Source organism: Rhopalosiphum maidis, chromosome 3, assembly GCF_003676215.2.
Source record: "Rhopalosiphum maidis isolate BTI-1 chromosome 3, ASM367621v3, whole genome shotgun sequence".
Lineage (NCBI taxonomy): Eukaryota > Metazoa > Arthropoda > Insecta > Hemiptera > Aphididae > Rhopalosiphum > Rhopalosiphum maidis.
Genome location: NC_040879.1, coordinates 42,289,967 through 42,434,145, shown reverse-complemented (window position 1 = coordinate 42,434,145; position 144,179 = coordinate 42,289,967). Strand labels below are relative to the sequence as shown.

General features: G+C 27.9%; 6 protein-coding genes, 1 long non-coding RNA gene and 1 pseudogene across 13 annotated transcripts; 5 read left to right on the top strand and 3 right to left on the bottom strand.

The window, feature by feature from the left end:
• Positions 1-22,559: 22,559 nt before the first annotated feature.
• Positions 22,560-33,609, bottom strand: LOC113555751 (EF-hand domain-containing family member C2-like). The gene is made up of 11 exons (XM_026960274.1): positions 33,550-33,609; positions 29,394-29,576; positions 28,423-28,576; positions 27,848-28,077; positions 27,434-27,688; positions 26,907-27,150; positions 26,078-26,344; positions 24,796-24,974; positions 24,319-24,743; positions 23,207-23,309; positions 22,560-22,763 (listed from the first exon to the last, which is right to left on the bottom strand). Exons 1-11 carry the CDS (start codon positions 33,607-33,609, stop codon positions 22,683-22,685), a joined length of 2,181 nt encoding a protein of 726 aa, XP_026816075.1. The 3' UTR covers positions 22,560-22,682.
• A 7,228-nt stretch (positions 33,610-40,837) lies between these two features.
• LOC113559295 (transcriptional regulator ovo) lies at positions 40,838-65,091 on the top strand. 3 transcript variants are annotated; one of them, XM_026964965.1, is made up of 8 exons: positions 40,838-41,738; positions 53,966-55,245; positions 55,388-55,660; positions 55,736-55,990; positions 56,078-56,450; positions 56,874-56,998; positions 57,127-57,285; positions 64,451-65,091. In XM_026964965.1, exons 1-8 carry the CDS (start codon positions 41,393-41,395, stop codon positions 64,451-64,453), a joined length of 2,814 nt encoding a protein of 937 aa, XP_026820766.1. In that variant the 5' UTR covers positions 40,838-41,392; the 3' UTR covers positions 64,454-65,091. The 3 variants fall into 3 exon arrangements, with proteins under 3 accessions (XP_026820766.1, XP_026820767.1, XP_026820765.1); XM_026964966.2 differs by lacking the exon at positions 64,451-65,091 and having other exon boundaries at positions 55,736-55,921; positions 57,127-62,007; XM_026964964.2 differs by lacking the exon at positions 64,451-65,091 and having other exon boundaries at positions 57,127-62,004.
• An 11,895-nt stretch (positions 65,092-76,986) lies between these two features.
• Positions 76,987-77,537, top strand: LOC113559099 (annotated as a pseudogene).
• A 6,627-nt stretch (positions 77,538-84,164) lies between these two features.
• On the bottom strand, positions 84,165-107,052 carry LOC113555670. Its single transcript, XM_026960155.1, has 3 exons — positions 106,394-107,052; positions 88,867-88,936; positions 84,165-86,907 (listed from the first exon to the last, which is right to left on the bottom strand). Exon 3 carries the CDS (start codon positions 86,866-86,868, stop codon positions 84,967-84,969), a length of 1,902 nt encoding a protein of 633 aa, XP_026815956.1. The 5' UTR covers positions 86,869-86,907; positions 88,867-88,936; positions 106,394-107,052; the 3' UTR covers positions 84,165-84,966.
• LOC113555671 lies at positions 91,603-95,725 on the top strand. The gene is made up of 2 exons (XR_003405408.2): positions 91,603-92,130; positions 95,055-95,725. It is a non-coding gene; the product is annotated as an uncharacterized LOC113555671 (long non-coding RNA).
• A 255-nt stretch (positions 107,053-107,307) lies between the features above and the next one.
• Positions 107,308-127,534, top strand: LOC113555669 (serine/threonine-protein kinase SIK3-like). Of its 5 annotated transcripts, none has more exons than XM_026960152.2 (22): positions 107,311-108,529; positions 108,593-108,763; positions 114,466-114,582; positions 117,372-117,435; positions 118,145-118,306; positions 118,399-118,523; positions 118,702-118,825; positions 119,910-120,001; positions 120,070-120,183; positions 121,112-121,229; positions 121,296-121,408; positions 121,494-121,604; positions 122,322-122,487; positions 122,549-122,655; positions 122,851-122,951; positions 123,050-123,186; positions 124,248-124,400; positions 124,527-124,675; positions 124,738-124,870; positions 124,943-125,023; positions 125,898-126,020; positions 126,610-127,190. In XM_026960152.2, exons 2-22 carry the CDS (start codon positions 108,611-108,613, stop codon positions 127,188-127,190), a joined length of 3,024 nt encoding a protein of 1,007 aa, XP_026815953.1. In that variant the 5' UTR covers positions 107,311-108,529; positions 108,593-108,610. The 5 variants fall into 5 exon arrangements, with proteins under 5 accessions (XP_026815955.1, XP_026815953.1, XP_028044407.1 ...); XM_028188606.1 differs by having other exon boundaries at positions 107,311-108,533; XM_026960153.2 differs by having other exon boundaries at positions 107,313-108,763; positions 122,854-122,951; positions 126,610-127,529.
• Positions 127,535-128,812: 1,278 nt separating this feature from the next.
• Positions 128,813-134,484, bottom strand: LOC113555672 (phosphatidylinositol N-acetylglucosaminyltransferase subunit Q). Its single transcript, XM_026960156.1, has 6 exons — positions 133,515-134,484; positions 133,316-133,451; positions 132,441-132,585; positions 129,349-129,535; positions 129,163-129,277; positions 128,813-129,042 (listed from the first exon to the last, which is right to left on the bottom strand). The coding sequence occupies exons 1-6, from the start codon at positions 134,268-134,270 to the stop codon at positions 128,852-128,854; spliced, it is 1,530 nt and encodes a 509-aa protein (XP_026815957.1). The 5' UTR covers positions 134,271-134,484; the 3' UTR covers positions 128,813-128,851.
• Positions 134,485-135,322: 838 nt separating this feature from the next.
• LOC113556281 (protein O-mannosyltransferase 1) lies at positions 135,323-140,401 on the top strand. The gene is made up of 14 exons (XM_026961132.1): positions 135,323-135,618; positions 135,979-136,253; positions 136,334-136,458; positions 136,985-137,161; positions 137,222-137,390; positions 137,459-137,711; positions 137,773-137,955; positions 138,078-138,251; positions 138,469-138,582; positions 138,636-138,789; positions 138,856-139,079; positions 139,160-139,286; positions 139,352-139,526; positions 139,586-140,401. Exons 1-14 carry the CDS (start codon positions 135,529-135,531, stop codon positions 139,761-139,763), a joined length of 2,418 nt encoding a protein of 805 aa, XP_026816933.1. The 5' UTR covers positions 135,323-135,528; the 3' UTR covers positions 139,764-140,401.
• The last annotated feature ends 3,778 nt before the right edge of the window (positions 140,402-144,179 follow it).

Below are 144,179 nucleotides of genomic sequence, written 5' to 3'. Positions count from 1 at the left end.
ACTGGACTCTATCGTATACATAAAGCGCCGGCCTACGCTCAGGCGGCGCGTTGTGTGTAACGCGCGTTATTATAATAACATTATTATTTGTTTATTCGCCAACCCGTCCCGGTGGATATCTGCGGCGCAAGAAAGTCATCGGTGTGCATATTATAAAGCCGACCATTATAGATAAATCCCATTTGACCGACTTCGAGAATCGTGTGAATTCTTGAGGTTGCAGCAGTTTATAGCCGCCATAAACATCGCTGTACAGATAGAGGTGTATATATACATATTATGTATAGATACGCGCACACCGGGCTATATATACACATTACACACACACACACACACACACACACACACACACATACGATGAGAAGGCCGATGCGCAGTACGGGAATATTATAATTCGCGCGCAGGCTCGTATAAATATATTATTGTATTGCGCCTATTATAAAATATGGCAATAGGTTTAATGGCATTAACGGGTATAGGTAAAATAAAAAACTGTGCAGTTGACGACGGATCGAAAGAACACGCGCACATATATAGAGGTACCTCTATGATAGTTTATGATTGAATGTTTCATTGACGGATACCAGCTACACGACTTATATACAGTACCTATACATACGATGTTGAAGTGATAGGAACCTTATTGCAAAATATATAGTACCATTTACCATCAGGCATCGATATAATAATAATAATAATAATAATATGTAAGATTAGATTTTTTTTTTTATTAATCGTGATCAACGTTTTTTTTAAAAAAAAAAATAACATGTGTAGTTAATCTATCATCGCAGTATATGTAACAATATGTGTTATAAAATAATATAACGAGCAATTAATTTTACACGAGAATATATTATTATAATCCAATATTACTACACAAATAATATTATGATAATAACGATAACTCAGAATTTATTTTTAATATTTATCAAATAACATTTTTTTTTACATTCCTATAAGGGCTAAGATGAATGATACATAATATATATGTGTACATAGCTGGATTTGGTTAAATATAATTTTTTTTTAATTATGTGTAGACATGACATTTATCAATTATCACTTTATTAGTTGACCCTGTGTGTTTGGATTCATAAGGGACTTAACTAATTTACAAACCATAATAGATGATTAAAAATATTTTTTTTTTTGATTTCATTGTTGGAATATTTTATATTGGTTTGCAAATCGATAATTTTAATTGAATAATATGTGAGTGAGAATTATTTGCGGCAAATTATGAACCTTACCTAATAATATATAATTATCGCCTATGCACGTGCGTAATGCGTACTTATGTAGTTATCGAGTATTCGAATTATTGTGTGGATAAAATCGGTAGGTAATCAATTTCAATATAAATATATATTAGTTGTCTTACAACGATACTATTATTCGATATATCTATGAATAATGGAAAATGTTTCAACAGTGTTGATTTTATTTGATAAATTATACATGTTACACATTATTATTATTAGTTATTACATTCTATTGGCTGATGAGATGGGAGGAGTGATTGTGAATCGTTGAACTCATCAATCAAAGTGTGTTGATCTTTCGGATCACAAAAGTTACAAATAACACCCACAAATGACTGTCAGATTATATAGACAATCATATGAGGTATAGTACGATGACTGAAATTTTCATTAGCAATTTAATATGGTGTACATATAAATGATACATAATATTTAATTTTAGGCACTCAGCGCATGTTTTCAAACTGAGGTGGGTGATTAAAATAGTGTATAATGTTACATCAATAATATTAATCATTATACAAGTAATATTATAATAATATTTAAAATTTAATTTTTAACATAATTGTTGTTATGCATAGGATACTTTGGCGTATTGTGTTTTACATAAATTCGTAAAAAAAAATATATATTTATATATTACTATAATTGCGTAATGGCTATAATTTAAATAACTTAAATAATATTCATATTAGGATTACCTATATATTGAACATAACAATATTAAAATATCGTATTGTTATTGTATTATATTATTTTATATAAAGTAAATAATAGATAATGCATTCTGTAGTGTTTGGATAATATAGACAATATAACTTTATTATATGCATAGAAAGTTTAAAAATACAATATATTTAGGATTCAACAGTTTAGGTAGTATGGACACTTGTACAAGTTGTACACAATAACATTAACAATACAGCAGAGCGATGATCTACTTAGTACATTCCACCTTTTTTTAACCAAGATTTGAGAATTAGATAAAGTTTTTTATACGTTTCTTACTGAAACCGAATATTCTAAGCAAAGGATCATTATATTTCTGTAGATATATTTGATATTCAGAAATCAATAGTTATTATTACGGAGTATCAATGAAAAAAATCCCTGAAATTGTCCAATTAGGTAATGGAGAAAAATTTATGAAAACATGAATATACGTAAAAAAAAAAAGTACAAAAATCACAAAAATTTACAAATTATTTTTCCATTATATTGATAAACGTTTTAATTTAAATAACATATTTCTCTACAATGACAGTACCTTTGACCAATCTTTGGCGGTCGTGGGATTCTATCAAGTTTCCTTCGGCTCAGCCAGCGGTTTTTTGCTACGTAATTGGATGGCTGAACGTCAATTTTTTTCTTGCTTATTATTTTTATTTTTTATTTTTTATTATTTGTTTTTGTGATTAAATGATTTTATATACATTTAATACAAAGTTTCTTATTCATTTTTTCATACGTATAATTTTATAAATATTATTCGTAGGGAAGTTTAAACTTTGAAGTAAGGCAATATTAAAATTCAAACTTGTAAAAATCTTGTCAAAATCATTAATATTTTTAAATTATTTTTTCGTTCTAAATTTTATGAAAGTATAGATAGTTAAAAACATGATTGTATGACCCACTCAGCGCCTTATATACAGCAGAGAGGTACTCACTTACCCATGCCCCGTATCTTTTTAATAATACCTACCATACATTACAGAAAAAAAAAATTTCAATAGATTTTCTCAATTTTTATTTTAGTTCTAAAATTATTTTCTATAGTCATTTATAACAAATAAATATAAGTATTGAACTTGTTTTTGCCGCCGTGTTTCACATTGCCGTGTAACGCGTGATAAACAGATTTAACAAACCTTTTTGCAGTGGAGTACCTACCTACCGTCTAGTCTATAATGTAAGTGTATTATACTGAAATACATAATATATATACATGTATTATAAAATAATATGAAAATAACTATTAATAATTGTACGAACGCATTTATATGTGAACATCCGGATAGGAATTTCTGTGGTTGTATAAAAGAGCTATCCCTAATATTAGGTATTTAGGTATAGTATCTTTATTTCATTAAAAAATACATGTAAGCAGTATGCTAAGGATGTTTATTTTAAAAATCACTTACGAATTTACTTGACACTTACGTGCCTACTTATAATCCTGCTTACACGTGTTCGGACTACACTTATAGATTATACATACATAATTATGTTGCAGCAGCAGGCAGTGCGTTTATAGGTATGTTTATATACACTGGCGGCGGTCTGCTGTGATAGCCGTATAGCTGCAATTGTAATTATTATTTCAAAAACTTTGTAGGGTTAGTTGAACGATCAACTTCAATTTATATACGCCCAATAAACTTGATAGCTATACTTATTAGTTATTACAGTGATTTCTGAAACCGGTTTAGAACGAATAAAAAATCGAAACCACGGATTGCTCGATATCAACCCCTATTCAAATTAATCATTTAAGTTTACACGTGATATTAAATAAAATATTTTAATTATGTATTATAACTCCTACTTATATATAATAAAAATATTTATTTATGTATAACTGTACGCGTGCATTCGAAAACTGTCCTGAATATTTTATATTATGTTTCCCATACAAACTTATAACGTTTTCCAGTCACGAGTTTAACACACACGAATACATCAAAATTATAATACGTATAGAGGATGACTCGACTACCGTGAATTCTAATGTATTTATAAAATATAAAAGATTCGCAATGTTTTTGTTTATGTCTTATGATGCGTGTATCACATTGATTGCGCGTGTTTGTATTTGAACGGATTTGGTGAATATAAACTATATATTGTCATGTATAATATGTGTAACGTTTAAATTGAATATGTTAAGTCGCTTATGGAAATTATCCGGAAATTTACATGTCACATCCGCTAACACGTTTTATCATTTTACTCGCACTTTTATTTAAGATTTCTCACAGTTACCCACTGAACGAATAAAATATAATATCGAATTATCGTATACAAAAAAAAAAAATGCTATATAAGCTATCATATAGGTAATATATAGTAAAAATATTATTTTTATATTGTTTTATAATTTATTGGCCAATATTTACATTCATAAAAGTAATATAATATTGTAAATCTAGTTGTGAGAACACATCGTGCTAAATTATATACCTTTAAATAATTATAATATATGATGTACATTTCATTATTATTAAGTACCTTCTGCGATATTATGCCAACATGTTTGTTAATGTCAGGAATAATTAACGGAACCATGCTATCAACACCACTATAATAAGTACCTATAATGTTTAAACGTCAACACATTTAACAAAATGCAGTTGTCCATTATTGTCTGACGCGTGGTGAGTATAATATTATTTACAAATTACGTAGTAGTTTGATTTAATCGACCATATTAACTCGATTGATTATTAATAATTGCTATATAGGTACCAATTTCCAATAATATAACATAGATATTAAGTATTAATTCTATAAGGATTTCTGCACATCATTTTGCACACTGATCATATTTTGTTTTTCCAAATTTTTGATTTTCAATGACGCACTAAGAAATAAATGTGCCCTATTAGTTATTCTTGTTATTAGTTATTAGACACTGGCTTACTATTACGAATATAACGAATAGATTTGTGTTTACGAAATTACATTTTATTATTAATTTTTTATAACATCGACATGTTTGGCTGTATTATATTAAAAATCTTATTTACACCGTTGTTTTCTATATTATTTTCTATTATACTAAATACTAATATGCTCGGCTTAAATTAAATTGGATAACCTTGTTTCTTCTAAGAAGTTGATAATATTTATGTTAGACAGTATATATGTCTGGTTATAGTTCCTATCTGTTGTGGTATGTAATGTTTTATTTTACTTTTTTACTCAACGAAGACATTGAATGTAATATAGTATATAGATAATATTATATACTTAGCAGTTAACACTGTATTACGTAACCTATTAGGCTATTAAATTATATTTATTTTTTTTTTTTAAATATAGGAATTTTATAAACATATTATATTATACCATCACAGGGATTTGACCTCCAGAAGTCAACTATAATACCTACTTAATATACATGATAGCATTATGGTATTCGACAAAATTTATTGTAAACACGAGTAGGTATCTTGGACGCATTATGCAAATTAGTACGCCTATTAGACGCGTTTTATAGGTAGAGTAGGTTATACTATTCTATTCCGTAAAAACAAAACACTATATAATACTGTGCAATCGGGATTTACTCTAATGGACATCATAACTGATTTTATATCTATATTCAGCTTACATATGATATATATTATTATATAATATAGGTAAGTGTGTTTATACATAGCCTCGACTCTTTTTACGCGTCTTATCCTTGCGTGGTAGCACCTACTATAGATATATCTCATATCCGTGTGTATGTTGATGTCGCAAATTAAACAGAGGTCTTCAATTTATATATATATATATAACTTCAGAAATATGCGGTTTTTTGGAATTCATAATCAAATTTTAGGTAATAAAATGCCCCATAGCTTGTAAAATGCTCTGTATGCATACATAGGTACACCTATACCTATATAAATATATACTTTATTAAGTCGTGAACTAATAATTATGTGATAAACTGCAATATTAACTGAATCAATTATGATGCAGTTATATAACAGGCTATTACGATTTGTATTTATTTATTTTATAGAAAAATCTCGTACATCGAATTCACCGCTAAATCGTGAATATTTGCGTATAACATGTCTCGCGATACAATGATTCTCAGTATTGAGTCCAAGTAATGGCATTTGCCTATTAATCGTGTCATGATGCAGACGTGAAGTTGAACAATATTGCTTAAATGCCTATAATACGTCACAATATTGCTTAAATGCCTATAATACGTAACAATATTGCAGGATAAGAGAAATTATTTTTTACATGATATCCCGACTCAAAGTATATCACATACAACATTTGCGGTAAATTACGTCAACACGTATACTGTACCTATTGTTATTTTTTTTTAAAAAAAAGTTAAACTTAAACGGTATTAAAGATATAAGAGTTGTTGTATATTGATAAGCGAAACAATTTATAGAGGTCTTGTATATCGGAGGTGCTACTGAGGGTCGCCTCCTCTCTCGTTCTCATGCCTTCGTATTTATTTATATTTTACTTTTATTCGTATTTATTTAATTTACCGATTTCGCTACTATTAGTATAGAATCTATACTAAAGATTGTAAAATATTCTTTTAAATAAAATAAAAATGTATTTTATGAAATGAAAAATGTAGATAACTAAATAAAATACAGGGCTTGTATTTGAAAAAATATTTCGTTTACATTCCTAAGAATTAAAACGTTGCATACAGTTTGCATTTTTTATCGTTATTTCAAATTAAAACATATAAGTTTTGGCTTTTTTGTATAATTTAACGGATGTGACGTTATACCCCACATGGCTGTCACTATATATAACTATATAGCAAAAATTCGATTTACGCTGTTATTTTTTATATTTTATTAAATTTACCTATAGTCAAATTTATAGGTAAGAAAATATTATGTAGGGCAGTTAGTAAGGTTTTATTTAGTTTTTAATTTTGAACTGAGTTATGTGTGTTTTAAATTAAAAATTTTTTTTTGATCGTGTACAGTTGTATATTATGTTCATAACTTGTTTCAGAATTAAAATATTAAAAAAATACCTACTTATCGAGGTACCTTAAGTAATATTTTTGCATTTAATAGCAAGCCAACTCATCCTAATATTTAATAAATCAGAGTAAAACGGATTCTTCTTTTTTCCTTTACCTATCGTTTTCCGTTTTATTACGTTTAAAAATTGCAATCGTATTTTTTTATTTATAAATAATTTTATCTGCACGTATAACGCATATTATTATAACGTTTGCAGGCCCTGCTATTATAGTATAAAAACATTTTAGTACAATACGTGCATTGTGGCTAATGAATTATGTGCCAATGGGCTTTTGTTTTATTTTCGAAACGAGAATGAAAATCTTTATCGTCCTTTCAAGTACCAACCCACATATAGGTACGTATAGGACGTAAGTATGCGTACCACGTGTGGTCCACAACAGCGACAACTATACACATAGCCAGCGCTCCGGGCTCGATACACAACGACCGAGCAGGGCGCACTATAAGACGTATATTATGCATCACGCACGATAATAGTGTATCGAATAATATTAAATTAACAGCGAAAGCCAAAACGGACATTATTATAATATTAGCGTCTCGGAAAACCCGAAAATCCGGGCCCCGGCGGCAACCGATCGCAACCGGTTCCGCCGAAGGTTAGACATTGTAATCTTCATGCTATATATGTATATTATTATAACATGAGGTGATTTCTTTGGGCAGCTATGTATGAATAAGTTCTACCGAACCAATTTGCGTCATTTTTGTTTTAAACGCAATTGTTTGGCGTGTGGATGAACCATTTAAAGAGAAAAGTTCAAAACATGTATTTGCTACAACAAGAGTTATTAGAAATAATTAGTTTTTCGTGTCTATACCATGTGCAGTGTACACTGTGCACGCACGCGTACCTATTCACTACCTAACGTAGATGAGGTACTATGCCTACTGCTGTGCCGTTGTCGTTGTCGTGAGCATGAGTTTTCTATAATTACTGTTATTACCAAATTTGTTTGTTAAAATTTTTAGTGAAATATTTTAGGTATAAGCTCGATATGTGTACCTAGCTATGTATGATTAATGATTATTATTAAAAAGAAGTCAATTATTAGTTAATATTTTATGCTATCTATAAATATTAAATATATAATATAAAATGCATTATACTAAGTTTGTTATAATTGTTAATTTTTATACTTATTTGTATATTATCTATTTTTTTCATAATTTTTCAACTATTTTTTTTATTATTTTTATAACACGACAGCGACGGGTGATTCGGGTAGAATGTATTAGATTCTCATACTATGTGTTAGTCGGTGTGTAGGTACCTACTTATAAAATGCTTACTTATAACACGTGAGGAGACTGAGCTGAGACGACTTTAACTCGCATTTATCATAATGATATACGCACATTATATATGTTAATTATTGGTAATTGGTATACATAAATGTTAATAATTAAAAATCAAATTAACAAAATATATATAATATTATATTATAGTTATTTTCTCAACTTACCATACCCTCAATATTGCCTATAGGCTATAAGCAATAATATGGTAATATTTAAAAATGTCCTCATTGAGAATAGCCACGGACTAAATATGCAAGAATTACCGAATAAATGACCATGTACCAAAATGGCCTAGAAAAAAAATAGTAAAATACCTAGTTTTTAAGTATTGTAGCATTCACTAAAATTAATAACTCAGTCATTAAGTTAGTAATATTATTTTACGTTATACATCATAAATTCATCACATAATAATTCGTATCTACGGCGTATACGAATTTCAGTATTTATTGTATATCATCAACTTTAACATATTATTATTATAACACTATTATATAGATGCAATATTTTCATTTTTGTAAACGAGATTATTTTACCAAGTTAATAATAAGATGCTTAGATCCTATATAGTATATACTAAGATACAACTCTTTTGATAGAACGAGCGAAATATGACCTGGAAAACCAGCGCATTAGGAAACGCTTATCGTCGTGCTTTATTACTCCTCCGTATAAAGTCAGATTACACATTTGCTGTCGTATTTTTCTGCAAGTCCTATTTTAGAATCTAAATTAAGTAATATGGCTGATAATATTATTCAATAAATATAAAAATAAATGATGTCTTGACGGTAAAACATATTATACAATTCAATACAACTTAAAATTTTGAATTCGTTGGTGTTATACAAAACGACCAAAAACTTGTTTTATTTAACTGTGAAAAGGTTTTTAAAACTATATAATGTGAACTATTAAAATAGTTTTGTTTTATAATATTATTGATAAACATTTGGTCTGAGCTTATTTTATATTACTTGGGTGCTCATATAATATAGATTTGTACATACTCAACGGTAAACAGTATGTCTTAGAATGTGGGGTAAAAGTTGCATACAGTTTGCAAATAAATAAATATTAGATGCTAACTGCTACAGTTACAAAATACTTAGGATGAATCGCAAGTCTCATATATTATTCATTATTAATTATTGACTCATGTTTCAAGTCACTGAGAATTACTTTTTTTCGAATTACAATAAAATAAATAAAATTATTTATAACAGATGGTAAACGTATTATCTAATTTAATACAAATTTTAACTGAAATGTCGATACAAAAAAATTGAATGGATGTATTTTTATTATTTTTAGAATATAAAAAAAATTTATAATTGAAACCAACGTATTAAGAACCCCAAATTTAATTCTTAAGCCTTAGCTTAAATAACTGAAAATCAAATGAATTTTTAACTATAAAAAAAATTGTAAATTTTCATAATTTTGTGGAATTTTATCAAAATTTGAACTTTCAAACGCTTATACAAAAATTGGCTGTACGTTATTTTAATATTTTAAATTGCTATCAATACTACTTATGAGGAAATGAGTACCTATATTAAATGATAGTTTAATCTTTTTGTTAAATATTTCAAGTTCCTACAGCTAATATATATTTCTTTGAATATCTAACAATATGATACATAAATATATATTTTAAAAAATTATTTAACTTATAGAAAAATATATGAGGCATTCTGTATTACATGTTAGACCTTTTTTAATCATAAACACAGACTATAAAATAAAAAATAAAAATAATAAGCAAAAAATATTGACGTTCACCCATCAATTACGTAGAAAAAAACCGCTGATTGAGCCAAAGGAAACTTGATAGAATTTCATGACCGCCAGTGGTTGGTCAAAGATACTGTACTACTGTCGTACAGAAATATGTTATTTAAATTAAGCCATTTATCATTTGAAAACAGAAAATGTACAGTAATAATTAATAATTTTGAGAAAATTAACAAAAGCAGTGGACAGCTGAAATATTTACACAAATAAGAATTTTGTGAAAAATAATTATGGTTTTTTTTTTTACATTAAATAATAAAATTGTTAATTCTACGCTGAATTTAAAACATTCATTAAATAGGTACATATATTAGAACTTTTTATGATTACATAATATAATTTTCAAAAATACTTAAGCTGTTTTTAAGTTAATATTTTTAGTTCTTTTTTAATTTATGTTGAAAATAATTTTCTCGGGAAAGTCTGAAACTTTAACTATAAGTTTCTTAACTATAGATAAATACGTATATTGTTTCTACAGAAATGTAAAAATATCGTAAATACATTGTCAAAAATAAGTTCAACCTACCGGACTGAGAAATTATGCTAATAATAATATTATATAAACTATCCTGAAGTCTGACTACCTATACAGAGGTCAATCGCTCTTAAGAATCGTTTTTCAATGATTTATCATTGAATACAAATTTAACACAATATATAATTGTTAGTCGTTACCGTGACCTACTCTATGACGACAAAGGTAGGTACACGTGAAACCTTAATCTATGCAGCAGAAGCGAGTTCTCCGTTTTTGTTTTTATCGAGGCGTCAATATTTATATGGGTGCACTAAGGGTCGTCGATATTTTCCCCCTGTTTTTGTTTTGTAAATCCCAGAAAAACACTCCAAACTAATATAAATCGAATCGAACATAATACGTTGTCCATCATACAGTAGTGGATTTGAAATTATTGTTAACCTTACACAGAAAAACTCGTATTAAACGCGTACAAAACAAATGGCTAAATGCATATGTTTAGATATACTCCATACGCTACACCATGCTTAGTCGTTTGTATAGAAATACGTTTTTGAAAAATCTCTGCACGGATCCCAAAAGAAATTAAACGTGTTTTTTTCTATTATTATGTTGTATAGTAGTGTTCTCGTGTTACTGAAAGACATCTTCGGAGAATGTGGGCCACGTGATTCGGTTCGGATCGATCGGTCGACGGGTCGATTTTTACATTATATTTTGATTCGATTTGGTTACTACCTTTTAATATTTATATTCTTATAAGCAAACCAAAAAGATCGTAAACGGCCCAAAATGATAATATTGTATGCATATAGTATTATCGAATATTACGAACGTCGAAACAATTTAACAGTTCGAAAAGCCGATTGGTTGGTAATTTATTAAATACCACGCAAGTGACGAGTCACAACACTGTAATCACATAATATGACGTTATCTTCAGTTCTTAAACCAAACAATACAATGTCTCAAACGACTAAAACGCAGTTAACGTATAATATCGTTACAGATCGTCTATTTAATAATATGACATTCCGACAATACAATTAAACCGAAACTTAATAAGCCATTATTTTAACATTCCGCGTGAAGTGGCGTGCAGTGAGCACCAATTCAGTCTTACTCGACAGCTGAATATTGTTAAATTTTTTTTTTTAAATAAAGTCCAAAATTTTTAAATCATAATCATTCACGTCTTACTTTTTATATAAAATAATAGATCAATTTTCGTTGATATCGTTTCCGTTCTGACGAATCTATCGGCGGTCGCGTATATGTTTATATTATAATAATAATATCATGCCTAACCTCTTAAACGTAAAATAAACAAAACGGTTAGGTATACGTCGAACGACTTATGTAATATGTATAATATGTATATTGTATGTTGTTAAATTATACGTTGGGATATTGACTTTTACTCTTGCATGGGTAGGTATCTACCGTATTTTAGTGGTCCTCCAACAGACGCTATTCGCCGTTAAATTTTAGTGACGAGAACAATACGATGACATGTACAATACGTATACTGCAGTCTGCAGGTACCACCGCGTTTTCTATACGAGCGGCTTTTTTTTTGTGATTTCCCAAAGAACTCTTTATTCCGCACAGATTTGTTTATCGAACGAACCCGTGTGAGAAAAAAAAAGAAGACCTGTGTAATTTTACCGAGTAGCCTGTAATCTCTCGTCGCCGCGGTTATATTGAATTCGACGCGTTTTATACTTGTGACTACTGTACACAATAATAATATATTATAATACAATATGTACAGGTACGCACCGCCCAGCCCCAAAAATATTACAAAACGAACGGGGCACGACAATAGCAACTGTACAACAATTGTGTTGGACCGCGCGGTAGGCTATTATAATAATATGAACGTATATAAAATACCGACGATACGCACAGGTACCGAAGCATCGTTCGGTATTCATTTAATAAAATATTATTATTATCATCATAACATTATATTATTATACATTCGTATTGTGCGCGAAGCCGAATTTCCTATGCCTCTGAGGCTGGTTTTCGGCGTGTCGAGACAACAACACATGACGTGTGCACTGCTGTTGTGGGTATATTTGGGTCACATGATATAATATGCATTACTATAATTATTACTAGATATATACGACCTACGCTAAATATTATGCCAGCTATGACGTAGCGTAGTACCTATACTACAATAATACACGAGTCGCGAGTGTTACAATTGTATAATTTATTTATTATTTACACAGTGGAGGATCGTAAAAAAAAAATCGGCCCGATGAAATAGTTTTATCGGCCATCAAATTTGTTTCGTTCTGAATTTGTTTAGTGATTTTTTTTTTTATGAAGTCTTTTAGAATATGTTCTATAATCAATAATTAAACTAAAGAAAATAGTTATTTGCATATTTTCTCTACAGCCATAAGCAATATACATCTGATTATTATTTGTATGAACAACCTATCGAAAAAAGTACCGATATGATATTCCGCCGGCATAATCCACCGATGCATATGTATTGTTATATTAAGCGTATACACATTAATTACGACATCGATGGGAGTAGGAACACTATTGTCGTGTCCTTGAAAATAAAAACTAAAATCGTCGAAACAATGATCCGTTCGATTTACGGTCTTAAATCACTAGACGTTTTCTTTACCGTCTTACCAATAAGTATAATATATTTTAGCAACACGATGCGATTAAATTAAAATCAATATACTTGCTACATAATAACTGCGACCGTTTAAAAACGTCTGCTGCTCTGCTGTGTAAACTGTAAATAATGTACATATAATTATACTGGATGTTATACATAGATGTAATTTTTTTTATATACAAATTTAGGCATTATGCGAAAAGTCACATGATTATACTATTGAGAAAATACATAATTATACCGATATTATCGCTTTGTCTACTCACTCGATAGGATACACCCTAATTATTCAGTTACATTGTTAGCAAGGTATGAATATTATCTAATGATAGAGACAAATCGCTATAGCTTGGTAATAAATTGTTCAAATGATTTTTTTTACAATTATTAGAATAAAACATTATTTGAATAATCTTCAAATGGATTAATGCTCTACTCTGACAAATTATAGTACGAGTATGATTACGAGATTAAAATCTAAATTACGGTCTTATCAATACAGTCGCTATAATATAAATAAAAATATACATATATATATATATATATATATATATAATATGATTGTCGCGTTATTGCATAGTAGCCAGTAGGTATAATAAGCCTGATGCACACTAGTGCAGCATATAAAGCGATTTTGTCTTGCTTCGACATGTTGCTCAAAAGTAAATATAAATTAGGTACTTTGTGTTTCCAAAAGTCGTAAGACACGACAGACCCGTAAAATAATATTTATGTTGCCATCAACCAAAGTTTAAAATGTTTTTGTGTTTCGGTAAAAAGCAAAACATGTTTCGAATTGAACTATAATGTAAGATTCCTAAAAAATAACGACTGGCATGTGTTCAGGCATTCGTTTTAAATTAAATTTGTTGGTATATGACGTGGACACTATGTTTATAAATTATAAATGTTGCAGTTTATTTCAAGGAAACAAAAACAACCGGCAATACCTGTCAACATTTGAGTAACTCATCGTTACCAAGGAGACTGGCGCAACGTCCACTCTTCACCGGTCACTACCGGTCGACTTGATCCCTATGGCGAAGTTATGCTTATGTTAACGAGGTCTCGAGTACTCGACCTCGGCACGTAATATTAACGCTAAAGATCAGGGTTATCTTATTCAAGTAAAGTACTCGATTTTTGGTATAAATAAATATATCGACATATCGTAAATTGATAAAATACAACACAGATAATGTATTAATGATGTATAATCTAATGTAAAAAGAATATGCCGATCTGGATATGGTGTGCCGGCGAACGAACGTGATCGTTCGCTGATGGCCGTGCGATCGTCGCTGTCTGAGTCTTCTCCGCTGTCGTATTTCTCTTCGTGTCACACACTCTTATCAATCGCGCTTATTGGAAAACCTTAAGTCGGCCGACAGTCCCGATCATCATTCGTCACACTTAACATATCAGCAATGCCCTACCTAAGGAGCAATATACGATGTCGAATAGACGGTAATCGTTACACTAGTTTTTAAGTGATTTTATTACTATATTATATAGGTACTGCTTAGTGCTTTTGCGTTACACCTATAACATATTAATACACGTTTTGCAAAACATATATAGTTATAAAATAATAATCAGGGCTTTACATCCGAATTAACCGGAATCCGTAACTAAAAGTCCTTAAAAAATAAAACACCTAAACCCGATTCAACTCGAATGATTTTTACCTTAAACACTCCCGCGACCAACTTTTTATTTTATAATTCAAATAATTTAAAAAAAATAACGATTTTTAAGTGATGGCTTAATTTTATTAAAATAATTATTGATTATTAAACGTAATAATACACTCAATTAATATGCTGAACATTTTTTTAAAGGGGGGGCTAGGTTATTTTTATGATATCCGAAAAACTGATTTTATTTTTTTTCAGTTTTCAACTCAAAACTATATTTAAACACCCGAATAATAACGGCAATTAACACCCAAACGTTTGTTTAGATCTTGTGTTCGGGTGCGTTTGAACCACACCCGAATACATACATACAGCGCCCGAAACCCGAATAAATTCGGATTCCGGGTGCTGAGCCCGAATTTAATAACGAGTTATTATTAATAATAATATACGCTGCCGCAACGTGTACAGTATTTACTTGTTAAACGAATACCGATACCCACGCGTAACGACGTATGGAAGTATTGTACGCTGTAATATTATTATTGTGCGCGTACGGTAATATTGTACGGGCGTTTAGCGGCGTGGGTATATTATAACGTACAATAAGGTACGGCGTATAATACGGTGCTTTTGACAGAAACGTATAATTGCAGCCGCACCGCTTTGGCGACGACCTTGGAAACGCGTACGATTTGCACAAACTCGCATTATAATCGTAATAAGTAATAACGACCTGCAGCAACGTCGGCGGCGGCCGGTATGTACAGAATGCATGAGTATTATAGCAGTAGTACAACAGTGTTGTCGCACAAGTACATGCCTATATATAATAAATAATAATAATATAACGTGTGTTATGTCGTTAGTCGTCCACCGTACGCGATACCTGCGCGTGTTATTCGTGAGTTTATCGTATGGCGAACGAAATTTAATGATTGTGAATTATATTATTATCATTATTATTCCGATCGACGAGTACGCGACGTCAGAAACCCGACAACCGTCGAATATTTCTAGGATATCCGCGGTCTCTCCTTTCCCTCCCCAACCACCCACGACGCCGACACCGATATTATTACGTTATCGAATTGAGAATATTTTTTTCCAGACGACTGTAACATTTATATAGTTATACGTTAGCCGTCCCAAAGTTTTCGGGGGGGGGGGGAGCAGATGAGGCAATGCTGAATCCCCTCGATCATCACAACGCGCGATATATGATTGAAAAAATAAATAAAATATTTATATATATATATATAGTCACTGAGATTCGCGAAATGTTGGTAAATATCAAACCGACCAGCAAGGTCGTTCAATTTCGTGATATCCGTGTCAATGTATGACTTATTTAAGTATTCAATACATAAAATAATATAGCTATCTTCTGTACACCGCGTCAATACTTACAATAACCAATTTTTCCTAAGAGATTTGCGTACATATATATTTGTCATCATACTTCGCACTCTGGCATGGTGACTAATAAAATACGAACGTTATCATCACATATTAATATGTTATCAGTAAACAATCTATTAATCTGTAGTTACAACTAATTATTTTATTGTTCGCTCTATCAGTTATTTACAATGATTTTAAATGCAAACAAACAAATTAATATTCTTTGATTAGACAATTAAATTGTCAAAAACGTGTAATTGCCTACGATACCACGGTTACAACGGACAACTAAAAAAGGGAATGCTATCGTAGTGTGTAAGATGCATTCTTTTTGGCAAAATATTTAGTTATGAATTTCAAAAAATATGGTCTGTTAGTACTATGATATGTGTGTGTATTGCACTGCAGTTATATTAAATGAAATAGTCATATTATATAATATAACGTCTACTAGATTTAATATTAAGTCAAGTTAATTGTTTTCATATAAGCTGTCGCCACTGTAGGATGTCGTCGTCATGCAGTACATGCTTATAGTATTATTATTATTATTTTTTTTTAAATATAAAATCATATTAATAATAATACGATTAACGCGATGACGAAAAATATATATAAATATGATTTTACGATGCGGTGTATAATTTTCTTCGCGGTCGTCTTCGTCATTCGCAATACCGTTCCGGTCGCGCGTATTGTATAACTACACATCATGGCACCTATACCTAATATTGTACAGTTTCTATCCGTTCGATCACACGTATTGGAATGACGTGAGCGTTATTATTACGTATAGGTATGTCGTGTATATGCGCACCGTGCGCTGTACGTGTGTGTTCGTTTATTGTGTTAAATGAACCGAGCGAATCTCGTGTACGGTAGTCGTAGTTGGTATATAAATATATATATAGTGCCTACGCCTACCTTTACTCTTTATATTACATTTATTGTTTGCGGTCCAGCGGGGCATATATATAGCTACTCAACCGATCGCCACACACCGCCGACGACTAGTCCAATGGCGCAGTAAATAACAATAATATAATATTCCTTTTTTCGTCTTCATTTTTGCTCCTCTCCCTCACCGTATATTGCCAATATATTATATAACACGTAATGCTAATAAACGATAAGACGTGTAATACGCCTCTCTCTATATCGTCTTCGGAATTCCATTGGCCACCGCGTCAATATAATAATAATAATAGTATAACGAGATCGATTCGACGCGCACCGCGACGTCCATCGGCTATATACACCTATATGCGCGTATTATTATATTATACAATACAATGAACGGTCCGAGGGGATTCCGTCTTGAGGAGAGCGCACATCGCGTATGGATGGGTACGATATATACCTAACCAATGTATATACACGCGTTATTCAGCAACGGATGGAATCGGTCGGAATTATTACAAGTAATAATAATAATAATAATATATGTTCTGCCGGCGGCCGGCGAGCGAGTGCACACTCCGCCCCTGCGGCGTAATTGCGGGAAACAAACGGCGTCGGCGACGGGCGAAGAGCATAATATTATGTAACCCGTCGCGTTTGGACCACCCCCGAATTAGGTGTATATGTTATTTATTTTGTGTGTTTGTTGGTTTATTTTTTTTTTTAACGCCGCATCGACGATACGTGAGAAAATAGGATATCGCGCGACCATACGCGTTTTGAGTTTCAACCGCGGTACGATCATAAAATAATAATACCACACGATACCTATAATAATGTGGGTGAAAAAAGATGTAAACAAAACATTTAAAACGAAATTCATTTTCACTATGTTGTAGTATACGTACACGCGTGTCTTTATAGTAAAATATATACGATTGAACATTAATACATATTTTTAAGATGTGTAGAAAATAACGTTTTGTCTATAAAACGTTTGTCCACGTATAACTACAGCTACCTACCTATAATTTACGTACCTATAATAGCACAAACATCGTCGGGAATATTCGATATGGCTATAGTAAGAAAACCTGACTTGATCGCGGGGAAGCACGAGGGGAAAACAATCCGACTATAATATAAACTATAGGAATGTACTGTGCGTATACTGTTTCAAGAAACCATATAGGTACATAAACGTTTATAACCAATACATTATAGGTACGTTTTAAGTTTTAACCGTTCCTGACAAAGCGCTTCTGTTCTATCGATATACCACCTATAGGCTAAAGTATACCTCATACCTATCTATTGTGGTTATACATTTTTAAAATGTCAACAAATGTTTACGTCAAATTTCAGTGGGGGGTGAGGCGGGGCATGTGATGTATTTTGCCAGTTATACGCTACTGCTGCGGTAAATTAATATAATCTTGACGTTTATATAGACTCCTCCTTGTAATATTGTATACCTAACTATATTATATTATTATGTATCTACTAACTTCACCTGTATTATGTATTTATATTCTTATACAGTTGATTGATGTGCGGTGTACCTGAAATATACAATATAATACGTACAATAATATTGAATATTCCAGCGGGTGTCGCAAACGTTTCGAAAGAAACGGAATGATAAAACAAAAAAAAAAAAAACGTGCGAATAAACGTGTACACGGGTGCAGTATATATTATATAGTCTGCATTACAGCGTATATAGCCTGTCTGCAACAGTGATGTCTATAATGAAAACAACAAAACTATAGAACCATATGGAAATGTCACGGTATAAGTCTGTAAGTGTGTATATAAGGTATGAATAATGGTATATTATATAGTCGTTGTAATATACTATATACATACAGATATATATTATATATATGTGTGCAAAAACACGTCGGATGTCGATACGTAAATAAATATATATATATATATATATATATATATATAGGTATACAAATTATGAATATTATACGCTTTGTAGATAAATAACGACATTAATACTATAGCGCTGTGTATAGTAAGTACATTATACAGTGTGTTCGTGTGTCATAGTTTACAGGATGGATTCTTTTGATAGCAAACACTTGCCTTATCCTGAATGGAAACAATAATATACATGATGATAGTTTTGGGGAATTATTCTTTTTACCTAATTTGGAATATTTTGTTTGAAAATTCTATTTTTTACTATATTTTTATGAGTCCCGGAATGTGAGACCAATACATTTTGCGGAATACCCTCATGTAAAAATAATATTTTTACAAAAGCTAAAACGTTTTGAGATGAGTCAAAATAATCAACCTGCAGCATCATACATATATTTTTATCCATTAATTCCTGTCTGAATACTAAAGCTTATTGTTATATATATTTTAAACATACTTGATAAAAAATTATTAACAAATCTATAAAAAATATTTACATAAACTTGCAGATACCCAAAAGTAATATAAATTATCTGATAACTATTTGATTCTTTAATAGAATGTAATAAAATAATATTATAGTAATATTATTATGATTTTTTAAAGTCATACTTTAAAAATCTCTGCCATACCTATATTATGTGATTAGAATATTTATTTATTCATACGTTTTACATCCAATTATAATTCGTGCGTGAATCATTAACTAAACGGGTCAGTGTAAAATTAAATGAAAAATTTTATAAACAAGCATAGTTAAACAAGTTCATGTTTTTACCAACTCAAAACTATATGGTGATTATAGGGTATTATTAGTAGTACTACCTAATCTACTAGTACTCCGTAGAAGTTGTTCGTCATTAACAAAAAAACAATTCACACCGAACCAACATACAAAATGTGTTTTGACATGAAAACAAAATCGATTGAAAATTAAACACAAAATAAATGAAAATAAATTTTGTATTCAGTGATTTTACATAAATTAAGTAAGTCGTTAAATTAACAAAATGAATTAGTTGAGTTAAAAATTGAAAATAAAATTAACTCTTTAACTCGTATTAATGTTGATTCTAAAAAATATAATTTACCTATATATATTTATAATGTTCAGCCTTGTTGAAATAAGGTAAGTACTTTATACACACGTACCTATTATAATTTATTGTCGTACGTACGAGCCGTGTTCACCCACATGATAAAATTTAAAAAATCGAATAATACACTAAAATAGATATACTAGGTGTTCAAAACAATGTTCTAGTCATGGTATTATCTCGTACGTGTCTATACATTCTACACACTGCACGGTTTCAACAAATCGATAATTTACAATATGTAACAGTTCGCAGTGCCTACAACAGCATCCGCCGCAGTATACCTATCCGCTGAATTATAAACGGTTCGTAAAACGCGTAATCAATCTATAATAATATATTAATGTACAAATATTTTACCGTATAGGTACACGGGGGCGTGTACGTGTATTCGTAAACGGGTGGAATAAACCTTCGGGATTTACGATACTACCGCTTTGCAATCGTTGCCACTGGCCGTATGACAAAATATTTGGAACGAAGGTTTTCTCACTCCTCGGGCGGCTAACGATATGGCGGTCAACTATATAATATTACAACGAGATTTATATACGTTTCACGGTAGCGCGAAACGGTTTGTGTGTGAAGAGGTCAGTGTTTTAGTGTAATATTGTAAATCGACATTTTATATTATAGAACAATTGTGTTGTATCAGACTCTCACACGCTATACAGTAAAATCACTTTAGATAGATGTTTTAATCGAAAGAAAAAATTGTAAGAACTAGCCCTTAAAGATAAATCGAAGTAGTCACTGTATGTCTTATTAATTATATTTTATAAACTAATTACATATCGATTACTGATATAGTTGTAATATTGTTGTAAATGTATAAAAGTGAAAACCGATATAGCGATGGATAATAGTGTACCTATTTTCATAACAATATGATTACAAGTAACTACAGCAATAGTAAATTAGCTGTAAAAATAAATATTTTAGATACACGACAAAAGAATAAAACAAATCCTATTGGTTAGGTTATTGTAAGGAGATTAAGTAAATCCTGAAAAAAATAAATAAAAAAAATCTGTCCGCAGTTAGGATAATTTCAAAATTAGTCGCGAGAAAATGCATAGATACACTGTTTACCATAACCAACTATAGGGCTATGTGCTTGTTATTTTAAACGTAAACTTGGTAGCCCCTCCTACCCAACGATCAAACTATCACTATAGTGATTTATTTGTGTAAGTAAATGGTAATCATGTATTCTCTTTATTCCCTTATTTTATGTATTTCTCCACTTCGGTAAAATAAAGAAAAATACAAAATAATAAATACTACGTTATTATTAGGTATATTAAAAACACATTTCGGCGCTTTAATTTTATATTTCGACAGGCCAAAGAAGGAGTTTTGCGAAAAATTGGTACCTATCCTGCACCCTGAAAATGAAGCGTTTCCATAACATTATTATCGTGCGAAGCGATTGTTTTGGGGCAAGGTTGTACGATAATATGTATACATTTCTGTTATGATACATATAAGTAGGTATTAATAATTATATTAACGTGGGTTGTGCCCCAATGATGTGCACGTAGAGTTCCGGATTTCCCTTTCGCTTCCGTTTTCCCATGCCCGAGTGTAGTCAGATATCGTATGATGTATATACATTTCATATTATATACATATACACGTACCTAAACAGCTCCAAACGCGCATTGGTATATAATATATAAATATATACATACACGCATAATATGTATGTATTATAATATTATACGTGTGTATTTCAAACCAAAACCAGTTTTACTTATCACACCAGTCTGGTAGTTTGACATGACCTTGCGGGCACCTCTGTGTCGGGAAACTATAAAATAATGCGGTTTGCTCGAAACGGCAGTGGCGACGGCACCGTTCTTCGTTCGTAATATAGGACCCACTCGCTGTGCAGACCGCCGCCAAGGCCGGTCAGACTAGTAAAATGCGTACACCGTACAAGTAAAAAATATATTAAATATAATAATAATATATATATATATATAAATACAACAACGACAACACACGATACGCGTTTGTCCGCTAAAAAACTCGCGCCAGTCGAATTAAAATGTTGGTCATCGCTTCCTGAATGGCTAATGAAGCGCACACGCACGCACGCTAACCACTGGTGTGCGAGCTCACAATAATAATTAATATTAATATTTATTATATATTATATTATCAATATAACGTCAGGCGACGTGTTCCGAATAGTAGTCGTCTTCGTGATGTGTGTCAAATTGGCATTCTTCAATCGTAATAACTACGTCGTACTTGGCCAGACCCGACGATATTGATATTATTTTTATTATTACATTCGATAGTGACTTACTGGTCATGTGATAAAATAATACAGAGCAGAAACAGAGTTTTTTTTCTAAAACACTTAATTTTAATTAAACTTGCGGATTTAAAAATGTGATAGTAGTTTGATTGAGATATCATTTTCCGTCATGCGTACTATTTACTGCGTCTCCGACCGCAGGCCATCTATGAACTCGTTCACTCGAACCAAAACCTTTTTGGGTTTTACGAACAAAAGTTCCTGTAACACATAATCGTCATCACTGATATACGACCGCAAAACCATTCGTGTATTATTGTGACTATGCGGTTTAGTCAGTGGCGGACACAGTCAGGTTATTAATTGCTGGGGTGATAAGTCTGCACAATAATTTATTACTGATGTTGATGTTCTTATAGGATTTATCTGTGAACTTTTATATATGTGTGACTTATGACTTACCCTTTCATTGTCAACTACCTCCGTGTAATTTTTACGTATAATTTTTTACTTGCATATTTAGTCTGATGGGTACTAATTTAACCAAATCGATATAATTAATGTGTTCTATAGACTATTTTAAAAGCTTCAGTGGTTGGTTCGGGGTGGCTACACCCTAAATCTGCTTTAGCAAGGTGTCTCGTACAATCATCATAACCCTCATCACGGGGTCCCGTAATATTTATATATATTCGTGCACTTACCCTGGCTAATCTAGACGGAGGTTCCACCGGATTTTTCACGTAGTCTATGAATTCCACCATGTCTTCAAAGTTTACAATGCAACCGTTTTCGGTATCCGTGAATCTGCAAAAGTATAATATAATATACTTTACGCGCCAAAGTTTATGGACACGAATATAACATAATAATTCTATGCGTATATCGCAAATAGATTTTCTATTGATCAGAATTTGATCTGGTAATGCGTTCCGCATAGGTACCTAACTATGGATTCGATTTCAATTACAAGCAACGAAAACAGAAAAATCTATTACAATGTATTATAATTTATCACCCGAATCATATCGATCTACATTCTACACTATTAGAATAATGATATACAGTAACAGTACGCGTGACGAATTTGAAATATTGATTATTACATTAAACAACAACAAATTAAATATTATAGACATAATACGACTGATTGTGAAACAGCTAAAATATAATTAATTTGTACGATATTAGTTTTATACGCATCGTCAATCATACTTGTAAATAACGTTTTAATTATGGGGAAAAAAATTAGTTTTTATATTTATGAATAAAAATTGAACGCCGTCAACTGTCATTTCACGCATTAATGGAACAATCTGTCGTTCGATAATTTATTCATACATTTTTTTTTTACCAACGAATATGAAAATTACGGCAAAAATGTGGATGCAGCGAAAATTAATTTGAAAAAAATTAACGAAAATAATATATAAATATGGTAATTGTGAATGAGAAAAAAGCTGGAAGCGACTCGATTAAATATATTATGTCATATTGACTATAAATATATTGTTTATATTGTTTATACCCAAAAATGACAATTTAAAATCATTATCAATGAGCTTAAAAATTATTTGATGATAATATTGATGGAGTGTATTGTCAATTTTTAATTTAATAGGTTTGATAACGATTCATATTATACGATTGGAAATAAACAAATTGAATAATATTTTAGCAATCAGTGTTAATTGCTCTTATGACTTTATCACAATATACTTGGACAGACGACAAAATATGAGATTATAGATTTACATTTTTAGATGAAAATGAACGAATTTTTAAGTGCGTACATATTATATACTTCGATGCTTACTTATTAACGAGAATACTAGTTATTTCCTCGGTCAACGGGACTTTATTGCTTTTCATCGCCTTAATTACTTCAGTGCATGCAATGTATCCTACTTTATCGGATCTCGATTTTCTGGATCTGAAATTATTCTTCAAACCGTCAAAGTGTATAAAACCGCCTTTTCTCATTGCGTCTTGCACTGAGCTTCTAAGCACATCTTCAGTAAAAGGTTCATACGGATCTGGTCGTTTATGCTTTAATGCAAGTACTACTGCAATATGAGGATTCAGTTCTCCTTCAAAGGACAATACTTCTCTGAATTCATCTCTGTCCACCAGTTCTCGATCTTGAAAATATTTCGTTCGAAATTCGTCCAAACTCTGGAATCGATTGTTTATCAGTTCACGCGTTTTGCTTCTGGCTATTGCCAAATTACTGTGTGAGAACTGAAAGAATTATTTTTATATTAAAGTTCGCTTGAATTTTTTTCAAAATTACCTCATTTGGATTATCGATCATGAACTGCAATGTCTTATCGTCGATATCTGTAATATTAAACTTGAATTCGTCAATAGAAATGTTAATTCCTACCGCTAACTGATGAAAAATGAATAAATCTGCCTGGTTTTGGTCTTTACTGAACCCACGTTTTGAACGAAACATTCCGCCACGCATTCCTTGGAAAAATCGTATCAGTATAAAATAATAATAGAAAAGAGGGAAGTATAGGTATAGTACAACCGTTCCACGGAAGTCGCTTTAAGTACAGTTTTAATTGTTGCGTGTACTTCTATTATGAGTATATCACTTTAATATATATGTAAGTTATTTGAATCCTATGATTCTCACAATATTGTACAAGAAAAATGACAATTAGCAAAAAAGGTATATACTATAATATATTATTATGTTATTTTATTTTATATTTCTTCATGGTAAATATTTTTGAATTACAATAAAATAACTAAAATGATTGTTCTTTGTTTAAGTATATAATTTGATAATTTGAATACAATTGTATTCAAATTTTAACTTAAAATGTCTATACAAAAACATTGTGTTTATAATTTTTTTTAGGTTTTTTTGTTTCAGTTACAAACAAAAAAAGTAAAAAATATAATTTTAAATAATAATAATAATTTTAATGTTTAAACCGTTTAATGAGGACCATATTGTATGTATTTAATTTTCAAGCTTTATAGCATAACAATATTTTTTATGTGAAAAAAAATTCAATTTTTTAGCATCTATAAATAGCTCAGAGTCAAAATTTCAACTTCAAACGCTTATAAAATATATTTATAGAATTAAAATAATTTTTTTATTTAAATTTTTATTAATACTAAATTGATGAACCTTTTATTGAATTTTAAAATCATATAGATAAAAAAATATTAAATACTGTATACATTTTTAACTATAAAAAAAAAATTAAAAATATGATTTAATAATATTGACAATATTTGCAAAAAATTCTAACTTAATCGGCTTATAAAAAAAATTATTGTATAAGATATTATATCATATTATATATTGTGTATTATATATGATAATTTTTAATTAATAAATGAACAATCTGTGAGGAAAGCTTTTATTTCAACATTTAAGCTTTTGACCAAGCAAAAATATTTAAAAAAAAAACTAAAATCAAATCAAAAAATCGAACTACATTAATTACTCAAAGAGGATCAAATTAAAAATTATTTTGAAAATTATGCAATGTATAGAAAATGTATTGTTTGGGGAACATTTTATAAAATACTTCAAAGCTAAAACTTACCTGAATTTGTTTCTCTATATTCGTATATAGCGAATTCTGTATCATCCAAATAGTACTTCAACATGAAATTTCTTCCTCGATTAATTGGATCATCGGTTATCATTTTAATGAGAAATCCAAATATCATTCCTGTACCTCCATATTTAAGCAAACGCTTTCTTAATACTTCATCATGGTTTTTCAAAATTATTTCTACTCGTTTTTGATTTAACATTTCTTCTTCAATTTCCTTCATTGTTTTAGGAGCTTCTATTGGATTGAAGGTTTCTAAAATGTAATTTATCATAGTTAGGCATAAATGTTAACGTTTATTCTAAATACATACATTAACTATAAGTGGATAAGTATACACAAAAGTAATAAAAATTATATCGTTTTTACTATATTTATTGAAAAAGCGTAAATGTTTTCTCAACATTTTTAAATTATATTTACTTAAATGCGTTTTATACACGCAGTTACGATATTATTGTACCTAATGCAATAATTTAAAAGTCTATTTTAAAGTCAAAATGACTTTTTACAATTCTCTATGTATAATATATATTATAGAAACATCACAATAATGGTAACGAGGATACCTATTAATACGTAGCCATTATATACGTTTCCGTTATCATTAAAATGTTGAAAGTATTGTTTTAAGGGGGAAAGTAGGTAAACGCTGTGTTGTACAGTCGGTGCCAAATGTAAAAATTCAAATAAGAATCCAATACTATTTGTTTTTATAGCGATGCGACGGCGAAAACAAATTATATTAATTTAATCGATAATCGGTAGAATTTTATTGTTATTATTTTCTCGATTGTATTCTGTTAAGTACACTCACCTAAATTGTATACATTTTTATAAAAGTTTTTGGTAAATTGATCACATGAAAACAATACGACAGAGCGACCATACACGTTTAGAACTTTTCCGATGAACAAATCTTCACAATGATAATACGTTATTTTTTGCTCATCTCCAAGCTGAGAGTCCATAGTATAGTAAAACGAATTTTTGTTTATCGACATAACGTTCAGTATGTCTTGTTTGACATTGTGGCCAGGTCGTGGACACCACGGGCCTTCCTGGAAATGAAACAAACACGTCTGAACAATAGTATTTAATACCATATTATTGTGTATCACACGACGATGTGTCTCGAAACACATATGCTAACCGCTATAAAATAATCAAACTATTAAAATTCGATAAAAGTAAAAACTTGTAAAATATTTATCCGTTTTGTCTTTTATGGTTCGGTGGGTTCAGAGCCCGATCGAATCGACTGCTAACATTTTTTATATACCTACCCATATATCTATATAATATATTCATATACAATTATATAATAGAGTTTAATATACTTACTGTAGGTAACCGTTGTCTTCTCACAATCATTTTGTGACGTATTCCTGTTACTTTGGTTTCATCAACGATTTCTTCAACCAACTCCATCGTGTCGTCGATGAGGTAATAGAGCACTTCATAGAAATGCAGTTCGCCTTCCATTTGGTAACGATTGTCCCAATAGCCCCTAAATCGCAAGATCAGACCGTCGTAGCCATTGGGAAGTTGGTTTTGACTAAAATTCGGTTTATTTTTTAACGTTATATCCAGAGCGGTCTGCAAAAAAATCACGTGACATTAGAACGCTATTGACCAATATAGTCGCGGTCTGTATATTATATTATTATCATCATATTATTCGGATCACTGCAATAATCACACATATTATAACAATGTAATATAAAGATCGCATTGCAAAATAATACAGTACTTCACTTTTTTCCTGTACTCAAAATATGGGTCTTCGGGAAACTGTTCGTTGGCCATCGCGGGAACTCCCATCGTGCTCAGGAAGTCTCTAGTAAATGCGTCGACACCTGTGATTTTTAACTCTTTTCCGTAAAATGTGACCGTAGTGCCGACGATTAAATCGGGTAGCCTATAATAGGGTCCAGTTTCTTGATCACAACCAGGTAACGGTATTTTTTGTTTTTTTATGAAACAACCTATGGCCGATTTAATTAATATAATAAACACAAACGTAATTTTCAAATTTAATACATATTTATTTGAAACTTGTTATACGTGTTTTATAATAAGAAAGGTTATTACCCTGCAACATTTCATTTCGATCGCTATGGGTTGTATCATAATTATTCAATGTTTTTAATTATTTAAATGTTCTCTATTTATAGTTGGTGCAATATTAAAATGTTATTCAATGATCAGTGATCACTATTTCCCCTCCCCCTAAGTTAATTGTGTTTGATAAAATTTGAATTATATTTTTATTTAAAATCCGTTATTTATTTTCAACTAAATATAAGTACAATAATTATTTGTATAAGAACCTTGAGGATAGCCGCTGTTCGGTTTCGTTGGTTCGTTTACTTGAATCGTTTCGTCCACTAAAAAATAAATGATTTTCAGCCGTTTTAGTATGTGATCAAAACCTCCGGAGCTTCCACGTCCTGACTTTTTGTAAAATGCGTAATAAGTGAGAACCTATAATATACAACATAATACTGTATATTTGTTCAACCCGTATTATACGTTATTTCGTTTATAAATATAAATTTATTTTCGAATCGTGTAGAATTGATTGTATTGATGTACCTATTCTAGTTCGGTACACAAACCGTATAGTCGTGTCGTTTAAACCGGACCGAAACCAATAAGTAAAACGATACCCAAAATTCCCACATGAACGGACGTTTACTTTGTTTGTAATGAAATCGAATTTCGCATAACAGCAAAAAAAAGAAAAAGAAAACTACTAAAACGAACCGTTCGCACACCGAAGTATTATTGATCGGAGTACATTTCTCGTGCACAGACACTGCCCTCGCTAACCTCGTATACTTATATAGAGCTACCCGCAAAATTTCTGCGAGGCAGCCGATAATAATCGAAATTCGAGAGCATTCAGAAATAATTCCATACACATTTATTTATACACAGTTAAACCTATCTGGTCCATCAATCTTCTGCTGCTCGCGATCGGAATCATTTTGTAACGCGTATAAATAAACCAAATAACAACGAAATATTAAATTACAACGTGATATACTATCTATGTATATAGTTGACAGGTTTGACCTAACTCTTATATTATTCTTCCCTCTCGTGATGCGTACCAATATCGTGTAACGTTACGCTGTTTTTGGCCAGCCAATATATTATTATGATGTTATATAAATACCTATTCTATACACAGCGTGTGTTTGTTCGGTGTTTAACACAATATACTAGCTGTTATTTATTATTTTACATCCATTTGTTAATTGGTTTATACTTATAAAATATACACATTTTTTTTTACCTGTTTATCGTCAAACGCCAACCAATTACGCATTTTGATGACATTGCGGCCTTTGGCCAACATCACCATGGCTACGTCGTCATCACAGAACAGTGGTTCATTCTTTTTTTCTATCGACTTGATGAATCTCACGTTGTCAATGCATTCTAAATCATTACCTATTGGATATTTATCTTTGATTTCCTGTAAAAATTTAAAGGCCGTGTATAACTTTTGTAAATGTGTAAACCGTCAAATACGAAACGAATGTTGTTTGAAACCGTGAGCATTAGTGTTAGTTATAATATTATTAATTTGTTCAACTAGATTTTTTGCTTATCTTATTTTCCTATAAATGAATTTATAGGAAAAATAAAACTAATAAACGGCAACAGTAATTTTATTTTTGCATAGGTATGTACCACGACTCATAAGTCTATAGACTTACGCAATGATTGATTGGAAATATAACAAGTATTTAATTTTAAAATAATCTGTGAGCAATTACCAAATGTACTAAAAAAATTTAACGAATTCGTAAGATTTGTTCCTATCATATTATATTACACATTATATTTTATAACCTATCTAAATAGAAGGTACAATCCGTGTGACAGGAAGGTGAAAACTACTGTAACTTTTTAATGCGATAATAATGTCATGCATATAAATATAAATAACACAGCGCTCTACACCTGAAACTGTAAAAAATCACGATCAATGTATGTAAAATACGAGTAACCACGTTATATATGTATGTAAAAAAAATAGAATCTCTATTCGCGTGTTGGACACGTTTACTCATTTCTGTGCAACGCCATCGAATGCCGTCATAATATTATTGAGCATATAGTTATAAATGTAATATAAACTATACCTAATACGCAATAATAGTGTAGTAATGACATTGGTAAAACTTCGAATGAGAAAAATGCAAATGGAATGTTTTTATTGTCGAAACGTTTAATAATTGTATTATGGACTCAACTTCTGAAATATTCCCCCCCCTTCTTTGAATTTCAATTTAAAATATATAGGTATATTTCAGATACGTTGCACGCGTTTATCCCCCTGTTATAGTGTGTACAAGAACTTATTCGCAAACTGTCCGGAAGAAAATTATTATGGAAATGTCTATAGTTCTGGTTGAAATAGAAATTATAATACTGTCAACACTGAACTATAGATATTAACCAAATCTAACGAATATAAATTATATCATGACTAAATAAAATAAAACTAGAGAAAAAACTGTAGAAACAAAAACGTATCAAAATTTAAATACACAAAATGTTTGTCGCTTTACCAATAATTTAAGAAATTACATTAATTTTTTTATTATATTAAATAATATATTAATACAGTATTTATCAAATTAATAAAATATTTCCATACCTACTTCCTACTTTTGAAATTTTTCATACAAACAGACCTAACTTATAAAATCGAAAAATTGAAAAGGATAATATATATTTCAATTTTGGAGGACTCAATTCGTAATTTATATGCAAATCGTAGGTATATACTATGTACGTATTGTATAGCTAATATTACAAAACTGAACGATGTTTGAACGCACTAATTTCAGAATCTACTTCACCGAATTAAATAAAATTAAATGTATCGATAACTAGACTCCGTGATAATCGAAGCTTTATTTTCAATCCTTTATTTAGGCACTATACATGCCCCTCACTTACAATTTTCGTGTAAGTTCACGAAAATCGAATGCATTTTTGTTTATATAAGGTACATTATATCTACATAGTTTCTAATAGTTACAGAAATAAAATAAAAAATAAAAAAATAGGTATAGATTATAGCCAAATTAGTGTGCATTACTATGGGATTTTTTTTTAAACAAAACAAAAAATAATTTAATTTGCATTATTTGTTATTTAAATGTTCAACAAAATGCATTATCGATATGCTTGTTTGTTTGTATCTTACAGATTCAAAAGCTACTCAACTGACTTTGACAAAAACTTAGATGTATCAGGAAAGTTTGGATAGTAATTTGAACCATATTTTAAAATATACCAAGTGTTATATCCAATCTGTCACGTACGCCAATCTCAATAAAACTAGTTCACAAAGTAAGATACAATATAGGTACACCGATGCCGACTTTCCCATCAATTTGAGTACACCAAAACTGAGATACGCCGATATAATGCCATATGAAATGTATTGATTTTAATAATTATTGTTATACAGTCTTCGGACCGGAAGCGGAAACGCAAAACCGATGACAAAGACTTTGTGCACAGACGAATTCGCGTTTCGTTATAACGCAATAAATATGATATTATATATTTATATTATATTATATATATATATATATATATATACGCGTGTACGTGGCGCATTACACTGTTATGGTCTGTGACCTTCGGTCGTTACTCTTTGCGGCCCGCAGAGTTTTTCGTAGGATATATTATTATTATTATTATATTATATAGCGAACCGAAATAATGACTACAGCAAACAACGGAGCCGTGAAAATTCGCGTTATGTACCGTCGCGCATACTATTGTAGATAGAGTTATACATTATAATATACAGCTGTGGATACGTCTATATTTATACACGACATGGACACACAGTCGGTATATACTCAAATAATATATGCGAGAGAGCGGATCAAACGTATATACATATTATATGCATTTAGGCGCAGGAAAATATTTCGGAGAATATTTTTATTTTCATCATATTTTTTTTTTTTTTAAACAATTTTTTCTCGTGAGTTCGGAAAATTGATTTGTTCGATGTTTAATCTGGTATACGCGTATACCATATATATATACCCGCGTATAATACGATATTGCATACTATTATATACCTATATATTTTGTAAATATACGTGTTGCAGCCGACCAATGATGTATTATATTATAAGTATATTATGTCGGCACGGGATGATGGACGGTTTTCGACGTGGGAAACATATAATAATAATATACTCATCGTGTTTATATATATATATATACATATACAATATACATATACGCGTTGTCTCACTCGATCTGAATGACACAGCCGAGACAATAATGATAGTAATGTGTCAAATCATAATTCGATTGTAAAAAAAGTGTCAAACATTCTTGAAAAAAAATGTGTACGTATATGTATCGTATTTGGACACTGTTAAGAATTGAATAACAAATTCGAAGTCCTTCGGAAAATAAAAAAAAAAAATAAAAACTTTTCACTGTTAGCACTATCTGTATCGTTATCCGGGCAATATCGTGGTAGATATAAGGGTTTTTTAAATTTATTCTCCGCGACTTCATTAAATCACACTATAGCATATAATACATTATATTTGTTTTTATTGTATGAAGATTAATATATTATGAATAACCACGACTACTCGAAGATGTCAATGAAATAATGCGACACCTTTGGTACCTGCTGTACGACGTCGTCCGGGTGAAACATTCATCAGTATTTATTTTCTATACAATTAGAACTGTCAGCGTTTGAAGTCTTTATATCAAACAGATCTTATTTTTTAACGGAGGAAAAATCGTATTTTTTCATTCTAACCCAAAGACAGGTGTCAACATTGTATGGCAGTGGTACCCAGATTTTTTTTTGTTGACACCCAGTGCTTTGTTTGAACTAACGTTTTCCCACGGGGTGCCCTTCCCAAGTCTAAACATGACTAATCATATAAAGGTAGCCGACGTCGCCTTTTGATTTTCCAATTTATTTTAGATCACAATAATATTTATTGGCGTCCCTGTCAAAATCACAGATAATATACAAATTTATAGGCTGAAGAGACAGGCTACTTTTATATTATAGCACACTCACTCTAACAAGGGGTTTTATCTTTAATTATATTTTATAAACAACTGATAATATTAAATTATCAAAACGTTCATTCTAGTGTGATAAATTCTACAGGAGGCCGGTCCATTCTTACAATATCTATGTATTGTAAAATATATACATCGCTATTCTTCTTAGCTCAGACTTTGAGAATCACTGCTGTACGCGGTCGCTAAAAACACTAAAGGAAATCTGTAGTGAGGTATACTGTTTTTTAACACCGTATTATAAATCGCATTTGTATAGATACGATTCGCTAAGGAACTACTTCTGTAGCGTTCTGAGAAAATCCGCGTAGACAATAAAACTTGTATAGATAGCATGAATAAGAACTCACCAAATACGACTGATAGATACCCGGTATTTTTGGCAACAGTGACCTATCGCATTGGTCCATTTTCGCACCGGAACTAAATAACAATAACGATAAATATATTTCCGAGATGACGATAATATGCCGCTGGAATATTGACCGTACGTATCCCGGGAAACAATTTGGTTGTTTCTAATGTCCACCACGCTAGTATAATATTATAATACTATATGTAACTAATTATACCTAAAATAATATTATATATAAGTGCGCGAATGACTGGAATGTTATTTCAATCATTGCTGTTGTGTATATTATCATACTTATCTATGGGCGATGGGCCGTGACTGACGATAGTAGCGAAACAATATCGGTTTTTCATCATAAGTGTACCACACGAAGATAATAATAATTATCTGCGTAACAATAAAACGGCATTATATTGTATTAAAATGTGTGTAGGATGCTATAAAGATTTTAGAATTTAGACCATACTATATATAATATTAAATTATCATGTGAATGTCACAAACGTTATTTTTATTTTTACAACACGTACCTATACATTCAGCAACTAGGTAGGTTCATACCCATTGTAGGTAGATAAATAGATAATATAATGTACATTATGACATCGTACGCATCCAAACTATTTTAAAATTGCTTTTAAATTCTTGAACAATCGGGTCTAAATAAAAAGAAACAAAAATATAATGCTTTAAATAACGAAAAGTTTAAAGTTTATCGAACCGTACACAATTTTACCATTAAAAATGATCTCACAACATATTATATAGACGATGAGCCGCATAAGACTCGTTTGATATCCAAAATAATAATATACCTATGCATGTTATAACAGTAATATAATATATGCATGATAAGTACATAACATGATTACATTTTTATGGTACTTATCTAATCGATAATAATCATTGATCAAGACAATATAAATCAGTATAGTGTCATGTACATAATAATATAATAGGTGCGCGTGCACTGATGAAAATTGTCAAAAATCGTCATCCTATATGGTTAAGTCTTATGTGTATATAATATTTATTTAGTATTTTAATATTTCTATGTATTCGATTAATGATATTTATATTATTTCTTCAGATTTTAATCTGAGTAAAATTACAAATTAATTTTAACGTTATCTGGTTATCTCTGTTAACATCATTGTCGTATCAGTTTCCTCAATACTATTGTTATATGTGGATATATTAGAAGTATCGTTGAAAGTTAATAAAACCGATATCTTTATCGATAAACTGAGACGTTGGCTTAGTGGGAATGTTTTCATAATATTATAAAATTAGTATATTGAACTGTCGGGATATTGGTGATTTGAAATTCGATGAAGTGGATATGGACCATAAGCCATAGATTCCAATGCAGTAGCGTAATAAGGGATTTTCCGGAGGGCAAATTAGGTACATTTTTTTAATAAAAAAAATAAGCTTTTTATCACTGACAACAAAGATATTGCGAGGGTTGTTAATTCTATTGATGAATCACGGTAGAAATAATGTTTCGGATAAGATTATTATTGAAACAAATTATTAGTTATAATTTTCAAAAAGTAAAATCACACCCTAAAATATTTTTTTTGTTTACATTCCTAGCTGCAATATATATATATTATGCTTTGCGTTGTTTTGAATATAAACGTTTTGATGTGACCACACATATTATTATTTTATGTTATATATATATATATATATTATATGCGTGTATATTATGCACTAATTTCGGAAGCACTCGCACAGTATACTTATGGCGGCATTAGATATTATAACGTGTTATAGTGCAAGACCGTGTACACAAAGAATAATGACCTACACGAAATATTTTAATTGTCCACAATTTCGGTGCAAACGCCTATTATACAAACGCTCAGGCGTAACGTACACCGGGATTATTTAAAACATCGAAACGCGCGCAAATCAAAAGCAGCCATCCGCGGTTCAGTTTAATGATCTCCGAAAATAAAACACTGCGGATACCGCCTTACCACGGCCCGTTATAAGACATCAAAATGCGCGAGTAGGTAAAAAATATAATTATTATATCATAGTGCTATATAATAGAGTGATGTAGATCGTCGTATATGATAACAACATATTTTACACATAATATATTGTTATAATACGTACAAACGTGTATAATATATTATAATATTATTAAGATGTACACGTTATACACGTGATGTTACCAAGCTTCTGCGGATAAGCCGGATAGTGAATCTGATTAAAGCGACAGAGTACAATAGTATTATGGTTATATTAAATAATATGCACTATGTAAAATATATATAACTATTATAAAGTATATTATTAAAATTATTAAACACACACACACATTCGCCGACAGGCCACTAAATTTTTTCATTTTTTTTTTTTTTTTTGTAGACATGATAAGTTAAAATCATATTTAAATCAATTAATATTTTTTTATATATGTATTATATATCACGACGAATAAATGATTTTGAACATGTAAAAATCACCAAATAAATATTACTAGTGACCGGCAGATAATAATTTAGTTGACACAACGTACATTTAATTTCCTAAACCACTACAGCTATAGTGTGTATAGTAAGAAAGACGTTTGAGATATGATGTATTTTTGAAAAATATTTAGTTATTTATATGCTATCGTTCAAAAAAATTTTAAGCGATCAGGGTGATTATTTATAAACTAACTTAACTTCATCAAGTTAATATTTTTCTCTATACATTATAAGTATAGTATAATTTTAAATTTATTAAATATATTTTTTGTTAACTATTAACTTATAGCCTAACATTATTAAAGACTAACGTTGACTGACGTTTTAACTAACTCAAGTTGATTGTTTTTATTAACTTTTCCACATCTGTTATGAGATATAATATGTTAAACGCGTCGAGCAATCGAGCTGCTGTAGAGGAAACCGGATAGTATAGATTCGATTAAGGCGACAGAGCACAACAATAATTATTATAATTATATTTAAATAGACACTCTTTAAATTATAAACATACATATTATATTATACAGGTAGTAGGTATACACACAGTCCTGCAGGCCACTAAGTTTTCTCGAGGGGCTTATTTTTTTTATGTAGAACAGGGCTCCAGCTAAACTGCGACAACATCGATGATGGTTTACTCTATGACGTAGAGTCTATGTTAAATACACTGCAGACTACAGCGCGTATAACAATAAATAATTATTGTACCTGACAAGAGAACAACGTTCTAAGAAAAATATTTTTTTTTAATTCACAAATGTTTTAGATGTTTTTTTTTAGTTTTGTAGATTTATTGTCAAAACCTTTGCCTTTTTTCTATTCCATATAGATTCTCGTTAATATATCGTTTTTTGTCTAGATATTTGTGATTGTAAATTGTAATGCATCCACAATATCGATTATTCACACGTGTGGTTTTCTGAGAATTTCGATAAACATAAATACCTATAGCGTATATATTTCGTAGGATATCATCGAATCGTATTAATTTGTATTTTAAATTAGCATTAATAATATTTTTTGAACATTATTTTTTCAAAAATAATATCGTTTTGTTCGATTTCATTAAACAGTATGCATACAAAATTTAAACAATAATTTTTAAAATAAGCTAACTTATAATAATATTATATATTTATGTATATTTAACATTTTTAAATTACATACAATTTATATGAAGCATAAACTAATTTGTAAAAAAATAACTCGTTGCAATCACCTAAACTAAGTTGGATATAATGCTGTAATCTTAAAAAAATATGTTGGTACAATATAACTGTACTCGCGAGAATTGAACACTACAGGTGTTATTTTTCGAATTATCTGGTATATTATTTGATAAAATTGTGATAACTGCGTGAAGAATTAGTATAAGCTATGTTTTAACTCAATTTTGATCATTATTTTTAGATAAATTTAAACACATTGTATCTATGTCCAGTTTTTTTATTGTAAATTTGTAAATCTGCTATAAGTGGCCTATTATCTATTATGCCATTACAGTTATAATACCTCACTTGAGATACAACAAGTATACCGGCATTTTTTCCGACGAGTGTTGAATTTTCTTTTTGCAGAACATATAGTATTATAGAATGTATCCAAAACAACAATCAGTGGCTGCAATACAATACCTTGCTAAAAGTATACACTCGATGTTGCTAGTTAGTATCTATATTTATCACAAGTCAATACATTATGATACCACTTTGACAAATATGCTGAAATATTATTTTACTAAACACAAACTTGGAACATTCCACTAGGTAGTATACGTATTTATATAATCATTTTCCGTATACAATTAAATTTTTAAAGTACCTGTATAGATTAATTTTTAGGTATTTATTAGTATAATTTAATATGTTGACATTTTTTTTCTTTAGGCTGGGGCAAGGGCTAAACATTTTGAAAATATAATGCAAGATTCTATATAATTTGCTTTTATAGCAATTAAAAAATATAAAAACTATAATGATGGGGGCTCTGCTTTGGTTTGTTTCGTTCACCAACCCTTTGTCAATTCATGGGCTTTACTATTTCAACCCAAATAACCCTCCCCCTTTGCATCTCAACATTTAATATCTGTACTTAATTTAAGTAAATATATAATAACAATGATATTTGACATTGTAATTAAAGAAATATCGTTGTGAATATTTTCTATAATATACATTATACATTTTTAAAACTAATTAAATGAATTTTAATCTATAATTTATTTATATCTCGAAAATATTGAAGCCATTTATTCATTTATTTATACAAAAAAAAATTATAACGATTAAGATTTTTTTTTACAAATAATAGTTTAACTTGTACTAACATTTCTAACAGAAAAATAAATTAAATATATTATTTTATAATAATATTATAATATATACATATATAAATAAAATAGTCTACCAGACCACCTCTGCTCAAAATTGTTTATCGTAAATACAACGATATTATATAACATATATCATTGAATTTAAATTTAACGCATCCTTTACACTTTTACATTGAGTATAGTGACCCACTCAATGGTTATTATTACATAATATTTACATACGACAGCAAATAAACAGCAAGACGATAATTCTTAGGTTTTTTTTTTTTTGTCACATTCAATGTATAAAATATTGGTCTTGTTATAAGTATTTATTTTAGTTTTTTTTATTATTTTTATTTTTTATTCATATTAAATAATCAATATAAAGGATAGTAATGGAATTTTATTCAAACATAATTTTTCAGCAGTCTAGAGTCTAGACAATAGTCCATCATTAGATGGCACTTTCCTGACTATATTTCAGCCTATAGACTCATCAGTCCGTCTATAATATCTTAAAGTTTCCTATGATTGCAGTTTTGTTAATAAAATCAATTAACTGAAAATTCTAAACTGTGGTTTCGTTATACCTACCTACCTATAAACTGTTAAACCTACACATTTCATAAGCGATCGCCGATCAGTATTCACCGTGTGTTGTTTACAGATGACGTCGCGTTTATACCGTTTACTGTCGGTTTGATTATTATAACAGTGTGATATAACGTTTTAAATCGGCGCGAAAATAAAAACCTTACAATAAGCGGTGTATTTATGCAGATGATAATAATATAGTATAATAATAATAATTATAATAATAGCAATAATGTGATATGTGTGGGTCGTTCGTAGACTGCAACAGTGAACGTTCGATTTTTACAGTTTAGAATGGTGCACGTCGGCGGTGGACATAATATTATTATACATACTACGTATACTTACATAAAACAACGAATGGCGAAAAGTAAAACTTAGCGTCTGCAGTGTTTTGACATTGACTCTGTGGCGGCGCTCCGGTTTATCCTCGGCGGGAGAGAGATAGTGTGTATGTGTGTGTGTGTGTGTGTGTGTGTGAGAGAGAGAGAGAGAGAGAGAGAGAGAGAGATAGAGAGAGAAGAGAAAGAGAAACAGAAATGGAAAAACTAAAGAACCTACCTAAAACTACAGGCATATGGTATAGTGTACATATATATCGGTACCTATATAATATATATATACGCGGATAAATGAATACAAAACCGGTCGAACTGTTTTAGTCTCCGGAGAGGAGAGTGTATATAATAGTTATAATGATAATATCGTATGTTGTGTGTACACGCTATATATGCACAATATATATAATAGAATATAACATAATAATAAATAAATATATATAACATACAGTGTGGTTCAAGTCTTCATCCAATTTCAAAAATGCATATTTATTGTAAAAATGAAAGTGATGCGGGGCTGGGGTGAGATTAAAAGTATTCTTAAAATAATAAAATCGTAATATATAGATTGTTACAACTTACAATAACTCATAACGTTTACTAGCAGAATCATATGCTATAGTGGCCCCGATTTTTGGCTTTAATCACCTTGAGGCACGGGGGTCTCGGTTATTTCATACATGATTATGTATACATTCAGAGCCGTCCCCTCTGACGAACGAACCTCCAAATTTGTGTATGCGACTTACGGTCGCCGCGAGCCATGTCGAATTCATAATCGGTCTGAGACTCTCGAATCGCCCTGTACGCGGTATATATAAAAGTACAATTTTATTATTATATGTCGGCGAGATGTACTATAGCGGATCGTTGTCGTGGTACACGTCGAATACGGTTGTGTCCGCGGCGGGTGGGTGGGTGAGGGGCCGGTCGTCGACGGAGCGGTCATCGTCGGTGGGCGGGGATAGGCGAACGGGGCGAGGTGGTGGTAAATACGGTCAAAGGGAGGGTATAATATATTATACCTGTTGCTCGCGTGCATGTGCGTGTGCGCGTGTGCGCGTGTGTACGAATATCGTGTTCTGTCGAACGGGTTCACCATCGCGATATCCCGCGCATGCGTGCCACCGGTTACATCAGACTGGTTTCCCCGCCGCGTTATGATGATTATTATTATGGTATTTTTCGTTTTCCTCTCTACCGTATATACAGTACTATTATTATTATTATTATTATTATTCTGTTTCTTCTCTACCACCACCACCACCACCACCATCACCGAACCGCAGAACCATGATCTTGGCAGTGGCCCGGACACGGTCTTCTACGTGCCCGCGATCAGGCGGTGTTCAGTACCGCCACTCCGCCGCCTACCGACACCGTCACAACGGTCACATCTACAGCCAACGCGCCGACAACCCCCCACCCGCGTGTACCGTTGCCACGCCCACACCGGTGCCGTGCGGCTGCCGTCCGGGAGTGAGGGCCCTCCGAGCCGCCGGCAACGTCTCGGTCAACTCGAGCCAGTAGTACGAGTTTCTCTGCCGACGCGTCTGTAGACGACACGTCCGCCCGACCCGACGACCGCCGCTACGATTTCTTCACAGACGTACCGTTTGGTCCGGTACATTATTATTACTATTATTTTTTTTATTATTACAATTTTTTGATTTTGATATTATTTTTTTCGGACAAACATTATTACTGTGTAAATTTTCTCGTTGCGTCCGTCATTTTAATTTAATTTTTTTTAGTGCGTTTTTTTTTATTGTTTTACACTACCGATTTTTCAACACGTCACTCGCACTGCATTTTATCTGTTCGTCAAAAGTGTAATACTAAATATCACACCGTTCGTTAAACGATCTATCATTATGACACTGTTGCAATGGTGGACGAGTCGCCGACCCGCTCTTTACGCACCGTACCGGCGCGGCTGACAGTGATGCGAGCGGATCGTACATTCGCGGACATAACGGTTGATTTTCATTCCTGATATACAATTTTTTTTTCTGTGCGTTTTTTCTCGTCTCCGCCGCGAAAAACTTATTTGTGTCGCCGCCGTGACCCTGTCCGTGACCCAGCAATCATCACGTCGACATGCCGAAGATTTTCCTCATCAAAAACCGGTTGCACCAGCAGCAACAGAAACTGCTGGAAAACCAAAAGGGTAACGCGCATGTATCCTCCGACCCGTTGGTGCAGTCGCTGCAAAACTATCACAGCGACAACCATCACCACGGCAGGTTACCGTCACCTCCGCCGTCGTTCTTAAAGCCCCATTATCAGCACCATCATCAGCCTACGCCGCCGCCGCCGCCGCCCGCGCCCATAAGGCAGCATCTGCAGCCGCCGCCGCCGCCATCGTCACCGACACCGTCGTCACCAAAGCTACAACCGCAGTCCAAAGTCGACCAGGAGACACCGGTGCCAAAAGCGTCGCAAGGTAAGACCCAGTCGTATATTTATACTGTCACCGTTAGGTATAAGACACTTAGGCACAAAGACACGACTACTGTGCTATAGTAGCAATAACAATAATATAATATGATTTATAATATATTAAGCTGCAATTATACGTGCATTGTAATATTAGGTGGTATAACGTGATGTACGCACGAGGCGCGTAACGCCAGAACAGCTATAACCCGCAAACCGATTTTTTTAAATATATTTATATTTTGATAGTTTTAAAATTAATTATTTATAAAAACTAAATATTATGTTGTCCTACGGAATATGTTATTCTTTATAATACACTGTTTCGAGATCTTTTATTGGTTTATAAAACATTAATTGTCTTATGTTTTTTTTTTATATTCGTTTATTTATTAAATGGTTTATTAATGAAACATTATTTTAAGCTGTTCTGGCATTTTACGTGCTTCAAATTATATCCGTATATATAGCGTAATAATTGTGATCAGTGAAATTATTTTTCACCGAACACGCCATTTATTTTTTTAAAATGAGGATTTTTTTATAATGTTCATTTTAACGCTATAATATATAAACCACACGCACATAAGATATTTTTGTCCAAGCTCGCACGCTCTAGGAACCATATAGTAATCGATCAGACTTAGATGCGGCGGTTGCTTGTGGCACCACGTATATTTATATATATTATATTATATTATGTACTTGGAACACGTATAGTTTATACTGTATACCGTGATCATCATATTTAACACATTAATAAATTGACTCACGGTTGGTGTGTACGACCAGTCGTCGCCTGTAGGGAAACTTAAACGCCCGGTATGGGATTTAACATTTTGTAATAAACGTAGGGCGTTCGAACTGTGATAAAATCAAAAGCATGCCGGTAATTGAATAAAATTAAACTATGAATTTTTCAACTTATTCTTTTATAATAACGATTGATATTTTTTTTTATTGTCCAAACGTAAGTAGGTATTTATTAATAATTCCGAATCTTGGGAATTCGTCGAAATTTGTGCGCAATATAGCTAAAATTGTCTTCACAATCATACAATTATTATTGTTTCTTTGAATAGGGTTCGTCATTGTTTTATTATAGTTTGTACTTATTTATTTTTACAAAAATGTTATTGCCTTCGAATGTAATAAAATATCTCCAATTTCATCTAAGCCATTATACAATAATTGACTTACACATACCCCCTGCATTATTTTACTTCATCAGTTATAAATCACGATCTGGTGACGGACACAGTCATCGGTTTGTCTTCAACAGATCATATCACTTGTTATACCTGCATAGGTATTGTATTATTGTTTATTCGGGTTAATTTATTTAAAATGTTAAAATTGGTTGAAGTGTCATTGAGTCATAGTCTCATATAGAGTCGAGCACTGTAGAGTCTTGCAGTCGTATTCGGTAGTCGTCTTGTGATTAATCATTAATTGTGTCTTAAGAGTTACGAGCCTAAAATTAATAAATCTTTGTTTGACCTCAGTTTTGTTCATCGAAAGTAGACGTGCACTTGTTCGAAAGCATTTGTATTAGTGCGTACCTATCTACCTGCCTATCTATTTATCCCCTATGTATAATGTATGAATAATAGTGGCTGATGGTTTTATACACAACCTCCGGTCACCGCGGGCGTTTTAAATAATTCTCAAAGCGTGGACCATTCCCGCGGCGACCGATTACAATGCGAGCTGGTGAAAAAAATTTACAAAAAAAAATATTTGCCAATTCATATAACCCGATTTTGGCCACGCCTTGTGTTTTTAGTTCTTTTGTGTACCTGTATGGTTCCAAAAATATGACAAGGATTTTTTCCCTTCACATTTATGTACACTTTGTAAATATAATGATCACCTAACGCCGTCGCGACTTGACGCGACAGGAGGCCAAAAGTCAAAACGTGAAATATAATAAGTAGTAGGTACATATAACCGTACTTATATAAATTCTTTGCAAATATGAAATAACTAATTAAATTTAGGAAAACAAATAATTAATTGTATTAGATTATTTAACCGATACGGTTTAATACATATGTTTTAAAATGTTTAAGCATGAATATTCATAATAAATTAATAAAGTTTAAATAGTTTTTGGATACATTTAGTTTGAAACATTGTACCGTAAGATTAATTTTACTTTCTTAAAAAATTAAAAAATATCGTAAAAACTATTTCATTCGTTAAATAATTTTTGAATATAATGATGACTTAAAATAACATATTAAATTTAAATTTTAAAGAATTAAAATAATTAAAATAAATATATACTATAATGTCCTCCTTTTTTATTAGCAGTTAATAAAATATATGATTTTAAATATTACTTATAGAAAATTCGCTCCAAGAATCAAATATGTAAATTTAACTCTCAAAAGTGCTTATTAAGTAGTAATAGAATGCATAAAAAAATAATGCCTAAAGCTGTGTGTTTTTTTTAGTTTTGTTAGTATAGGCATATATAAAAAAATATTATTATTATTACCTATATAATAAGCCTGAAAACGTATGTTGCCTAAAAAAATAAAAAATATTTATTTTAATATAAAAAAAATCTGGCAAGTTAAATATTTTTTCCATCGTGTTTCCAGGGGGAAATAATAATCGTCGTTTTCGAAAATCGCTTATTAGTTGTATAGCTAACACTGCAACAACATAATATACAGGTGTATATCATTATTTTCGGAAAGAAGAAAAGAAAGTATATCGCGACATCATATTACAAATCAGTAGGTGCGCATTCGTGTCATAAAATCGCTGCCTATAGCGTTTTGGATGGAACGGGGATTAAAGCAGATGTTGTTAGGCAAATTACTAACAATTTCCTTCTACAGATGCAAACCTGTTGTTCAGTCCCTAGATATAAGTATATAATATTAGCTACAGTTTACCGATATAGATACTTTCTTTGGATATTTCTTTGGGACGATATAGAATTATGTTTGGTACAGTGCGTATACAGAACGTGTAAAAAAATCATCGCATAATAATTAATTCAAACAAACGGGAAAACTTAACAGAAAAAGAAAAACGTATTTCATAAATGTGCATATTACTCACCCTGAATAATATGCTCTACTACACTATATGCAGTTAATAATAATTCACAATTTACATCTCACTTCAGTATAATATTACAAGACAAATGCAAGAACATAAAATATCCGTTTCCGCACTTCAGTTATTGCTATGTATAGTGTATAATATGCAGTAAACCTATATAATTTATCAATGATAAAATATTATACAGTCGCCTCGGGAATAATTATTATCATCAAATCATCGTAATCATTATCATCATCATCATCGTCATTATTCTCGGTTCTGCGATGTGTTCTGTTTCTCGTCAACGGCAAAACCGGTTTTCTCGCATTCCCGTTACCCCGCTGCAGTCGCCATCAATTTAATCGCGGGACAAGATCGCCGCCTCCCCCCGGCACAGCATCTCGCTATTACATGGCATAGATCGTTCTCGCTGACGACGACTTTTCGCGGGGCTTTCGGTTTCCGCGATGGTTCCGGTCCCCGGTCCCTGCGGCGCGACTGGTGACGTGGTGAAACGGTAGAGAAATGAAAATTACAGCTACGGATTCGATGTATAATATATATATTTGTATGTGTATATTTTAGTGCCTAGATGCTATGTTATATACATATTATGTATAGTAAAATATATATATATATATAGCTCCCACCGAGAACGCGCGAATGTACGCGGACGGAAAATAATGAGAATTAAAAAATAATGAAAAAAAACCGAATAAAAAACAAGGTCAATTTCGTTTCGCTTCACGGGTCGTCATTACCGTGCAGGTTCAACGTTCTGGAAGACGCTCGGTTGGTCAGCAAACTGGCACAATGCGTTCCGACAATTTGCCGGAGAGTATATATATATATATACAATAATTACCGACGTCGCGAAGTCGCGGTGGCGTGTCTTTCAGATTTTTTTCCTCTCCGTCTTCTTCGTCTTCTTTCGGTTTTTTCGCTCGTTTTACACGCCTCCGTGATTTTTCCCATCATGGTTTTATATAGGTATATACCTCTCTCTGTCTGCTATAATACACCAGCCGTACGCGCATTCGTCCATTGTTCCGCCGTTTTCTTCAACTGCGGTTTTTCCGTCCCGCGTACATCGTGATGTACATTATTTTATTCGCACGGAAACCGCTGTTCGGAAACCTCAACTCTATATATATATACATTATACATATATACGACAACGACGACGGTACTATTAAAATACATGTTCGTGTGCCCCACGCCTATACTCGAACTCGGTGTTATCGAACTTTGCACCGGGTATGCGGTATACGGACGATTGAGCGCAAAACGTTCTCGAAACCAATCGCCGTCCCATCGGGACTATATGTATAATAATATAATAGTAACATTTTACAACTACTGCAGTATAGAACATTATGACATTGTTTTTATAAATCATTTTGCTGGTTACGCGCAAGGTCGCAAAACCCAACAACGGTGTGTGAGTGTGTGTGTGTACGCGCATACGATTTAGATAACACAAATTGCGTATTGTTTTTTTTTCTCAGCTCTTGCAAGAACGTCAACGTCGACTTAATTATGTACAGACGCCACGGGTCTGAATAGGTTGAATCGAAATTACATTTTACGTAACGGTTTGCCAACCACCTTCACATAACTCGCACCGCGCCGAATACGATATTATAACAGTGTACGTGTGTTAGATTTGGAGGTTTTATCTCGTCGTCGCCGTTTATAATATTATTTCATGGTCGCGTAAGGCCTTGCTGCGGGGGAAACGTATTCGCGCGGTACACTTCCGGAAATGCACGACGTGGTCACTGCATGTTGGCGCAACGGTGTCAGGCCTAAAAATCGCGGGATACACCTGCGCGTTCGTTTATAAACACGGCAATGGCACTGCCATTGATGGTTTATAGTTGTACTTAACACTGTAAAATATTATATAATATTATGTTATTTTCGAACGGTTATAAATAATTTTTTATTGCGACCGTTTACATTATGGCTGTTGAATACGTTTACGTTGAAATTATTTTCCAAAAAAATATCTCATGAATGGCTCTTACAATAAAATGGGAGGAGGCTCTGGACCCTTTTTATTACTGCCGCTCGCGTATACCAAATAAGGGAAAATGAAATATTATACACGTTATAATCATATTGTTCGGAGGGTGCAACGGCATTCTTTATACTCCTCCACTATATATACATGCACTCTTTGCTTCGCGCTCTCTCTTTCTCACTCACTCCCTTTCTCTATATATCATTCCGTCGAAGGGTGACTGCCACGAATTCTTAACAGGTGAACAGTGAACACTAGCCTAAGTTACAGGTGCCCAAAATCAGTGCTTCTATTGTCAGTGGTTCTCATGGTGTTTTCTAAATTTATCAAGGATGAATGGTTACCGCATATTTTAACGACTTCGTATTGTCTCTTTAATAATCTGCTTTTGTATGCGTAGCAGCATAAAAATAAGTTGGGTTTTGTATCTACCTCCTTTGAGGTATGATAAAAGGTCCTGATTATCAATTCATTCACCGTGTTTTTATTTTTTAATTCCATAAGCACAACACCACGAATATATTTAAACATAAATCAAAAATATGTATTGTAACATAGGTTTCGCGGGGAGTTAAGAAAAATGTATTAAGTAAACCAATTAAATTAGTAAACACTTAAGTACAAATAGTTTCAAGTAGGTGCACTTAAATCTGTTAACTTTATACTTATATCAAATAAGACTTTACAATATTGACAATAAATAAAAACAATAGGTAGTTTTATAATGGTGAACAGTGATATTGTACATATTGATTAATATATTATATGTTTAGGTTTAAAATTATTTTTATTTCATTTTTTTAATCAAATTATGATTTTATAAATTTAAACTATTTTGTATTATTTCATAATCAATTACTACTAACTTGAACAAGAAAAAAAATATAATACAAAATCTGATATTGATCTAGCATTGAACTTTATAAAAAAATGTTGAGCCTATAAGTGTGTTGTTTTATGTTTTGAGTCGAAATTTCCCGTAAAAATTGACTGTAATGGAAATTGTAAAAAGTGTTGCTATAATAATTACTGAAAAAAACTAAACACAAGTTTTCGTTTAAGCTATAGTTAATTAATCATTCTTTAACTATTAAACCATTTAATGGTTTATTTATTTTTGCCAAATTATCAAACGTTTCGAAGCGAAAAAAGTTAAAACAGTATGACGAGTACGGCTTTCACGCACAAAAAGTATAGGCATTAATGAAATAATATATTTTAATCTTGAGCTACAAACGCATTTGTATAAATGATTTGTACGTAGATGGTCGGTGTATATTATAAATTATAATACATAATATACAAATACCGAGGTCTTGCACACACCGTTCACCTCGACGAACGGAACTGTATGTCATCACATCAGTCGTTTGGTCGAAAAAACGTAAATTTTATATCTAATAATAATGGGAGTAGCCAATTATGGACATTTTAAGGAATTTTCATGGTGTAAAAAAATGTTTACCGTCGATAAACGTATAAACGTATTTCGTGTACAAAATATAAATCATAGGCCGAGTTTAATTAATAAATAAAAATAAAAATATTCGTACCCATCTAGTCTGTATACACTGTACCATATAATTCATAAGTTAATAGCATATTGTAATATCGTAAGGCATTGATACCAATTATTTATTATACTTATGATGGTATAATTCTATGTTGTAACCTGCATATTATAATAGTATTATCTACAGGTGACAGAAATACTCAAGTGCGCCTAAACCCGCATATTTGCTGGATAAAAAGCTCTAATAAAAGTTGTGTTGCAATATACCACCGTGGTCTATAATAATAATATGGCCCACCGCAGTAATAATAATAGCTGGTAACTTAAAATCGTTGTCCTCGTTGATTCTATAGACAAAATAAGAATAGATAGATAAGATAAATAGAATTTATCACGTGAGAATGAACATTACGATATTTCGAGGTTTCGGGGGTCTTATCAATTATATATTAAATATAATTTTAGATATTTTTGCCCCTTATTACTGGAGTGAGTGCGTTGTATATAGCCGTAGTCTGTCTATCATAGTCTCATCATGAACATTTCGAACCGTGACTTCTGATTTTGATTATAATGCAAACGTGGTCTATCCATTCTTATGTTATCTCTATGTAGGATTAAATTTACATGGCGATTTTGGCAGAAATCGAGTTTAAAACCGTTTAACAATAACGATACGATGTTATATTATTATTATACGCGTCCGACCGTACTTGCGCGCAAATACACGGGAAACGCGCTAGCCCCACTACCGGAACAACTTCTGCCGTGCCGACGATGTGGCAAAAAACGATGGCGGCTTCGGAGGAGCGGCAAACCGTACACAGTCATAGACGCAGCAAACACGACGAATAAAATATACGTTCTGAATATCACTGTTATAGCCGGCGGATTTCTTTTGTTTCCCCGCCCCGCGACCGTACATTATACATTTATTTATCTGTTTTTTATATATATACATATAAAACGCTGTCCATCGATCTCTATATAATGTACATGTGTGTGTGTATATATATATATAATAGATTCTGCGGCCGTTAGCCGACGGTCTACTGTATATAATAATATTATAGTGGCATCGGTTCGTAATGAACCTGAAACGAGTTTTACCTTGAAGTCTATCGAGGTGTGCCGGACAAAAACCTGACTGTACACGACTATTATATACATAGGTATATACATTGAGAAGAAGAGAGAGAGACCGCCGAACCGACCAATGCCACGACGACGACGGCGACGTTAACGTACATATTATTACTATTTATTTTTATTTTTTTATGTGTACCGTCAAGTTCTTTCGACCGGCTCGTCAAACGTGCGTCATAATATAATAATAATATAATATTGGGTCCTAATCGCCGAAATCACAACATTACGTAAGCCGCGATTTAGATCACACACCTGTAGTTGCAGTCATACGCGTCATCGTCGACCGACGGTATTTTGTTGTCGAATTTTTCGCGGGCGTATTCGAAAAGCGGGTTTCACCTGCTCAGCTATGGCAGTAGTTACCTATGCGTGAAAAAAATAAAATATGTAGAAAATAATTAGTGTAACGAAACACCACCGATGCTGCGGCGTGATATCCGCTCGCCATCGGACGCGGGCAAAAACGATCGCTAAACGCGTCTACCGCGATAACTACGATAATAATAATAATGTACGGACTTATAACACGACATCGCGACTGGTACGGCGCGGCGGCGTCTCGAGGACAGGCCAATAGAGCGATTATACTCGTATATATTATTAAATATATATTGTACAGTCGGAGACGCGTTATATCATATGCCTCTCTATACCTATGGACGGTTACGTTTTTTTTCTCGAAAAAAAAAATCATTATAAATAACAGAATCCTTTATCCGGTTATAATATGCGTCCGTTGTTGCGACCGAGGCCGTCGCCGTTCGGTGTCCTTTGGCAGTCCCGCCCACCCTACCTCCCGCCAAACGCCGCTACGGCAGAGGCAACGCTAGCGGTTATATTCGTCTACTATACGTAGGTACCTATACTTATGTTATATATATTATCGTGTGTGTATAATAGTATATGCTACTGTAGACAGGACAATGGCACTGACAATTTACGGCCAAAAACTATCTTTATAATACGAATAATAATTATATGTTATTTATGATGCATTTCGTATTATTATTATTACGAGTTACAAAAAAATGCGGGCAAGTTGTAGAAAAAAAAATACAATTTGTCTATTTCAATGGACGAGTTTTTAATGTTTGTAACATAGCGGTTTCCGCACCGTGCATAGTGTTATGAATTATATTATATCTATTACTCGCCGTGGTGTTCAACGGGCTGCGGCGTCTATATACATCGCATCGTGCAATCGTAGGCTTTTTTTCCTGATTTTCGTACATCTCGACCATCGTACAATGTTTGTCTGACGAGCCCGAGGAGGTGACGCCTCATCGAGTTTCTCGCCCGACGCGTCGCAATATGTATATATTGAACATCTTCTAGGGGACCGAAGATAATAACCAAAGACATCATCATCATTTAAACCGTTCGCGTCCTATCGGAATCGCATCGCTTACATTCCACGAGACAATGACTTTAAGCAGGTACATTACTATATATGCGCCTACTATAATATTATCGTGGTAATGTAATTCGACGCAATAGACAAACAAATATTACACTCCGAAAAACGGCTGTCGATCAACAATACTATTATTTCGTATTCGTTTACCGGTGGCTCGTAAAAAACACACAACTTGTGTATATAGGTACGCGTCGCGCCTACGACATCGTCCTGTTTGTCGTTTTGTCGCCCGGCCATAATATTATATGTACGCATTCACAATATTATATACATTACAATGTGTGTGTGTGCTGAGACGGCGGCGGCAGTACCGTTATAATACGCGCGCGGCGCTCGCTTATGCCCGGCGGAAGAGAAGAAGAGTGTGACGTTCGCCATTATGATTTCGTATAGTACAATAATAATAATAACGTAATGCATAATGTGTGTACAGTTTTTTTTTTTTTTTTTTTTGTTGTTTAAGTTGCCCTCTCTTGGCTAACGCCTGTTCATCCCACGCCAACCGAAAAACAAAAACGTTATATATTTAAAAAAAAAAAATAAATACAATCGCGACGACGACATACCTGTACGATATATAGGCGTACCTACGCGACCATTGCAATAATAATATTAAAATATTTAACATTACGTTATACGGGCGAGAAACACCCACATTCGTTATTATTCCGCATTCGTCGTCGCGTGAAATATACCGTACGGTTGCGGCCAAAATCCGTCCAAGGTCGGTATTTTTTAAAATATTTTTCGGGCTACTCGACAGATAGCGTCGTCGTGGAAGCACCAAGCCATCGCCAACCGACAATAGTGCGTATTTTTTAATACGCGTTGTATAACATGCACACATGTCCCGTAAAACGTATATAATATAACGTATAATAATAGGTATATAGGTACGTGTACCCATACGAAATATTCGCACTCAAGTCACGTAGGTATATATCGTCGATTGTGTCGTCCCGATTGGCGGTGGTGCTGGCGGTTTGATTTCGAATAGCGATAAAATTTAAATTACACGCGTTCACGTTATACACATTTATATATACGTATAAATTATATGTACATAATATATACATATATATATATATATATATATACATATCGGCACCGTCTCTCTGCAGCAGCGCGCACGCCGCCGCCGGAGTATGATATTTTGTCCTTGGGAGATTTTAACGACCGACCATTATGTTGTAGCTGGCGCAGACGTGAACTTTGCCTTGAACTTGGTTAATGATTTGAAATTCAGCAAGTATTTCGCACGGTTATTCCTATATATATATATATATAATAATAGCGTCGTGTATTGTGTACGCGTATATTATTATGATCGTATACACACACACACGCGCACGCACGCTACGCAAACAAACTCGCTCTCCTACACACACACGCGCGCGCGCGCGCATAAAAGTACATGTACACGTTTCGATGGTGTATAAAATGAAAAAATTAAATAAAACAAGTTTTGCCAGTCACGCTCTAAGATTTGTTCACACAAGCCACGCGCATCGTCGGCGGCATTGATTCGGATATTTATACATAGTCGTGAAAAAGCGGTGAACTGCGGCGGGTGTGATGCCTGCCGTACTTACCTGCGATATACATGTATATAGTTTAATATTGTTGTAAACGTAACGAAATTCAATGGCCGCAAAAATCCGATTTAATTGGTTACCGCTGAAAATTGTACGCTTTTTGCTCTTTCGGGTGAGTTGAATTAAAAAAAAAAAAAAAAAAAAAACACGACCGTCACCATTACGGTGAATAATCTCCGAGGTAAATGTTGCGGGTCGGACACAGCTATATTATTAATATATATACATAATATGACTGTTGTATTATAGTGTTTTCTGTGCAGGCGACGGCTGAGTGCAACGACATTGATCGTTACGGTCGGCCGCGGTAGCTGGTTGGATGGTTTTTTTCCGTTTTCCTTCCGTACTCAATACTTTTACACCGGAACGGCATAGAGAATGCGTTTATATACATATATCAATATAATATATACGTACTCGCAGATGACCCAGAATACTTCATTATATATTATAGAGTTTTCACGTGAAACGCGTCTAAGTCGAACGACGCCGATTCGAATCGATGATTATAATATATTATGTTTTCATAGGCATCTGGTGACTGGTATATTGTATTACCAGTACATTTAAGAGTTTCGATATTGAAATACTGCGTCGTGAACGCAGCCTTATTTCTCGACAATCCGGTTAGAACCGTTCGTCCGGTACTCGTGACGCGGCCAAACCAGGTCCCGACTATCATATTATTATTATATTATATACTGTGTGTTTATTTTGTACTCAACGTCCTACTTCCATCGTGGTTCTTCTATGCAGGGGCTACGGTAGAGTATCACGAAAGTTCACAAGACTTTGATGTGTGTAAAAACTTTTGGTCCGATATGGAAACTGCGGCACATTGCATTAAACACAATGATAATATTTATGTGTTACGATGAGGTTTAAGAATACTACAAACATTATGTTCGACAACACGTTTTTTACCCTATTGTCAAACGCAAGGATTGTTATCTGTAACCATTAAATGTAATGAGTCTGGGTGTCGACTGCTGAACAATAATAAAATCCGACCTTGGACGTCGCGTGTTGTTCCTTTTATTTGTCCCGTTTTGTTTGTACTGTCTGACTACACAAAGACTTGGTCAAATACTGTTACAACGGCGATGTGAATTATGGTTTTATTGTAGTCAATAAGGGGTTTGTCGGTAACCCTTTTATGCCTAACACGCGTTGTGGTTGTTGATTTTGGGGTAATCGCGACCTTGTTGCTGTGTTGGTACAGTATAAAACAATTATCCTTGGACTAGAGACAAACAACAGTCTGGCAGTGGGTTAAAGGGTTCGGGGCGTCGCGCGTTACGTATAAGTTTATGATGTTTAAAGAAACCTTGAATATGATACGGTATACAGGTGTTTTTATTAACAAACCCATCACACGAATGACAATCGATTCAAATTTGGTTAGCCAAGTTGTACCTAACAGTGCCGTATTGTACCTACATTTAAACTAATTTATATTTATGTTTTACAGAGAAAAGTGTTCCCAAAAAAGATTCACTGCAGTATGAAGATGAAAAGGTCGACCGAGTTGATAGTTTTGAGCGAGAATCGCGAAATAGAGCTGAATCTCCAAATCACCGAGTTAGTCCGACAGTGCCGATTGAGCCTACTACGCCGATTGTATGTCCACCGTCACCCGATTGGAACCCACCGCCAAAACGGCGATTCATATCCACGTCGGATGGAGATAATATACCATACGGTAGTAAAGATAGTTTGCAGGTAACGCACCGCCAATGCGAACCACCAACTATCAAAGTCGAAGAGGAAGCTGTGACTAGCCCGGAGGCTGAACCGAAATTGCCACCACCACCACCGCCGCCAGCACCAAAATGTCATCAGGTGTCCGTCATACAAAGAACACCGGCAGCCGTAAAATCACCTCCCGTCTGCCCGAAAAGACCGTTAACACAGTCTCAGAGCACTGTTCAAGAACCAGAACAAGATGCACCGATCGATTATCATGTGCCCAAAAAGGAAGCAGACTTGGACTTGGACATTGTTCGAGCCATCAAGAACAAATTCACAATTACATTACGAGGACAGTTAGTTTCGGCACCCAATGGTATCATTACTGCTGCTGCCGGCCGTGGGAGGAGCAGTGGCGGTCAACAAGGGGGTGGCGGCGGGGGAGGTACAAACAGTGGTGGTACCAACGCTGGTTCAAACCGTGGTTCGTCATTGCATTCGTACACACTCGGCGGTGGTGGAGGTGGTGGTCCCACCGGCCTCTTGGGTAGTGGCGGCGGCGGAGGTGGCATGGCCCCAGGTGGTGGTGGCATGAATCCTGGAGGCAACGGCAAACATTTCGGAGGGCCAAACAGTCCTGTGTCGCTGCCGCCCTTCCATGAGAGCCTCATAAAATCTGGTGGTAATTGCTACTCTGCTCAGTACAATAATCAATATCATTTGATGATGACCGAACAATTGTGTTTCAATAACAACGACACGGGTCAAAATCCTGTGGCTGGTGGTGGTGGTCCTTTCTCAATTGGCCTGGAAGGTCCACCGAAACAATATTCTATGTTACAAAATGCCTCATCGCTTGGCATAGATATTAAAGAGGACGATTGCGAAGATCTATCAAGCTACGTAAAAGAAACTAACGGTTTCGACACATTGATGGCTGATTCTGAAAATGGTACATCCAATGATCCTTTGCAATTCACTGCTACTCTTACATTTGCTGGTCCCACCGATCCTGACTTCTTAGATAGCCTTAATGACGCTGCCGAATTGTTCTTCAAAGAGGTAAATATAAAAAAAAATATGGTGTTGATTTTTAAATGAGATACTTGCATCATGTGCAACCTGACTTACATTGTATTATGATTAATAATATTTGATAATGAAATTTTGTACATGACGATCAATATTTTAATTTTTCTTTCAGCCCCAAGAGTGCATTCCTCCTTCACTCGTCGAGCAGCCTCTACATATGTTCAATGAACATAGGAACGGATTTTCTGAATCACAATCGGAGAAACGTAATTACCTACAGCAGGTGAACAATAACAATAATGGGCAGCCAGTACCATGCAGAAATAACTACGGAGGTTATGATATATCAAAGGATAGATTATCACAAAGCAGTTTTGAAGACTCCAACCAACAACTTCAACAGTTACAAATACAAGTGCAATTACAACAACCACAAAACGTGGACGTAAGTCTAACATTATTCAAACTTCTCTGACCACATATAATATAATCAATTCGTTATAACCTTTTACTGTTTTAGGCTTGTGGACAGATGATGTTGTCACCGGGTTTATCGTCACTAGAAATGGACTCAAACACCAGCATGTCGGCTCCGTCACCTGCTAGTGTTAGTATGGATGGTACAATGTCATCACTTACGCCACCGCCTCAAAATGGCAAAGATTCCAGTAACTCCGCTTTGGATGTCAGAGTACTGCAACATAGGGTGAGAAAGACCACCCCACCCGTAGGGAAACCAAAATATACTTCTTTCACCAGTAAATCGATGGCAAAAGTACATATTGTTCTTTGATATATTTCTTTATTCCCCAAAACCACCCAGGACCCATTGTGTGTACTAATCTCTAATTATTATTTACAGCTCGGCCTTCCAAATGACTTGCCATTCGAGTTCGTTAACGGTGGCCATGGCATTAAAAACCCATTAGCTAATCACGACACTCTACCACCGCCGCCACCATCAATGCTAATTAGAACACCAGAGCCAGAGAGGAGCAATACTTCAGTAGCTCCCGCGACTATTGTATCAGTAAATACTACTCCCGAACCAGTCGAAACAACAAAAAACGGTTCAAAGTTCTGTTGTAACCTGTGTTCCAAGACTTTCAACTTGCAACGTTTGTTAAACAGACACATGAAATGTCACAGTGACGTTAAACGATACCTATGTACGTTCTGCGGAAAGGGTTTCAACGACACGTTCGACTTGAAACGACACACTAGAACACATACAGGTATGTACATTGTAATTTTAGAAAATATACAATCAACATTTTAAATTGAAAAAATGTAAAGATAACTCACATAACTATTTAGTTCTATGTTTATTTTTTTTTTCAAATATAAGATAATATTTTTTTAATTTATATGTTATTGTTAATAACAACACATTATTATATTTCAAATATAATTTATGATTGCCAATAATATTATTTGTAATATCAGTTAATAGCCACCTATAGCTTTACAATTATCTTTGACTTTTTTTTTAAATTGACTGGTGTTGGCTGTAGGGCTGGTTGAATATGTAAATTATTTACATAGTAATATAAACAAAATCGATTCAAAACTTAAAAAATCTCTCAAATTTGTTTAGTTTATTTTTGTTTGAAAAGCCAACAGTAACTCCATGATTTATACGTGTTTTCTATCGACAGGTGTCCGGCCTTACAAGTGCAATCTGTGTGAGAAATCGTTTACCCAACGTTGTTCACTCGAATCTCACTGTTTGAAAGTTCACGGAGTACATCATCAGTATGCTTACAAAGAAAGAAGAACAAAGGTACATACATTCTTGGCACAACTGCCATAATAATATTACATTATTATGAATTTATGCCAGTCATATAGTCTCAGTGGAATGATTGTCATAATATTTACGGTATTTAACATATGCGTTTTTCATTACAGATGTACGTTTGCGAAGAATGCGGACACACCACCAACGAACCTGAAGTTCACTACATTCATCTCAAAGAAAAACATCCATACAGCCCGGCGCTGCTCAAGTTCTATGACAAGAGACACTTCAAGTTCACAAACTCAAACTTTGCCAACATGTTGCTTCAAGTACGCACCTAATATTGGGCTGATTGCAATCATATTGCTAGACTGACCAAAATGTTAATCTATTTTAACAAATATTTTTAATTACTTACACTACGTAGAACTTAATTTTTTTAATAACAATTTATGCTGTATCATTGTCATTTGACTTTAAAAAAAAAAAAAATTAAAAAAAAAATAAGAAAATAATTTAAAGTTAGAAAATACGACAAAAGACAAAATATCACCGCTTAAATATCTCTTACCATTTTGTAACGTCGCAAATCATTTTATTTTATAATTTAAAACCCATTTTACCGATCTATTTTTGTTGTATTTTAAGTAACGAAGCAATTCTTTTGATTGGCCGATCAATATGTATGATTTTTAGCTCTGAAATTTTCGAAAATCCGCACTAACTTTATGTTAAGATCTGTACTTTTTCGATTTTTAGCGCTGCTTGATGGATATGGGGTTTTTTTATAAGCCTATAATAATTTATTGCAGGTATTTAATTTTAAATAAAAATTGAATAATAATAACAATACTAGAAGTACTTTTGTACAACTATTCTGTTATTATTAAACAATTTTAAGTATTTTATAAAGATTACAATTCCGTAATAAATTATATTTTTAATGATAAAATTATTATCGTTCAATTAAATTTTTTTAATTACAAAGATAAATGTATAAAAACTCATTTGTGATCTAAAACACCAAATCCATAAGTCTGTTATAATCGACGTAGAGATCAAAGATACTTGTTAGTCCTGATTTTCAGAACACACTATCATAACTTTAATATTTCATATTTTCTGATTTATAAAAATAATATTAGACTTAAGATTAACTAGATAAAAATTGTCGTGTAAATTATATTGATCGGTATAAACGCGATTTTTTTGATTATGTTCGAATAAAAAATTATTTCTGTAGAAAGAAATTGAGCATCCAATACTTAATTTTTCGGTCGTAAACGTTAGAAAATTAAATTGTATTTTAAAATATTTTCTTAATTTTAATCCATAATAATTTACATAAAGAATAAATAAATTACAAAAAATAATTTTAAATTAATTTTAGAGGTTTTTAAGCGAATTCTGTTAATAATTATTATTAATTAATGGTCATTGAAGTCACTTTGCTTTAACAATTGTATGCTTTGCGATATTTTTAAGCAATTTTAAACGTAGATAGTTGTGCAATTCTCGAAAAAATTACTAACCATTTATTCAATATTTCATAAAAATGTATTCTATAAGTGCATGGGTGGATATTTGATTACATCGTGGATGGCTTGAAATTTATAATTAACATGGAACTACGAAGAAGCTTCAATTCTTTGGACTTTTTAAATGGTTTCAATCGATTCTAGGGGGCTTAGACCCACTCCCCAGTTAAGTCCTTCCTAATATCCACCTACATGAGGTGATGGTAATTTAGTGGATTAAAATTATGTACTTAATACTGCAGTCGAAGTATAAGCTTACGAATCCAATTCGTACAATTGTGACCGATTTATTGCTAAGGTTTTATAGATTAAATAGTTTTTTTCATTCAAAATAAGATAAACACGATTTCAGCATTATCAATAAGTATGCTTATCATTCAGTATTGTCCTAAACCATACTGTCTATAATTACGATGCATTTTACACTTTTTCTAAAAAAATATACATTTTTTTACATTTTTAATTTGTGGATTCAAGACGAATTATTTATTATATTCATAATACAATAGTCGCCGCTTATTAGACTCACAGTTAATTGACTCAATTGCCTATTGGACTTTACAGGCTGATCCCGATTTACATGTATACTTAGTCATTAAAAAATATTTTCTAATATTATTACAATAATACAATGGTCAATCATCAACATTCACTACTAAAATGATTATACTATTGAAATTGTTTCCTAAAAATCCTCCAAGCTAACGCTATGTGTTCTGTCGTTGGTTGACAATAATCTGTGGCAGTCGTTGATCATCGGTGTCAATGCTGTCGCCGCCGTGTATACAGAGAATCATAAACCGCATTGGGGGGCCGTTTAGTAGTAGAGATGCGCCGATTTTACGAGTTTTGGTCGGCAGAGTGGTTCAATCTTTAACCAAATAGTTTTTCCTTATGGCCTCATTGAAAATATGAACGTACTTATCTAATTACAAATCACATAATATTCGTATTTTTGCATTTGATAAAGATAATTGTAACTAAACTAATTTTCACTTATTTCCTCTGGCATAATAAAATGTTCTGAAAAGCCCAAAATATTGTTGAAAAATTTAAATCGATTGAAACATTCAATATTTATTAATATAGTGTATTATCAATAATTTAAGTTCTAAATAAATCATTGAGTACAAACAATTACATATTATAGTCTGAATACATTTTACGCGTTCCACTTATAAATTTATTCGTTATCAATATTATATTGTACTTATCTAGCTTGACGGTTTAATCCACGAGACCATGGTTACAACTTATAAGTTTGTGATACTTTGAGATTTCGGGCTTTAAACAAATAAATTAATATTCGTCAATTTTCATAAGAGTGCTTGGAAGAAAAAGTTCACTTTATAAAAAACTTGAAACAATTATATTTATATGATTTTAAAAACTAAATAAATACCTACATAATAGTCGGGACAGTCAGTGAAGCAGTGCATTTTTTAAACTAGTAAATTATAGGCGATAAAAATGTCGTCCATCAGTGAAAATGTTTTGTCACCTAGTTAACTTATTTTTAAAGATTGTGCGATCATTAAATAATTCTAGAACACTATTATTGAATATTTATTTTGATAATTATTATTTATTTTGTCACCCAGTAAAAATTCCTTAATAACGCACTGCGTAGAATTCATATTATTCGGATTAATAGGCTACAGTAGTTATGACATTCGTTTCACTAGTGGTTATTATAACTTAACATTTTATTTGTTCATACAGCATTTCAAAGAGATAGATATAATTATGGATAGAGATATTAGTATCGGCGATATTTTGATTTTAAAAAAACGTGATGGAATTATTAGGCACCACTTACGTCCAGTCCTTTTAAATGTTTATCGGAAGTGTGTTGAAAGTTATTTGAATGAGAGTTTATGTACGTCAGGCTCGAGTGCTCGACACGTCGTTCAGTCGTTGATATTGTTGTTTTCTAATAGAAATGTTGATATTATATTGTATAATATTGTGTTGTTTGGATTTAGTAAATAATCATTACTATAATGTTAATGTAGATTTAATTTTAGATTTAAGTAATATTTATTTGACACACTCACACATGCGCACTCACATATTTATAAATATACATACACGTGTATGTATATTATGCTTAGTTTATAATGTAAATTTTAAGTAATAATTTTTAGGTACAAAGGTGAAACGGATCAATATTGTGATTTGTATTATTATTAATTAACAGTAATTATGATTGTTCATAAAAGGTACCTAGCTGTGCCTACATTTACGTAATTATCATAATTATTTTACTACAACGGGCGATTTAGGCAATTGTTATTTTTTTAAATATTTTTTTTTACATATACTTTTATAATCAACGATAGTTGTCATTCAGTATTAGACCTAACCGAACATCAGTATTTTGAAATTTTCGTTACTTGTAATGATTTTATTTTTAAAAACTTTACCGCAAAGTACCTAGTCGGATATTTCAATGTATCGGAGTATAGACTATACTGTACTTACAATAATACTGTCTATGCTCTGTTCCCGTATTACGGTATTCAGTAATTCGGAAGGTCAACTGTATTACGGTTAATGAACATAGTATAAAATATTTGATTTTTCCACATAAATTTGCTCTAAAACAATTGACGAACAGATTTATACCTGTACATACACCGCGTAACGAGTGCCACCTATCAACATCGTAAATTACTCCTTAAGTATAGGGCACTTGCTGCTAATATGCTGAGTATGAGGAATGGCAATACTCGTTACAATACGTATTTAATGTTTTTATTTTCTGATGGCAGAATTCCTATAGTTGCACAGATTTCATTAAAAACGAAAAGAAACCTGTAAATATATACATAATAAAATTACCTCATGCCAAAACCTTCTAAAATATCGTCTTGGTGGTCTGGTGCGATGCTGAATGGTGACGGTACCAACGGGTCTCGTGAAATCATAGATTATAAATCGGAGAGGACCTCGAAAGGTCCCATCTCAAAGGGTATATAACCAAAAGACCAATAATACATAGATATAAAGGTCTAATGATTAATGGCACTGCTTGTGGTATATGGGCTCTCATTAAAAAATTATATATGTTATGATATAATAATAACAACGTGTAAATAAAATTATATATAGTTGTTTTTAAATTTATTGACGAATAGATTTGTGTGGAGTAATTGTGTAGTATTTAAAAAAAATCACTTTCGGTTCGGGTAGTGATATCCTAAAGTATTTTTTTTTTACCTCAGTGGATGGAAAATAAATTATTTATATTTATTATTATGTTAAATTATATGGTTATTATTTAAGTACGATTATAGTCTATATAGTATTAAACATTTTTTTTTTTTAATTGGGAAAGGAATTCAATATTTTTTTCTATAGTATTAAATACTTAAGTATAATATTATATATTTATATGTAATACTATAAACATAAGCCTGTGATACATTTAAACTTATTCTTATACACATCCTAACTGTATTAATTGTATTATTATTATTTTTTTTATTATTATTATTATTTTATTATTATCATTAAATTATTATTATTGTCTTAACATTAAGTAAACAATATTATTTAGTTTGTAGGTAATTTTTACATTTTTACGTTGTACTTTTTAAGTTATTTTAATAATATACATTTTTATAAAAATATATACATTTATACATTATTAATAATATTATTTTTTCATCGATTATCAAGTGAAGTTGATGTAGAATGTAAATGTCAACGCAGCGTTATTAATCAGCTTATAAATTGTAATTATGGAAAAATTACTACACCAAAAATGTGGAATTATAACCCCATCCCCAATCCTTAGGTTCTTTTTATTAGCTATTACTAGTCAATTTCAAATATTATTTTTCGTTACATTCTTTTTTTATTTGTCACCAACTATAATTTCTTAATATTATGACATCATAATAATAATATGAATTTATTAAGAATAGTGTAATTCAACTTTAGTTGGTAAAATAGACGTTATTTTGTATTCTGTCAAATCAATAATCATAGGACTTGATACGGCTTATTTTTGATTAATTTACAATTTTATTTTTATCTAATTTTCTAATAACTATTGTTCGTAGTATATAATTATATCCTGGGTCGAAAAAGTTAAAAGTTATCGTCAGGTAACAATAAAACAGTAAGGATATACCAATATGATTAACATTTATTTATTTTTAAATTTTAATTACAAACAATGTTCATAAAAAAACACTTTAATAATTGGATTATCAGTTGCTTACATTAAAATATTGTGTTTTTTTATCTCTCGTACACTGTGTCACAATAATTCTTATTCTTAAAAGTAATAATTAGAAATATAGATATACGTTAGGTATAGTAACTATATGTACCTAAATATCATGTATTAAGGATCAACTTATGTTTATATCTAATTTACAAGAATCGGTTACGTTTTAATATTAAATACATTTGAAATATCCATTTACATTGTGAAGTCAAAGGTTCCACACATTTTTATATCTTAAAATAAGTATGTTCCTATTTTACTTTATACTGCCAATGGCTTATTTATATTATACAATATTATAATAGAATATTTCTATAATATTATTAGCATTAATATTTTTTTCTATATATAGGTAATTAAAACATAACATAATAATTTATAAAGGTCGGTGATCATTGTTGTTAGTATTGAATTTTCGTTATTTATTTTCTATTAAACGTATTTTTCCACCCAAAAAAAATGCAGGATAAATACGTATTTACACTAAACACTTGTACTGTTCTATGTAAATTGTAAGTAGAAGACGAATAGACGTGATTAATTTGCATAATGTTTAAAACGTTTTACAATCCCGTTTTAGAGTGAACTGAAAAAACCTGTTCGGTTGTAAGAAAAAAAATGTGGAAACTTTTGTAGTAATTCGTTTGCCATATTGATTATTTCTTTAGAATTTGTTCATATAGATTTACAAAGTTGGATCTTAGTGTTACTTAGTGATAAAATTATTGATTTGAAATGGTCGTGTTTTATGTTTTTTCAAAAAAACATTGTGTGGATAGAACAAACGGTTAGACTATAGGTAGTTACTATCTCAACGGTCCTTTGATTGATATCAAGCACACTTTATTTTGTATAGGAATGATTTTAGTGTTTTTGAGCAATTTGTGTGAAACTGTATGAAAATTAAAAAAAAAAATAAGTATAGGACTGCAATAGTAAAGTATCCGAACTGTTGTTGCGTATTTCGGGCAACGACGAAAAGAAGAAAACATTATACGAAGAATAATATGTATATCGTATGGTATACTGGTAAAACACTTTATATACAAATACCATGCGAGTACGTGACCCCACCCCGGCAATAATTTACCTATACCGTTTAAGTTCGACGAAATAAAACGCAGTAATAAGTATATATATTATAACGACCCAAATACCCTGCAAACCAATAGCCACTGAAAATGGTTGTTTAGAACAGCGGTTCCCAAACTTTTTTTAGTTCACGCCACTCTAAAAATTTAAAAAAAAAAATTGCGCCTCCCATAAAAAATTAAATTACAAATTTATAGTATTTAAATATACACAGTTATCGATAATGCGATAATGGTGTAACGACGTTTACGGAAATCGCCGAATCAAGTATATTATTGTACGAGTACAACGTGACTTTAAGTAATACTAACGTGATAGTGAAATATTTGTTTAGAATTTCAACCAAATTATTGTTGATTTAAAAATATCAATATTTACCACGCGGCTCGCGCCTCCCAAGGGAGGCGCACCTCACAGTTTGGAAACCGCTGCTTTAGAATATTATATCCTTATATTTAGATATAATATATACTAACAACGACAATATTATAACAATATACGATGTGCCTGTATTATATATAATATATGGGCTATAAACCTTAAGCTTGTGCGCTTGATATAATTGAACTCTGTGAAGATAAAATAAAATTAACATTTTGTTTTTTGTTTTTGTTTTCCGTATAGTGATGACTGAATTCTACTATTCCCTTAATATTACTACTGCACAGAACATATTGTGCACACAGAAGAGCCGCATCACGGACATCGCTGCTCGAAGTCGCGCTCGCCCTCGAAACCTTCTATCCTTCCTACCCACCGACCGACCCCTTCGGTCGGGTCATGAAATCGTGTTAATATCGCGATCGGTACATAATATAGTATGAGGTCTAATGTTGGGATCATAATAATATGTCTGTCGTCTGAAGTCATCGGCCGTTCGGACGTCGCGGGTCGCGGGAACCGTGAAAGATCGCGAAAATGATAGGTGTATTGAGTATATAGACAGCAATAGTGAGGTTTACCGTTACCTACATGATACGTCTATATCCACAATGACCACAACGGTAGAGCATAAATTTAAGGTGGCGAAATGCTTGAAGCTGAAAATGGTTTGCTCCGTATACCGCCTTACGCCAAGGCCATGTACGGTGTATTTGTGTGGTTCTCTCGTTCGGGATGAGGACAGTGGACTTTCATAATATCGATGGGTTTAAATCATGTAACAACGAAACAATTTGTTTTTTGTTTTTTTAAGTTGACCACACAAAATTGAAAATGTAATATTATCTGGGTACCTATATAATGTGAAAAATGTGTATATTGTAAATATACTGTATATAATTGAAATTATAAAACTTTGAAAATACAATATGTATATTAACAGGTACCTAAACAATTGTTTTTTTTATTTTGATTTGTTTGGTTATACATTTTATATACATATTACATATAATATGAGTAAATAATATAGTCTATATAAATATTATATTGTCTTATATTTTCATTTTTCATTAGTCCTCATTTCTTATTTCTATAGATTCCTATCATTCAAAAACTATGATTATATTATTATTTTGTATAACAGAGATGGGCAACTGAAAGTTATTAGAAAGCCAATTTTTAGAAAATTAAAATTAAGCGGGCCAGAGTAAAAGAGCAAAAAAAAAGGTCATTCAAAATATGCATTTTAATTTAACATAGACGTAGAATAGAGTATGACTTTGAAATTGTATGATGCGTAGGCCGCCAGTTACCCACCCCTGGTGTATAATATAATATTATAAATGTATCTACAATAGCTTATTAGCCGGGTACTTTTATACAATATTCATTAAATTTAAAAATTATAATATTGTGACTTGTGGCATGTAGACATATTATTACCTTACAGTAATTACCTACAGTAATTAATTGATACATATAAACACACTGGCGTAACCAAGATTTTACATAAGAAGGAGGAGAGAATGCTGATAATAATTAATTATAAACAGGAGGTTTGAGTAAGATCTCTCGTAAGTTTAGTATGCTGCAGGTGCCTTGGTGAGTAAACAACACTCAAGATTTTTTCAGCGACCAAATACATACAAATTACAATGTAATATAATACAGTAAATAGTTAATACGTTAACGTCATGTTTTAGAATTCTGGGAGTCTCGAAGCGTCCTCGGTTAACCCATAGCCTTGCTATTCAATAAACGTAAAATAAATAAAGATACATTAGTCGAAGTCCTATGCCAATTCTGAGTGTTGTGTTGATAAAAAATAAAAATAAAATGGAAATACGTCTTTTTCACGTAGGTTGGTGAAAATAGTAAAAATATTATCACGCAGTAAAAATAAATTTAAGACCTGCGGCTCATAACGTAAATTAAGTAGGTAAAATAGCAGTTTACACATAAAAATGTGTTCTTGTAGAGATGTTCAAAAACAAATCGTGAAAGCCAAATTAAAAACATGAAAATTGTACGTCACACTTATACGCACAATTTTTACAAGGCTAATTATTTGAACTGATGCTAAAATGTACTAATTTTCATGGATTATAATTTCTAAGAATACATCTAAAATGCAAAAATTAATATTTTATTATGGAAGCCCGTGCATGACCTGATTTTTGCTCAAAAACATATCTTATTATTATAGGAAAAACTCACCTCTCGTACAATGAGACGGTTTATTTTAATATATATTTTTATTATTATTATTGAAAGAGAAATACACCTTACAAGGTGCAATGGACTTAAAAATTTTAAAATTATATTTCTAAACCGTATGATAAAATTTTGCATTTCAAAAATTTCAAGGGGCTCATGAATATTTCATAGGCAATTTTTTACACTTGTTGTTACTACCCGGTACCTTTATTTAATGTAAATAATTATTAGTACAAGTGTAAGTAAAATTGCGCAAATCGCTGGAGAATCTACGTACGTGCACGTACACATGTCTACGCGTATCACAAAACAATTAAACAGAAAAATTGCAATCGTAATTTTATATATAAAAATTCAATACGCCTTGTACAAAGCCTTTTTCTTTCAAAACAAAAAAATAAATATCAAAATTTAACCAGAGAGAGTTTTTCCTATAAGAATTATAATTTAATATACAGTATGTCCCAAAAGTCACACCTTACCCTTATAGTATCTCCATGGAAAATAAATATATTTAAATGTGGCTCAAATAGATATTTTATTATTATTGAATAAATGTGAAACAATTAATTTTTTTTTGTACTATTATGATATACGAATTGAAATATTTTAATCTCAACTGAAAGCTTCACTAATAATTAGATATTTACAGATCGTCAAACAAAAATCAGCGTTCTAATCGAAATTGATTAAATCATGCAATTCGTGGTTTCTTAAGCAACATAACTATATTATTCTTAGAAATTCAAAAACATAATTGGCTCTACTTGGTCAATTTTTATTCAATTTTAATATTTTTTTGTTTTTGTTTTTAAACTGCTTTAAAAAATATGATCAACAAAATGACTATCTTAAAAATTTAAAAAGCTTAATTACATAAAAATAATTTTAATTTTAAATGCCATTCAATCAGAATTCTATACTTGTTACTGTAAAAAAAACCATATTTAAATATATTGATTTTTCATGGAGATAGGTACTAAGGGTGATGCAGGACTTTTGGAATATACTGCATGTACTATTCAGATTTCAGAGTAACTTTCTGTAATACGACACTCAAACAATTAAACTGTTGTTGGAGTTATTATCTATCATAACCAAAAGGCTATGGTATATAACTAGTTACAGTTAAGTTAAAAAGATGCTTTTAAAATATTTTATTGCCCGATTCTAATTCACAATAATTTTCTAACTTTATGGTGAGTTGAATTAAATTGTAATAACCTAATCAAACCTGATTTTATAAAATCAAAAAATATATAGTTATTTATGTAATCACTCCAAAATTCATGTATTCCAAACATAAGTAACTACCACCGATTACCGGCTGTACCTATAATGTATATATTTTACATAATTATGTCTTATTAAACATTTTAATAGGAAGTTACGGGTAGTCGTTATACTCATATAATAGTTTGATTGTAGATATCAAGTAGAAATAAACTTTGATTGGCGTTATTCATTATTCATTAATATCATTGCATATAAATACTTAAATACTTTAGACATTGAGACAAATGTGTATTCTATTATGCAATTAGTCAATTAACTTTATTATAGTTGCTTTTCGAATTATTTTAATGGAAAGCTTCACCAAAAATGTTTTATCTTAATGGGGATTTATAGATTTATAGAATTTAACGGTAAGTTAATACTTTTTATGTTAATCTTGTTATTAGTTACCTGTAAATAATAAATAACAATATAGTCGACCTAGTCAGGTCTCGTATATTTAATATGGGTAAAATATATAACTTAATCCATGTTTTCGTTGTATAAAAAACGTTATATACTTTATGTAAGTATTGTAGATGATATGATTATGTTATTATCTTGTTAAGTAGGTATACCATTGATTAATTATTTATAGTATAATTAAAAACATCAATGATATAGTATATTTGTATTTGTTATTAACTTATTACTTATTACTCTATTATTTGTGGTCTAATGTCTAAACTATATCTTAACGGTTAACTTATAGTTTATACTGTAAAATTCAAAAAACTAAAAATCAAATTAAATGTGTTAATAAAAGAAGCCTCGCGACTATTTAATAAGGGGTAACATTTAGGCAATTTGTACACTCATTCCTACTACCTTGTCGAAGACGCTACCCTCACGTCATGTGTTATCGTATTGCATTCGTCTAACTAACATCATTATATCTAACTTGCATCCATTAGAACCAATTGTGTGTAAATTGTTTAAGAAAAATGTGAGTAGGTATACATTGTAAATATTATATTTACAAGTTAAAAATTCACGTTTCTAGCGTAAAAATTAAAATATTGAAAAAAAAGCCAACGGGATAATGTTTTTATTTAATTTTGATAATAGGTCAATTCACTCTGATATTAAAGCTAACAACACACAATTGGTTATACTAAACACAAATTTGCTATGATGTATATTTTTAAGACGAAGACAATATATGTGAGAGTATATTTTAGCGTCCTCTTAAGGGGCCGCTACACCAGCATTTGTTTTCTCTGTCTATCTCCCATATATGAACAAAGATACTCCGTATTTCCACGATTACGACTATCTAGTTTAGTTTTAATATTAAATATCGTTATGATGTTATTCGTAGTTTAAATATGTAATTATATTCAATTTTTAAATCAAAATTTCAATAAAAAAAAAATTATTTTAATAAAATTTTAAGATTTTTTTGATTTTAGTATAACCTACTTATGAAAAAACTTTTTATAAATTGCACGTTTTATCAATTTTCAACCGTACTATAATTTGCAAATGTTCGTGATTTCGACAAATTTTGATAAAAATAAATTGTGATTATGTATTTTAATATATATATTAGAACAACTTATGTGGAATTTTAAAATATTTTCATTTTATCATACAGAGAAAGATAGGTATTAGATAATATATAATATAAAATATTGAAAATTTCAAGTATCTACGGCTTTTTAATAACAAAATATCAACAATTATTTCAGAAAAAATAGTTAGTTTAATGATGAATATGCCATATTAAAAACATTTGAACTTCAACATGAAAAATTAATTTGACTTTCCGATAGATTTTTTTTAATATAGGTTAAAAAAATGTACATAAAGAACCTTGTATGTTTTAAAATCGTATATAAGATACAAATAAAACGGGTAACATAAAACAAATAAAATGAATTAAAAAATGTAGAATTAAAATTACATATTAGTACTTAGTTAATATAATTTTGAAGAGTACTTAAAAATGTAATTTGAAATTTGAAATCTGCAGTTTTCAAGTATTCTAATCTGGAAATTAGATTATAGATATAAGATATCATAACAAGATAAATATTTCAAAAATAAAACTTTTATTTGCATTTATCGATATTTTTCCATTTTTTGACATCTTTGTTTAATTTAATTAATTTTTAGAACATATATATTGAAACATCGTACGAGCTTTTTAAGCTTTTTTAATTATTTACTAAATATTTCTCAAATTTAATCAACAGAAAATATAATTTCGAGTCAAAAATTTTGAATTCAAGTGAGTAGCCTTGTTAAGGAAACACTACTTTAGGAGGTAACACTGGAGATTTAAAATATTAATTGTTATCTTGAACACTATTATGCATTGAATTATTTAATGGTTATTAATTTACTATGACTTATCGTTCGAAATTCTGAATTTTGAGTGCCAGGACCGAAAAATGGCCAATTTCTTCCTTGCAATTATATTTAAAAATGTTCACAAAAAAAACAAGAAATTATTAGTACAAACAAAAAAACCAACTAAAAAACAAATGTCTTTAAATTGTTAAATAAAACCTAAAATATTTTAAAAATTAAATCATTAAAATTTAGTGATAAAATACATAATTTATTGTATATTATTGATCACTATTAACTATTAAGTATTTTGAAGACATCCAAAATAATACGTATGTACACATATTATATAATACAGCGTGTTTCCTTTTAAAGATAACACGAAATATTTCTGTCCAGTCCAGTGACCTCAGATTGATATGGGGTTTTCGGGAAGAGATATGAAATACCTAAATACACATTTTTTGATGATCTGCAAGTGTTTATGTCTTATATAGTGCGCGCATGCGCAATACAAATTACTTTTTTTTTTCAATTAGCAACAGGTGTTTTTAATACCAAATTTGTTTAGACCGAATTTTTTCTAATAATTTAGATATCTTAACCATGGCTCTAAACCTTAAATTAATTGAATGACAACTAGCAAATGTTTTAATTTAATTCGTTAAATTTGTCGACGATTATCCTATAATTTTACAAATTTCCGTGCGATTCCGCGTATTTTTTTTCACTCATAATATGTTTTTAGATATTAAAAATAAATTATTTTTAAGACTTTATTTTTCTGAAGTATATGTTTACTTAAAATTTTGTTTTATGTACAGGGAATAGTGTATCACAAACAATTGAATAACTTGTTATGGATTTTAATAACCACATTAATCAAATGTTATATAGGTAGGTACTTATTATTATTAAATTTTACTGAAATAACTTATTAATGGTGTATATGATGTAATATATAATGATATGGATTATCAGCAAAATTAAAATATTGTTCTTAGCATACCAATACGATAGTTGATAAGTAAAATTTCGTTTATTTAATAAAACTAAAATAAAATAATTTTTAGAGATTACAAGTAATCTAGTTATTATTTATATAATTTATTTTTATTTCGAACGATATTTATTTGATATTATTTACCAAATAATACGATGTTATGTCTAAAGAAAGATTATAATTGAAAAAAATACGCAGAATCGCACAGAAATTTGTAAAATCATAGGATAATCGTCAAAAAATTAACGAATTAAATTAAAACATCGTTGTCATTCAGTCAATTTGAGTTGTAGAGCCATATGGTTAAGAAATCAAAATTACTAAAATTGGTTTATCCGAATTTGGTATGAAAGCACTTGTTGCTATATAAAATACCGTAAGATGTATTAGGTATACGTAATGCACGCATTGAAAATCATCAAAAAATGCGTCCTTCCCTATCAGTTCCCTTTAAAAGGAAACACATTGTATAATAGATTATCTACGCATATTTATATATTTCTTAACCAATCAATAGAACTTAGTTCGGATACATTTTAATTCGTTAATAATAGTGTATAGTACCTAAGTATAATACTATTAATACTATATTATAATCGAACTTTTTTTTATTTAATACTATAGCTGATACTCGCGTCTTCGTTCACGTTGTTTATTATATTATTAATAATATATTTTGTGTACCTATTATACGTAATAGATTAAAACACTGAACAAAATCTTAAATCAGATCGCTTGCGCAAATATGCGCGGCTTGCATTTATTTTGTACGAGTCAGAGGTAGAAAAGATATCCGCTTTCCAGTGGCATGCGCTTTACACCACTTGCATGTCTCACTTCTTCACGACAAGAAAACACACGTCGCTGAACGCATAGATTGCGAAAAACTTAAACTTTAATAAATTCATATTTTATTAAGATATTATGATAATGGTACTCGTGTAGTATGCTACCTACCGTAGTTATTTTTATTTAAATTATCATTTTATTGCGGGAAAATACATTTGAGTCATTAAGTAAATATAATATAACGATGGTACAAAATTACAGATAAATAGCCATTATAATAACTGATAAATATCCACCAAGACCCACGATAACTTACTTTTAGACATATTATTCTAGTCTGTGTTGTGTTCGCGTATGTGTTTTTTCGTTGCGAGTTTTACTTAGAAATTTTTTTTATTAAAATAATATAATGAATAAATCAAAACGCTATTTGTATCGGGCATTTAATATCTGTAATAACTAATGAAAAAACAATCGAAACATATTGTGTTAATTATCTTCAGAAGAGAAACCTGTTGCTAGAACTTGGTATACTTGGTGACTATAGTTTTTTCAAATTAAAAGATGGTGTTATAGATATTGTTTTTTTTTTTTTTGTGGAGGTAAGTTGAAAGAATATCAAAAAAAAAATCATAAAAGGAGCTCGAATGGTGATTTATTAAAAACTACTTGATTAGTTATAACCTTACGATGTCAAAAAAAGGTTGCCAAACTTATCACTCTTTAAGAAAAAAAATTTTTTTTTTTACATTTATTTTTAATAAATGTAAACTTATAAACTTTTACCATTTATTAAAAATGGTAAAAGTAACAAAGGTTTAGCATTAAATTAAATTTTTGAATTAGTCTGGTACTGAGAGTATCAAATACCAGTTTTAATTACCGAAAAATTTACAATAATACTCGTCACACGATTGTAAATTGAAATAATTTCTATAGAGATATAGGCATGTAGCCGATTGAAATCTTTGATTAACATAAAATATGGGTGATCCAGGGGAAAATGCTCAAATCAATGAGTTACTATTTCAAACTAATTTTCATAATTTTAACGAGTTTTGTAAACAATTGAAATCAAATATGTATTTCTAATTATTTTATATAGATATAAGAAAAACCTACAAAGGATCTAGTATTCAATTTTTAAGAGTTTTGACTAATCGAATATTTTTTTATTGACATTTGTAGGTAAAAATAAAACTAAAAATAATCGAAAAATTCAATTGCCTATAAATACCTTAAAAATAAGAGTCAAAATATTTAGAAAATTATCATTTAACCATTTGGTGAAAATTGCAAGTTTCTAGCTACAGTTATTTGTTTTCTAGGGACACTAAAAAACATAATCCATTATCTCGAAAACTAAATTTGCATAAGATTCCCGTTTTTCTTAACTTTTTATTTGGCTTTTATGATTATTTTGAAAAATATTGGTAATTTTTTATTTTGACCTTTCTAATGTCCATACTAGAATATATTATTTTCTATTTAAGACAACTGTCAAAGTTGAAAGTCGAATCATGTTTTGACTATTTATATTGTATACTAATACAAAAAAAAAACACATTATTGTAAATGGAAAATCAATACATTCATCCCTCTATTCAAATACTAAAATTATTGATAAAAGTTGTTATTGCATTATTAAAACGTGTATTAAATATTATTTAATTGAGGAATATATTATTTTATATTATATAGGTATACGATTTATTTCCTATCACTGTATTTCTCCATAATGATTAATTTTGTGGTTGAGGTGTCATTATTATTAAAACGTAATATTATACTTTAAATATTTTTTGGCTAGATGCTTACTCCTTATCCTAGTATTCCCATGGTATGACTTAAATATAAATGTATTAAATTATTACTAATAAAGTGCAAGATTTTATATGAATATAAATTCTAAAATTATGAAACACTTGTAGTTATTAATATTAGGTACTTAGTAATAAAATTACTTTTATTATACCTAATTATGTCATACATGGTTATTGAACAGTTAATTAAAGTATTTCAAATAAGTAAAATGTAAGCATAGGTGTTTCAAGTTCAAAAAAAAAAAATTAAAAATCAAAAAAACCAAGATCAAAAACCTAATTTAAATTTAGGTAGGTAATTAAAAATGATGTAGTTTTAATTTTTAGGAATACGTAGTTGCTTGCATGTTAAAAATATTGAGTAATTATTTTTATTTAATTTACAAAATAATTACCGTGATTTCATCTAAAATAGTTTGGAATGTATTATATGTATTATTTTTGTACTAGATGGTGATAATGATATAAATAAATACATATAAATAATAATGTTGCTTTTTTTGCACTCAACTCATCTGTTGTGTATTTATCAGAACCAAGCTTTCATACAATTGTACTGTATGGACATACATTTTTGTGTCGAAAATTGGTTAGATATCCTCTTTGCCAAAGAGAAATAATAATGATTATTCAAATTTTTAGTTAATATTTTTTATTCAAATAATTTAATATGCTTATACATACTTTACAATATATGTAGGACATAAGTATTTATTATTTTCCTTTTTATTAATTATACAATTAAGTACAATAATAAAAGGATATTACTAAATTTGTCTTATTATTTAATAATTTAGTATACTTAGTTAGAGATTTTAAACAAATAATATTTAAGGTTTTCTATACATTATAAAACTGTATTAGCTATAAGTATAGATAAAAATCTCAATTCAATATATTTTATTATATTAATTTGGTCATATGTAGCTGCATTTTCGTTATAATGTGTAACCTACATAGTTATTACAATTTGATTGTATAGCATACAATATTTAATCTTAAATTGTTTCGATTATAATGTATCATTATACGTTATACTTATCTTATAGCATAAATGCTGGGTATCTCAAATGTTAAAAATATAAATTGCATTGTATTTATAGAAATAGGAATACAATACAAATAAGTAATTGATATTTTATAAAATCAGTTCAGCTGCGTACTGCGTTCGTCGCCTGTCGTTGTGTTTATCTAGATAATATGTTGGAAATTATAAGTTATTAATAATAAAAAACAAATAGCAATACCATCGCAAAATTTTTAAATGATTGTCTTAGAGTATTATGGCCAGAAGAAGGTAACAACGAAAAAATTGTATTAATGTTATCCGATGCATCACCCCCATATATGGTTAAGGTTGCCAACAATTTAAAACCATTTTATTACAATCTTATTCATGTTACTTGGACTGCTCATAGGATTCATCGGATTGCAGAAAAGATAAGCTTTGTTAGAACCAGCAATATTTTATGCAGATAATTCTAATATTTTTAAAATGCTATTCAAAACCTACAAGATGATGTTAAAAGTATTGGAAACTGTAAAAAAAAATTCTAACTAAATTTAATATAATTAACAATTTAACTTATATTAAAACAAATTTTTCGATTATTGTTGAAAGTATTAAAAAGCTTGATTAGCTACTCGAAGATGCTTTAAACATTTTTGAACAAGTAACAAATTATGTTAATAATCTTCCTATAAAAATGAATATAGTATATTAATTAAAATAAAATGTTCTGAAATCATTAATAAAAATAAAGGTTTAATCATTTTAAAAGAAATTTCTAAAATACACCAAGGTTAACCAAGAATGTTGACTTGAAGAGTTCTTCTATCAAACATTTTTCCCCGGAAATGTTGTTGGGGTTTATATATACACCCATAACAACCATTGCATTTTTTAAATTGTATGGTCTTATCTCTTATGCCATCAGATGGTGAGACAATAATTTGTATGAAATGTCAAGGCAAGATCAAAATTTATATTAGAAAAAAAGACTTTATTCTGGTGAAATAACATTGGTGAGGAATACATTTTGAGGGTATCTAACAGGAGCGTCATTCAGGATATACGGTAGCACGCCTTACTTTTAAAATAGTTCCAATTGGCCTGCGACCTGATGAAATAATGCACGATTATTTATATAATCATTGATTATACTTTTCTATAATCAATGATATGATTAAATTTTATTTTAATTTTTATATTGATATTTATCATTATTGGTAAATGCTATAATGGTATGCTGTCAATCATGGTTACAATTTTAAATTACATTGGTTATAAACGGTATACTACCAAAAAGTCCGTAGTTAAAAAGTCCAAGGTATAAAAAGTCCGAAACTTAAAAAGTCCGGTACATATAATTAGGTAAAATAAAAATACGATGTGATACACAATAAACTTCCAATTAGAATTAATATAAATTGTAACTAAATGATTTACTTGACGGAATTAATAAATAATCTTTAGGTAGATACCAATATTGGCAATATAAAATAAATCAAATAGATATATTATGTCTATTGCTTTTATCTTAATTATCTGATGTGTCGAGTGTTACTCATAAGACTATACATCCGATATTGTTAATATAGATAAATATATCTATAGTTGCTGGGTTTATCCATCGTATACATACCGTATGAGTAACCGAACAGTTGTCAATTTTATCAGTTTAGTTCGATATTTTGTTGCGGTTGATTAGTAAGTTGCTCTCGAAAAAAATGTCAAATACCAGCCGAAGCTCTATTGTTCTTACCAAAAGAAAGTGTTGTAAAACGAACAATTATAAATCAAAGAACTAGCAATAAACCTGCATTGAATTGCACAAATTATGTTGTGATAAAAGGTAATTACTATTTATTATTAAACATGGTGGCCAACATTTTTTATTATAGCCTAAAATTATGTTTCAGATGACTGGGCTTTAGTTAATGGACAACGGTTTCTATACGCTGATAATAAATCAACAATTGGCGAAAGAATTATATTGTTTGTAACAGATGACAGCTTAAACATTTTGACAGAGGCCAAGACATGGTATTGCGATGGTAATTTTAACCTTAGCCCTTAATATTTTTTACAATTTTACGTTATAAGAGTTCAAAAAAATGATTCATATATAACTGCAGTATACTGTTTTCTTGAATGTAAGGCAATGTCTATTTATGAAGAAATGATCAAACTTATTTTAACTAAATGTGCAGAGTATGAATTATTTTCAGATCCAACTTACTTAAATGTTGATTTTGAAAAAGCTGTAATTTCTGCCGCTCAAACAATTTTTGGTTAACATTTGACTATTAGAGGTTGTTTTTATCATTTGTGCCAAAGTTCTTATAGAAAAATCCAAGATTTAGGATTAACCAATATGTATAAAAATAGCGACGAATTTAGTCATTTTTGTGGAATGTTGGACGGCCTTGCATTTCTTCCTCTTGAACATGTTTTTGAAGGAATGGCTTACCTTAAAACAATTGCTTTCCCTGAAGGAGAAGATCTTTTAAATTATTTTGATGCAACCTATGTAATGGACCACTTAGAAAAGTAGGGGTTTGTACCAAATTTATGTTTAAAAAAATAAGTCCACTTTTTCCTCCGAATACTTGGAATGTACATAAAACAACAATTAATGGTGAACACCGAACAAATAATATATGTGAATCGTGGAATAATAGATTTACTCATTTAGTTGGCCACAGTCATCCAACTATTTGAACACTCATCCACAAAGTAAGGTTGGAAGTAGCGGCAGATAGGGCGAAATTATCTATCGACAGCATGGGTGATTCGGTAAAAAAAAAACAAAATTTAACATATACCCGACTGGTTAACTTATGCCAAAGAATAGCTAATAATTCAATTACCATAGAAGAATTTTTAGAAAAGGTTGGTCATAATATTAGGACAAGACCAAGATAAAATCTTAATTATTGAATTTTTTCTTTTTTAAATAATATGTTATTTTTAATATTTTTATATACATATATATTATAATATTATAGATACCTACATTATTTTTTTAACTATAGTTAAATACACAATTTTTTTAATTATATTATTTTTTTTTTGACGGATGACGATAGTTGAATAAGTTATTTTTTTTAATATTGTTATATACATATACATTATATTATGGATACCTACAGTAATTTTTTTTTAAATATATTATATTTTTTTATGATAGTTAAATCACCTATTTTTTTTAATATTGTTATATATACATACATATTTAATATATACCGGACTTTTTTACTTTGGACTTTTTAGGTTTAGGACTTTTTTACCGCGATTCGTTATAAACAAATGTCGTGCTATCAATTTTTATTATATTTTAGTTTTTAAATTTTTTTTTACTATTTATGTTGATGCAATGATTCGTTCCATGATCTATGGAAATAATTAAAAACAGAATAAGTACAGTATGTAGATGGATATCTATTTTTAAATGGCATGGTGAAATTTCAAAATAGCCTGTTTGAAACCTCACACATCCGAAAAAAATACCTGAAATGACGCCCCCATCCTAGTCCTAGGTCTAATCTCAATCTATCAAAGAATCAAATAATTTTTTCATTTACACTGATTTAAATAATCAATATAATTTGAATTAAACTTAGAGTCAAATTATTGAAATTGTTTTTTATTGGTATGAAGACTTATGAATAACAACAGTAACTTTATTCATTGGTTGATCGCCTATATAGCACTGTTGCAGACTTGTTTAATCTATAATATAGACATATGCTGCATAATTGTTGATACTCAAACACATATGGGTGGACCCGGTGAGAATGTTTTAATAGATAAAACATTAACTACTTAAAGAAAAACAAAAATATAACAGAAGCTGAATTTTAGTCGGTCATCGACCACTTTATCTGGAGATATTTGAATATGATTTCAGATAAGTAAAATAGGTACACTAACAATTACCTACAAGAAACTATGCCAAACTAATCGAAGGTTCGTGGGTTTTTAATATTAGTTAGGGAAAAAACGATATTCTTGAAAAAAAAAGATTTTTTATTGTTGAACAACGTGATTGTGCTACATTCATACTAATAATTCAAAATGAAGTTTTAAGTGGTTTAACTATAATATCGGATTAGTGTAAATCGTATGCAAATCTTCAATCAGTTCAATCTCCGGGTTATAATTATCAAATTGTAGATCATTCCGAAAATGTTGTTAATCCAATCAACAGGCGCAAATGCATAAAAAATTGAAGAGGTGTTTGGTCAACGTTTGGAACTAAGATGTTACAAAAAATTATTTTGTAATAATTCATAACTAGATATAACTTATTCCTGGTGACTTAAAAACTTTTAGGTACATATTATAGAATGAATTGTTCTATTCACAATTTCATATTCAAAATATGTAGTTTAATTATTACAATATCATTAGATATTTAGATAAAATTATATTTGAATATCTTTTCTACTGTTTTTTGGTACAAATTTCTTTTGAAAAATGTTTCTTCTTATTGCATAAAATTAGATACGTGAAAAAATATAAAAAAATGTATCTTTCATTCTTCATCTTTAAATAGTAGGTACCTACTTGGCTACCTAGTATTTTTTTATACATTAACTTAATATAATATAGAGTATAGAGTAAAATACATTTTTATTACAACAGTATATATTATAATATAATTATTTTAAAGTTTTTTTATGACCAATTGAACCAATTTGGACGTTACCAGCAACATGCTAAATGTTTTCATATTATATATTTATTATGCTTGTAAAATTATAATATGACATATTATATATGTTCACATGTTATAAAAGTACAAATTAAGTGTATTATTAATTTTAAGTTAATATTAATTCTAAATTCATGTTGTTACTGTAGCTGTGCGCGGATTTATGTTTTATGTTAAGTGATTACAACAACCAAACAGATAAAAAAAATAAGACGTTTCTAACTTCAATACAATATCATCAAATTCGCTAAAAAATTGCTTATCATTCGTGATACGAGTTCAATTGATCAACCATCAGTATTTTTAGGGTTATTGCTTTTTAAGTACCTAGTCTAAAAATCATTAAATGTATTACCAAGTTAGTTCTTATAAAATGAAATTAAAAAAAATATTTACAAGAAATCTTTTAAAATTTTTTACAATACCAGATGATGCCAAAACTATTCCAAGAAAGTACTGAATCAAATATTGAAGATAAAGTGTTGATGAATATAATTAAGATCAAGATTGATTTATCAATTTTTAAATATATATAGATCATAATCTATATCTTAACAAATTCTTTTTATTATTATTTTTAACATTTTAGTAATATCCCTTTATTATTAAATAATAAATATTAATGAGGCTAAATGTTTTTTCTTTATGTTATCATGTAGTTTGGTACAATTGATTGTATTTTGTAGAAATACATTAATCAGATTTTAAATAAGTATTAGTAAAAGTAATATCCTAATTGTTAAACTATTTTATTTTTCGCAATAGAAAATTGTGTTTTCTGAACAATATGTAAAGTGGTAATAGTACATTTTTGAATGCCGCCCCTCAAATATATTAACAATAAAGTACTTACATATGTTTTACAACAAACATTTGTAGGTAGGTATTAACATTTTCTTCACTTGAATTATTTTTAAAAATAATTAAATCCTTTTCGAGCTATTTAGTACTTATAATAATAGTTTAAAGTATAAATACTTTTTAGTTTTTCTTACTATATAACATATTGTTATGTATAAATTATCAAAGAATTGTTCTGTCAAAAGCTTTAAAGTGTTATACTAAGTTTCTCGTAATAAGTTATTTTAACAGTAGTTTAAGAATATTTAGAGTACATATTATGTACATTATTATATATTTTATAAAAGCACAATTTTGTCATAGCTATTTCAATTTAAAATGTTGTTTATTGTTTATTTAAATAAAAATAAAAAATTTTCCTTACATAATATGGTTTTTTTAGCATACATTAATGTGCAATATTATATTGTATTATTAGTACATATACTGATATAAATATAAATGTACTATACCTATAAACATAAACTTTTGTTGGAGTAGTTTTTTTTAAATATTTTTGCGTTATATATTATAATATTCTATCTCACTTATTGACTGTATCAGTCTGATTAATCAACTATCCGGTGATTGCCGAGGGCCCTAGGATATTTTTAAATATTAATGGCCTTTAGCCAGATTGGAAAATGCATATTTTAATTACTTATAAGTTATGACAGTTAAGGTTACTTTTAAACATTATCATTAAAAACTCTGCTTTATTTAATAAATTGTGCCTAGTATTTAACTAAATTATTTTAAGTACTTCCAGGCACACAAGTTAATAAGAGTTAAAGGATCCGAATATTGTTCACTTATTGAAAATATAAGTTTGATATTCAAAGTATTAAGTTTTCAAAGTAACAAGTACTTAATAATTTATATTTTTGACAAGCCAATAATATCTGGAACCTTTAACTTGTCTATTTATCAAAAAAGTTATTATTAAATAATACAAATTTATGAAATTATTGATATGCTACTAAAACAATGAATTAAAAAATCTACTACTTTATTAGTAATTTATAATTTATTTAATTATTATTATTCATGTATATTTATTTATGTATTTTTTTTTTACAATAAGGTATATTATTTTCTATTTTTTGAGTACAATTGTAAAAAAAGTATTTAAAGCATTGTTTATTATAATTTTTTTTTAATAAATAGTTTAAGTCTTGAAATTTATAAATAGTAATTTCAAAACACCATACACCAACTATGGTAGAAATAATCCTATTCACCATAATATGATATATATGAGTAATGAGCACCTAAGTTTTTTCTAAATGATTATTATAATATTATAAGTTTTTATTTGTTTTATTACCACCATTTATTGTATTATTGGTTTATATTATTTATTTTCTTTTACTTAATGGTTGTGTTAAATTGTTCAATTAAATATTGTTACCATTAAACTGTATTACACACTTCTATCTGGCACCAAATCTGTTAATATATATAAAAAATAAATAATTAAGAATCGAATAATAATTATTGAGCTGTATTAATTTAGAGATTGGAAACTTGAAAAATAATTTTATAGCCATTTATTAAAAAAATATAGTTAAATTACTTTTAATGTTTGCATACATAGTTTCAGCGTCTTATAGTAAAAATGCCATTGGTGTTTAATAATTAAATATATAAATATTTTATAAAATGTCGAGATTCATTACTGTGATAAGTAGAGACCAGAATTTTATGTATTTGCTTGTTCATACTGAGTGTATTTACTTGCAAGGGTTTGAAATGTAAGCGATCCAGACCCAACTGATTCCATTGACCAAATTTAATTTTGTATATAATGGCATATTTGGAAGGTTAGGACATATTTTTTCATAAAGGCATATAATGTATATATTTTTTACTATGTTAGTAAATAATTAAATAATTTCATGTTTTTATTTTAGAAATTGGAATTTTTAAATACTGCCATATTGGCGGAAAAAAATTATTGTCAATACGGTATAAAATTCTATATTTTCTAGTTTGATACCTTATGATTAAAAAAAAAAAAATTAGTTTATTGGTTACACTACAATTTTAATTTGTTTAAACTGTTTTTAAAACATATAATTTTTTTTTTTTGTATATTTAAATATTTTATTGATTAACTTAGATGTTAAAAGGTCCAACACTCTTAATTTTGTTATATTTTATTTGTTCTATGTTTGTAGTTGTTTAAAGTAATACAAAATTTGTGATGCATATTTTTCAATTATTTGTGCATATTAACGCATATTTTAACTTTTTTGCTTTATATATTTACATTATATTTGTCACATTTTTAGTGCATATAATTCCAGTCTTTAGTAATAAGTAATACTGGCCCAATCATGCGTCAAATAGACTCTTGTCTACTGTATTTATGTACAGAAATAAATTATTTATATTAACTAATCTAAGTATATTATTAAATATTCTTTGAAATATAGGTTGACACCTGAATCAATTTTCACATAAAATATTTATCTTTGAATTGAAATTTTGAACATGACTTACTTAGGTACACAAAACAACAAAGTTTCTTAAAATCAATTTTATAGTGAATCGATAAATTATACATTATACTCAACAGTAAAATTTCCAATAATAATAATTGATAGTTGAAAGATTTAAAATAAACTAATTTTATTTTTAAGCCGTAAATTTAACACTAATATTAGTAAAATGTTTATACATACTAATGCATTTAAGGAAGCACTTTTTGATTACATTTTTTTTAGAATGTCCAACTGTTGACACTATCTATATATCAGTATTAATTGTTTTGGATTTTATAACCAATTTTCTATTTAAATAAAATAAAATAAATAAATATCAATTTGGTTATTATAAATAAACGTTTAGTTTTTTTAGATCTATAAAAGTTAATAAATATAAAATACAAGGAACATTAGTAATAATTGTACAATTAAGTTTTAGTCCTTCACTACTTTAAAAATTGAACTGTGGGCCCATCACTGCCATTCAGATAGAAAAAATATTTTTTCTGTCCATGAAAAATTTTTCATTTTGTAATAAAAATTACCGAATGTAAGACATATAAAAACTACACAAGTGGATATTAAAAACGCTTTGGCCGATAATCTGTTTGGAGGGGCGTTTTATACTATTTATTGTAGGTCAAATCGTCTCTTAATGGGTTATATATTTATTGAAAATAATTTTTATAGTTATTAGTATAATTAAATATTATTTTAGTGTAAATATTGCATAGATGTGAATTATATTTTATCTTGATACTTTGTACATTTGTTATTTACTTATTCAGTGATGATATTTCTAATGGTACCTATAATTTAATATTTAATAAGACTATGTGATAAAAATATTTAATTTATTTGTAAAGGGTGGTTCACAAACTTATAAGATTTTTTATTATGTAAATACAGTAACTGTGAGAATAGAATATTTAATATTACTTATAAACTAGCATTATTATATTATAATAGTATATTATATATCAATATATCGTATGATATATTGGTATCATGAGGATTCCTTTAAAATTAGTTAAATATCCACATATTTTGGTTACTCTTTTAAGAGTGTTTCTTTATTTTTTTTCTGAATTGAAACTACATTTTAGCATTACTATAAATATAACATAAATATTTAAACACATTTTAGTGCAATCAAATTATAATATAAGTACGACACAAGAGGTTATAAACAATTATCTTCTAAAACTTAAATTTTACTTTTAATTACTTACATAATGTTTAAAAAAGAAATAAACCAATTACTATAACATATTATTTTGATTTTTTATACTAACTAAACATAATTTTTTTTTGATTTTTTAATTTTTCTTAATAATAATAATTATATTTATAATTATAAATACAACTGATGAATTAATATAGTAGCTTATAGAAATATAATAAGTAATTAAAACTAATGGATCATACAAGATTAAATAAAAATTGTATAATTACATACATAAATATATATACTAAAAAACTCTTAAACTAAATTTTTTTTTTTGTACTAAAAAATTTCATAAAATATAATAAAATAAATTACATGAGTTATCTAAGATATTCATGAAGTCAGTACAAACAAAAAAAAAAAAATGGTCAACAAATAAGTATGATAAATAAAAAATAAAATTATAATTATGTAGTTAGCAGCATAGAAGACTACTATAAAAAATTTGAGACATTAAAATGGAACAAACTTGTTCATATAATATGCAAAATAACTGTAGTCATACAATACATAACATTAATAATAGACAGATAGTATAAGCTAAATGTTACGGAATGATACAAAATATATTTAACAAAAATGAAAAATAAAACAATTCAATCGATCGATATTAAATATAATCGTTCGACTAGATAATGATGATAAGTGTCTTCAGACTAAAAAGCTCAAGAGGCACTTGCATTAGTGTGTTAAAAATATTATTCAGTCTCAGAATTTATGTCGATGGTTATCTTAAGACTAAGAACTATCAAATTTATATTACAAAAACAAAATGGAACTGGTCATCTTCTACCGACTGTTAAAATTTAAATTTAAATATAGTCAATGTCACAATGTATATATATTATTATATGACAATAAACTATTGGAAGTAAGATTGATATTGGTTGAAAGCTATACGGATATATTTACACAAGTAAAAAAAGACTATTACTCTGACTTGTATTTGTCTTATTGGGTACAATTCAAGTGAACATTATAATTAATATAACACAATATATTACATTTTTATAAACAATACAAACTTAACTTAATTAATTATTATTGTAAGAATTTTGATGAAAATTCTGTAAAAAAGAATTATGGAGTATCCACAGTATCTAGAGAATCCGCAGTATCTAAAGTATCCACAGTATCTGGAGTATCCTTAGTATCTGGAGTATCCGCAGTATCTGAAGTATACACAGTATTTGGAGTATTTACAGTATATAGAGTAACCTTAATATCTGGAGTATCCTCAGTATCTGGAGTACTCACAGTAGGTAACAATACATCATGTATAATCTCATATGTGATTCTGTGTCTCAAGAGTGGAGCATCTTCCTGAGTGTATTTTACTTTTTTTCCTAATACAGCATGTCTGGCATTTGTACATGCAAATACTCCACAATCATAATCATTAGTCTGCGACGGGCAGTCCCCATAGAATAATGACCATGAAACACTTTCTTTATCTCCCGGCTTCTTATGTTTATCGTATGCCTCATTCAAATAAGTAACTAATGAAGTCATTTCATTTTGATAAGTACTTGATTTTATGCTATCGTAATAAGTTATTTTAAGTTTCTTAATTTCCACTAAAGTGAAGGCCCAGTGATTACCCTGCACGTGTGTGGGAATTATAACCTTATCACAATCAAGTACATTTTTTATTGGGCCTTTTATTGAATTGGTAGCTACTTCAAACCCTTTCGCTTTAAAAATAATAATAAATAATGAATCTAAGCTCACTATTAATTCATCTTTACAATTTTTGACCAAAAGTCTAAAATAATGTTCAATTAACATATCATTAATCCATAATTTTGGAAAAAATACATTTATTAAATCTCCCATTGTACAAGAACAACATCGATCAGAATGTAATTTATCAGTTATTGTTTTGTTAGTAATAAAATTGAATAATTCTGTGAAAATCTCTTTACTGTAGCCTGGAAATATTATATCTTGACGATCCGATTCAATATAATGTATTACATTTAAATGATAAGCTTCAAATATTTTACTTTGCTTAGGTTTGTTGATTTCTGCATACTCATCATCATCGTCGTCGTCAACTGAAAATATAGGAAGGTTTTTGTCTATGCCTTTAACATTATTCATAACATTTTTATCTTTTTCATTCATATTTTGACCATCATTTATACAATTATCTATTTCATCTGTATCTTGACTATCATTTATAAAATTATCAACCTGCATTAAAACATGTTTATCATTAGCTGCTCTTTCAGTTTCAGATGTATAATTATAGTCAACAAATCTATCCATATTATATTCTTCTTCGTGATTTAAGACTTCATTTTCAATATTTATGATTGAATAAAGTACATCATCTGTATCAGTTTCATTAAATGATGAAATAGAGTTACTTTCTTCTTCTACTCTATTTAAGTTTCTCTGACGTTTGATGTTTCTTGATGTTTCACCATAAAAACTACTTTCCTCCTCATGAATCCTCTTTGAAAAAATTACCACTGTGTTAGATTCAACTTCTTTATTGGTATCTGATTCATCAACACAACTTATCTCATAAAGTGGCTCATCTTCATGGTATTCAAGGGAAGTAGATTCATCTGCACATGTAGAGGGATTTAATTTATTTTTTAGCAGCATTGTATCAAGGCTATTAAAGTTTTTCATTTTACTATATGATGAAATATTGTTCCTGAGATCAGAAGTTTTTTTTAATATATATTTAAAACCTCCAAGGCTATTTATAAAAAAATCTTCTGGGTTTTTGGCCCTTTGTTTTTTTGTATATTTTCTTAAATTTATTTTTTCAACAATTAATTCGTCGATATACACTTCTTCAACATTTATCTCTTGAATATAGTTTTCAGGGCTGTTATCAACTATTGGCTCATGATCTTCTGTTAAGTCAATTGTCACACATGAGTTTTCTTCACTTAAACTATTAAGATTAATATTTGAATTATTTGATGAGAACTCACCATTCATAATACCTTCTTTTTTATTCATTTCAAATTTATAATTAGAAATGTTTATGGCCAGATAAGTCTAAAACAAAAACAAAAACACAAATAACTAATTTAATATTATAAGACTATAATATGGTAAGTATAATAAATATAAATTTTTAAGGTAGTTATTTTATGATAAGTTATAAAGCTACAACAATCACATAGGTAATATTGAGCAAAAAATTAAGTACCTAAAACGAATAGGTATGTATGAAAATTGAATAGAACTAGAAAAAAAATTTAATTTGAATACTTTTTTTATAAAATCATTATATTATTGTTGAATTTGCATTATTTATTTTGTATACTATTTTTAAAAAAATCAAAATTATTAAATAATACTTAAAAACAAAATTCTTAGGGATTTAATCATATAAAAATTGAAATAAAGTTTTACAATTTATCTATGTATTTTTAGAAAATAAATTTTAAAATGTTATAGCAAATGTATAATATACATACAAATTGTTATGTACAAGGTGTAACAGATAAAACTGACTTTTGGAATAACTTTTGTTCTAATCAATATTTTCAATTTTTTCATATCATTAAAATACCCTGACAGTACATGTATAATTTAATATTTTTTTTTTTGTTTATTTTATAGTACTGAAAATAAAAAATTTAAAATTTGATTAGAATTTTTTCGGATAAATTCAAAATAGTCAATTTGTGAATCTGATTATAAGAACAATTTTGATAATAAAAAAGATTTATTAAGTCCAGTAGTTGATATTTAGAATCTTTTAAAAATATCAATATTTTTTGATTAAATTAATTTGGAATGTATTAACTTTTAAAAAAATATGATTTTTGAGAATTTGCTGACATGAGTATATTTCTTAAATAGTTTTTTTTATTGATAAGTTTATATTTATATTTATATTTAAAATTAGATCAGATTAAAATAAAATAAATTTAAAATAAAGTAAAGAATCTATCTTTTGATTGTACCTATTTATACTTGAGAAACTACTAATTTCATTTTCATATTAGCCTGAAATTAAAATCCATATTCAGTTAATATAATACATACATGATTTTTAGTTATTTAAAATTAAATCAATAATAATGTATTTTATTATAATAACTATAACTTTTGGAACAACTGAAAAGTATGATTTTCGACATATTTTTGAATAACTCCTTTTAACTTTTTCAAAACATTTCTTGTTTCTTTTTAGTGAAATTTTGAAATACCATTAAAACGATAAGAATGTTTTTAAATAATGATTCAATTATCTGGTACTTGGTGATTCTAATAAAAAGTTACTATAACATTAGTAACATAAGATCTGGTTTGGGATTTTCAATTATAATTCCAATAAATGGTTGATTCTATAAACCAGTGATCACATTAGATGGAACTCACTGGATTTTGAATATTATAATACACTAGATAAATGAAAATATTTTTGAAAAAAAAAATGATTTATTATAAAATACTGTAGTATAAATATGTATATAAATATGACATTCAAAATAATGGGTAGATACCTATTTAACATACAAATTAAATATATAAGACTTGATTTTTCAAGGATTGTAAGTTAATAGACAAGGTAAAAAGGAAAATTTAGAAATTATTAAATCATTTTTGTAATTTTTGAATAAGTTAAAATAATTATTGTGTTGTTATTTTTATTTTTATGTATGCCTGAATAACTTGTCACTGATAAATTTGAGAAAAAAATGTAGACTATTACAAAAATGAAAAATAAAAATTGTTTAATCTAGAAAATTAATTACAAGCATATAACAGTCCACTTTTAAGATATTCTGATTAAAGTTAATAATAATTAAATATTCAATTGATAAAAATCAAGGCTACAAATATTTTAGAATATCTATTATTTATAATGTACTTTTACATTGAAATAGTCTAACAACTTAGAAAAATTAAACAAAACAAGCTACTAGTAATTATTTTTACTTAATGTTTTGTTGAGAAACTTAATTATAAATAAATTAAAATATAAATTTGTAAATAACTTACATTTAAATTTTAAGGAATTTATGTTTTAAAGTTAATTGAGACGTTGATCACTTAATCCAGCCTGATATACCTATAAAATAAAAAATTTTTAATTAGTAATTTTAAACAAAAATAAATAAATATACTTATATCATCTATGTTTAATTATTCCTTAAATAAGTTAAATATATACTTGTTAAAAATATTCTTAAATTTCATAGGTATCGACCTTAAAACAGTCAATATAATATAGGTATCTTCTACATTTTACAAAGAATAGAAAAATGTCTAAATAAGAATTTCTCAACGCATCTGATGTTTAAGACGGTTACATTTTATGGTTTATCATTAAGAGCTATAGATAATATAAAATATTGTATAGAAAAACTCAATAGGTACCTAAGAAGAAAAAAACATTATAATATAGGTAGCAATCTATTTATCGATTTAGTAATAGTAATAAAATATACCTAGGTATATATAAAAAAAATACACGTTCTTATATTAAAATTCACGCGTTGTCTCCGTCTTACTAATGCACATTGTACACCATACCAAAATATACGTCCAACATTTTCAATTTTGTGTATTTAGGTTAAGTACGTATTAGAGTAAAATTACCTATCATCAAAGTTTATGGTAAGAATATTATCTGTGTTCTCTCTTCGGTATTTTACAATATTTTAATTTTTAAGCAAGTTACGAGTATGTAAAATATTAATATTTTAAAATGCTTGTTAATCACTCAAAAATTGAAGTATTCTAAAAAATCGATGAGAGAACACAGGCAATGTACTTATCTTTAAATTTGATAATAGGTAATTTCACTCTAATATTTATGCTAAAAACATAAAACTGGAATTACTGAACGTATAATCTGGTATGGTATGTGTTAGTAATATAACGCATGCAGGTACGAGACGTCTTCAAAATAGTACCTATTAAGTGTAGATTTAAATTACTTCAAATTAAATATAAATATATATATATATATATGTTATTAAAATTGTAAAAACGATAATCATCATGGTATGAATCATATTATACACCTCGTGAAAATATAAAATAAGAAATTTTTTATTTTGACAGTTCTTATATGTGTATTTTTCAAAAGGAATTATGATTTTTAAATGGCTAAGTACATTAGGCTTTTGTTACAATCAGTCTTCAAATGACTAACTAATTTGTTATACCAAAAATCAACTAGTCATTAATGAATTATTTATTCAAATTAATATTTAGCATTAATACATTTTATACCAATTTACTATATACCTAAAAATTATTATTAACAATAGTCTATGAAATTAAAAAATTAGATCAGAAGAGAATGCATACTTATTTAAGCTGCATCTAGTAAATAGGTACGCCTAAAAAAAAAAATTAAAAAATTGCAACAAACTTGAAAAATCTAAATTTAAGAGTTTGAAACCCGAAAATATGCCATCAACGATATCGGGAAAATACAATTTGCTCAATTGGTAATAAATGATATTTTTCGATCAATGTCTTATTAGTAGATCAACAGATTTTTGGCATTTTGGGAAAATGTCAATTCAGCTTCTAGTAATTGAAATGAAGTATTTTTCAACGTACACAGTAAAATAACAGTAGGTTATTTATACATGTACCTATTAGTGTACATAGACGGAATTAGACATTTTCATTAGACTGGGCCATTCATGTGAGTCATTTTGCACCTATCGTACCCAAAGGAAAGAGTGAAGGGCGATAGGAAACACCAATGTTTTTTTATTACAATACAAATGTATAACATAAGTAATTATAAGTTTTAAACTTATAAATCTAAAATTGTATCATTTTTACCAATCTTACATGTGAAATACAGATACTAAATATATTTTAAACATTTAAACTATTGTATTTATTATGTACAATTAATTTCTTAATTTTTTTTCGTATTTATACTTAGTTTATTTTATTACATTTAAAATAATATATTCTTAGCAAATGTAAACATTAATACGAGCCAATTAGCCTGGGTCCAGGCCGTAGTTCCACCCATGTTAGTGTACCTATACAGCGTAGGTAATTTAACCATTTTTTTTTTTTTTTTAATTTGAAAGGCCACTGTTTATAAGCATAATATTTAAACAATGTCAGTAAGCTTTTCGGATTGTCACTGTATTTTTTTTAAACTTTTGTCCGTTGAAAAAGAAATATCGATGTCGGTATTTTCAAACTGTAGAAATGCGTAGTCGGCTATCAAGTACTTTTGAAATAAACCAGGGAAAATCTGAAACCGTTAATAAGGGTCAACTTAAGTACTCCTAGACGAGTAGTGGACATGATCGAGGAAATTTACTTTATCGTGTTGCCGGGAATGTAAACGTGGAGGAGAGAGACATACATCGTCGATATGGTATGACATTTTATCGTAATACCGTATACGACGGCAATATAATATTATTTGCCAGCGATACAACAGAACGAACAGAGCCGATGAAAGTGAAGACGGTGAATAATCGTTGAATACGTTATCATCATTAGCTTATCAACATAACATGTTACAAAGATGGAATGCTCAGGAGAGCCAAAGCAACTGAATACATATCATTGAAATCGGTGTATGTACATGTACGTTACAATCAAACTTCGGAATATTTATATGTGTTGGCAACCTTGACTTTGGTTTTTGATAATGTTGAACACACACCGATATTATTTTTCCTCCATGGGGCAAGAATAATTTCTACAATATGGAGGAAAGCATTAACCCAAGTGTGAAGTGACGCGCATCCGACATTAACAACCTCCCCCCCAACCCTCCCGAAAACGAGATGAATGACCCAACGACAAAGGAACACACATTTTAAACGTTTACGTGTTTTTAAAAATCAAATCGTTCAAAGTTAGCCACACGCCCAAAACTATTCAATACAGCCATCAGCCAATTGGTTACGAAAAAAAAAACTAACGACCGACGAGTTTAAAATCATCGACATTACGCAATTAAACAGGTAAGACAACAGAGTACATTTAATCTTTTTTTATTATTTCAGAAAACCACGTTTTATTTGATTCATCTGCTGCAAAGTATGCGTTGGAGTGTGATTTAAATTTATGAACTTTGTCATTTAAACTTAAACTATTATAATGCAAACACGAAAAATGGTTTTTAAAAAAATCGAATTAAATTCACCAATTGTCAAACATACTAGTTCATAACTAGGAAAGGTTAGTTCGATGGAGAAGACATGAAATAATGAATTAAAAAGGATGCATAACACGACATTTCATTTGTGACAAATATTTAAGTAAGAGGTAATCATTATGTCAGTAACCTATATATTTTTATAATAAATAAGTGTAGAAATATTGATGGTTTGGAAATAAAAAATAAAAATAAATGCCCAACATCACACAGATACAATTTAATTAATCTTATAAATATAATAACAGCTATGAAACTTTTAAATTGATTGCATAAAAAAGAATAAGTAAAACATAATATTAATAATAAAAATAAAAATTACATTTTTATGTTTGGTACTTGTCTATTAAAATCCCAAAATAACCTTATAACCAATATAACCATTTCAATTTTTATTGCTAAAATAAAACTATGTAAACATTTAAAATAAACCATATTTAATATTATGTAAGGTAATAAAAACAAATATCATAATTTAGCTCAAGATAGCCTAAATTACTAAATTCAGCCAAATAAGAATCTACTAATTACTTGTCTAGTTGTCTATAATAAAGCCACAAAATACTTAAAAAAAATTCAAAATAATAATATATAATAGCATTGTATTTCAGTAATAATTATCAGTTTTTATAATATTATAATATATAGTGTGAAGTTTTATGCACCAAAAATTATCAAAATGTGTCATACATGTGTGCGATGTGTGCAATGCCACAGGCTGTCGGTTTGAGGGGCCTCATCATTGCTCAACATCCCCCACAAAAAAAAAAAAATTAAATAAATACAGTTATGTACAAAAAAGTAAAAAAAAATACCTATTGGCATTTTTTTAGTTTTGCACACAGGCCCATTTTCGGGATAAATCGCCACTAGCCATATAATATGCAATTACACAAAAAATGTGCAACAACATTTCAATGATTAATATCACAAATTTTAAAATGAATAACTTAACGCATTTCTAATTTATCTTAAATAAAATTGTGACCTTTATTTGTCAATACATTTTTAACATGTTTTCTGCCATGTGGCCGCCGGTGTCCGTAAAATTAGGTTAAATTAGGTATTGATAATTTTTAGACCGCCGGCTGCCGCACTATATCATTAGTAGGAGGTCATACGGCTGCGGACTGCCATAAATTAATTTAGATTTACATTATTAACTTTTCTATGGCACTACAATAATGATCTAGAAAATGTGCTGTGGCGTAGCGGGAATAATTGCAATTTTTTGATGTAATAAACATAATTTTAACATTTTTTTTTTTCAAACTCAATAGTATATAAACGAGTACAAATTTATAATGACACTGAATAATGTCCTTAGCGTACCCATGATAAATATTTATGTGGCCACCGTCGGCCGCATGGCAGTCAACGTGTTAAATACTAAGAACGATTGTTTAACATGGGGCATATTTAAAGCAATTGAGTTATTGTTGGGTCTTGATAAATATCATTAAGGTGGTCTTGAAACAAACTTTAGTTATCACTGATCATATTACAATAAAAATTGTTAGTTAATATTATATAATAGTAATAATGTAATGAATGTATACAACATTTTCTTTATTACATTATATTATAATAACACTTTACATAATATTGTATTTAAATAATTTAAATATATATATATTCAGTAAAAAAAAAAATTAATAAAGGTTATAAATGTTTTGAAAATTTATAATAGGCAAGTCAAGTTCCTTAAATATCGATAGCAATAAACAAATGAGGTTATAACCAAACTTCGTTTCTTTGAGATACTTTTTTGATAATAGATTATCAATTATTCACTGATAAATAAAAATGAATACTAACAAATTTAATATTATTACAATTTATTATAATTTTATAAATAATAATATTATTGATATTAATAGTATATTTATATCTAACATTGCTAACTTTACACATTAACTATATTAACTATTTTTAAGGTCTGGCAATTATAAATAATGGTTACATTAAGGTTACATGAATAAATATGACTTAAAATTATCCATACTATTTGTATGTTTTAATAATAATTATTTTCAATTAAAATAACCGATTGAAAAATAAATTTTTAATACTACATCATATCATCTAAAATAATAACAAAGTTAGTATAAAAATATTTTTATAAATTTTAATTATTGTACTTACAAAAAATGTTATTTAAAGTAAATAAATAAATTTTATATAGATTTAGACACATACATTATAATTAAATGTTCTAAAAAGCATAGTAAATTATATTTATATCTTTATTTTAAGTGTTATATTTATGACAATATCAAAACATTAGTGTGGCAAATCACAAAAGTTAAAAAAATTAATCTATTGTTTTATATTTGTAGAACAAAAAGTTCTCCATGTAATATTATCATTAAATTTATATTATACTTAAAATATAAAATGTAAAAGTAATTTAAAACATTTAAATAAATTTAAAAGTAATTTTATTCCCTACAAATTTACTTTTTTAAGTTAATACATTAATGTAAAATATATTTTAGCCATTTTTCAAATGCATACAATAATAATTTACTTATTTTATATGTTTATTTTGATACAATATCTTTTTTATTTTTTGATTTTTTAATGTATGTAGACTTGAAATCATGAGAAAAATCTATTTCTTAGTTTTCTACATTATTGATGGTTTTTCTTTGAAATTTGTAGCTAAAACATCTTGCATTAAAATCGTAACTTCATTTTTATTTAAAATAATTTATACCCAAGTATTTATGTCATTTTGCGAGGTATAAAAAATCCTTAGTGGCCATCTGTTGATTGAGATTTTCCATTTGGTTTATTTATTTAATAATAATTGATATTCAACAATAAATTCCTTTTTAATTTTACTAAAATAGTGTGATTACTGATTACATTTTAGAATATGAATTCATATAATTTCTAATAATAGTTTTTTCTTCTTTGTCAATTGTTTTTCAATTTGTTTTTGTCATTTGTATTTTTCTGTACTTTTAAAACCCATTTACTTTTCTTCTAAGTATGGTTGTATTAATCTTGTTTACATATTTGTTTGCAGTGATTTTTGTATGTTGTTAAAGTATTTCAAATTATTTGTTTCCAACCAGTCCTGTTCTTAATTAATAATTTTGTATTCAATATTAGTGCTATTGTTAATCGTGGAATTTTGAAAAGACAAGTTGATTCTTTCTCTCTCTCTAAAAAAAAGTAAATATTAGTAAGTATAAATTAATGTTTTTATTACAATATTTATAATAAATATTACATTAAAAAACAAGTGAAAAAAGGGTGTTTTGTAAGATAGGTAAATAAGTGACTGTTCCCATAAAAAATATATTAAAAGCTTAAATTGTACCAAAAATAGTGTGAATTTTTCTTCTTCAGAAAATGTTAGCATAGTATTTGTTATCTCTCTTTAACCCACACGCAACACAGCAAATTTCACATTCATTATTATGACCATAACCATATTAATTTCTCAAATTAGAGTGAAAATAGTGAAATGACTTCTTATAAAATTTAAAATTAAGAACATTATCTAGGGCAGCGCTTCTCAACTTAGTGCCACTAATGTTCGCGGAAAGCTCATAGAAGGTACTTGAAGAAAACTTCCTTTATAAAAAAAATTGGATTGAATCATTATTAACATTAAATATTATTTGGTTTATTTGGTGGTGTGAAGGTCGTTTGTAATCATAATAATAAATAATAATAACTGTACATATTTAATTTAATTTCTTTTTGTATATTAAATACTTAATTCCCGTCATTTTGTAATTCCTAATAAAATACAATTTTATACATGTAATATAAACGTATACATAATTAATAAGTAAAAAAAATGGTCAGGTGGTATGTAAAAATTTTCAAACTGTGTAGGTAGTACGCAAGCAAATATAAGAAGATTAAGAATCGCTGATCTATTTTAATTTTAAAGCAAGTTATGAGTATTTAAAAATTGTAAATTATTTATACATCTTAAAAAAATAAAGTATTTTTCTTAACACTATAATTTTAATATAAAAATTAACAACTTACCTTACGATTTAGATTTAAATCAGCATTATAATTGATGTTTGAATCTTAAGCACAGTCTTAATTGTTTTGTTAAACATAAAAATGTTGAATTATCAACTAATTTAAAAAAATAATGTTTTAACTTTTATTCACAATAATTAAACAATGATAATACAAAACATTACGTTATTATTTTTAGTTGAAATAATATTATACAAATAATTAAAATAATCAATTAAATGATAACAGTTACTAATGAGTAGCATATAAATATTTATTTATTTATTAAATATGCTACTGCACTAAGTTGATTATAATGCAATTTATTAATTTAAGATACATATATACTAATGCATTTATAACAACTAATTATTTTTCTCTAAATTACTATTTTTTCATTAATTATCATTAATAATAAACAACCTTCTGTATATACATAAATGCATAATTTGGGAGATGGGACTTAGGTCAATACAATATCTCCGTAAAATCTAATATTCTTATGAGTGCCTGAGCCCCTGGGCACCCATGTACAAGGCGCCTATGTATATATATGATCATAACTATTGAAATATACTTTGTATATATCCATAGGTAGGTTAGATTAGAAGTATATTTTATTTATTATATATAATATTATGACTATAGTAAAATTTTTGTAATGAGGCCCCTCTCAATTTTTTTGTAAAAATATTCAAATTTCATTAAAAATAAATACATTAATTAATTCAATTGACAATTCTATTAAATATAAAAATCAAAAACAGGCGTTCGTCCTAAATAATTATAAACAGTATAAACTGTAATTATGCAACATTTTTTAAGTAGTGTTTCTCAATTAACATTTTATTTTGCATAATAATGCATATCTATATAGAAGTGAATACTTCACTCATGATAAAATGTTTTGGGAATATTTGTATAAATGAAAAAAACACTAAGAGATGTCATGTGCCATCTTTGATCATTCACGCGGCTATAAATAATATGGTTTGCCCATCGACTTATGACATAAGGAAGGTATGTATCGTAGCATATAATTATAATAATAATACTTCAATGACAAAATTGGTAAGTGACGTGTGCACAAACTCACCAATTTCGTACGGTTTGGGATTTTACCATGTTACTTATATCATTCATTGACCTATAATCCTAACATAAAGATGTCCGATTCATATGAACCGCTACTAGCGCTAGCATGTAGAAGTGGTTATAAGCGCAACTACCAAACATGGCTCAATAATATATGCGTTCCTAGCCATTTTAAACATGCAAGCTGCTGAAAATATTATCTATTGGTAACGTTAGCGGCCATAAACATATACCGTGGTATGAATTCAACCATCGGATAAATATTCTGTCTTCAATCGTTGATTATTATGAAAGACTAGCCACGAACTCTCCAACTATGCAATAGAAACGAATAATATCACTGGGCAGAGAGTTGTACTGGAAAAGAACGGCAATTTTTCATTTTGTGTCTCGTACATAATCATCTGGTCCAGACGATTATAATACGGAATATTGTGCGTGCACATTCGAATGATCCCCCCTCTTTACTAGCCCGTTCATTGCCATCCCAACTAAAGTTGACCTTAATTTATAACCCTACCCTTTTATTTTCGTTTATCCACGCCTCGTCTCATTTAACTATCAAAGACAAAAAAAAATTGGTAACTCGTGGATAGCTTATGAGAGGAGTGTCTATTCTCTTGTGTTTGACCCGGAAAATTTGGAGAGGAAATTACTACAAGCTTTTTCTTCCATGATTAAGATAAAAAAAAATTTATTCAGAAGACCCAATGCAGTTGTCCAAATAAGTGCCAGGTCTTCATTTTTTTTATTGTTTCGAACAGTTAAACTGCTGTACAGAAACTAGTTTTTCCATGGAATTTTTATTCAATTTTTTTATGAGTATGTTTATGTTGTGTAACAAATTTTTCTCCTACATGGAATTATTCAGTGATTTAATAATATATCTTCACAACAATGCAGATTAGATAAGATTTTTTTGTACGTCGCAGATATAATGTGATATATATTTTGCTAAGTTACTTGCAATTGACTTATGAAAGAACCTCATATCATCGTAGACTAAAATTATTAATGAGAAGGTACGTGTGGAAGTCATAAACTACAATATCTATACACGGTAATGTAAATTTGCAAAAAGCTTTTTTTTTTCTAACTTAAAGCAATAAATTATTAATTAAATCAGAAAAATTTAATCATCTCAAACCAAGTTCTACATAGAAGAAAAACTTTCAATTTTTACATTATAGTCTTAGTAAAGTATGCATATTTTTATGAGAACCAAGATATTTAAAATTCGAAATGTTTACGACTTTTATCATTCTTATAAAATCACGCAAATTTTTAAAATATGTTTTGAAGTCACGTTGCAGTATATTGTATTAATAATGATTGGCAGACACCCTACAATAAATTTAGAATTATCGTTTTCAGATTAACACGCTTTAAAGATGCTCCAACTATATTGATTGGTGTAGTACGATTATTTAGCCATTTTAAAAATATTTTGATACCTAATAGACACTGAATGTAACACCACTCAATAATTTAAAAGAAATTGTGATTATTCATTCAACGCAACACATAATTTTGATATTTTTATTTTAATGACAAACCTTTCACACTCAAAATAGTAAATTAAATATCCTAAAGAATCCTTAAGAACAAATTTAATTTTGTTATGCAGTGTAAATTTACTTATTATCAGATTTATAGTAATAATATTATCTGATAACAATCAAATATTTTTAATTTAACTTTAAAACAAGTTTCGACCATTCTAAATTATTTGCGCATTTTAAAATGTTAAAAAAACTCCCTTAAAAATTTAAATATAATTAGAAGAAAGGATTGTGTTGTTATTTTTCTTAAAGTTGTTTCCCTATATACACTACACAAATAATAATGCTTGAAATCCATACCTTACCTATCTTAACTTATAGAGCAACTAAGTAATCGGGTAATTGTTTATTTTGGTTACACAATAGCTTATAATGTATCTTAATACCTAACTACAAGGGTACTCATTATTTGAACTTCAATAGTACATAAATACTTATTAAATATTTCATGTCCACAATTTTAATAGTTAATAATATATTATATTCTAATATAAATACAATTATACTTGATTAAATTACAAAGCAAATCAATATAATGTTATTGATTAACAAACCCATATTTAACGCAATGACTTGTTTTGAAATGGATTTATAAAAAATTTTCACCTCATTTTTTAAATGCTAATACATTGTTTATACCACAGTTTCATTCATGTTGAAAACCAAGCCTACTACATACATTTATACAAGACTATACTTATATATAATCATATAAGTTTAATGTTCTGTCTGTACAAACAACTATTGTTTTATAAAACAATAATTAAAAAGGAAATTATTTTTTATTTTTAAATCACCCTACATTAAAATTATCTTACAAATAATCTAGATACAAAATAGCACAATCATATATAAAATGGAAATATTATGTATTTAAATATTCTTTAAATATGCATCCATAAATTTTAAACTTAACTTTGTTATTATTACTAATTATCTTATATATAAAGTGCTAAGGTATACATATATTTTTTCTTTAGGAAAACTTAATAATATTATATTGCTATCTTTTGAACATTCTAAAAATATACAAACCATACCAACAACTTAACAGTATAAAACATCTAGACTATAAATTATAAAATGAGTAATTACTAATGTAATTTATAAAGTAAATTTAAAGAAACGCTAAAGCAAAGTTAAATAACACAACATTTCAAAAAATAATGCTAAAATAATTGTAAAAAAAAAAAAAAAAAATATTTACAAACAAAATAATACTTTACTCTTTTTTTAGAATAATAATACAACAAGACTTATAGCAATAGACCACACACATAGGTCAGTAGTGATACGCCAATGTATTTTTATTCTAAATAGAGTATAGGTTATACAATTAAATTATTTAATACATCAAAATGTTGATGGAAGAATTTCTTTTCATCAGTAGCCTTTTCTGCAATATATTCAAGTTTACTAAAAAAAATTGACTACATAACAATATTATTAAACATATAATTGTTGACAGTAGAAAATAATGTAATTACTCCTAGGCACTACAAACCATAAGCTATATTTTCCGTGTTTCATATTCTTCACTTTTTTTTTTTATTTAAATCTATAACTACACATTTCTTACCATTTTCTCTCAAATATCTATTTTATAGTAATAATAACTAATATTAAATTTTTGCATCATAGTACACCACTGGTATAATGCAGGGTTTTTTATGGCTTCATATCAGATATTTTTGACAGTAGTTATAGTATTAAAAATATAGTATTGGGCTAAGTTTGCAGTTATCAGCCATAATTCTTCAGACATACTATCATTGTAAAGTTAGGTCACTTAAATTATGTAATACTTGAGTTCTGTTTTGCCATCAATTGTTTGAATGGTGTTGGTATGCTTCTCTTATTTTAACTTTTACTTAAATTCTTTGTTATTATTTTTATTCATGTCTATTGTGGTTTGGTTCATGTAATCCATCTTTGAGTTTCCTTTTATGATTTTGCTTTATTCATCTCTTATGATGTTTTTCATTAAGACACAGTAGATGCCTTACCAATTTGTCTTCTCTAACTTATACATTATGCTACAGAGAGTTTTTCTTTATTCTATTTAGTTCTTCTATGTTTGTTTATTGGGTGTCATGTGGTATTTGACAAGTTTACAATTTAAAATAAGTAATATACTTATAGTTTGTACCAAATAAGTGTGTACCATTTTGGCGCATTCAAATGAATCATGAAACAACGTTCGGACCCTCTCATCCCTGGCAGTCTATTTACTCTGTCATTGTTAGACAGCCATCGACAATGTGAATACAGTTTTTCGTACGCCGCCTGATGCGCTCTTGTTCTAGTTTTTTTTTTATACATTTTATACAGTTATAATAATAATAATTATACAAGTCCAATTTTTTAGCACATCTAAGATACAATTTAAACCATACATTTTGTTATTTTGTTATTAACTATTAAGTATACCGGGTTTTTTAACCTAACTATCCTAGTATTTTATTTAATTAAACAATAATGTTTTCAAATTCAAACTAATACCCTAAAGCTGCATTACTAAACGAGTTCTAAATACAAATAAATAAGGTGTAAACTCTAAACTAGTAACCATCAACAAATAAGCGTGTATTACAGTAAGAATTTAAACTTTTTATTTTTTATATTTTAAGTTTAAAGAGCAACATAAAAATATGGTTAAGTTTTAAAACTGCATTCTATTATTGTTCATAGTTTTTACATGTTCAATATACTTTATATGTATTTTAAATTTTAAGAATAATATTTTATCACAAAAGTTTTTACAAATTAAGGGGCTATCACACCAATATTTGTTTTCTCTAACTATCTAATTAATTAATTATATATAATTAATTTGAATCAACCAAATAAAACAAGTCTAAGTATATAAAAGAATGAGTGTTTAAATCAAAATGTATGTACATGCTAAACCTTTGTAAAAATAGTTAAAAAACTGTAAATATTTAGGTATAAAAATGTGTTATTCTTAAATGGAATGACTACATAAAACAAATAAACTAAGAAAAATAGAGCAGTGTATCAAGCATTAATAGAATCTATAATTAATTATGGTATTCTATATGCAGAGGTACATATGAAACAACCATTGATCCATATGAAAAAATACAAAATAAAACACTAAAATTTATTCTAAAAAAAGACTTGAGATACCACACAAAATGCTTATATAATGATATGAATGTACTGCCAGTAAAAAAATTATTTTATAAAGCTTCAGTTAAAAACCTAACTTTTAAAATTGAACATGAAGATAATACTCGACAAATATCTAATATCAAAGTACCAACTATGCACAAAAAATTAACAAAATCCACATACTTATATATCAGTCCAAAAATTTATAATACATTAGAAATTAAACATAGCAATTATTTTAAGATTCTAAAAAAAACAAATTACACTTTGCCTACAACAAGAACAAAATATAGACAGACTCATAATAAATGTAAAGGATGGTTTACTAAAATTAGTTAGATTATTTTTGTTATTATTGATACATGATAAATATGTTCAGTGGGGCCCTTTATCTTCTTGAATAATAAATAAAATAAATCTAGCACATAATACAGGAACAATGATATTCTATGCTTTATAAAGAATATTTCCTGTGCATTGACAAAATAGATTTTTAATATTATCATTTTTTTTTTTATTTAATAAGCATGTTTAATTTTAATTTAACTACTAATTACTTATTAAAAAATAAATATTGGTACGGTAGCCCCTTAATTTGGGCTCTACAACTAATTACTAACTATATTAAATTAGTTAATTTTTGTAGCTTTTCAAAAATAAATAAAAATAATAATATTTTACTAAAAGTTTGTAGCTAATTTAAAGTAATAAATTACGTTGGTGACAATCTATAAACAATAATAATTTATAATAATACATACAGTAAATATCATTATGACTAAGGCTTGGAAGTTCATGCATTTACAAATTTGTTGAGTATAGTTTTATTGCATTATGTAATATCTATAACTTATTCATTTTGTTATGTGCACAAATGTATTTCAGTTAGTAAACTTACGTGAACTTTAGTTTAATTATTAGTTAATAAGAATATGCTAGAGTAAAAAAGGAATTTACAAAAAAAAAACAAATTACTAACTGGTTATTAAATGATAATTTATTTGATTAAAGCATATAATATGACAATATATGAATTATTTACTTATGAATGTTGTAAGTCATATTTTTTTTAAATATATTTTGTAGCTATAGACACATTTCTATAGAGAAGATTGTTCACTATTCAGATGAGTGAAATATGTATGATATATTTGGAAAAAATAATTTAATTAATCTATGAATATTAATAAGTATTGATACAGGTTTTTCTCTAAAGACTTTAATCTTAATATCATCCAATTCACATGTATTTAATGTTATCTTAGGAATCATCATCATCATTAAAGATGCATTTAAGAATATTTAAGCAGGTACACAGTAAGTTTGTAAATGTGGAAATGTGCTCAATTCAAATATCTGAGTTAGTTGAAGCTCATTAGAAAATCAAGTAGAATGTAAATAAATAAATGAATAATACATAAACTAGAAAAAAAATATGATAACCATTAAAAATACATAATACCATATAATTAATAATTTTTTTAAATTAAGATTTAAGTTTATGTGCATTATTTTGTTTTAATATTTTTAAGTAGTGATTATAGTAAAAAAAACCTTGTATTTTTGTTATAATCAATATTTACTATACTCAAAATAAAGTTTTTTTAATAATGTAACTGAATAGATCATAGGTAACACATGAGTTATAAACATGTACAGCCAAGCCCGTATTATTTTTTTTAACTATTCAACAATTTTCATTTATTAATTGGTAAGTTAGATTTTAATATTATACTAATATTGGCAATTGGGGGAGGAGGCATACAGCCCTGTTGTGTATGGCTATTAAACATTCTATTAGAAGTAATGTATATCCATACTAGAGACATAAAAAAGCTCAACTGTGCAACAATATTTTTGTTTGCTTAAATTTAGTATATTATACAATGATAACTTCAAAAGAAAACATACAATATCAGTAGACCATTTGTTGGAGGAGCTTGGGGATAAGTATGGGGTTACTTTACCATTTTATGGTACAATTTGCAAATAAATATGAAATAAATAAATAAAAATTACAGTTACCAGACATTTTTCTTACTCGCGGTTATGTTGGCATTCATCATCAAGTAGATGACAGCTATACAAATACCTTCTATAAACGTAAAAGTATTATTAAATATTTATTGAAATAAGGGGTTTTGTAAAACTTAGGTAACCAAAACAAGACACTAAGTTAATAGAATGATTAAAAATTATTGATCTAAATAAACTACTTGAAAGGAGTTTGTTCTAAGTGATTTAGTATAAATTAGTTTAAAGTTCTTGACTATAAATATTAATACACAATAACTTTAATGAAAATTCAAGTACCTTAATTAGAAAAATAATTAGATAATAATTATTTTAAAAAATATATTCTAGTTTGAGACAGTAATATTTTTGAAATATTATTTCATAACATTTATCATTTTAAGGTTATAATAATAATAAAAAAAATCGAAATCTGTCGAAAATATAATTTAGGTTTCCTTTTCTGATGTTGTAGGTCATACTTAAGTCCAAATGTATATATAATTAAAATATTTTTATGAATATTGGAATTTTATTTTAGTTGTTAGTTTGATTTAATGAAAATTATAACATAAAATCAGCAACAAAAATTATCCACCATGAGCGCTAGTATACTAGTTAGCATAAATTAACTTTCAATCAAATTTTTCTTGAACAACTATAGTGACACACAAATAGTGGCTGTTAACATTTTAGAACTGAGAAATTACCAAGTTTAATAAAGATTTTTATAATCGATAATTAATAGATACGGTAATTCCTATCTTCACAAAACATACACTTTTATGCTGATATAGCGAAGATAAACAATGAGAAGAGATGATATGATATGGCGGTTAAAAATGGTATCAGTTGTATTGGATTACAAATATCTATATAATGCCAACACCCTAAGTTCAACATTAATTAATATGTTTATATGATAATGTTAAAAAGGTTATGGATTCAAGGATACTTGAATTTTTATTGGTAAATAAAACTGCTTAAACTATAGTAAAAAAGTAGAAAGCAAGTACTCATAGATTTCAACTGCGTGCAATATAGACAAGCACAGTGAATTAAAAATGATTCTGCGATAGACTGTGCTGGTGGTAGTAGAAACTATACCTATAGGTACATATATTACTAAGCAATGTTAAAACAGTTTGGTCCCATGTAGTGATTTTTTTATTTTTTATTAGAAAAGAATATAATGTACAATTTGTAATAATTCTTTAACAATAAGCAATTTTTATATGTATTTACAAGACAGGGTGGTGTGAGTGAAGGGGGTGCCCAGTGACAATACTTCAATATGTAGTGATAAAAAAAAAGTACATATATTACTATGTGCATGAATTATCATTTAATCTAAATAATGCAAATGTTAGTAGCATAGACCGAGTCAAACTATAAATTTGAGGTCTTTGGTTTTAATGCTATCATATAACATAAGTACTAAATTATTTATTATATTAGATTTGAGACTGAATAAAATAAATTTTGGTTGCAAAAATGGCCAAAGATAAAACATAAACATAACATTGGCTTATTTATATTGTTTCCAACCAAGAAAATGGTGACTTAAGATATGCTTAAGTCCTCACTTTTTTACTGATAAAGTTTCTTATACATACCAGAAATTTTTAACTGCGGAATTATAACTACTTTTACTTTCATAATGTTAACATATTAAATACAAATTATAACTCTTTGAAGTAAATAAATGGAACGCACATAGTATTAACACATACATTGAAAAGCATCTCATCATGAGAAGTTTCCATATTAATTTCATTATCAAAAAATATAATAAATATTATAATATTATTAGAAATAATGAAAACATTGAATACAGAATAAATATGGCGCTATTTGATTGTGGCAACAATTATTTCAGTTTTAGGCACATACAATGTTAACAGTTCAGCGCTACACACCTTTTGTTATGATCATAAATATTATTGAATCAAACATAGTAAAATTATATTATAATCAATTTAGAGGCATAACATTTCAACTTTTACTATGATAAATATACTGCCATTCAAGCATATTATTTCTAAAACATATTAGTTAACTCAACATGTTAGATCACAAGCAAAGTTAACAATCTTAACAATTGTTGGATGGGCAACCATATTACACGTACAGTCTAAGTTCGATCATAACCAAACTGGTTGAGGGTACAAAACACACATAAATGTTTTAACATTAAAAGTGACTCAAGTCATTAGATCTTACAATTAATACAGAGTGGGAATGGTGACAAACTACCAAGACACAATATCGACAAATGATCGATTTGTATGCGCGGGAGGGAGGGGGGGAGGGTGCACGCACGCACATAAAAACTCATACTAAATATGTCGGCGGCGGCCGTCGGAATGCGTTTTAATAAAACGTCTGGCCAACGATTTGGCCGACCCATCAAAGATAATTGAAAGTGCGCACGCGAATATACACGTGCAGCATTCATAAACCATAATATTAAAGTGACACAACGCAAACAGACGCCGAGCCAAAACGTCTTTGACGTACCTACTTTTGTTAAAATGGCGGTACATACAACGTAGGATAAAGGAATATCACTCACCGGTAGTGGTCGCGTAGTATTCTAGGTGAATGTTGAGTGGATGATTGGAGGAAGTCACAAGAAATGTCAGCAAACGAATGAAACGTCGTCGACGACGGCTTTTCACTATCCCGCAAACGGTATTTACGTCGTGTATTGAGCCGGCCGTCGGTTCTTCGCTCGTTCGTTGTTGAATAAAAAATTTGAGTGAAACGTAAATCTTTCGAAACGCAGAATGACTTAAATGGTTAGCGAACCAGTGACAATGAGACAGTAGAAAAAAAAATGGACGATTTGTAATAAAAACCTGAGTGTTAGCGCAGCTGCACAAAGAACGATGTCTCCAAAATGACGGAAAAACGCTGAATGATGAACGGCGAATGCGAATGCGCATACAGGTACGTCGCTTTGATAGTGCATTAGTGGCTGGTGAGTCTTTAGGTTAGCGTCTGGTTACCGGTGGTGTCAGGTCGTCAACAGCTTGTTCCAAACGTCGCTTGTACACCGCCGCCCATAGATGTAGTAGTAGTAGTAATAATAATATTGTTTGCACCGGGGACGTTACGTTTCTACCGACGACATTTGGCTAAATCGACGCTGAGCATATACCACTAATATACCTTGCCAACAAAAATGGTATAAGTGGTAGCGCTGCAGTGAGGACTGTCGTGGAGTAGACTTGTTTGTTTGTCTCGACGACGTCGGGACGCGTCGACGCCTTCGCCACCGCCGCCATATTATCAATTATCATTATATTATTTTACAGATTATGTAATACGTACGTCGATTAAGACGATGGCGATAATATGGCTATAGCATAGTTTTCGTCTATTCCCCCACTACCTACTCGTTTGTCATATAAGTAGAATTACTTTATACTCGAATTATAGGACACGACATTGCAATGTGCGTGTGCACGTGTATCAAAAACGCGTCGTTGTCACAATATTAAAATGATTGTCATACTGCTCCGACTGCTGACTTTAGACGTGCGACGGCCGACGACGACGTCTCGGTTATTTTTTTTTCTTTTATCTCTATTCATTAGGAGTCGTGTGAGTGAGAGAGTTGTTGTCGGTTGGGTGTGGGAGCGGGAGAGTGAGATAATGAGAAAAAAAATATCTCGTTTGACAGTGACGGGCTTTGCTAATGGCTAAACTGACTCGAGTTTCGAGTGGCCATCGCTGACAACGATAAAAAAATTAAAAAAAAATACATAAACTTTAGCCGAGGACGAGGTCTCAGCCGCTCGCCGCCCACCGACTTGTCGCCGCGCATTGTAACCGTTTATTAAACATTCGTAGGACGGCATCACAATAACACCTTTATATACCTGATTTTATATTTATGATAATATGTACATGTCATATGTGTGTAATACAATATCATAATATGTAATGTTGTACATAATAACAATACAAATAATAATAATAATAATAATAATAATACCGTCGAGTGCGACGGCCGACGAGTGTTTTTGTTTTCATTCGTCGTTGGCTCTGGGAAACTGTCGCGCACGCCATCTGAATAATATTGCGCGTTGAAAAACAAACGGAGAGGATAGAGAAAAAAAAACGTTAACAAAAAATTCGCAACCACAGCAGAAATCGCGTATCGTTGTTATATTATTATTATTATTATTATTATTATTATTATAAATTATAATTCGTCATTATTAAGAGCGACACAATAGTTAAAATAAGTATCGTCGTTGTGTAATTCGCAGCCGCTGTAATTCACGTCGACGATATTATGATACCTATTATTATTATTTTTATTATTATTATGTAAGCCCTCGGTGGGCCCGCGTAAAACCAAAGTCTGACGAGCGCCCTCGTCGTCCCCTCCCGCCAACCGCCCAACCGCCCACCAACCCACCCACCCATCGCTCCGAAAGCCCGACAACTTGTCGTCCACACGGTGTCGCGCGCGCCGCTGTCAGTTAGTCAGTTGCCCAAAAGGTCGAGTCCGGTATGGTGACGGTTACCGCCACTACAGACTACAGTAAGTGGTCGTTGCCATCGACGTCTTGTCCGTGCTACTGTCGTTATAGTACAATCGTTTCTGTTGTTGCTGCTGCTGCTACTGCTACTGCTACTGCTACTCGTTACACGACCATGTAGTGTGGTGGATAGTCAATTGGCTGAGACTTCGTCTGTACGTCAGTAGCAATATATCCATCGACAATAGTCAACAAATCGAAAATAAATTTATCGTTAGTTAAGCTATGCAAACACCATGGCTCGTGTGCCACCACATCCGTCAGCCGGACACAACAACCCATTGGTCAACCGTCTGGTGCGTGTTGGATACTACGAACTGGAAAAGACAATTGGCAAAGGCAACTTTGCTGTTGTGAAGCTGGCCAAACATGTTGTCACAAACTCCAAGGTAAGTGTTTATCTATACAATCAAAATAAATTAGTAAGTAAGTATTTAAAAATGTGTTAATTACAGTCTTATTGTCATTCATCGTATGAAATTTATAGAGAAATAGGTAGATACAATCCATTTATTTTATCTCGATATTCCTCTATCTACTTGAAACATTTAAATGTTAGAAATAATAATGTCATTGAATTTTTACCTCAATGTGATTAGTGTATGAAATTACATTTTAAAAATGTATGTAAATAAATAGTTAAAAAAAAAGTACTTATCAATACATATTATATATAATTTATTCCCATTATTTTTTTTTTTTTTTGGTATTAATATTTTAAAATGTCTTTTATAGTTTTGGTTTTGACATATAATAGGTATACAAATAAAAAAAGTTTTTCTGTATAAGTAACCTTTTAGATACTTTTTACTACTAAAAACATCCTTTACAGATTAAAAACTGAAATCCTCAAAGTTGAATAAGCTCTGATTAAATTACTATCTATATAAAATGAAAATATTGGGTGTTTAAAATTGAAAAACTAACTTTTAATATCAATTGAAAAAAAATTATTTTGGTTTTATATAACATAAATTTAATTTTTAATGACAAAATAGATTCAACAAAAAAATAATCAATGTACCAGTTGTCTTAAATATATATTTTTTTAAATATGTGAAAACATTTTATATTTAATATGTCAAAACTTTAAATAAATTAAATTTGTACATTAAACTTCATATTACTACCTAATATTCATTTTTAATAATGACTTTTAAATAAGTTATATATAATCATAAATAAATAGAGAAATTATTTTATATCTTTTAATATCTATATTATACTTAAAATTATTAAGTTGCCATAACTAAATTATTATAGCATTGCACTATTGCCTAGTAATTGTTATTTCAAAATAATTGTATACCTATAGGTTTAAGTTTACTTAACTATAAACCTATAAATAAAAATAAAAAAATATTTCCCATATTTTTTTTTAATAATACGATAGTACATATTTCTTAGTTGATGTTAAAAAGGTAGTTTAATTCATAAATTATTATGCCTTACTGCAATAAATAATTTATTTAGCACAATTATTTGCTTTCTGGATGTTTTCTTATTATTATTTAATTATAATTATGTATACAACATATTGTAACAATAGAATAATAGTTAGGTTAGTAAAATTAAATTATTTCTTGGCAAAAAGCAGAATCATAGATCTATATAAATTATTAAATTGTTATTATTATTTATAAAAAAAAAAATATCTCAATTATTTTATGTAGTATAATTATAATATTTTATAATTTTGATAACAATTAGTTAATTTATGAATCAAATGATTGTTTCTTATTTTAATTATTATAGTTTAAGATTTAACACACCTAGGTATCTATTGTTTATCATCTTAATTTAAAATATATAAAGGGGTTTGGTAGATAACCACTCTGCTACATAGCAGAATTCGATTGTATTACATTATTCAGTAGGCATTGTATGTATTTAATGTATTAAATTGGAATTTAATGATAAATCATTGTAAGTAATGAAAAAATGACTCTGAGCAAAAATGGTTTAATCATATAGTAACTAAGTTTACCAAACAATTATTTTGATAATATTTATTTATTTATTTATTTGTAGATAAATATTAAAATTAAAAAAATAAGTTCAATTTTTTCCCCAATTATTTTAAAAATACTTAGTATTTTAAATTGTTATCTCCCAAAACTACCAACTTAATCCAATTGCTACTATAAATTTCCATCAAAAATGATTTGTTGATCAGAGCATTTTTTCTTTTAATAAACATCTTCAGAAATAAAAAGTTAAATAAAAAAATCACAAATTATTGTAATATGAATACATTTATAATTTCGCTCAGAAACTAAAAACAAAATAAAGCTTTGGTATTTTGTTCTAATCTGGGTATCAACATAAACATATATTAAAATATATCTTTTATAGACAGCCAGGTCATATTTTAAACTTAAGCACTCTCCAAATGAGTTAAATATTTTTCAATATTACCTATAGTAGATATTGATAAGGGGTTTGACATTGGTGTACAATAGATTAAATGTTTTAATTTTTCAATAGAATTTAATAATTACTTTAGTGTTATTAGTCAATGCATGTATATCTATTTTATACTCATTTTGTATTTTATTGTAACTTTTAAGATAGAAGCTATCTTTATCTTTATTTAAAACAAAATTGTAAGCTTCATCTTGAAATAGATTAAATCTATTATTTTTACTTTATTTATTTTTTATAAGGTTAAGTTGATTAAGTAATTTTACAATTTGACTTTAGATCTAATATAAAAACAAACATATCTAGTTAAATTAAGATATACTCTTAAAAATTGATTTAATTAGCTATTTAATAACACAATGTAGATAACATATAAAACAATAAATTTTACTATTTCTTCAAATTATTAAAAATTATTAAAAGATGTATGTATGACACTTTTTTTTTTACTTGTTGAAGAATTTTTGCTATAAGAAATTTTAATTTTTAAATGAAATTTGATATAAAATATTAAAAAGTAGTTATAAAAAATTGAATAGAAACATATATAATTATAATATTGGTAATTATTTTACTCATAATAAAGTATAGTATAAATCTCTTATTTTTTCTTATGACATCTTACATAGATATTTAACTCACTTTATTTAGATAGTAAATTTATCATATATAAATCAGCTTTTTAATTAATCAATGCATACCTGATTTAGATAGTTATACAAATAACTTGAACCTGTAGTACCTGTCATATAGAAATACTAATTTTTAATTTATGATGATAAAGTATAATACATTTATCTATTGAAACATATTTTAAAATAAAACATATCAATTTAGTATCTATTACAAATTAATAAAATTAATGTTTTAAAAAATATTTAAAAATGCTCTTATATTATTAAATGAAATATCTGAAGGAATGTGTATATATGTATTGTATAAATAAAATGGCAGAATAAAAATAATTATGAAACAAAATATGTTTATGCTTGTTATACCATAGTATTCGTTTGGAAAAAAAAATGAATGAGAATTTTTATTTTAATTATTCACTTATTTGATGATTTTTTTTCAAAGAAATATGTTATATGTATATTATCATACAATAAGTATTTTTGTATAAAATAAATAATATGCATAAAATGAATAATAAAAAAAAAAAAATCTAAGATTTAAAATATGCAAATATGTAGTCGGTAATATCTAGTTGTGATTTTAATCAGATTTATATATCTATATCTGATAAAATTTGATTAATATGCAAAATACTTATTTTCAAATATATTACTAGGTCTCCAATACTGAATTAACTTATTTTATATATTATCCCTTAGTAAGCTAAATTATGAGTTCATATAAAAGATATTTTTATGCAATTCTGTTAACTTATGTAAAAATAATTTTTATTGAAGAATGATTCTGGAGTTGTATCAAGAATATATTTTATTTTATAATGTAGTGTTATATGTTATAGCTATAATAAACGTTATTCAGTTTTTACAGTAATACTGTTAATACACATATTTTTCTTTTATTGCTTAAATACAATATTGTAGTATTTCTTTTGTATAATAGATAGACTATTTTTTAGTTTGATTATTAAATGATTACGTATGGATTACTTTAACCTTTGGTTTTATTTATTTATTTATTTATTTATCAAACTACTGACCTTAGCATTTGATTTTGTATAAGTATTGAAAAAAATAAGTTTTCTATTTTTGCATTAAATACTTAAAATAAATCAATATTTTTAATGACAAATTTTAAATTTAACTTAAGTATTTAAAACATTTAAAAATAATATGTTTCATATATTAAAGTTCTAAATTATTTTAAAATAGGCAGGTACTACAAATTTTTTCTTACATTTAAATAAATAAGTGCTCAATTACAATCAAATTACTTAAAATAAATAAACTAACCTAAGGAAAAATGTTGTTTATTTAATTGTTTATATGTTTTAATTTATTTATGTAATTAAATTTCTAATGTTTATTGAATGATGATTCTTGACTGTTATTCTTTTATTTGTAGATTTTGAATATTGAAAATAATAATTGCATAGTTGAATATAAAAGTTAACATAAGTGTTATTAATTTGGCATATTCCTAATAATATTTTTTTGGATAATTTATGTAAATGTTATCATACTCAAATGCATATATTTAAAAAGTTAAATTTACATCTATGGTTATTTATTAAAAAATGAAATGGATTAGACTTTTTTTTTTAAAAAACATTTTTTTATTTATCAAGTTACAGCATTAATTTATTTTATTAAGTTGTTTCATTAATTTATAATAGAATAGGTAATAAAATATATACATTTTTTTATTTTTAATCATGTCAAATTTAATATTAAATATTATATTTTTTCTTTCAATGTTTTAAATGTTCATTATTTTAATCTTTAATACAAATCTATTGTACTTAGATAAAATGTTTTATAGAAAGTATAGTATAAAATATATGACGTATACAATAATATAATACTACATGCTTAATGTTTACTATGATTTCCAATTGTATATAATAGATAATAATATATATTGTTAGTAGAATTGCATAAATATAATCTCATTAATGTTTACTTGTACTTGGTATTACATTAGGTTTTATAACGATAATAATAATAATAATAATAAAAAAATCACGAAGATGCTGACCTCTTTGTTCCATTTAAAGTATTAGATAAAAAAAAAATAATAGTTAAATTTAATGATTAAGTACAATTTCATTTGGCAAAATCATTATTCATAATATTATCTCTTTATTTTCAATTTTAATTATTTTGCATAATTCATTGTTGACTTCTTACAAAAAATAAAAATACTTTTGGTGATTTATTACTATATTATTTTGTACTAAAATCTTATTTTTTTTATATATATTAAAGCATCTGGAAAAATATGTATAGATCACCAAAATAATTAAATTATATATTGATAGTCATCATTTTAAAATCAAAGTTCATTAATTGTATTTTTTTAATCAAATAATTTAAAATATATCATTACTTCATTCCACTATTTAACATTTTTTTAACAATTTAGGCTTATAAACAGCTTATTATGATTTTAATTTTTAATTGTGTCTAGATAATTATTACAAATTGACCCAACAGTTAAATTTAATTTGAGTTCAATTATTTAATGATCATTATTAAACATTTCTCTTATATTAAAATGAATAAACATAGTATAGATAGATTATGGTAATGTATCAATTCACAACACCATTTAATTGATTTAAAGACATTAATTTACATTTTATATTGTCAAAACTTGAAAATAACCATCAAATTAAAAATACCAAAATCCAAACATTTTCTATCATATTTAATTTGCAATTTCAACTATCTAATAACTTTAAAATGTTACTATAAAAGGTAGGTAATACATTTCTTTTGGTATGAAAAAAAATGTTGGTTCTTTTATATTTAACAATAATAAAAATAATAATAATATATTTTAATGCTATAAGGTATCATAATATGATACACATGATGTGTAATTTTTTGCATTTATATGAAAAAACTAAAGGGTCTATTATTATATTTTTAATTTTTATTAATTTGTATAATAATAAAATTATATATATATATATATATATATATAATTCCAAGACTAGCTATTTATTTTTTAAAATATTTGTTTGTTTCAGGTTGCCATTAAAATAATTGATAAGACACAATTAAATGAGGATAATTTGAAAAAAATATTTAGGGAAATTCAAATTATGTCAAAACTTAATCATCCACATATAGTGAGATTATTTCAGGTACTGATTTTTTTTATTTTGATCAAAGAAGAATGTGAAATGTATGATATTATAGTAGCTTAGTTTAGTTATTTTAACAAGAATACATTTTAGAATATTTAATGTCTAAATATTTTAAATGTTGCATCTTATTTATAACTATTAATATTTTATAAGAAAAATCAAGGTTTGAGTATTATATTTTTTATATAGTTGATAAGAAACATAATTAAAAAGTCATACAAAAAGTTACCTAATAAAATCACTACATCATAATCTGATGTATTTAATAACACAAATGAACCATTTAATACATTTTACACTTAATTAAAAATTTCATATTATATTTGTTTTTTATTATTATTTTACATTTTTATTGAACATCATTAATGTAGCTAAAGCAGTTTAAAGAGATCAACAGGAATAATAATAAAATCTAGGTATTTACAGTTTTCTACCACATGACCACATTTTTTTTTCATTAAAATTTTATAAAGTACTAGCTGTAAAACCTAAAATATTTTTCATATTATCAATGATATTATTATTCATCGTATGCGGCAATAATCTGCCATTAATAATCAGTTGATAAAGGACATTTGTCTTACATTATGTAGACTGATAACAATAAAAAATATTATGTTGTATTATGTTATAAATTTATAATGTTATTTCATAATTTTGACATGCAGTCATACCTTATCATTAACATGTAACTGTATTTACAGTATGTACCTAACTGATTCATTATACTTTTGGTATATACAGTTTTGTCATTAAAATATTATATTATTCAACTGTCATCATTTAAGTTTATATATTTGAATATTTGACTTGTTTTTTATGATGTTCTTTAATCATTTAATGATTAGAGAATAGAAATTGTAAAAGAATTTATTTATAATTTTTCCTAGTTCAGGAACCCAACATAATGCATTATAAATACTTTTAAATTGCAATCTAAATTATATTTACAACAACCTACAAAAGTCTAAAAAAGAACCATTACCTACCTGTAAGCACAAAAAGTATCAAAAGATCATTTTCAACTTAAAAACTACCAATACTAGTAAACATTGATTAAAATAGTGAATTGTTAATAGCTAAAGACTAAGTAAATTAAATTGGTTAAATAGTTTAAAAATTTAAAAAAAGGACATCTTATGTAAATACAATATATCTGCAGAAACAGAGTAAACTTTATCACTCATCATCCTGTAAATATTTCTCATTTTTGTTTTTGGGACATTAAACTAGACTAAAATTATAAATTCCTTTGAATTACAATTTTATTTAATAGCATCCCCTATTTTAATATCATTTTCGAATTAATCAATTTTTCAGATAATTAAACTATAACTTGTTTTAAAAAACCCAAAATTGATGAAATTAGAACTAGATATAATTTTAAAAAAGTGTAAGGAACTTTTATTTTTTTTTTTTTTTAGTTGCACATATTTTTTTGTTCTAAAAAAAATATGATACATTATACATTTATCATTGAATTTATTAAATAATATAATATATGTATATTAAATTGTAAATAAAAATGCATAGTAGTAAAAAAAATAGAAATTTAGAATTCTTTTTTTTTAATTATAAAGTGTTCCTGACAGAGTCATCCAACTTATTGATATTTATTAATTAACATTTTAGCTGTTTTACAATTGATAAAGCATAATTATTTACATCATGAGTATATAATATTTATATAATAAAAATAAAAAATTGAATAGATACATAACTATAAGAATAAAATAAATTATATAAGTAGAATTACTGGTGTTGAGATAGGGCTATTTTTTTTAAATAGATGTTTTTATAATAAGTTATGTAATTACATTATTATATGTTTTGTAAAAAATTAAATAATAATTCATAAATAGTAAATAATTTATTACTTTAATAATAAATATTAAATAAATATATATAATAATATTAATAATGATAAACACTATATGATATAATAATAATAATATATCATATAGTGTTTAGATCAAAAATATATGTACAATTTCAAAAAAAAAAAAAAAATGTAATACATTTTTTAAAAATTATGTCTAGCTCTAATTTTGCCGATTTTGGTTTTTAGAATATAAGTTGATAAATTAAAGCTACCCCCCAAAAAATGTATTAATTTGAAAATGATATTCAAAATAGGAGTTGCTATTAAAAGAGAATGAAGTTACATTGTGCACGCGCAAAATACATGAGTTAAAAAATTGTAAATTATAAGAATTTATGATCCTTTAGTCTAGTTTAGCCTCCTATTTACTTAAGTGTCCCTCAAAAAAAATAAAAATATTTACATAATAATGATTAATAAAGTGTATCCTGTTAGATAGTTAGACAGTCCTCAGTAATTATTAAATTTATAATCTTTATTGTTTCTTTATTATTATTATACAAATTACTGCAGTTTAAAATATAATTTATTTATATAGGTCTTCTTAAACCTAAATAATTTGTAGTGGTAAAAGGAGAATTCAGTTATAAATTAATGTTGAGTAGTTGGTCAATGATGAATTTATAAATTTTCAGATTTATATTATTATTAATTATATTTATATGTACAGTGATTCAATGTTAATTATAATATATTCAATTTTGGTATTTACTTTCTAATTGAACGACAATTTGATGAACCTATTGTCTATTGTTATAGTCTTGATCTTTTCAGCAATTTAAATAATTAAATAAATGACTTATTATAATTGTATCTATTTTGTTGTATATATTTTAATTACTTATCATACTATAGTCAGTAATATTTATTATTTTCTTATCTAATATCGATATACTTATTACAGGTTATGGAAACTGAAAAAATGATTTATTTGGTAACTGAATATGCTGCTGGAGGAGAAATTTTCGGTAATTAAAATTTGTGATGTATACTATCTATCTGGGTATATTATATGCAAGAACGTGCATAATGTATTTATTGTAAAATTGTTATTGTTACCTTCACAAAAATTCGTTGGCTATAGGTAGATGGAGTCTTAATATTGTCAGCATCAGTTATAACTTTAATATTAGTTGGGAGTGTTAGATCTTTGAAAATCAACTTAAAATATATGCAAGAAAAAAGCTATTTTATTATTGTATACACTCACATATACATTTTGATTGATGTGATTCCATTTAAACTAGAAAGCATTGTTATTTTATGTTCTCATTAAAACCATCATTTTGTGATTTACAATTAGTAGCAATATACCAAATTTCATTATTCATTAACTCGAACATTTAAACTTAAAAATATAATGAATATTTTATCAATTAAATTAATTAAGAGGATGCCATATATACTCACATATATTTTCTCCGTCTTTTCTTCAGTGAAACCAATTTTTTTGTTTAGCTTAATTATTAAGAGTGAAATGATCTATTATCAAACTTATGAGTAAGAATATTATCTGTGGTCTTTCATCTGTTTTTTACAATATTTTAATTTTTAAATATTAATATTTTACATACTCCTACTTAAAAATTAAAATATTGTAAAAAATCAAAAAAATAATAAATATAATGTTCTTACTTTTAAATTACATATTTTGTCTGTTATTTTAATTCATTTTAGATTTTCTTGTAAAAAAAGGAAGAATGGACGAACCTGCTGCTTGTCATATTTTCAAACAAATTGTTGAAGCTGTTAGCTATTGCCATAATAAAAACATAGTTCATAGAGATTTGAAAGCAGAAAATTTGCTTTTAGATGCTGATAATAACATCAAACTTGCAGGTGCCGTTTATTATTAAATAAATAATAACACGCAAGCATGAAAAATTGCCCATTGTTGAATTTATTTAATTGTATATTATTAAATTATTTAGATTTTGGATTTAGCAATCATTTTTACGAAGGAAAATTACTTTCTACTTGGTGTGGTTCTCCTCCTTATGCAGCACCAGAACTATTTCAAGGACAAGAATATGATGGACCAAAAGCTGATATTTGGGTAATTATTATATCTACAATAGTAAATTTATAAATATTCAAAATGTTTTGATCCAATTTTTATACTTATTTTGCTTTTGTTTTCTTTTTTATAAAATTAAGTGTACAATAAAAATATAATTTATTTATTATTTTTACTAACAAACTATTTTAGCTGATAATATATTATATTTTTACAGAGTTTAGGTGTAGTATTGTATGTATTGGTTTGTGGTTCTCTTCCGTTTGATGGAAATACTTTAAAAGTACTTCGTGCTAATGTTCTTTCTGGAATGTTTCGTGTGCCATATTTCATGTCAGCTGGTAAATAATTTATGATACAAATCTAACACTAATATAATTTAAATAATATTAAATTTAAGAGGACGCTACATCACATGTGTTGTCTCCCTCTTACAATGCAAAACATAGTAAAAATTGTTTTGCACAAAATAGAACCATTTATAGGTTGTAGTGATAGTGAAGACTCCAAATTAATATTATACAATATGGCTGAGAACATTATTTGAGAAATATCATTTTTATTGTTTTGATATCACTTTTACAAAAAAAGTCCTTATTGTTTCAAAATCCATTTTTTTAACTTGAATAATTTTTTTTTGCAGTTCCATTATCAAAAAAATTAAAACAATTATTTTACAGCTTAAGTTCTTCTTTTTATGTGGTTAAAATTTAATTTCTTGGTTATGACTAGCCTTTTCGATCCTTTCCCATTCAAAACTGTTTTTGTTATATTTAACATTTGTAAGATATAACAGTACATGCAGATATAGCGTCCTCTTAATGTATTTAATTTTAGATTTAATACAGCAAGTTAAATAATATTTTAATTTTTTATTTGTAGCACTTACATTTTCTAGGGGATTATTGTATTTGTTTAGAAAAATTTAAGTAAATCATTTAATTTTGATTTTAAATTTTGTTTACTGCAATAAAATATTTTTTCTGAACACTACCATTATTAGCTTGTATTTTTATGAAATATTTTTTGAATCAATGATTCTATTTTATAAATTATGGTTGCCTAAATTATCATTATGTAAAATGTTTTAAATTACATTTCTCTAAAATATTTTATATTAATGAAGTAGTTAAAAAATGATAATACTCAAAATATTTTATTTTATTTTTTTATATTTATAAATGTTTAACAATTAATTGTAGTCTGTAATATGCATTATTATTTATTGTTGTTTATTCTAAACTTAATTAAATTATTTAAATATAGTTCTTTGTTTATTAAATGTTTTGATTTTTTAAATAATTAAGGATAAATGTGACATATTTTACACATGATGATACATAACTGTTCTATCTTAAATAATTTATATTTAATTATGATATAAGTTATATTGATAACTGTTTTGTAAATTGTGATTTATGTTAGCATGTGAACATTTAATACGACATATGTTAGTCATTGAGCCTGAAAAGAGACTAAGTCTGAATCAAATAGAGTCTCATAAATGGATTAAACAGGTACCAAGAATTTTAATATTTATATTCTAATCATAGATTTTAATATTGAAATTATATTATACTTTCAGCTGTCTGAACCAATTACTAAAAAATTAATAGTGGATGTAAACCCAATGATGAATACAGCAGTAATAGAACTTATGTTACAGTTGCCAGGTCTAGATAAAGATATGATTGTTAATGTAAGTTTTTAATTTATTTATTTATTTTAAGCGTGTTTTCAAATAGTATTTTAAAAGTATAGACCAGGGGTCGCCAAATGGTTACCCAGGGCCCGCGTATGGCCTGTGAAAAAATCTTATCTGGCTTGCCAGACAAAGAATAAATAACATATTATACTACGACAAAATTAACTGTGTTATAATATGCACTTAGAATTTTGATAGCCAAAACAAATTTTTCAGATTCCTAATGTAGCTCAAAAAAAATATTGATTAGTGATCCCTGGTAGTCTTTTTATTTCTTTATTGATGCATCTTAATATATGTGAACTTTGTTTTGTCGGTCAGTAACATGCATATTAGTTTTTCCAGAACATCTCTATATATATGTCTCCTAAGGATCAAAATTTATTGTTATTGTGTTGGATATTGTGGCACTCTGATGCATATCTGGTGTTTTATTATTGATGTAGAAAATTTGTTAAAATGTTTCAGTAGTGATCCGCCACATTTAGTGTAATTGTTACCTAGATATGCAATTAGATGCAATTTACATAAGCTTGAGCACAATTCGCTTCAAACGTTATTAGCTTGTAAATAAATAGAGCATAGAAATTGTTGCTGTTCTAGTCAATTGTTTTGGATTATTAAGTATGATATATGTGATGACAAAATAGTTTTATTAAAGGATTAATTATATCTTCAGCTGAATCATGCAATTACTATCCAATTCATTTAAGTTAGTTAATTGTAAATCAATTATACTAGTATGATTTTTTTAAATTATAAAGTTATTAGTATTTTATACCAAGTAGAATAGATCTTTATATTTATATTTTTTATCATAGAACAAAAAATAAATTTCATTGAATTAATTATTGTATTAATCTTCTATTAGTAATATCTACCATTTATAAAAACTGAAAACATTAAAAAAAATTTTTTTTAGTCTGTTCAACAAAAGAAATTTGATCATGTCAGTGCAATTTACCATTTATTGGTTGACAAACTAGATACAACTGTTAATCAAAGCAACACTACTAATCAATCATTAGTTAACGAGACTAGTAAGTTAGCATTTGTTTATAAGTCATGAATATTAAAAATAATGTGTATTAATTTTATATTTATAGATATAAATGGATCTGTTAATATCAATTCAAATCTAATTGAAAATTTACCGTTATATTCAATGTCACTTTATGGCCAAGACGGTTCAATTTATGATAGCCAGCAATTAGAAAAGGTATTTTATAAAACTTTCTTTTTTGTTATTTGTACTTCAATATACTTGATACTTTGTATGATTACAATTTAAAAATAAATTACAGTATGGTGATGTTGATATCGGAGAATCTGCTAGTTCAAATAAGACTCAAGATAATCATCCAGTGACTACTCGTCGTCATACTGTTGGTCCAGGAAATGGTTTAATGACTCAAGTAACATTTTACTTCCATTTGTAATTTGTAACCTAAATTTCCTTTATTTTATAATATTAATGGGTTTATTTTAGTTTATCTGTTGATATATTTAAACATTTAAAATAATTTTAAATTTATGTATTATGTCTAATAAAGTTTTATAAGTTTAAAATTTAAGTTAATTTAAATTAAAGGAAAAAATACGTATGTACATTTTTAGAAATATCAACTCATTTTCGATAAAAGTATCACCTTAAATATTACTTATACAGTGAAAACTCTACGACGTAAATTCTTTACAACGAAAAACTCTATATAACTTAACATTACATAATAATGGTTGGTTTGCTTTATAGCCTATTAATTCATTCTCCATAACCTATAGTCAATCTCAATAACGAAACAATATTTTATATTTCATAATACAATTTACCTGTAATCATACTATAAATTATAAAAGTAATCAGCTAAAATTCCAAAATTTACAACAACGATTACATTCTTTTATTATCTACTTTTAAAATTTTAATATCGTAATAATACCGTTATTATTGATATCGAATATATTCATTTTATTATTGATGTAATTTCTAATAAAAATGTTGTTTTTTTAAACCTCTCTCTACTATGAAAACTCTCTTTAACAAAAGAAATTTCTTGATCCCTTCTGATTCTTTACAAAGAGTTTTACTGTATTATTATTTAGTTTAATTTATAATCAATACATTATTTTAGGTGATGGAATCACATTATATAACTCACCTTCAAACTGGGCGTAATATAAATGTTTTACCAAATACAAATTTACCTTTGAATATTCCATTAGTAGAATTTCAATCTCCTAAAAATTTTACAATTAAAGATCAGCATCTATTGAAACCACCACAAGTTATGGGAGCAAGTAATATAAGATTTAAAAGAAATTATTATGAAAAATGTATTTTGCACTTATTACTTTTTAGATAACAACTTTGGTAGACGTGCATCAGATGGTGGTGCAAATTTACAAATGTCACAAAAAATGAATTGTACATTTAGTGAACCAAGTAGCAAAGAAGATTTAAAAAAAGTACATATATCATATACAAATAATATTATGTAGTATATATTGATCAATAATGGCAAAGTTAAATAATAATAAAATCTTCAAAATAATGATTAATTTCTTTTGCATATTAAATTGATATTATGTTGGTCAAGATTATAACAAATATTCATATAATAATTAATTTTATTTGTAATATTTTATTTTATTTGCGAATAGCAGGTGAAAATTGATCCAAACGATTTAAGAAACGCAATAATTGATCAATCAAGTAAAGGAAACTTATTATCTGAAGATAATGCTGTATCTACTAGTTCTAGGTATTTATTATACCTAGATATCTTTAGCTATCTTTTTTAATTTTCTCAACTTGTATAGTTGTACTTTATGTTAATATTTAATTTACTACCACTTGCAGTCGTTATACAAAAGTAATGTGTAATACCTCTAGACATGGGATTGGAAATAAAGAAGAAGCTCAGGCCCAACAAACAAATTTACAAAATACAAGAACTAGACGTAGTGGTGTATCAACTGTAATGGATAGACCACCAGGTATATTATTTTATATATAATATTGTATTCATTTTTAAATTGCTTGAGATTTGAAATTTGAGTCTTACTTAATTTGTGTATCATTCTACTCTACATTAAAACCTTGTTGTAAGTACTTTTTGATTTAATTTTTTTTAACAATTATATTTATCATTGTTATATTTTGTTTTATAAATATTACATGTTATAAATCATACCCCTTTTATTTATATAAAATTAAATATAAATATAAATTACACTTAAAATTTTCAATTTAAAAATAACTAAATATAGTTTTTTTTTATTATTTACTTCATGAAATAACTTTTATATAATAATAATTTAAAAGGAATGCAATTCTTTAATTTACAACCAAATAAGTTAAAAAAGGACTTAAGAAAAAAGTAAGTTATTCATGTAATATCTTATGCATTTTTTAGTAGTATTTTGATTTAATATTACTTAGTTTTAATTAGTTACTTGTTAATCTGTAACAAGTTTTGAATTTTCTAATACTATTTTTTGTGTGCCTTTAATCTGCATTGTTACTTTTTATTATTATTTGATTTACATTACACTGCATTGTAGTATTGGATTTGATGTGTAGTCTAGTTTTAATTTTTATTATTATTTTTTTTTTTTATAGCTAACATATTTAAGATTTTTTTTTTTTTTGAGAGAGAGAGTGCAACAGTAACACATTTTTACTGAAAATTTTCTATCATTATTATTTATTCATGACTCTCAGTAATAAATTGATTTCAATTATTTTGTAAAAAAAATTGATTAAATTGAGATATTTATTCAATTTCAACCAGTAATAAGATAAGTTTATCTAGAAAACATCTATTTTAGTTAATGATATTATTATGAAGAAGATAGTCATATTCAAAACATGTTATGTTGTTTATCTTATTATATAATCACTCTTGATTTAATTTTTCAATAGTTGAAACATCTTTTTTAGTTTTTTAATTTATTTGTCTTATCAAAATACACTATACCAATTTAATTAAAAACTGTTACTGTTAAGGTCTCTTAATTAGTAGTTTGTTTCCATTGCTTATTTTTTTTTTTCAAAGTCATTAGTCCTGAAGTGGTGCGTGAAGTAGAAGCACGTATGAATCGAGAGTATGTACCACCACCATTACCAATGGTCAGCACTCCTAGACATAGTCACCGTATATCTCAGGTTTCCGTTTTACCAACAGTACAAGAACTACATAGACATTCAGGTATCATGGTATTTTTTTTTTCTAATGAGTACCTAGGATCTGTGGACATAATCTTGTGTTATTTATTTATTTATTTATTTATTTTTTTGTTATTTATAAAAAATGTTTTTAATATGATTTGATTAGGCCGAGAAAGTTTAAAAGATGTAAGTGGTTATTTGCCTTCTGAACGATATAGTCCTGTACGAAGAACAAGTGAACCAGTTGTTACATCTAGTGAACATCTAGAGCAACCTAATATACGTAATATTCAACAGGAACATATTCAACTTCAAGTAAATTAAACTGATCATTGTTATAAATCCAAATTAATATTTAATCTGTTCCTTACTAATAGCAAAAGTTGAGTGAAAATACATTAGATACCTGGGATCATGCTGAATTACAAATGCTTCATACATATCATTTACAAAGTCTTCAAACATTAGTAGATCAAACTCCATTCATAAATGCAACTACTAATCATCAGGGTATTACATGAATCTCTTATACTGGTATTTTGTTTTATACCATTGATATTCAACTCGAGCATTTTTTTTCAGGTAATTCAAATATTCTTAGCCAGCATTTACAAAATTTAAATTTACATCAAGCACCTTTAGTTAATGTTCCACAAACCCAAGGTAAGAATTTTTAATATCTATAATATTTAAAATGTTTAAAATTACTTGTAAAAATAATATCAAATGCTTATTAGTTATTACAATAATATTCAGTTAATTTTCAATAGGAGCTTAAGTAACCTATTTATTTTGGCATTTTATTTTCATTATTATTTTATGTCATATAAATAACTGTTTATTATTAATAATCAAGAGTAACCTAACCTGTAAGCACTAACCAGTTAATTTGTATGTACCTAAAGGTACTTTAATGATTATATATATTATTATATCAGTTATGATAGACGTCCAGATAAAAGTAGATCACTAATTGCAAATACTTTTAGTGTCAATACAAGTCGTTGGAGCTTCATCTCCTACACTCCCTAGTCCAAAATTTATTTGAAATCTTTACACATCAATGATTAGTATATTAAGATATACTTAAAACAACTAATTTTATTTATTAGATAGTATCTGTATCTAAATTGTAATAAAGTATGACAGTTTCTCATAATAAGTATTAAGTATTTATTACATATTTGTTTACTATTTAAGTCCAAATTATTAAAAAAAAATTTAAGGCGATGTATTTGCTCCATCTAAGAGAGGCTCCGGGCATCCTTGAATTATGAATCTTGAATATTTCATTTCATTTTTGATTACTTGATTGAGTTAAATTAAATTTAGTTTTTGTATACAACTTGGTATGTTTAGTTTTGATAATAAGTAATAACTAATATTTCTAATCAATTACATCTGTAATTTATAAAAAAAATTGTTGATATATTTAAATAATATTTATAATTTATAGGTAAACATAAGTTCACATTAAAGTGGTCAATGTTATTGTAATTTTTTTCTAAAAATAATGTTGTTTTGTTTTAACTTGTAGGTTCAATTACTCAAGGTACTCCAAATATAATGTCCAATCATCAAATTCCAGTTCCATTGGACTTGCGAACGAATAATAAAATAAATCCTCAACCAATTATTGTAGTAGAAGATAAAACATTAGGTTAGTGTTATTCATACTTAATATATTATTGTAGATACCGCTGACTGAGAATATTTAAATATATTTAATTAATAATTATTATTTTAATAACAATTTATAAGTAAATTAATAAACACTGTCATTAGTGTCTTGGAGATCCCATTCCGTTTTTTTATATTACTAGTTTTTCAACTTTATTTCAAAATATTCTATATAATTTAAACTTATGTTAACATATATTTTTATCGCTGCTCTTCTCTTACAACTATATGGGATTTTTTACCTTATGAAATAAAAATTAAATTCATAAATTTCAAAATTCTGAATATATTTATGCAAAGTACCTTCTTAGAAGTGGTGTTGTAGTAAAATAATTTCTTATCTCATCCGTCCATAATTAGATATATATACTCACCAAAATTTTAAGTTTCTGAGTCTAGTGATTTTTCTGGTTAGGTGAGTGTATCATACATATTCCTTTATATATTAATACATATGAATTATTTTTTAATTTATTTATTTCATTGTCTTTTTGAAACTTTTATGGTTCCCTAGTCTAATATTTAATTTTGGTTGTATTAATATTTAAATATTATAAATTTATTTTTAGAAATTAGTGAAGAAAGACTTCCAAATCCAGAAATATCACTAATGATAACTAACGAAGAAGGTGGTATGATGGAAGTTGACACATTACTGACAAATTCAGTAAATTCTATGAATACAGGTAATACATTACTAAGAAAGTCAAATACTGATCAACCACTTTCAGCTATACATCATGGTTATGAAGAAATCAATCATATAACTGTTGATAGAAATAATATTATAACTGATATGGACTCATCAACTTGTTTGAAAACTGCTCCACTTTTTTCTGATTATATTCTAAAAAGAACAGCTAGTGATGCATTTGTTGTGGACTTATCTGATTTCTATTCCAATTTCACTTCTGGTAACATACTCAACATTGTCAAGTATTTGATATCGTCCAACATTCGGGTATGGCCTGTGCTAGATAGACAAAATGTGTTACAATTTCCAACAGGCTTGCAAATTGAACTGGAAGTGTGTTCAAGTGACACGGGTGCCAACTCGTATTTAAAAATTCAACGACTTTCTGGAGATTCAACTGAATACAATAACATTTGTCATAGGCTAGTCGAAGACTATTTACCTTGTAACAAATAATATTGTTAATCATATATTATTTTTAATCTTTTCATGGCTGTGCTACTTTTGTGAATGCAATTAATTAATATTAGTCATTAGTTTTAATAAGCATCTTTCGTTATTAGAATTTATCAACAAAAACCTTAATCATGCAGTTGTGAATTATAACTAATCATCTTTATCTTATACAGACTGATTTCAATATAAATTATATATTTTACCAAACTCTTATTTGAGATTTTCATTTAAATAATTATATTTTATAAATTTTTTAATTTAATGTGCGTTTGTAAAGTGGCAGCACAAAATGTATTCCATTTGTTCTATTCCAATGACTATGTAATCAAATATATTATATATTTAGTTAATAATTGTGAATACTGTTATTGTATATTTATTTTCAATTGTTAAAATAATTTTATCATATTGTTAACTCGTTTTTTTTTCTTAATTTATATAGTACATTTATGTCTTAAACTATGTGACAGTAAAATAAATGCATATAAGAATAAAATATTGCATAGTTATAGCAAAAAAAATTTTTTAGATTAATTGTCAAGTCTTGATCAAAACCGTATTATACTCGCAATAAATGTTATCAAATTTCATAACTCATGTCAGTTCAGAAGTCTTAACTTGACCAAATATCTACTAAAACTTGTATATATTGTTATTTTAAAAAAAGTTTAATATCTATTTGGTTTTTTAAATTTACTTCTGGGCTGTACAAGTATCTTCAATACTTCAATATTGATTCGTTGGTATTTGTTTGTTATTATTTTTTTACTTTTTTATTTTTTTTTTTTTATTTAAAAAAAAATGTTTATTGTGATCTTTTTATTGTTATTTTAATTTTTTTTTTTCGCAGTCTACTGTGATCTGTGGACCATGTTTACCACCATTGGCTTTTAATAACCTTACCTTATTCTAACTTTTATAGTTTACATTACTGTATAGTCTATATTATATATATATATATATTGTGTGTGCTCAATATCAATGTTGTGTACATGTTATTTGTTGTTATTATTATATATATTTTTTTTGTGTATTACAATGTTATAAATTGAACACTAAACTTCTAAGCTCAATGCCAATGTTGTGAACATGTTAATTGTTATTATCTATACATTCCATTATGTAAGTATAGAATATTGTGATAGACTAATTAATCAAATACAATTTTTTTTTTTTTTTTTTTGTTTAATTTAATGCATCCAGTAATGCACTCTTGTTAAGAAAAATGTAAAAATTGTAAGCCATTATATATTTATACACATACATATAAAATGTATCATTATAATTTTAATATTAATATGTTTATAACCATTTATTAAATGGAAGACAATATACAAAAATAATTTATCAACCAATAAATGGATGAACGTTAATAATAGAATTATTCATTAACCATACATTAATTTTTTTATTATTATTATTATTATTATTATTCAAACCAAATGAGATTTTCACATACTAAAATAGTAAATGTAAAAAAAAAAAAAAATTTGATCATCATCTGAACACCATCAACAATTCACTATAGCATAAAATATACACTGCATAAGTAAATAAATAAATAAATGTACAACAAATTAATTGATTTCTAACGGTTTCAATTTACTAATAGACCTCTTTAATTTAAATGTTCTAATTTGTTTGTATTTGTATCTTTTCAATTAAATTGGATACAATATTTTACCCGTGCAAACACGTTTTGTTAAAGTCATCCAAGATACTGAGGGTGGCTGTTCAACCAACTCTGGAAGATAATGCTTCACTGTGGCCCACCACGAATCTGCAACGATCGTAGTATTCAAAACCACTGTACTCGAGTTCTCATTGTTGACTATGTTCATTTTTATTATACCTGTTGGAATTTTTGTTTCTTTAATAATATTTTAAGGTCATTTTAACAATATTCATAATTATTTTTTTTATTTTTTCAAGATCAATAGGCCATAATGTTACATGTGAATAAAACACTGACCTGCAGAACTGCTCGGCTTAACAAACCATATCAATGTCGTGTACACAGGAAGAACTTGCAGCATGTACCTTAACCGTATTAAAATCCCTTTTGCCATAACCATAATTGCTCGCATCTATAAAAAAAAAAATTGAATAAAAAGGTTCAATGTTTCAATATTAATAAACAATGTTGTATTTTACGTACAACTACAAATACAATGTAGTAGATCAAAGTTGTCGGTAATAGAAACAACAATATTGCAAATGATATGGTTCCCACATACAATTGTTGTGTGGTGTAAGGTGTAGTCCTTCCTGGTTGTGGATTACAACTTCTTCCCACGAAAAGTTTTGCCAATATCATGAGACTCTTACGTTGTAAGTTATATAGCCTATTAACCGTTCACATTTCAATTTATACATTTTATTGTATTCCAATTTTTATTCATAGAATACAAGAATAACATGTTGACTTATTGTAAAAAGTCACTACTATATGTAATTTGAGATAGAACCATTATCTGATATGAAAATATTTAAATATATTCACTATCAAATATAATAAGAAAGACCTTAAAATCATAAAATTAAACATGGTAAAAATAATTATGGCTATTATTAAACTTATGCAAAGTTTAAAAATAAATATGCTTTTCCATAAACTATATTTTATTTTTTGATATTGATTATATTTATCCAGTAAGTTATCAAGTACATTACCACAAATTATTTTGTATTTGAAATCAATTATATCGTTTTTTAAATTAAAAACAAAACACAAACTAACTTATTGCTACCATTCAAAACTATAAGTATTAATTTTATTTTCAAAATGAATCATATTAACTATAATTAATGTCTGCAGCCAACTTACTAGCTTTTAAGATAGTCTTATCAGTAAACCCTCCCAACTCTTATATATACTCTATTCAGAATGAGATCATACCTCGGCGGCCAGCTTGTGCGCATGGGCATGCCTTTACTACACAGCAGTCCTGCAGATAATTGACTCGTTAGGGTGTGGACAAACGGATGTGGTCTGACTGCCGCTAGATAAAAACTGGTTGCTGCCGAGGTACAATCTCATTCCAAATAGAGTATAGTTACTTTTTTTTTAGTGTTAAGGGATTTTAGTGCAATAATTGTACTCTGAACTTAATTATTAATATTTTTTCCTTAAAAATACTTATTAATTTATTGTAAATATTGTATTTAATATTTTTGATCTGTAATATAGCTCTAGTTAAGTTATAAACTTTTATGTTTTGAAAACCGCATCTCTACATATTTTATGCAATTAATAAAGAAAATTATTGCCAACAATTTTTTTTATGAACACCAATCCAATTTATGTATGGTAGGTATTTTAATGAGGTATTTAAACTATGGAATTTATTATTTTCCCCTCTCATATTGATTGTCTTAAATTATATCTAGGAACTAAAAATTATAGTTCACAGACTTTTTTTTTTACAGAATTATTATACAGATATTCTAACTTATAAACATACCATGCAACTGAAATATAGGAAATAGTAAATACTCTAGGTTAGGTTAGTCTAGGCTAATCAGTTGGTATTCTAGTATTAAACTTAAAGTTGATATATTTAAATTTTTTTTTTCATTTGTATTGGTTAATCAAATGTATAATATAATAATGAATTTTTATTAGGCTATATTTTTGGATTTCATCTATTGTTTTAAAATGCAAGCAACATTGGAAAAAAAAATATGAAATACTAAAATACTATTTTTAAATTAATATAATATACTGAACATAATGTTTGATTTTTTGATTGAAGATAAATTTTCAATATATTATCCCAGAGTAAGATATTATTTTATGTATTTTGATATATAAAACTCAAAATGTATGCAAATACTTAATTAGTTGTAAATTATAAGTTGAATAACATTTTTTATAATTCGAGACGTTTTATAAAACTGTTGAATTTGCAAATTATTTTATATTCAAAATTCTTAAAAATTGTAATTTCTTAATATTCATGTCTATGATTTGAAAAATTAATAAAAGGTCCTGTATAAATTATTATTACTGGAATTAAAGAATAAAGTTGATCATAATTTCATAAATATTTTATAAAAAAATTAAATCAACCTACTTCACATTCAACAGCCATATCTAAAAACATAGTTTTATACTTATATAGTTATATGTTATATTCTAGTATAAACTATTTCATAAAAGGAAAGATACAATATTTATAAAACTAAAATACCTATAACAATTAAGCAACAAGGTTTTTGTTTAATGTGAACAATTTGAACACTATAGTTTTAAAACACAAATCCAAATATGTTTTATGATATTCAAGTATTAGGTATTAATGATATGCATGTTCAAGAACATTATGCAAAATATACTAAAGTTTACAAAGTCTATTCGGAATCATGTTAACAATTTAGACACGATTCAAATTTATAATAAAAATATGGATTGTATGTATATTATAATGCAGTTTTTTCTAAACTTTTTATATTGGCAAACCATAAAGTTATTCTTTTTTGGGTATGCGACCCTCACTAAAATAATAAAGAGTGATAAGCAGAATCTGAATAGATTTTTCAGTCAGCAACAGACGTTCCACTATTCGTTTGAAAATTAATAATCATGATACGTCTTCAAATAGGTAATAACTTTAGAAAAAAAAAATATTGTAATTTTTATTCAATATTAAGCATGCGGGTGGATTGTACCACTGATAATTGATTAATATACTAAACATTTTAAAGTAATATGTTAGGACTATCAAGGAGTTTAACATAATATTGAAGATGAAAAAAAGCCTATGGTGATGAAATTCTGAGTTAGCTAGTAAATTTATTTAAAATCAGATATGTAACTTATATTGAATTTAAATAATTTTTAAAATAATATAATTATTACTTAAATGTGTAGAACTATTTAACTTAAAGAAAAAATGTACAAATTTGTGTTTACTTTCAAAAAAAGATTTTAAATAAAATATTACCAATCTAATTTCACTATTTCATATTTTTTTTAAATCTATTTTTAAAGCAAAATTAAAAATCCTCTTCGGAACGTTTAATATGTATATAACAAGTAATGGAAAATGTATAACTAAATTTTTGACTATTTTAATACCATTTCCAAATTAGGTAAAAATAAAAAACATACTTTTTATCTATTTTTAAAATTTAAAATAAATTACTAATGATTTTTTTAGTTTATAAACATTTTTTATAATTCTAAAGTTTTAAACTTGTAATGCACAAAATAATTAAATTTAAAATACAAAAAAAAATTGACCTCACCATGCTGCGTACACATAAATGCAATAAACATGAAAACTGACTATTGCCAATACATCTTCTATGATTGCTATTTGATAAGATAATCCAAAAATACCAATGAAAACATAAACTTGAAATGTTAACTCCAAGAATGGCCGACATAATACTGTAAATACAGATAAAAGTTTTATTATTTTATTCTTTTTATTTTTATATTAATTATTTGGTCTGTATTAATAAAAAAAAAATTAATAAATATTACATATATTTAACACTATGTAAAGCTAAGTATTTTAGTCTATGCATATTGTATTGTATAATAATAATAGCACTTGATCTACTATAAATGAGGAACTTGGTCCTCAGAGTCCTAAAATAAATAAATAATTAATATATACAACCAGTATAAACTACTGCTTGATTACTCTAGTAATAAAATAGCTAGTTTGATTTAGTCATAATTGCTAAGTAAATAAAATAATTATAATTTCCATGTTAATATATATTAAACCAAAAATAAATTTAATTCTTAATCATCATTCTTAATTTAAACATGAAAGTATATTAAGATAAGTATATTATAGATAAAGTAAAAATTGATTGAATTATTAATTTTTTTAATTTTATAATATATATCTCAAATCTAGAATTATACATGGGCACCAGTCAAGCTTCATTAATAGTAATTAAATATAGGCACTAAATATATAATTTACATTTTGTATAAAAAATAAATTGTAAACATGGCGATAAAAAAACCATGTGTATTTTACTGTAATGAGTTTACCTAATAAATAAATGTTTATTTATTTATTTATTATTGTAATTAATGTTTGATTAATAATTAGTTTATATCAAAGCACTTAATTACTTAATTAATAATATACATTACCTACCTAAAAATGACCACCAGAGATTGACTAAATAAAGAAAACATGTTCCAAGTAAACTGTTAAGAGGATCATTGAGTTTTAACCCTGCTGGACTACCCATAAGCCATTGCAACGTACCCTGTAGCACTTTAATCACTTGCTGTAAATAAAAATAACTATTTTAAGTAAGATAAATTCCTATAAATATGTTAAATTTGTTTACATGTGAAATACTTGAAATGTAAGAGAATAATTCGTTTGACGAAGTAAATGTAGTATTAAGAATATACAGGATTATTATTCCAAGAACTGCATCACAAATACATGACATCAAATAATTAATTGATTTTGCTCTTGATAAAATGTGTTTATTGTGTAGGAGATTGTCGATGAGCCAAACATAATTTTTGATTACGCCCAATATGTGTTTAAATAATGTCAATCGCAATATTGTAAACTGTACAATCTTTGTTTCAAGACTGCTTATAAGCATATTGAGTATAATCAACATATACTTAGTAAATCTTTGAAACATTACAACTTCTGATAGAAGATACTGTTTCTGCACATTTTCTGTACTAGATAGCCATTTGGACAGCATTATAAAACTAATGAATTTCTGAGTATCACCTTCATATTTGAATAGTGTCCCATAGTCGTACAATCTTGAAGCATCATATATGACGAGCACAAAATTATCAAGTTGTCCAGGCAACAAACTTGCATTTAAATTTCCATCGATTTCAGTAATGCACAGAATATTAGCGACTGTACGTTTGAAACAAACCCGACAATCAGTTTTGGTAAAGTGGCCTATTATATTCACTTTACATCCTGTGTTGGTGTTCTTTATATAATTTGGAAGTACAAAATAATACCTGACGTTTTTTATAAGCTTGATGAATCCTAATAGTTCAACCGTAACGTCACTAGTCTCTAATAGTGTTTTGGGGAAAAAAATCACTTGTTTATTTTCCATATTATAAAACTTGGGAAATAACACTATTGACTCGTGTACTTATGTCACGATTCATGATTACCAAGATTATTCTCCATCATAGAATAGCTTGGAAAATATGTGTTTAATTTATAGAAAAAAAAAATTAAAACGTCGATAGACAGTTAGATTACGTAGTATTCGGCTTATAATATTTAAAATTAAAAATCGGATACGAATAACTACGGATGATACGATTTCGATTGAGAATCAGAATACTAATTTTGTTATCTAAAATCAGGCATCTTATCATTCGTCTTATTCTATGGTATTATATCACGGATAAATCTCTGCAAACTGAAATCAAATTTTATTCTACATAAATCTTTTTACTCTACCTATACTAATATTTTTAACCCCTAAAAACAATAAATTTATCAATGTGATCGTAACGTTTTATCCTTTACGGGCACCTTAACAGCCCCTCCACTCAACACAATTTTTTCAAAAAAAATTGTCGACATAATGCATCAATGACGTATATATCATTTATTGAATATTTTACGTAAAATTATAATTTATGTGTATATACAAATTTACAAAATGTTTTTAAAAATATTGATTTCGATTTAATTTTTTTCGATTCCAAAAGTTGAGTTCGACTCAACTAGAAATTTTCCGGCGGATTTTGAATATTCATTGATATCATGATCCAACCGCCAATTACAATACGGTGGATAGCGTAGCATTAAACTTGGCTTTTTATGATAATAAAACTTATTTTTTTTACCAATAACCCTCCTCTTCAAAGAAGGTACAGAAGGAAATTTTTTTCCTAATACAACTGACTCGATTTAATTATCTTATTAAATTTAAATACACTAATGGGGACTTATGATGCACACCAGCTCGGACTGATATATAATATAATGTTTTTATAATGTTGAATCACTACTATGGACCATACAAGACGCTGCATGGCTACCTAAACTTGTCAGATCGAGCGAATCACGTCTTATCATATTTCCTTATCTTATTCTTATCTTCAGTAACACGGTTCGTATTATCATTCTTGTTAGTTGTCCGATTGACATGTCAGCAAAGCTAACGCAATGCACGGGCATAGCTCTAAGAGAATTTTTTTTTAATTTATTTCCCAAACAGGGACTGGTAACCGTTAAAATTCAATTTTAAATGACTACATTTAAATAGAAACACCCTATAGTAACTAAGAATGTACACGTATTAAACATCGCCCACGCTCTACATTGTTAGAATAAAATAGTTACAATCAATAGCGATGGAAAAGCAAACCGATGACCGATCAGTCAAGTCCAAAAATAAAAAACAGACAAGGAAAAAGAACAAAGCTGAAAGTACTGAAAACCAGGTTTGTTTATAATTATGATATTTTAATATGAGTTTGGATAGCTATGTACTGAAAGTATCGACTTTGAATACAAATCTTAAGCACAATTTACTGTGTATGATGAAATGTTGGAAATTCATTTATAATGAGCGTCGATGTCACCACTCAACTTTTCTAATTAGAATTTTAAGATTATAAATTAAAGTAACACGAGTAATTCTTGTTGAAACATTTTATAATTTATAATTTTATAAATGTTTTTTGTATAATACTTATTTTATTATCATTGCCAATAATTTACATTCTAATTATTATCAAATATAACTATCAAATTATTTAATTTATGTACTTCAAACAATTGTATGAATCTTACTTTTCTAGCAAAAAGAATTTGAATGTGTTACTAAAAACCATGAAACCAATGAACAAAAAGTAATCAACGAACAAAAATTAATTAATGAACAAAAATTAATCAATGAACAAAAATTAATCAACGAACAAAAATTAATCAACGAACAAAAATTAATCAACGATCAAAAACCTGATATATTTAATAATTTTAAAATAAGTATTGAAATAAATTTATTGGCAGTAATACTTTTTATGTCAGCTCTGTCATCAAGATTTTTTAAACTTGATCAACCCCGTAATGTTGTGTAAGATAATTTACTTATGTTATATTAAAATTAATTTATACGTATTTATATTTTCTAATACATATTTTTCAAAAATACAGATTTGACGAGCTTCACCACGGAAAATATGTTAGTTTATATATGAAGAGAACATTTTTCTTTGACACTCATCCACCACTTGGGAAGCAATTAATAGCAGCTGTTGCATATTTATTTAATTATAATGGTATGTCCTTTCCTATAATTGATTTTATATAATGTTTTACTTATTATTTATTTTATTCTATAAATAATATAATTCTTTAGTGTAGTATGGCAAGTAATTTTTATTTCAATAAATCAAAAATAAACATTTCATCAAACGTTAATACAATGTACTTTCAATAATCTGCAAAATTATAATTACGAATTAAACATGTCAACAATTTACAATTACCAAAAAGTGTTAATGTGTATTAAACAAGCGTGTTGTATTTATGTCGTTATCGAGTAATTGGTCATTACAACCCAGTAAAAGCAATAATGAATAATGTAAAGATATATATATATATATATATTTATAATTTATACACATATAGGTATATTGATGATTCCGAGGAAGGCAACTGATAATCTGCAACACGGATAGCCCGCTCGTGAATAATCGAGAGTACACTGTATATTAAATAATCAAGGAAATAAAAATTATTTGTTGTGTTTTTTAATTATTTATTTTAAGTTTTAATCAATATTATTTATAAATATGTTATTAGGTCAATTTAAATTTGAGAGAATTGGAAGTGAGTTTAGTGATGATGTCCCATTATTTGGTTTACGTTTTGTACCAGCATTATGTGGTAGTTTGATTATTCCTGTTGCATATCAATTAATGTTGGAACTAGGTTGTCGACATTGGTGCGCTGCTCTTGCTGCATTTCTTCTCCTTTGTGGTAATATATTTTTATTTTTATTTTTTTATTATTATTAACTAATTAAATTTCTTCTTTTAGAAAACACATTATTAACACAATCTCGATTCATCTTGATGGAGTCTATACTAATATTTTTCACATTATGTGGATTGTTATTTGTGTTGAAGTATAAAAGACTGAATATGAAATCACCTTGGGCTTTGACTTACTTAATAATTGCTTCTGTTTGTCTAACTATGGCTACATGGTAAATTTAATATTAACTATATTATTACATATAAATTCTAAATTAAAAATATATTATTTTTTTTATAGTGTCAAGTATGTTGGACTTCTCTCATGGCTTTTGAGCTTATGGATAATCTGTAGAGATTTCTGGGTTAACCATTTAGGTGATAAACGTCTATCAGATTTTACTATTTTCTTGTGTGTGATATTAAGATGTATTATTACATTTTCAATATCCATTGCCATTTATTTTTCTATATTTTTCATTCATCTTATAATTTTGAATAAAGCAGGACCACACGATAGTGTTATGACAAGTGCTTTTCAAGCTAGTCTAGAAGTAAGTTTTTGTTATTTTTTATAGTTGATCTATTATTTTTTAAATACATAATTTTTTTTAGGGTGGACTAGCGTCTATTACCAAAGGGCAACCTTTGCATGTTTCACATGGATCACAAATTACATTACGTCATACACATGGAAGGACATGTTGGCTTCACTCACATACTCATGTTTATCCTATCAAATATGCTGATAAACGAGGAAGTTCTCATCAGCAACAAGTTACATGCTATACATTTAAGGTTAATTGTATATATAATATTATTTGTTGTACAAATTGTTTCATTAATTTTTATATAGTTAAAAATCAATCATATATTATAATTTTATAACTTTAAACTTTTCTAATGATTATTGTATACAGGACGTAAATAATTGGTGGATAGTTAAAAGACCAGAAAGAAATACATTAGCAGTAGAAAATACAAAGGACCCTGATGGTATAAAACATGGTGATATTATTCAGCTGGTACATGGAATGACTAGTCGTGCTTTAAATTCTCATGACGTTGCAGCACCTGTATCACCACAGAATCAAGTATATTTTTATTTAAACAAAACAATTTATTGCCAAGTTGCATATAAAAATCCTAAATATTTAATGAAACAATAGTGTGTATGATCTAGTTCCTTAAATTTCAGTATAATATTAAATTAATCAATGTTTTATGCAACTAAGCATAAATTGAATGTAAACTAAAAAAATTAAATCTAACAAAAATTGCCATATCTCATAATTGTATTAATTGTTTTAGGAAGTATCATGTTACATTGATTATAATGTTTCTATGCCTGCTCAAAATCTGTGGAAAGTAGAAATAATCAATCGTGATCAATTTGGAGATGTTTGGCAAGCTATTAATTCACAGGTATATTTACTTAAAAAAAAAAAATGTATTTGTTTTAATTATATGTTCTTAAGGTAATATTAACTCATTTAAATTCAACGCAAGCATTGAAGTTTAGTGGTAGACAGTTGCCAGATTGGGGATTTAATCAGCATGAAGTGGTTACAGATAAGATAATATTTCAAGATGATACAGTATGGAATGTTGAAGAACATCGCTATACCAAAAGTAATTGAATTATTTTTAATAACTTTAGTTATGTAATATTTCTCTGTAACAATAACCTTGCTTTAGGTGAAAATGAAAAAGAAAGAGAACGTGAACTTGTCGCTGCTGAAATGATACCATCAAAAGGAACAAAATTGGGGCTTTGGGAAAGATTTTGGGAATTACAATACAAAATTATATTTTCTTCACCAAACACACAAAATGTTCATTCACATATGTACAGTAGTGAACCTCTCGATTGGCCATTAATGGTTCGAGGAGTTGCCTATTGGTTAAGTGAACATGATAATGTTAGTACATTTAATTTGATACATATTATTTATCATTGTATGTATTATTATTAAAATTTTTGTTTAAAATTACACAACAGGGACAAATTCACCTGTTGGGAAACATTGTCGTATGGTATTCATCTACAATATGTCTATTATTATATTTATCATTCTTTGCTTTTTATTTACTGCGCCAAAGAAGACAAATTTTTGATTTATCTTTCGGTATGTAATTTAACATTTTAATAATAGTATTCATATTAACTATTTTTTTTTTGATTATTTACTAGATGAATGGGAACAATTCAAAACAATTGGAGAAGTTTTAGTTGTTGGATATGGCTTACATTATATTCCATATTTTTTTATTGATCGTACATTATTTTTACATCATTATTTGCCTGCTCTTGTATTTAAGATATTACTATGCGCTGCGTTTTTACAACACCTAGCCAATATTGTTAAGTATGTAATTTAAAATTAACTAATTAATATATCATTTATATTATTATGTCTATTTACAGAACAAAATTGATCCCAAGATTTATTTTTCATTTAAGTCTTTGCATATGGATTTTAAGTGTTATGTATGTATTCAAAAAATTCATTGTCTTCAGTTATGGAACTTCTCCTTTAACATCTAAAGAAGTTTTTAAACTACGTTGGAAAGATACTTGGGACTTCATTATTCATAAACCATAAGTGTAATAATTTGGTGATAATACTAATAAGTTACTTAACTGGTTGATTTACTATGACAACAATTGTTAATTAACATTTGGTTGAAATTTTAGTCTTTTATTATTTTAAAATATGCATTATAATTCATCCACTATTAAGTTCATTAGTTTTTTAAATTTTTTTTATTAAATAATATGTTTTAAAAAAAAAACTAGATTAAATAAAAAGTATATTATTTAAAGAGGACACCACACCTGCATGTGTTATACATGTATACTCAAGATATGAGTATGTAAATTATTACAAGTCAAATATTCTTATACCTAGCTTATAAATTTAAATATCAAAAAACAATCCAATGCTGCATTATTGATAATGTTCTAATCTTTAACTTTTATAATAAGTAAATTCACTCCATTATTAAAGCTAGCAACACATAACGGGTTCTACTGAATGCAAATTTGCTTTGTTAAATGTATGTCAAATGGAGACAACACATATAGGTGTGATGTCCTTTTAATATTAACTATTAAAAAGTCAACACAGACATATAACTGCAAATTCACATTTTTGTTCATTTACAAATGAAAAGTGAAAATATTATGCTCTCTTACATCATAATTTAACTAAAATTTAATTATATACGTTTAATAAATTTTTAAACAAATTTAAAGAATAATAATTTATTTATTAATTATTATTTTATAAATCTTATATACTTTTATACAACACAAGACACATATGGTATTATGTACTAACATTTTTTTTTTTTTAGTATGTAATAGTTAATATTGTTAGGTACTCATGGTTTTCGCCAAATTTTTTTAAATGTGGTATCCATTTATAATTTTCAACATAAACAGGTTGTATTGTAAATACTTACCATTTTTTTTCTGTTATTCAATATAAATACCATCAAAGGTATAATATATAATTGTCATAACGTCCAAACACCACTATTTTATTCCTTATATTTACAACAATTTATTACACTGAAAGAACTGGTAAAAAATTATGCTTTTTCCAATAAATTTGACAAATTATTATATATAATGTATAAAAACTGTATGTTTTACAGTAGATCTCTACTGGAATCCAATGATTTTAGTCTTATTTACAGATATTGCTATAAAACATATTTATATCATGTAAATATACTGCAGTATTCAAATAGAAAGATAGTTTTTTGACTAAATTACCTATGAATACTGTAAGATTTTGATTGCCCAAATATTTCTTTTAAAAATATTATTGATTCATTAACACAAGTTTTATTCAATGTGGCTTTTAATACTTGTTTTTAAACTGAAATAATAAACTACTTAAACAGTATTTCTTATTTTTATTTTTAAGATATAAACAAATAACTACTTAAAATATTTACTTAACTTTATTTTTATTTATTTATTTTAATTAGATCTTTTTAAAATAATTTTTAAACTAAAAAATATTTCATCATATGACTGATATGTCATAAAATAATTAAAACGAAGAAGTTATATATATATATATATATATATATTGTAGTTTATGATAAAAGTATATTTTTATTGTGATTTATTTACAATTTTATTGAACAACATTTTACACAGGGTATTATAAAATACATTAGTATTACTAACCTAATTTTAAGTATTTATTAATTTATATAATTAGTATGATTTAGTATCAAGATATTTTTGTAAATAATAGTGAAGTACACACTGCTTGTTATGTTTCAAATTATTAATTTATTAGAATGAAACTATAGTTTATAACTTTAATTTAATAATATTTTCATTATTAAATTATTACTTATAATACATTTATTTCTTCATATTTTTAGCTCTGCCTTTTTTATATGAAATGTTAAGGTCCATTACCGTTACTACTAAATGCCTTCATCACTCCATCTTCTTCCCTAATTGTTTTTTATTTTTACTTGTAATAGTGACGATTCCTTGACAGTCATATCTTTTCATCATTACATAAGCTATCTTTTAGAGTGTTTTGTGTTTCTGTCTTATAGTGTACTCTGATTTCTATGCACGATTGATCTAATTTAGCCTAAGCTCTCAAGGAGACTCCAAATATATTTGTTTCTTTGTACAAATTTCTGTATCTTATGTTTTTCTTAGATGATTCTTTTTGGTCTAAATATGCTTCAAAAAGACTAGTATTAATATAGCAAATTTTTTTTATCCATTTTTATCCTCTGCAAAAAAATAAATAAATAATGGTATTAGTCACTATTTTTAGTTGCTGCTACCAATATAATTTTATTCCTTCATGGCTGTTAATGTTTTCATTAATATTTACCCTTAAGTATTTGAAATTTATCGCCCTTTCAAAATATTATTATTTACAATGAAATGTCTTGTTCCTAAGTAATATCTCATAACTACCATCATGTTTCAGTATTTGATTTTTTCCTCATTAGTCCAATTTAATATAATATTCAAATTTATTTTAAACTTTTTAATTATTAAATAACATTTATATTGTGTGTATTTGGCTGATTATTTTTTATTATTTCCTTATTGTGATAGGTCTTTATTTAGTAAGTATATAAACAATTTGCAATATCAAGATTATTATTAAATATTATTTTATATAATTTAATTTTTGTTATAGCCATATATTTATCTTTTTGTAAAATTGTTATACCTTTTTTGATATTTTTAATGTATATTTATTATTTATAGATCTGAAAATAAATAATTTTACAAACACATTTATGTTTACAGCTTATATTAAATATTTTATGAAAAAAATTACAATTAATGATTGTAAAATAACTTTAATTTCTGTTGATAAATGGTAATAATAATGGTTAGTATGCTCAGTCTAGGAAAAATTATTTATACTCCAAAAGTACTTTAACTAATTATATTTATTTATTTGTACATTGTGTACATATATCATCAACAAGACTGAAGCGTTTAAAATTTGTCATTATTATAAAATAGTTATTAGTCTATAATCTAATTAAAAATGTAAATATATAAATATCTTATCAACACATAAGATGCCTCATGACCTTTTTACTCAAAAACATAGCCTATGGGAAAAACTTTCACATTTTGTCCTCAGAGATTGCATATATTTTTTACATGTCTTCTATGTGTAGCTAAGTGAGTTAAAAATTTGTTCTATAACCTAGTGAGTTCATATTTGTTGTTTTTTTTTTTCAAAAAAAGCATAATAATTTTTCATACACACATACATTTTTAGTAAATTTTCATTTATTTTTAATACAATTTATCCCATAAAATAATTGAGAACAAAACCTGAGGTTTCATATGAGGATAATTGCTACAATGAAACAATGGACTGTATATAATCTGGAGACTGGAGTATAAAAAAGATAATAATTAAATGTTAGTATCACAATATTTACAAAAATAAATATACTTTTTAGATTAATAGAAGTTTTTCCCATAGAAAAACTATTCATTCGGACAATAGTCATATTTTTTGAAAATGTTCAAATGTTCAATGCAACAAATTTAATTTATTTGTGTAGATAAATTTATTTTTTAGGTTGTAAAAAAAATTAATAAATAACATTAATATTTTTTGTTTTTTAAAGCTTTTTATTGTGTTAATAGTTAATCACAAACTATTAATTACTCAAAAAGAATACACAAGTATTCATGGTATACATAATAACTTACTTAAATTCTTCTTAAGTGATAGAACCATAGAACTCAAAAAATTAAACTTAATGATTAGTTTAGTGAGATCCATAAGTATTTTATGGTATAACACTAGGTACAGTTCTAGGTCCCTTATTATTCATAATCGTTATCAACGATCTTAAAATTTCATAATAATTTAAATACTGAAGTTCTGATACTTGCTGATAATACTGAAATTATCTTATCTGAACAAACAATAGATACTTTATATAATAAAGCAAATAAACCCTAAATAATATTGGTATTTGGTTTTGCAAGAACAAATTGAAACTAAATTTACTCAAATCTAAATATATTAGTCTTAACTTACAAAAGTGTAATACTTTATATAAAAATAGTTTTACATGTTGGCCAAAGTATGTTGAACTTTAAAATGTGAGAGAATAAAAATATCTTGGTTTAATTCTTGATTATAGACTTAAATCATATTAATTATGCAAATAATAATTTACGTAAATTTTTCTTTATTTTTAAAAAAGTCAAATATAAATTTAATAACTCATAGAAAAGAATTATTTATTTATCTTTATTTCAATTTGTTTATACTCTGTTTATATTTCAATATGGGAAGGAGCTTTCAATAATCATCTATCGAGATGAATAATGACTATAAACTACATTATTAATATTTATTAAATTTGCCAATTCTAAAAAAGGAAACAAAAACTAATAATTGTAGGTATATTTTTTAATTTCTAATTATCTATTTGAACTTTAAATAATAAACATATAATAATTTTCTTAGACCATGATTATA

Bases quoted from the DNA above. Each gene is read 5' to 3' on its own strand.
- LOC113555751 (XM_026960274.1), bottom strand. From the start codon at position 33,609: ATGGACCAATGCGATAGGTCACTGTTGCCAAAAATACCGGGTATCTAT. The intron at 24,975-26,077 runs GTAAGTTTTAGC...GATTTTTCCAAG, and splicing joins ATATAGAGAAACAAATTCAG to GAATGCGTGGCGGAATGTTT. The intron at 23,310-24,318 runs GTAAGCATCGAA...ATACTTTTGCAG, and splicing joins ACTAGTATTCTCGTTAATAA to ATTCACGGATACCGAAAACG.
- LOC113559295 (XM_026964964.2), top strand. From the start codon at position 41,393: ATGCCGAAGATTTTCCTCATCAAAAACCGGTTGCACCAGCAGCAACAG. The intron at 55,661-55,735 runs GTAAGTCTAACA...TTACTGTTTTAG, and splicing joins AACAACCACAAAACGTGGAC to GCTTGTGGACAGATGATGTT. The intron at 56,999-57,126 runs GTACATACATTC...TTTTCATTACAG, and splicing joins ACAAAGAAAGAAGAACAAAG to ATGTACGTTTGCGAAGAATG.
- LOC113555670 (XM_026960155.1), bottom strand. From the start codon at position 86,868: ATGAATAAAAAAGAAGGTATTATGAATGGTGAGTTCTCATCAAATAAT.
- LOC113555669 (XM_026960151.2), top strand. From the start codon at position 108,611: ATGGCTCGTGTGCCACCACATCCGTCAGCCGGACACAACAACCCATTG. The intron at 114,583-117,371 runs GTACTGATTTTT...TACTTATTACAG, and splicing joins ATATAGTGAGATTATTTCAG to GTTATGGAAACTGAAAAAAT. The intron at 117,436-118,144 runs GTAATTAAAATT...AATTCATTTTAG, and splicing joins TGCTGGAGGAGAAATTTTCG to ATTTTCTTGTAAAAAAAGGA.
- LOC113555672 (XM_026960156.1), bottom strand. From the start codon at position 134,270: ATGGAAAATAAACAAGTGATTTTTTTCCCCAAAACACTATTAGAGACT. The intron at 129,278-129,348 runs GTACGTAAAATA...TTTTTTTTATAG, and splicing joins ACTACATTGTATTTGTAGTT to ATGCGAGCAATTATGGTTAT. The intron at 129,043-129,162 runs GTCAGTGTTTTA...AAATTCCAACAG, and splicing joins TAAGCCGAGCAGTTCTGCAG to GTATAATAAAAATGAACATA.
- LOC113556281 (XM_026961132.1), top strand. From the start codon at position 135,529: ATGGAAAAGCAAACCGATGACCGATCAGTCAAGTCCAAAAATAAAAAA. The intron at 135,619-135,978 runs GTTTGTTTATAA...TTACTTTTCTAG, and splicing joins CTGAAAGTACTGAAAACCAG to CAAAAAGAATTTGAATGTGT. The intron at 137,712-137,772 runs GTAAGTTTTTGT...AATTTTTTTTAG, and splicing joins CTTTTCAAGCTAGTCTAGAA to GGTGGACTAGCGTCTATTAC.